Source organism: Astatotilapia calliptera, chromosome 7, assembly GCF_964374335.1.
Source record: "Astatotilapia calliptera chromosome 7, fAstCal68.1, whole genome shotgun sequence".
Taxonomy (NCBI): Eukaryota; Metazoa; Chordata; class Actinopteri; order Cichliformes; family Cichlidae; genus Astatotilapia; species Astatotilapia calliptera.
Window position 1 is genome coordinate 26,610,040 of NC_137428.1, and position 144,179 is coordinate 26,754,218.

At 39.9% G+C, this 144,179-nt stretch overlaps 3 protein-coding genes across 5 annotated transcripts; 1 reads left to right on the forward strand and 2 right to left on the reverse strand.

The window, feature by feature from the left end:
• Positions 1–8,250: 8,250 nt before the first annotated feature.
• On the reverse strand, positions 8,251–25,539 carry LOC113025826 (AP-4 complex accessory subunit RUSC2). Of its 2 annotated transcripts, none has more exons than XM_026174004.2 (10): positions 24,931–25,539; positions 17,064–18,462; positions 16,550–16,766; positions 15,551–16,459; positions 13,106–13,182; positions 12,824–12,998; positions 12,637–12,742; positions 12,500–12,546; positions 11,187–11,850; positions 8,251–11,054 (listed from the first exon to the last, which is right to left on the reverse strand). In XM_026174004.2, the coding sequence occupies exons 2-10, from the start codon at positions 18,405–18,407 to the stop codon at positions 10,943–10,945; spliced, it is 3,651 nt and encodes a 1,216-aa protein (XP_026029789.2). In that variant the 5' UTR covers positions 18,408–18,462; positions 24,931–25,539; the 3' UTR covers positions 8,251–10,942. The 2 variants fall into 2 exon arrangements, with proteins under 2 accessions (XP_026029789.2, XP_026029787.2); XM_026174002.2 differs by having other exon boundaries at positions 15,452–16,459.
• An 8,097-nt stretch (positions 25,540–33,636) lies between these two features.
• On the reverse strand, positions 33,637–52,126 carry scarb2c (scavenger receptor class B, member 2c). The gene is made up of 12 exons (XM_026174006.2): positions 51,896–52,126; positions 49,650–49,807; positions 46,916–47,060; positions 45,563–45,760; positions 45,361–45,452; positions 44,473–44,592; positions 43,244–43,422; positions 42,318–42,436; positions 40,213–40,286; positions 37,349–37,400; positions 36,377–36,529; positions 33,637–34,125 (listed from the first exon to the last, which is right to left on the reverse strand). The coding sequence occupies exons 1-12, from the start codon at positions 52,016–52,018 to the stop codon at positions 34,087–34,089; spliced, it is 1,452 nt and encodes a 483-aa protein (XP_026029791.2). The 5' UTR covers positions 52,019–52,126; the 3' UTR covers positions 33,637–34,086.
• Positions 52,127–54,495: 2,369 nt separating this feature from the next.
• Positions 54,496–109,736, forward strand: rai14 (retinoic acid induced 14). Of its 2 annotated transcripts, XM_026174008.2 has the most exons (21): positions 54,496–54,859; positions 56,091–56,172; positions 80,826–80,956; positions 83,359–83,447; positions 83,643–83,707; positions 85,020–85,077; positions 85,316–85,386; positions 97,382–97,488; positions 97,643–97,827; positions 98,315–98,340; positions 98,704–98,790; positions 100,419–100,508; positions 100,688–100,813; positions 101,329–101,430; positions 104,486–105,193; positions 105,405–105,883; positions 106,518–106,686; positions 106,797–106,964; positions 107,040–107,198; positions 107,595–107,660; positions 107,898–109,736. In XM_026174008.2, exons 2-21 carry the CDS (start codon positions 56,137–56,139, stop codon positions 107,982–107,984), a joined length of 3,009 nt encoding a protein of 1,002 aa, XP_026029793.1. In that variant the 5' UTR covers positions 54,496–54,859; positions 56,091–56,136; the 3' UTR covers positions 107,985–109,736. The 2 variants fall into 2 exon arrangements, with proteins under 2 accessions (XP_026029793.1, XP_026029794.1); XM_026174009.2 differs by lacking the exon at positions 98,704–98,790.
• The last annotated feature ends 34,443 nt before the right edge of the window (positions 109,737–144,179 follow it).

The window sequence follows — 144,179 nt, forward strand, 5'->3', positions numbered from 1 at the left end:
GGGTTGACCGCCTTCCGTGGGTTTTACTGGGGTTGCGCTGTGCGGTTAAAGAAGACCTCGGAGTTTCCCCGGCTGAACTTGTCCTCGGCCAGCCCTTCCGGGTCCCCGGGGAATTCTTGCCCGAGAGCCTGCCCCGTGCTTCGATCCCTCTGTGCTGTTTCTCTGTCCCCCAAGAGACTCGTTTTCTGTTCCTGGCCCAGTGCACCATTGTGTGCCCGTCACTTTTGTTCCGAGGTTGTTGCAGTTTGTTTTCGTCAGGCATGACGCTCATAGGCCTCCGCTGCGTCCACTGTATGAAGGCCCGTTTAGGGTTATTCAACCGGGCTGGAAGCATTTCCTTTTGGACTTTGGGGGTCAGCAGGAGGTTGTTTCCAATGACAAACTTAAACCGGCACATGTTCTTCTGGATGATCAGGTGGTGCCGGCCCAGGCCCCCCGCCGTGGCCACCCGCCTTCCATTGGACTGGACAACTCTGCTTCTTCCCCCACCTGGCGGGGCCCGAGCTATCTTCAGCTTTTCCTGACTGCCCATGCCAGAACTGGACTGAAAATCAGTGTCAACAGGTTTTACGAAGTGATTAACCCTCTGGGGTCCAGGGTATAATTGGCCGTTTTTGACCACTTTTGATTTTACCTCTATATTTCACCTTTAAAATATGTTTTTCTTGCCTTGTTTGGTATCATTATTTTCAGCACAACCTCAAATATCTGAAATTTGAGTTCTTTTTTCATTTGGGTATACTATATTAGCACAGTTGATCTAAATTCAAACAAAAAATTCAAAATCCGAGTAGAAAAAAGTTATATTTTTTACTGTAAAACCCACAAACATGTTTAACGAATCATTTTCATAACTTGAAATGCAAATAGAAATTGTATATTTCTAAAAATTATGCACAAGTTTTGCAAACAACAAAGTTATAAGGTACTATTTATTTACCTAAAAATGCAGCCAAGGCCTCAGGCGTTTTTTTATATAACCATTTAAATCTATTTACAGAACAATCAGGTGTGCTGCATCAAATAAGAAGGCACACAAATTATTTGTGCCAGTCAAAAAAAATAGTTTGTGTTCAGTATAAGACAGAGGAGAACACCACAGGCCCAAACCCTGCAGGTCTGACAGCAGGAGGTGCATCAGTCCAGTTTTCCATATGGGAACTTTGACGGCTTTTTAGAGCAAATATGAAATTCAGCAGTCTAACTGACACACAATACAAGACAATAACTACACAACAAACTAACTATAGCCTCCAAACACGCTAAACGTCACTAATGTCTCACATATGAAAACTTGCGCGCTCTCTCTCTCTGTCTTTCGCTCGCCCGCTTTCCGTTGCAGGTGTCACCCCTAAAAACTTCCCCTTCTCCCTAAACAACCAAATCTCACATGTTTGCCATATCATTTTTTTGATTGGCTGACATGGTAAACTCTAACACCAATAGGGAAGGGGTGTTTTTTCTTTTTCTTTTTTCACTCGCAAGCGGAGAGTGTTTGCTAGCGCTGTCTGTAGAAAATGCAGTTTTACCGTTCTTCCCGCTGTAAACACCACTGTTTTGTTCAGAAAAAAAACATCGCGTGTATTTTTTATCATAACTCTGGTTTTACGTATGGAACGCCAGGACTGCCATAATGAATTAATTAAATACACCATTAAATAATTAATTAAATGTGGCAATAATTAATTAAAATTGGAATTAATTAATTAAATAAATAGTTATGACACATGTAATTAATTAATTATTGACACATTTAATTAATTATTTATGTATTTCACATTTTAATTAATTATTGACACATGTAATGAATTAATTATTGACACATTTAATTAATTATTTATGTATTTCACATTTTAATTAATTATTGACACATTTAATTAATTATTGACACATTTAATTAATTATTTAATGATATATTTATTTATTTCATTTTGGCAGTCCTGGCGCCTGGCTCTCATCATGAAATAATTTTATCTGTCAGCCTCACCCATCAAACTCAGGGGGCGGGGTTAACGCTGCCCATGCAGCTTCTCTAACATTTGATTGGTTGCCGTGCAAAGTAAGTCAAAACAGGTCGATCCTAGATAATCGATTGCTTGTGTAGACTTGGGGCAGCCAGGTATCCCAGAATGCAGATCAAATCACAGGCAGCAATGGTGGTGGTGTAGTTTTAAAATACCCCGTTTTTCTGTCACCAGCTACACTTTTAACAGTGTTTTAGCCGTGAATGTCGCGCCGTATGTCTGGTCAGGTTGTCAACATAGAACATGTTTGCAAAAGTGCTCAGATGTTTTCAGAGATTTCACTAGCTCTGCTAACAGTTAGCATGCAGAGCGCACCGAGGGGGTTACGTTAACCGGTTTGTTTACATATTCCACTCTCCGTGTTCCACATGTTGCATTCGCAGATTCTCATTTTCACCGAACGATCGTCTCTTTCCGCCTGGTCTTGTGTCTCTGTGCTTCTGTAACATAAAGAACGAGCTGACATTTTTCTCACGAAACCAGCGATCAGCTCAACAGACCCTCAGTTTACCTGCATGCATCCTCCTCCTCATCTGTCAGCTGTTTAACACCTGCTGCTAATTCAAGAAACACGCCTAGTTACCTGGTGATAGTCACAGTTTAACTGGGCAGCCGGTGCTCGATATAACGCAATGTCAGCGCATTTTTCTGCACAAGATAAGTAAATATAGTGTTTTCCCCGAGCGCAGAGCTGCTGGAGCTTGTTTCCTTACAGAGCACTTTATAGGCGAACAGCTTCATCAGCGGCTGATGTCCAATCACCGGCACACAGCTTTGAAACCTCAGCTGAGTTTTAGCTCTCAGTGGTTAAACGCTGGACTTCATTCACTCAGGTTCTGTCTGTCGGGTCACGTTTACTTCGCTGTTTTATTTACAACTGAGCAAATCGGTTTGGCTGAGGTTAAAGTTACGTTTCATAACTGCATAGTTTCACAGACGTTTAATGGTTCACTGGCACATGTGTTAGACTGAACTATCATCTAAATATCATCTGTTTTTTAATAGTTATTCAACTGTATTCTAAGCACCAGCTGTCTGTTAGAATGTGATTTTTTTTCTCTCTCTGTTGGCAGAGGTATAAAAATGCGCAGGAAAATCTGACGTGCATGGCGAACTTCACCGACGATATTTAGGGAGGAATAAACACACATCAAACATAAATGAACCATTTGTCTGTCTCCATAATTGAGAGCATTTTCTCTTCTTATGTCAACACTCTCTCTCTCTCTCTCTCTCTCTCTCTTTTTTTTTTTTTTTGCTTTTTCGGTCATGTTATGTTTACCTGTCAAAGGCTTGTTACAAACTATGAAACACATGGTGCAGACTTCTGGATGTTAGAAGAAAACGAATACTGCTCATGAATGAGACTAAAGGCAGGAAGGTGTCCTTTAAAACATGTTAATAGGACCTCCCTATTTATATCATAGTTTATGATATAGCATGTGTATTTCAGTAATAGCCTGCTGAGGCCACTATACGTGCTGGCCTCATATCAAATGTGAAGGCAGACTGAGTCTATGTTTGACGTTTTTTATATCTAATCTTCCTTTTCAAACATTTCAACAGCAGCGAGTCTGCAGCTGAGGGAATACAAACTCAAATTGTCGGAACAGGTTTGCTCGTTTCTTGGATTCATTTATCAAATCTATAACTGTTATTCTAATCTGCTGCTGAGTCTCTTGCACTTTTCTTTATGCTGTATATTTTCACGTCTCTGGAATAGTTGGAAGTTAGATAGTCAGCTGGGAAACTTTGTGTTAACTCATGGAGCTGAGGATATCGTGGATATGCTGATCTCGCTCCGTGGTGTACAGGGCCGTTTACCCTCATGATTAATATTCACAATAAAAATATTAGCCGAACATCATGAAGTCTGTATGTGTTTCATAGTGTCGAACAACCTTTGTACAGTTAAAGCCAGCAGTTACTACATGACGTAAACACCAACGTTATCTCTTTTATGTGTTTATACACAGGTCACGCTGATTGCTGAACAAAAACCCAAAGATCAGATGTTAAACAGATTTATTTGCTCTCTCTCCTCCTTAAACATGTTTTTAATGTTAGTTATAATTCAGAATTGGCGACTGAAACACGTAGGACACATAAGAACATCAGGAAATAAAACACCGATAAATATAACCTCAGTAAAAGAAGTCAGCGGGGGTTACTACAGCTGTGTACCGGGGCCTGCGCTTTGTCGGTGGGATTGCTTGCGAGGCGAGCGGGTCTATCCCACGCTTTGCCGTGAGACTGGGACGACATCTCCGAAATCATCGAAGCACTTTTGCAAAGAGGCTGTATCTTGACAAACCGACCAGACACATGAAGATTAAACCACTACATTCTCGGCTAAAAAAATATTAAAACGGTATTTGGTAACACACAAACAGGGTTTTTCAAAGCTTTAATTAATTATTTAATGGTGTATTTAATTAATTCATTATGGCAGTCCTGGCGTTCCATAGTCCGGCGACCCCAGAGGGTTAATCTAAAACTTTAAATTTTCAGTTCAAAGAAGTACAGGAGTGAGTATGTATAGCTATCTGTAAAACATGGTGGAGGCTCTGTCATGGTTTGGGTTGCACAAAAATGTATCAGATTTTGATCCTCTATGTATCACCTGAAAGTGTCAGATTAGCAGCAGTTTCATTTTTTGGGCCCATGATGCTGAACACACTGCCAATCCAGTAAAAGTGTGTGTGTCTTCAGGTTGTGTCATGTGAAGGCTGTGTGCAGGCAGGAGTGGTGATATAGAGGACCCAAAGTGCAGACACTCGGGGGCAAAACGTGAACTCAAAACTGCTTTAATGCTGAACTCAAAAGTAACAAAACTAAGAATCCAAAATAAACTTATACAGACAGACAGAACACAGCAAGATGAAGGTAGATTGCGACACAGGAGACAGGAGGGAAACACAGCTGGGGCAAATCAGGGCTGACGAGACAAAGGAAGCAAAACCAGAGGCATTAACATGAGACACGGACTTTCAAAGTAAAAGAGGAACCACAGACTGAACTTACAGTCACAGACTCACAAGCAGGCACTGCAACAGAGGGAACAGAGATGTGGGACCAGGCAGCCCATTCTCACTCCCGAGGTGTAACATGTCGACGTTTTGTCACGTCCCGCGGCGTTCCTGAGGAACGCGAAAGGAGACCTTCGGCGTTCTTATGGTACGCGGCGGGTTATGGCTGGAATCCAGTGCAATGACGCTCCCGCGTAATAGACATTCCAGCCCTGTATTCCAGCCCTAAACCTAACCTTATCCGTAGCCCTGACCATAACCTTATTCCTGACCTTAACCAGGACTTTAATGATGTTAAATAGCGTGTTTCTAAGCGATTTGAAGAAAAAGAGCAAACGTGTAGATTCAGTCCAGACGGTTCTCATATTTCCTCTTTTTTCCGAGGTCGTCATTTAGGAACGTGGTGGGTAGCCGAAAGTGTAATATGTTGACGATTTGTCACCTAGCGTAAAATGTTACGCTTTGGGAGTGAGAACGTGTTGAGACACAGACAGTGACACAGATAGAATAGAGGGAGTATGGAAACTAAAACTTAAGAACTACATAATCACACAACAAGAAGAACTGGGGAAAATAGAAATGCAAAACAGAAACCAAAACCTTCACAATAATAACTAAGATGAGAACACAAATAAAGGTACAAAACTGAAACCACTGGCTCAACGACCCAGGTACCCTAACAGGTTGTGTTGAAGAATAAAGTTTGCCATATACACATGTTGACTTTTAGGCTTATTTTAATTGTACAAACTCTCATTTTACCTTGCATATTGTATTTCCATGTATTTGTGCATGTTTCAATAAATCACTGCAACTATTTCCCATTTTCCAAAGATTAAGTATCTTCTGGTAAGACACTGAATGTAACACTTTATAATACAGCCTGTGACTAAGCATGTAATTCTGCTGTAATAGGGTTGAATTTTGTTTTATTTGAAATTCAAAAGTAAATAATATTTACCTACAATTATTTAAAGGTAGGTAGACTAGATTAAAGTAAATTAAGTACAGCGTAAGTCATTCTAAGTAATACTTATATTTACTTTTTCTTATAATCGAACCCAAAACTTAACTTATCAGAATTAACAATAAACTGTTCCAAATTCCTGCTAAATGCCTAATATAAAGTGGGGGAAACTCAATAATAGAACATCCATCGTGCACATTAACATAATGATTATTAAATACAGATGTAAAAAAAGGCAAGATTAATGCACTCCATAACATGAACCGCACCCTGAGAAGTACACATTAACAATTTAAGACATGAGGAAAGAATGTTTGTTTTTTTGCAAAAGAACCATAAAATTATGCAGTACTTACAGTTACTTACACAATACTATGTGCTTCCTTTCCTGTAAAGTTGTGCAATACTTATAATATTTAGAATTACTCGTGCACTAAGTAAAATTACTTAGACATTATTTAAAATGTACTTACAGTATAATTCTTTTTTCCCATAGACTTGTTGCTCCCTTATTCTAGCTTGTTTTTAAGCATTTGTAGGCAAATATAATTAAATTCTAATCTGAAATAAAATACTTTGACATTCTATTTAATTACAGGGGGATTTACAGCCTTGGTCATATTATAAAGTGTTAATCTATAATTTATGATCCCTTTTCAGTAAGTCTTTTGAAAAATTCCTCTAAAGAGTTTTAGTTAATGGTATTTCGTTTCTTCCCAGAATAAGATATCCACAGTTCATCTTCTTTCCATTGAAAACAATTTGTGAAACGTTCTCACACCCATCTTCGTCATATCACGTGTCCTTCCTGCTGACAGTCGCTAGGGGTCGCCCTTGAGCGTTTTCCCAGAATTTTATTTTATTATTGTTTTTGGTGTGTGTATTTGTATAAAATATTACTTATATGAAGAAAACTATCACTTGAAATTCTCTCTGAGATGAAATGCTGCTTACTCGACTACAAATATTTTTTGGTGGGGGAATAAATGGAGCCGATAATCTGTTAACGGGACTGAACAGAAACGTCTCAGCTCTGTTAGCGAGCACAATAAAATCACCAGACCACAGACTGTGCACTTCTTAGCAGACATTTTAAAGTCTTCTATCGGGAGAGGTTTCGGTGCTCTTGTTGGTTCCATTAGGACTTTGAGCTCCATCAGTTTGTTTCAATTTAATTCTCTGTAGCAACTGGTAAACACCACAGTGCAACCAGGAGGCCGAGCGCTGCTTCCTGTGTGTGCTTCCACATGGAGAAATACCCCCCCGCCAAAAATAAAAGAAGTGGACAGATCTTTTTTTTTTCTTTTCCAGAATTCTGAGAAAACAGTCAGAATTCTGACTGTTTTCCCATAACTCTGAGGTGGGCACCTGCAAGCAACTAGCTTCAGTGACAGCGATGTGTTTATTATGAGTGTCTTCATAGTTTTATTTTTGCAATACACCAATTTAAACTTCCAACAGTGCAATTTGAGTTCTGGGCATCCCAGGCACTATACAGAAAGGCATAAAGTCAAACATGACGAGTAAAGACAAAAGGACCAAACCATAAACACAGAATGAAGACAATAAAAGGAGACGCAAACTGAATCACTGTCTACTGTTAAAAACAGACGAGGCAGTAAGCAGAACACAATATATATATATATATATATATATATATATATATATATATATATATATATATATATATATATATATATATATATATATATATATATATATATATATATATATATATATATATGTATAAGTAGCTGCTGCCATTGTTGGAAACTGGAATTGACTGGGCCGCGCTATGAATTCTGTTATATTGTGGGCCACGAAGGATACACCTGACCCATCCTTCAAATCTAGGGAAAAGGAGGGTGCATTTGTTGGCTGAGTCTATGAATTTGGACCGCCCTGTGACATAATCGGCCTACAAATGTGACCTCAGGAGGATGCAGCCTATGAATTTGGACACCCCCCCTTCTGTCTCCAAAAGTGCAACATGGCAGCTCCCACAAGTGGGATATGTCTATTCCTACACCATCCTACAGGGTACCTTTTCCTGTGTGGACATACCTTTGGTAAACCTTCCCAGACTGCACTGGAAAAGAGCAGCAAGTCAAAAAAATACCACACATCCCAATAAAATGATCGTAACCAGCATGATGAAGTTGTAAAATTTGTCAAATCCTTTCAAATCACAAGCAGTTAAATGTAAAGACACAAAAAAGAAAAAGGTGAATACATGTGAAGATGTCAAGTCTTTATTAACAGGTTGATTGTCACTGGGCATTAGAGGAAGCATTCAAGGGAAAAGAGAAACTATAGGAAGAAGGAAAAACTTAACAGACCTCATACTATTCAATGAAAGTCACATTTACCTCCATTTTCTTCCATCTTATATCAATACCAGTCAATCAAAGTATACCTGACACACAGTTAAATACCTGAAACGGCCACAAGGTGGCTTATGTGGTTAACATCACTGGAAGACCTGAAGGCATGCTACAGTATTAACCAAACAGCTCTACACATTTAAAAGTTCCATGCCAGAAAATGTCCAGAACAAAATCTGCACCTGTAAAAATGTCAAAGGGGAGAAAAGCAGCGAAAGGAAGTTGAGAGATCCAATGAAGACAGGACGACCTTCTGTACTTTTGCTGACTCGACATGCATTTACAATAAATCCATGCTGTGAATATGGAGAAGAAAGGCAAGTTACTGGGAATAAAACCATCACTGACAATCTACTACAGGAGGCTGGTGTGTGTGAGTGTGTGTGTGGCGTATCTGGCACTGATAAGCACCTATTTCTTTCTTTTTTCTTTTTTTCATCAATAAAATGACAATGACGGAAAGTAATGTGAGAAACGGGAAGTTTTGAACATCTGTCTACAACAGATTCACATTGTATGAATGACATCGCCTTGCAGGAGAACCCTGTGTGTGGCACCCTGTGTCATATGTTGTATTTACACAGAAACCTCCCAGTCTCTACTACAGCCATGATGCTGGAACATGTGCATATCAGGTGCTGACGTCCTGATATCAGTTTAATCTTCCGAGAAAATGATGGTCGAGATGTTCTTGAAAGCGAATGCTGCCCCTCAAGGGCCCAAAGATCACCAGTACCATCTTTACTTCGGACAGACAGCGCCTCTATGATGCTCTTTTTTATCATTTAATCACGTTAGACTGCAAAGATGGTTCACAAAGTGCTTATTTTTGTTTTGTTTTGTCCCCTATTTTCTGAAAAGTGTTACTGGCATCAAATTAAAAAATTTGCTTAAAACCAATTACTTACCATTTTCAATATTTGATGCTGTCTTTTTCTACTTTTTGGTAAATGATGGGCTAAATTGTTTGCAGGTAATTTTATTCCTGTTTTTTGTTTGTTTGTTTGTTATTGGGTTTTTTTTAAAGATTTTATATGGCTTCCCATCTTTTTTTAAATAGATTTGTATTTTTGTTAGCCTGATCATATTTATCAAGTCATATCTGACAACTTATGGCACAAATTACAAAACTCCACAGAAAAAAAAGAACCAATTGCTGTACTCCCTTTTTGAAACCTCAGACTAAGCAACCTACTGAGCAACCATCTGCAGGTTATAAACACACTAACTGGCTCTTAGAAGGTTTGTCACTGCACATGCACACACCTTGCTACACTGGGTTGAACCTGGACTTCAGAACAGCCTTTATTCTTTATGGCATAGATTCAACAAGTTGCTGTAAACATTGCTTGGAAATTTTAGTTCATATCAACATGACTACGGATACAGATTTTTCAGCTGCACATCCATGATTTGAATCATAACGAGGTCATAAAGGGATGGGCGTCATCAGCAACAACACTCAGGTGGGCTGTGGTGTTTAAATGATGCTCGGTTACTCCTGAGCCCAAAGTGTGCTAAGAAAATATCCCCCACACCATCACAACAACAACAACCTGAACTGTTGATTCAAGGCAGCATGAATCCATGCTTCATGTTATTTACGCCAAGTTCTGACCCTACGGAAATCGACACTCATTAGACAAGGCAGTGTTTTTCAGATCTCGTTTTCCAATTTTGCGGACAGGAGTGTCAAGGTCCCAGGTTTGATGTGCTGTGCGTTCATGCTCTTCTGCAAACCTTGATTGTGACGAATGCTTATTTGAGTCACTGTTACTTTCCTATCAGCTCAAAGTAGTATGGCCATGCTCACCTGGCCTTTTTTTGACCATTCTCTGTATTTTAGAAACTGTAAACTGGTTCCTAAATTACCCAGCCTAGCCCATTAAGCAACTATTTTCATGCTCAGTTTGAACTTCAGCAGGTCATCTTGACCTTGTATACTTGCCTAAATGCATTGGATTGCTACCATGTGACTAACTGATTAGATGTGCATCAACAAGCAGTTGAACAGGTCTAGCTTATGAAGTGAGTGCATATCTAATCCAATTTGAGTGACTAGTTAGAGAGCTATTATATCAGTATCACTAGGTCTTTTCCTGACATTTATAATTTCATGAATACTATATGTAACACATGTTTCTGCATACATAGACAATTAATTTATACATTGACACATTATTAGTCTGATGTGAAAATCTGCCACTTAAACTAGTCTTTTTTTGCTGTTATGCTACACTTTGTGATGCTACACCCTCCCCTGTCCATAGCGCTAATTTGTTTTAAAAGCACAACATGGTGATAAGCTGATATTTAACAGGTACTCAGCAAGAACACAAAAACATTGCTTTGATTCACAACATTTGGTGTAATGCAAAGCTTGCTGAGTAAGAGCCAAAGCTGTTAATCTTGCGTTTTTGTGCTTTCTTCTCAGTTCTGCAGCAGCATGGCTAAGCGCTGCACTTTCATCCAGTTAAGACTTTTGTTCTTACAGTAAATAATCTGCAGTCTGGCTCTCCCCCATGGAGGGTTTAGTTTTCAGCAGTCCTTGTCTGTTTGAGCTCCTCCTAGCTTCATGGACCTGATGGATCGAGCCAAGAGTCCAAGCTGTGATCGGTCCAAACGTAGCCACTGTGATGGTCGCCTGTGGCTTCAAAACAAATGATAAAGAGATAATGCTCATGAGTAGAGTAACACACTGTCTGGATAGCATCCTCACAAAGACAACAACTACAACAACTACTACTCAGGATTACTCGCTCATTCACTCACTGGTTCTTACTTTGTGGTGTGTGCTCCTGTGTGACTCTGAGAAATTGCTCCCAGTGTGGATGAAGTACCAGTTGCTCCAAACAGTTTAGCCCAGCGAAGCCCACCCCAACAAGGACTTTGTGCCTGTTCGGTAGTAGGTGGATTTGAGATGCCACAGTCTTTTTCCACCTTTGTTTCTTCTTTCTTGTTGTCCATACTTATTTGAAACCAAGTATCTGTATGATTTTGGCTACAGTCCTCCATTCCATCCACAACGTCAGGCTCCTTAGGACACCACTCTGGAATAGGAGCTAACACTGGACTCCTGCTGGTCTGCATACAACCACACTGTTGCTTGTTGCAGCTTGAACTGTGAGAGCTGAGAGACTCTTGGTGGTGCAAATCAATCTGGTGTGAAATCTGACTGTAGTAGCTGATGCCTTCCTTTTTGTCGCCTTGCAGTCTTGGCCAGCTGGTTGCTAAAAGCGCTGAGCACGGTTGAGGTGGGGAGAGAGCCTGCTCCTCTGACCACAGCTGTCTGTGGCGTAACAGTCGGGGCTCCAGAAGCAAGTTGAGGTCAAAGGGCAACACAGAGAGTGGTTGCAGGAGAAGAAGCAGCTCCTGAAACAAAGGATGACAGCGACCCAGGGACATAGACAGGAACCCCCAAGAATGGTAGTAGGTTTTCACAACATCTAGGAAGAAAGTAAAGGAAGTGATCACACACAGATCCACACATAAGCAATAATATTTTGATAGCTTCGGTTCAGTTTTTATCATGGGTACTTTGGACTAGAGCATTTAAAAAGCTGTATTATGTCTTATCTTATTTAAAGTTGGATGCTCATATTTTTCATGGATAAATGTTCAATTAATAAGATAAATCTAGTCCTGGTATGCTTCAGAAAGACTCCAAACACAAATTCTCCAACATTTTTTCTACTGACCCGACATTCCTGGCGAGGGACAACCAGTCAGAAAAATTGAACTTCTAGGGAGACAGCCTTAAAGCGACAGGAGCTAAGATTTCCCGCTCCTGTACTATAGATAACTACTGACAAGTTTTTGATAAGCTTACAGCTGTTTAGCTGGTTAACCTGACTTTAGGTTGTTAGACTGATAGCATTCCCTAATTGGTGCTAAATCCAAAGAAGACAGCCAACAGACTGAAAGTATTGAGGAGTAAAAAAAAGCAGGATACAGGTGGGAGATTATGTTATTTCAAGAGTCGTTGCAATCCATTTAGTTGTTAAGCTCACTGAGTGTCAGCGAAAGTGGTGCACAAGCTGAGTTATGGCTCCCTGGAGGCAGAAATAAAGAACTATAAATTGCCTGTCGCCTCACCTTTTTGACTCTGAAGATGACTGAGCCAGAACTCCAAAGCTCTCAAGCTGTAAGAAAAGAAACAACCAAGAGAACATCAAAGGTTATGTTCTTCGCACATCTTTATTTGCCTCATTAGTAACATCAAAGGTATTTACTTAAGCAGGCCCATGATGAAGGCTCTCAGTTTCATGCAGTGGCTGGTGAGCTGGGGACAGCGTCTGATTTTGGAAACAAGACTGTGAAGAACTCTGGTGGATGGACCTGTGTTAAACAGAGATTATAAAACTATATCAAAGACCACAGAATCCTGCTTGGGCAAACTGATGAGACCCTTTAGCCTACCAATCCTAGTAGAGGTTTCGACCACACTCCAGGCATGATTGCGGCGTTGTCCGATTATAAAATCCAGTTTGTGATCCCTAAGACCGTCCTCTAGAATATCCTGGATCGTTGGACACAAGTGTTCCAGGACCAGACCAGCGATTGTAGGACTGTAAGAACTGTTCCCCAGGCGCATCTGAGCCAGAGGAAATGTTATACATTATATTTTTTGCTTACACAATATACCTGCTGGCACATTTATATTGTGATATGTCAATAACAATGCTAAGGTCAGCAAAATACCTTTTCTTCAGGATCTCTGCTGCTGCCAAAATGAGCCATAATCAGATCCACCGCCCTGCTCACAGACCTCAGCAACCCTGGAGACACCAAACAAGCAAGTTGGACAGGATGAATTTTATTCAGATACAATATCTGACAACTTTATACTTTATACTTGTTCAAGAGCATGAACTGGTGTGGTGTTAAGGTGTCTCTGTTGATTTCATTGCTAGTTAAAGCTTATGTGTGGTGTGATGCATGACCAACCAATGAGTAACACCCAGAAACTGTCAGTTTTAGGCTGATATACACTCACTGGACACTTTGGTGCAACTTTTTGACTGCCATCCAATCAGCCAGTTCCATGGCAGCAACAATGCATTCAGACATGTGGAAATGGATAATGTCAGTAACTTAAATAGCAACTTTAATAGCCGTTTCTAACAGGAAAGGGAGCCTACAATTCACACAAACTCACCAAAATTGGACAACAGAAAATTGGAAAAATGTTGCCTGATCTGCTGCGAAATTCAGAAGGTATTTGGCCAAAACTTTGGCCTGCCTTGTATCAACAATTCAGGCTGATGCTGGTTGTGCAATGTATGGGAGGTATTTTCTTGGCACACGCTGTTGCTGACCATGACGCCATCATGTCACAAAGCCTAAATCATCTCAAACTGGTTTCTTTAACATGACAGTAAGTTCACTGTACTCAAATGGCCTCCACAGTCACCTGACCTCAGTCCAATAGATGTTTGGCATGTGGTAGAACTGGAGATTCACATCATGGATGTGCAGCCAACAATTCTGCAGTAAATGCATGTGCTATCATAGCAATGTTGATCAAAATCTCAGAGGAATTTTTCCAGCACCTTGTCGAATCTATGAGACGAAGAATTAAAGGCAGTCTGATGGCAAAAGCGATCAAACCTTGTACTGACAAGCTGTAACTAATAAGGTGGCCAGTGAGCGTATTTGTGTAAGTTAAGGATTCTGACAGTGTTCAAAATGTATTAAATGAAATTCAAAAACTAATTCAGGAAGCTTAAGCTTTCTAACTGCTAGACACAGCTCCACTTTAGCCCTGTAAGACTGGGACTGGCCCGGAGAGACTGGCAACCTGTCCAGGGTGACCTCTGCCTCTTAGCTGGAACAGGCTCCAACCCCTCCACAATCCTGAATTGGATAAGGAAAAGAAAAATGGATGGCTGGAGTTTATTTTTATTTCAGTCCTCAATTTCAGATTTTATACTGGCCAACTGTTTCCCCCTAGTGCGACTGATTTGCTGCATTGCTGTCTCTCTATGTAGATTATTTTCCAAAAAGCCATATCTTCTTTTAATGATGAATTAAAACTCTGGAGATGGATAGTTCTAGGTAGGTTTTGGTATAAGTCAGCTTGTTTTGGGACTTTCCTTGTACTATCAGTTTAAAATCATGACACTAGACCAGTGGTTCTTAACCTGGGTTCAATCGAACCCTAGGGGTTCGGCAGAGTCTCCACCGTGACATGCACGGCTCATTTTGTGCACCAATAAAAAACATATCTATGTCTTGAATTTGAAAAATAAAATCATATTTTATTTTTCACTAAAGAGGGGTTCAGTGAATGCGCATATGAAACTGGTGGGGTTCAGTACCTCCAACAAGGTTAAGAACCACTGCACTAGACTATCAGCGTGTGTTTCAAGAAAGTGTTCACTAACTGGGTCAATACACAGTCATAGGAGAGCAGGGTTTCGGGGTTCATTATCATATTTCAGGAATGCAAATGTCGAAGGGAACCAAAGATGAAAGAGTCGTTTTTTCCATTTCAGCAGCGGTCTTCAATGACTCGCTTCACCCTGTCTCTCTTCTTCATCTCTCATACTGGCTAGCCTCTGCAAATGTCACAGTAAATTCTTTATGCATGTTGATGCTGCCTGCAGTGCTGCACCACATAGACTTTTTGCAGTTGTGCAAATGCCTCCTCTATTACTAATCTTTACCTTATTGGAAATGGTTTACATTTATATAACTATATTTACACCAAGCGACTTATATGGTAGCACTAAAACAAAGTGATTGCGATATAAATCATTAACACTGTTTCTACTGCATCCTTCTCTCTTTTGTCCCGCAGTCGCGCACACATAGGCTACAGAGAGGACGGCTCAGCCAATCCTGTGCTGGGAGAGTTAAAAATAGGTCATGTTTGAGAGGAAGCCCCTTCAGGGTATTCAAAGCACTGCTGCAGCACTGTGAGTTTTTATTGCTGCTCTTAACAACTCATCACCGGCTAGACAATCCAGTCACTTTTTACTACATTTCAATTATAATATATTGACAGTATTTCACATCATTTATCAGCAGTCAACTGAGGCTCACTTCTCCTCTGAAGATGGCTGATAGACATGGACTCATAAGACGTATCGGGTGAGAGGTTGAACTCTGTGGGCGGCCTGTCGCTCAGGATCAGAGACTCACTGTGATGACTCTGATTTGGCTTCAAACTGTGTCCAGCAGAGTCCTGGATTTGCAGCCCTGAAGCGGCCAAGGAGAGGAGAGAACTCAGAGAGGAGAGAGGAGCCACTGAGGAGAGGGCAGCTGTGAAACTAGAGTGAAAAAAGCCTGAGTCAGCTGCAGGTGCCGCTCCACACTGTGGGAGCTTTTCCTGTGGCAGTGAGGTTTTGGGAGGAGAAACAGACACCTGCGAGTTTGGGTGGTGGGTGTCAGTGGTGATGGTTAAAGTGGGTGGGTTTTGAGACAATATTGAATGATAGGTGGTGCAGTTAAGGGAATGATTAGCACTTTTAGGCTCGGCGCGCACTTGGCTTTGCTCAAAGGTGAGACTGATCAAGTCCTGGTAGGTGGGAATCCTAACGAGACTGGATCGACTCGGAGCCGAGACAAGACTAAGCAAAGTGTTAGTCTGAGTTTGGCCTGAATGTGGGCCTGCTTTGTCTTGCTCTTGGGCCTCTGTGGGACAACTAGTATGATGTGAATCCAGGCTGCTGTTTGACGTGCATGGACCGGTGCAGTCTTGGCTTTCACCCAACTGATTCCATGAACGCGTGCGGATGAAGCACTCTGGGCTTGGTGTGCAGGTGGAGCAGGTATCAGAGCTAGAAGGAGCCTCTAGGAAGATGGAGCAGTGGTTGTCTGTCGGTGATGGGTGAAAATCTGAAAAACTTTGGCTGCTTTTGCCTTTGAAACTGAAGGCCGGCTGCATGTTAGCAGTCTTACTGCTCTTTTTATTTAGATACTGCTCTAGCAGGCAGCCAAGGGGCTGGGACGGCGGCTGCGGCTTTCCTGCAGGAACCAGAACAAAGGGCTGGATGGGCAGCGAGGTTGGCCTCTGGGCTTTACTGTAGCGCACCACATCTGGACTTGGTCCTGAGAAGGACATGTAAGATAAAGATTTTTCACTCAAAATCACAGACACAAAGCAAAAGAACTGGATTTTTCTATTAGCCACTGCTTTACCCTTCTCAGTATCACAAGGATAGTTGTGCTCCTGGTCCTGCATCACAGATGGCTGTGTGGTTGCCACTCTTGCGTCTTGGCATTTACTGCTATGTGGGCCACACTGGCTGGGGCACAGCGAGCAAGGCGTGTGGGAGAGGTTCTGGATGCTATCTGCCTGTTTCTTTCTGCAGAGGGCTTTGTCAGTGGAGGTGGTTGCAACCTGGTAATCTTGGATCTGAAAATGAGAACAGCAAAACTGAACACCCGTCTCCTTTTGCTGGTCCTCTATCAAGTTTATAAATGCTGTTCCCAAAAGGTGGTCAAATTGTCAAAAGGGAACAATGTGTGCAGCAGCAAAGTTCATTACTCTTATCAAAGCTGTGTAACTGATATATAAAACATTAGTACATAATTTAATTGAGTCATTTGCCATTTCTTCTATTTGCAAATCACATTAAAATTATAGATCTAAAAACAGTACTTCTAAATCTTTTTTTTAATCATCCAAACACTATAAAGTTTTTTTTTTTACCTTCTCAATTTCATTCTGCTGTCCTTCTTTCTTCTGATCAAAACTGAGAAGGAAGGGGCTGCCTCTGCTCTGACCTTCGGGGCAGCCGGTGACACTGGACCAGGCCGGGCTGGGTGACTGGGAAGAGAGGTCACAAGTCACAAGCTTGTAGTACTTCTGGTTGGTCCCCATGGCCAGTGTGGCCTGGCTTTGAAGACAGGCAGTCAGGTCTGATACCTCTAGAGAGGAGAGACCCGCGGGTAGCTCCTCTAGTGAGTACAGATTGCAGTTAGAGTCAAGGCCCCGAGGGGACAGGCGGGAAGCAGAAAGCAGCATGTCAACCTCCTCTTTCGGAGGAGAGTAAACCGTCATGCTATCAAGTTTGACTTCTTCATTCTGACTTTGGGGGACAGGTTGGAGGTTGAGGAATACACATCCCTCTGATGACCCAGAGGGGTGAGCTGCAGGACTGCTGAGATCATGAGGTGTGGCAGGATTGTTGCTCCTGTTGTACATAGTGCAGAAGTTAACCAAGACGCCGTCAGAACTGTTACAGGAAGAGTCACTGACATACTCCGTGTGGTTGTTGGAAAGAAGCTCTGGGGAACATTTGTGTTGGCCGTGGAGGCAGCAGGACATGTTATCCTCCAGTCTGTCTGAGTCCTTCTCCAAACAAGCCAACATCGTGATGCTAGATCTGCTCATGTGACAGCACTGGCATTCAGGTGGCAGTGAGTCCATCTGGTTGGACTGGTTAGAGAGCCACTCCTGATCGCTCTCACTAACCAGCATAGTTCCCTCATTGCCCCATTCACTGTCCAGGTTCCCGTGGGGCTTTGGGTATATTGGGTAGTTTGTGGCGACATTACTTAGCGGCCAATTGGAATTTCCATGCAGCACGAACGAAGAGTCCTCGTGATATCTGTGCAGATTATCTCCGTCGCTGTCTTCATCCTCTTCGTCCTCATTTAGCTCTGTACAGGGAAGGAAGGAGTTGCGTGACCGGACATTGCTTCTAGGCACGGAGCTTTCCTTCTTCTGGTGGGAACTCGTCTCTTCGGGCGACGAGGTGGATTCGTACTTCCAGCTTCCGTCGCTGCCTCCCTCCTCTTCTGTCCGGTCCTCGTTGAGGCTGCTGTAGCTGCTGGAAAAATGTCTCCGGTCACCGGTGAAGGCATGCTCACAGTTTATCGACTCTTGCTCTGGGAGGGACACGGCCCGAGTCAGGCCTGCTGAGCACAGCCGGCCGGGCCTCTTGGCAGAGCTGCACAGGGCCTGGACAGGAAGCTGCCAAGTGGAAAGCTGCACCACGGGGAAGTGGCAGGCTATCAAGGTGTCCCCAGAGAGACTGGATGCTCCAATCATACTTCTGGATAGGGCTGGACAACGAAAGCTGTCTCCATGTTCCTATAATTTAATCCTGGAAGAGTAACACAGAATAGATTAAATTTTGGGGATTCTGCAGAAATTCATTCAGAATTATACAACAGGAAGCTTGTACAAGCGAAGATAAAATCAGTATTAAGCAGTGTTGGGACTAACGCGTTATTAAGTAACGCTTTACAGTAACTACGTTATTATTGTGGTAACGAGCACGGTAACTAGTTATTATGCCAAAATCAGGAACGCGTTACTCGTTACTGGGATTTAGATAGGGTCGTTACTCGTTACTTCGTGTGGTGGCATCGCGGAGCTTCCACAGATTCAGTAACATTAGCAAGTGGTGGAGGCCAGCAGGTGGATGAAGGAAAGGGGACGCAGAAGGAAAAGAGACCCGAGGCAGCCGCCGGTCCAAGTGTGAACTGAACTTCAGGTAAGAAGTTATGACCTGCAGTCTCTCTGGGTCAGATATGAACCAAGTTTAGGTGGAGTTTATTTTCGTTATTCTGACTTTTTCCGTACTGCGTGCTAGCTAGCATGACGGGAGTTTCTATACAGCTGGGTGGTGCTATGAAGCTAATGATGTTGAACTTTATTTTGTTCATAAGTTATTAGAGTTGCCAACCGTCCCGTCTGGTATTCAGAGAAAATATTAAACGCTTCTTATTGAGGTGAAAAGGAACAGTTTGTCCCGTAATTCAGCTACAATGAAAAAGGCACAAAGCTGGAGTTATTCTGTGTCTTTGCTGCACAGCTGCCTCTTCTTCTTTCATTCTCCCCCCTCCCTCTCCCGTTTCTACTTCAATCATGAAACTGATCAGTGATCAGCTGATCGGCTCTCTTGTTTATTTATCGCTCACTTTGCGCCGAAAGAGGAAACCAGCGGATGTTGCGCTAAACAACAGCAACACGTTTAAGCTTGATCAGCTGTTGTTAGAATTTATTTAATATTAATTTCTAGTATCAGCTGATGTTTGCTGGAGCCACAGCTGTAAACCTGCTGGTCATGATATGGTTTGGTTATCTGGTGAGAGGGAAACATGAAGATGAAACCAGGAGATGTCCTTACTGAATCATCAGAGCTGAACAGGTGATGGAGAAACAGGTTTACCTTTTAGGTGACATGAATGAGTTGAAGGGAAGTTATGAACTGTTTCTGAGAGACAAATAACACCAGGATCCTTTTTTAGGTAGCTGACAGCTGGTAACTGTGCAGGTGCGGATCTAGCAAAGTGTTGCCAGGGGGTTGTAGGGCATTAACAGGGAAAGGGGGGCACAAAGAAATACTTTTCTTTCTTATTCTCATTTAAAATGTCTAGCTTTTAAAAATAATTATCTGAATCTTACAACAAACGATTGATAGATTGATGCATATATACCATCAAAACAGTGTACATCACTGTCACAACAGTGTTTATTTTCATTCAAAGGCTTTATGATTTTTCCTATAATGGTGGGCAGGTCTCTAGTCAAAATGCCCGGGCTGATTTTCTGTCCCAGTCCAGCCCTGTATGCAGCTCATCTGCAGTCTGGTGTTACCTACATCTTCCTATTCAGAAGGCAGAATTTCCGAGTTCTGAGTACAATCGAAAGCACCACGACTACAGTTTTTGTGTTGGATGTAAAAGACGCACATGACGCTGTGACGTAGGCTAGAATCATGGCAGCAGTCAATGACGGTCCAGGCGTGGGATTTCTCTCGTGGAAATATGCACGTTATCATATCCTTTCTATTGGTAGGTGGCACAGTGCACTTGTGGCAAGTAAGCAAGCTAGAAGACTGGCAACGTTATGGGAGAAACACATTAACAAGAGAATTCTGAGTAAAACCAAAGTTACTTTCCCTAGTAACTAGTTACTTTGAAAGTAACGAGTAACTTGAAGTAACTGAGTTACTTTTGAGAGAAGTAACTAGTAATGTAACTAAGTTACTATTTTAAAGTAACTTACCCAACACTGGTATTAAGTACACTACATTGATGGAATGCTCAGTCTCTATGTACAGCCATCAGCTAACACTGACAAGCATTAATCATAACTGAAAACGTTTAGAGTTTTGTGCAAAGCACAATTACATCTTTTTAAAAAATATATTTGCTGTTGCCATTTGCATGAGGATTTGTCTATTACTGCATACGTGCTTCTCATTTTTCTGTTTTCTTACCTCAGTGATTACTGCAGCTCAATGTTTTATGACGTGAACAGATTAAAGAGAAAAGCGAGAGTGTACAGTTTATCAAGTGGATTTTCCAACTGTATATGCAGCTCAGGGGCCTACTTAAACATTTTAGTGTTAGATTTAAAAAAATGCATTTTCAAATCTGGAGTAAAAAAAGAAGAAAAAAAGAAGAAGATAAAAACCTAAAACACATCTGCAAGCTACTGCTGTCACAGTCTTCTCCCTCAATTTACCCCGCCGGTCCTGCCATCCAAGTCTGCTTCTAGCAGCCTACACTCCATAATTCAGTCAACCATAACAAACTCCTCCTCTCTCAGCCTGGGCCAACCACAGTCACTCACAGTCATCTGGCTGCTCTGTAACTAGGGCAGCTGCACTGCAGAGTTGCTCCGCTGGCACTCCTAAGAGTAAATACACTTTCACATCACTTTAGTTAATTGAAAGTGTTCCATCATGTTCACGTGTAGTGCTGCTGACTTTGCACACACTCGTTTAAAATAAAAACATCTCCCCTTCATGCAATAAAATAATGAGGACAAGAAAAAAAGATAAATACAAAGCAAGTGCAAACTACATATAAAATATTCATCCAGTGGTGAGCGCTAATGATGTTCAGTCACAGAAGAAAAGTGTGTTGTTGTAGTGTTGTTTTATGACTTTAAACCAGACTGAAATTGGAAAAATAAAGAACAAAGTAGAATAGAGGTTTAGGAACAAGTGAAGTAGCTTCCTGAAAACAAAACAAGTGTCTGATTTTCCTCACCCACATTAGCTCAGTCAGTAATGGAGATTATGTTGATGGATGAGTGGCTATGATTACCGTCTTGCAGTTATAGGCCTTCACTGACCCATAAAGCCTGCAGTTTATATTCCTACCCTGACTCGTATAACACGCGCAGTGAAAACTTTCAAGAGTCAAGAAATTACAGATATGATTGTTTCAAATTTAAATGTGTAATGTGTTACTGATTAACTATTAAGGTTTTTTTTAGATCTCTTATTTTCTTTATTTGAAATTTGATTGCACAGGTTCACAGAAAAATATATTTAAAATACCATTTTTATGATTCTGGCTCAGATACAGGCTTTATATATCAGAGGTGTCAAACTCAATTTACCACAGTCAAAATTTTGAAATAGCTGACACCATAAGAACGATAAGAACGGTGAAAGACGTCCCTCAGCGAAATCTTCTTAATATATTTGTGTCATTTAGTGTGTGATCTATTAACAAAACCTGATTAACAACCAGAGATAGGTGAACACACACACACACGAACACACAGTGGAATCCCAGTAAGAAGGGATAAATCCTCCACATGTGGATATTTAGTAACTGCACATTAATGTTTTATAGTCAAGCATCTTGTCTACATCCAGAAATACTTTCAATTTTCCAACCATTTTCACTCCTGTATAATCCACAAGAGGAACAGGAGTTCATATTACTGAAAAATGTAAGCGATTAATGAGTTCGTTACAATTTTTACATTTTCCAAAACCATCCATTGGGACAGATTACGCAGATTTGGATTTCGCAGACGCTTTTTTAAAAACACTGTAATGTAACTGTAATGTAATTCAACACATACATACTAAAATAACAATTGTACGCTTTTTTGTTTCTTGTAGGAGTTTTGCTAATTTTTTGACAGCTAATTTTTTATATTATGGCAAAAATTCACTTAGGGGACTGAAATAACAGTTGCAGGACAGCAGTGCTCATAAAACAACATTACACAGTTTACAATTATCATAATTCAGGTAATATAAAATATATATTATTAAAATATGCATGTCACGCCTGGCCATAAAGTAAAAGGCATACAGTTATCACCATCATATAGACGAGTTATCTTTGATTAAAGCACATTCTGTGTATTTCTGTGGGTTATTGCACATAACATATAATCACATCATATGACACAAAATCCTGTTTCTGGTAAATATTTTTGAATGATTATATAACATTGTTTAGTGCATGTCACACTTCAACTCTTTGTAATAAACCTGGTTTTCAAGATTGACCGTTTCAATTGACTGACAGTTTAATGGCCAGGTGAGGCCTGCTCCCTTGTTATATCATGACAAATAAAGTTGATTGAAATTCTGTACTCATATTTTATATATTTCACCTCATGTTGACAAAAAGAGGTGTCAGGGGCAGTAAGGGGGGGGGGGGGTATAAAAATCATGCAATTGAAGCTTTGAGAGACAGCAACAACTTAAGGAATTGGTCCAAGTGTGCAATCAAGAAATGCCTGCATGAATGTAAATACAGAGTTCACAACAAGGCACAAACCACTGGCTACACTCAAGAACTAGCAGGCCAGATTAGACGGCCAGAAAACATCTGAAAGTGCCAGGTTTGGAAAAAGCATTTTAGACAGACCAAGATGAATTTTTCAGCAGAATGATAATAGTAAGAGAAAAGTCTGGAGAAGAAGTGAAACAGCTCATTATCTGAAACGTACCACATCACCTGTCTAATTTTTGTGGAGTCAATGTTATTGCATGGACATATATGGCTCCCAGTGGAACTGGGTCACTGGTGTTTATTGATGATGTGACTGCTGATAGAAGCAGGAGCATGAATTGTGAAGTGCGTAGGGCTACACTCTCTGCTCAGATTCAACTAAATGCTGCAAAACTGATAAGACAGAGCTTGATTGTGCACATGGACAAAAACCCAATACATGCTCCAAAAGCAACCCAAGAATTTGTCAAGGCAAAGAAACGAGATATTCTTCAATGGCCAAGTCTTTAACCTGATCTCAGCTTTTCAGTTATTAAATACAAAAGTGAGGGCAGAGAGATCCACAGACAAGCAGCAGCTGAAGGTGGCTGCTGTAAAAGCCTGGCAGAGCATCTCGTGGGAGGAAACTGTTTTTGTGGGGACTTCAGGCAGTCGCTGACTGCAGAGGATTTTCAAACTTTTAAAAATAATGCTTATTTTTTTAAAATGATGTTAGTTTGTCCAATTAATTTTGAGCCTCTGGAGATGAGGACTGTGTATTAAAAAAGTAAACCCCTTGAATTAAAGCTTAAAGTCTGCGCTTCAGTCACACATTGACTGTCTGATTTGAAACCAACTGTGGTGGTGTACAGAGGCAAATTTCAACAATGTTTGTCCAACAAGTTATGAACCTGAATATGTTTTTCTGTGTTTGTCTTTATTTCTTCATTTCATTTGTTGCAGATCATTTTTGGCTCCTTAAATACGAGGACATGATTAATTTAGAAATGAAAGCTTTTCCACTTCCCAACTGCATAACAGCCTTGTTCATGGGCATCATTCCCTGATGGTCTTGGAACATGTAAGATATTATAGCTACATTTGACATTAGTATCAACAGCTATACTGAAAATAAAGGCATTTATGAATTTCAGTCCAGGTATGTATGGTGGAAGGTCTCAGAATCCCACTGAACCCCTGAATTATCACGAGTCACATCTATACATCAAGTGTCAGTATCCCAAACCTCAGCACATGCTGCTTCTGACTTCTAACCCTTGTCTACCTTATATTATGAAGGAATTTGCTCATAAAATGTAACTATAGTTATGTTTATTATTTAAAGTATTATCCATACTCGTAATAAACAAATCAGTTTAAGTTATTTGGTCAACATTTAGGAACCTTACACGAATATCAGTCCTTTAGTTTAGTTTCCCTTGAGTCACCCTATTTTCAGTATTATAATATAACAGGAATGTAGGCCAGAACCTCAGACTACTTGTCTGCAACAACATCACTGCGAAGTGGATACAACTCCTCATCTTTGCCGGTAGTCCTCCTACCTTGCATCTCAAATATCTAAGCCAATCAAACCGGCCCTCTGCGTACTGGAGCGCATGGACATGGTTCTGATTAACTGAGCTGCTTCTCTAGAAATATCTGTCAGGTCTAGTTAGCATCAACCTGAAGGATGGATGTTGTGGTTACATGAAAGCAAAGAGGCCCAGACAGTGCTTGTTAAGAGCGACGATGCCCTGTAACTAGACAACATCAGTGACTGCTCATCGTGGTCTCCAGTTAATGTGAAGGGAAAGTTTCACGAGGATCTCGAGAATCAGAGATGATGTCTGACCTGCATCTTACCTTGCGGCCAGGTGTTTGTGTGCATCTACACAATGGCAAAGAAATATTCAAAGTGGCTTAAGTGGGACACGTTAGACAACAAGAGGCAGGGCACACAGCTTCTAGAAATAGCAAACCCACACACAAGAAAATGTGAAGTGACCAAATACGAGAACAAGATATGAGCTGAAGCACTTAATGAAAGGCAACATAGCAGGAGCGCAAAACGCATTCAAAGCAGCACCTACTTGAAAACAGCCGTCAGTTAAAGGTGATCTCCATCCGAGCAGGTGCTTCATGTGGATGTGGTTTGGTCCAAAAACATGCACTTTTTTTTATTATTACGGACGAGACTATTCGACGCACTAGAGCCGTCAAAGGCGTATTATGAAAGCTAATGTTTTCATCTATGTTGTCAGATATCTCCGGTTAAAACCTCTTATTCATAACTATTAATAAACACTAGGGTAATATGAAACCGCTCCGGCATTGAAGTCCCCCACAGACACAGCGGTCCCCACGCCGCCGCTTCTCCACGGCTCAGGATGGATGGGTTGTTGCGTCACGACCAGGTTAGCCAATGAGGAGGGAGAAGTTCCTGTTACTCAAGTATCCAAGACACCCGGTAGGAAGCAAGTAAAACCTAATATACTTCGATTTTTCTTATTTTGTTGTTGTTGTTTTTTATTTTGTCTTGTTTTGTTTTTGGCGGGGGTGGAAACGATAAAAATAAACATGCTGTTCAGTGCCTCGTCTGATTGCTGACATCTATTTTTCTTACTCAAGAATAAATATTATTATTATTATTGTTATCCACACTCATAATAAACAATATAAGTGGTGGGTGTAGTAAACAGTGAAGGCATGATCCATTGGTTCTCAAAACTATACGCCCTTGCTGCTCTAATAATAGAGTATTATTTGGCGGATAGCAGGCCTGTACGTCTCAAACGTGCTTTTGCCATAGCATATTCACTTCTTAAACAGCCCCAGCTCGCCCTCTAGCGGTGAAACTGAGGATTTAGGGTTCAGTTGTTGATGTGTTTCACTTCCCATTCTCACGTGATTGACAGCTCTAAAACCCCTTTTAGGTGAGGGTATCAATAACAGCTTCAGTCCAAGTAAGAGACGTGATATGTTCAAGACCTTCTGTAATACTGGCTGACGCTCTGCTGGCTGACCCCATGTAAACCCAACTGGTGGGAAATATGGCCACCTCTGCTTTCATATGTAAGCCAGATTTTGAAGGAGAGAATTGGGCATCTATCAAAGCATAATAAGAGTGAGGACGCAGCTCTGAATCTACAGTTTTAAGGCCACCTCAGAGGGCAAATCAGTTCTCCTCATTAATGCGAGATATAAACCATTTAGGGCAGGTATCTTCAAATCTCATTGGTGTGAGGTCATGGGCTCAGGCAGTATTTGTGGCATTTTTAAAAAGCTGCCAAACATCTCAGAATAACTACAGAGGCATAAGTACTAAGTACTACTGCAGGTATGAGTAATGACAGTAGATTTTGGCACAAAGTTCCAGCCCAAATTCTTTTTTAGAAAAGGTTCGACGACCTCAGTGTCAGCAACTCCTTGTTTTATGACTGTTTATCCTTCCTGCAAAGCTTAGATTAGGTAGATGCAAAATGAGTTTCTCTCATCTACTGAGCCCTAAGATCAGCCATTTTCACCCCTGCTGTTGTTATCGACTACATTCAGGGTTTGTAATTCAGTACTACTACTTCTCTTAGGATAAAAGTGGCCTTTGTCTGGGTTACTGTAAGCTTTTTGCTGGCACTTTTAACACAGGAAGTGGTTATGAATATGCGTTTATAATCTTTCTTATTCTTCCTTAAAATAAGGTTTATGAATGCAGGAAAAGTTAAAACAACATCCCCAGCGCTGTGGTTTGGATGAGTAATGCAGCTTACGCATTAGCTGGGTGGAAAGCTGTTTTTCAAGCTCCTCAACTGAAAGAGTAGCAGGAAGTGTGAGAAATATATAAATGTGTTTTGAATTTATTTTACTACTAAAAAAGAAAATGAAGATGTGGGCAGTACAACCTCTTCAAAAAAAATGTATAGTATATTTGAATTTTTACATTATTTACAATATTTACAAATAAATACATTAAAAAAATCTCTTTAAAAAAAAAACAAAAAAACAACAGCAACAACCTTGAACCAATAAACCCAGAGCGGCTCAAACTTTGCATGGATATTTATATTTTCTTATAAAACACATTCAGATTACACAGCTTGTGTGATGTTGCAGCAGCGTTTTAGACAAATCACTTAAGGTGGTGCCATTTGATTGGTTATGCATGCCTGGATTTTACAGCTTTGTTTTTGATACAGCGCGGTGGAAAAAGATCTGATTGCTCAGAATGAATGTTGGAGCCAGAATAAAGGAGCGGGCAGGTTTTTGAAAACAAAACAAAACAGGCAGTTGTAGTCCATAAAGCAGATGTCTGTTGTAGATTCTGATGGTGTTTGTGCATCTCTTTTTCAGGTGGTGATCCAGAAAGAACAGATATTTTTCCTGTAAAGATAAGAATGATTGCACCATTATTACCCTTTGACTTTATCCAGACCATGCATGCAAAATACACGTGTACACACCTTCACACTGCCTATGTACAGCATAGTAATGAACACACTGTGAAAACTGTTTTTTTTTTTAAAAGAATATGATGCTGAGTTTGACATTTAAGAGCTACACAGAGTTAATGTAAAATAGTCAAAAAATGATCAGGAGTATCAGGAAGACAGGTAAACCGATGGACTGTCATGAAATATTTAAGCTTCAGCTGTACCTGCAGTATTTTGTGCCACACTCTAGGTGATCCCTGCAGCTGGCACCGACTGGCTTCAGACTGTTCCAGCGCCACAACAGTGAACGTTTGGTTCGCTGAATTAAGCCATGCCACTCGTCAGGCACAGGCATTGAATGAACCTGTAAAGGCAAATACTTGATCCTTTAGCTTTGTCATATAAAACACTGATTAGAAAAAAAATATTTCCATGAAAGTTCAACAAACAATAAATAACTTACCTGAACGACACATAACAAAGACAGAAAAACAGAAAGGATGATAATTTTTTCCTGGAGAGTCCTCATGCTGCTTACAGATGACGTTCAAGACAGGGGCTGTTTTGCTGCAGGCTTGGTTTGTGAGCTACGCCTGTATTAAAGGCTTTAATTGGGTTGGGGAGGAGTTACCTTCTGAATAATTCATTAATTTGTTACTTTATTGACTAAGGCGTAAGGTTTGGCAGACTGAGCAAGTCAAGTCAAAGTCACTGATGGGAATCTGTTGCACAGTGGTAGTTATCACACAGCTGAAGACAAAGTTTATCTATGTGACTCCAAAGTACACTTTGGACCTCAACCTACTAAATGAGGCCAACTCCACGTCGGAGGTTTCTAAGTGAAACCCTAACGTGACTTTAGACCACTATGCATTTAGCCATTTGCTCCACCCATGGAGTCTTGCCGGAAGGAACTTAAAAAATTAAATGAAGTTGCTTCATCAGATGTCCAAGATCTGATGAAGTGACTTCCCGAAGATTCCCTGAATTCCCCCCTTTCCCTACAATCAGTTTAGTTTCTGCCCAAACAAAACTTCGAACAGAGAGACCGCTTCCAGACTTTAAGCTAAGCTAACTAATAACATAACTTAAAAATCATTCAGATATGAATATGCAATTCCCACAAATTATCAAAATATTCAAGAATTTAGGATTTTGTGCACTGAAGTTTACATGAAGCTGGCAAAAAGAAACTAACAGTTAATGCAGATATAAACAACCATTTCTAATGGAAAAAAAATTAATTACACCATATGCACCCGTAAATATCAGGGGTTAAACTGCAGTTCACTGACAGACCACTTGGGGCAATATATAAAAATGATTTCATAAATATCTTCTTGCTATGATATAGCAAGCGTATTTAAAGCGTATGCATGTCTTTATGCATCATAAATATTACAAGTTATTATTATTATTACTACTACATCCTCCTTAATCGTTGGGCCATTCTGAACAAAAGTCTTCATGACCATCACCACACATTGATTATTAACATCTATGTGTTTAAAAAAAAAAAGATTTATTGTTTCACGTGTTGCCCATATGTAACAATGGTCACTAATATTTGTATTCATGACGAATTTTGTTTGAAGAATTAGAAATAAAGTCTTTAAATATCACAGATACATAACAGACAAAAATTCTAATTCTGTCGATACTGAATATGTTTACGACGACCATCAGGACTTGCGTGAATGCTACGGCAAGTACTGCTAAGTTTTATGTAAACCTTTAATTGTTGTTATTCATTCCTGTATTACACATGTCTGTTCTGCATGTAGCATATACCGATTTAAAATATAGATGAAAGACAGTGAAGGCAGCATTTTAAACTAAATGATCAGCCTGTGGGCAAACTTTGATCAGCAGCCATGATGTGAATCCAGAAGGCTACAATACAATTGGGTTGTTTTTGTGTGTGTGTGTGTGTGTGTGTGTGTGTGTGTGTGTGTGTGTGTGTGTGTGTGTGTGTGTGTGTGTGTGTGTTTTTAATGATTACTACCGGTCACACCAACATTATGGTATTACGGTTTTCCACGTAAACATTAAAACCCAAGGTTTACAGGTTAAGTTTTTTTCTCCTTAAAAACTAATCAGCTTTTCTCAAAAGCTTGCAAAGACAATGACTGAATATATCTTTATATTGTTGTTACAACCAAAAAAGATGTTTTGGTTATCAACCTACATACAGCGCTATATTAAAGAAGGGAAAAAGCAGTGCACCGTAGTTAGTCAGACCTTAGTTTGTCATAAAGCCCGTCTTGCTTTATTGGTCATCTGCAGAGCAATGATTCAATACTTTTGCAATGTCAGGCAGGAACTACAAACACACCTTCAGGGAATAGCATAGAAAGTTTATTGTTGAGTCATAGCAAACGACAACGTGCAAACTGTCATACATGTGACCCTAATGAGAGATTTGCGTATAAATCGTGATTATAGTTAAGTACTGATTTTGCCAGGGAGTAGTAGTAGTGTAAACAATGTTCTCTTTTAGGCACAAAACAAACACACACACTCAAAAAAAGAAATTGAACACAAAAGATTTTGTCAGCAAAAAATAGTGACTGAAATAGCAAAAACATCTATATTATAGTGAAACTGTGTGCAACGTTGGATAGAAAAATAACATTTAGTCATATGTGCTCTAAAAAATCATAGGCCAATAGGAAAACAATGTGGGGTTGTTGTTTTTTATTATTAAAAATGCTTCAATAAAGTTATAAAATGCCACAGAAGTTAAACTGGGGAAAAAACAAAATCAGTCTAAGTGCTTCAAAAGTTTTTGTGTGTTTGTCAGTGTCACTACCACAAAGCTTCATATTCCGGTTTCAGCAATGTAAATCAGTATAATTTATATTAACATATTTATGACAGTACTGGAATTAAATGAAATAATATTGTATTAGACATTCACAACAGGAAGAAAGCCATCCTGTCATTGTTGGGTTAATACTGATTGGATCACAAGGAGGACACACATGTATATATACACTAGGGCTGCCACAAACGATTATTTTGATAGTCGACTAGTCACCGATTATTTTTGCGATCAGTCGACTAATCAGATCATCATCCATTGGACGTAAAACGTACAGCTTATTGCACCAGCATGAGTCTGCTCTTATATAACTATCATTAGCTTACAGCTTTAAGTGTTTAAGGTCTGTGCTAACTAAAAATAAAGACAAGATGATAGTTTATTAAATTTTAATGAAATTTGCAGATCGTTTCAGTGCAGTTTAATAAACTCAGCCGTCTGCTCCTTGCTATCTAAAATATAACAGGACACCGGAGTATATTCTCGAGCATCTCACACTTCTGATAATCAGCTGTCTGCTTGACGTTTATTCAGATGTGTAAAAACTATAACTTTAATCTCAGACAAACTGATTTACTCAGGAACAAATAAAATACTAAAAAAAAAAAAAAGCCAAACAATAACATTTTTAATTTATCTAAGTGACTTATATATGTTTAACCTGAGTGGCGAAAGACGGCGGTGGGTTTGAAAACGATTTGCGGGGAGTCCGGTGTTCTCACCGGCTCTAGTGAGCCTTGAACCCCGGCTAACACTGGAGCTGGTGGGTAACAGACGTCTCCGAAAACGTCGGAGCGCTTTTGAAAATATGAGATGTCTTGATAAACTGAGCAGATATTTGAGGTTTACACAGCTACATTCTTGCCTGAAAATATGTTAAACGTTTATTTTGTGGCCCAAAAAGAATAATAAGAGTACTATTAAATAGAGATGGCACGATACCACTTTTTTATGTCCGATACCGATACCGATATCATAAATTTGGATATCTGCCGATACCGATATGAATCCGATATAGTGTGTTTTAATCAATAAAACTGTTTTTTTAAAAATATCTTGCTGCATTTTGTATAAGTTCATACTCAAGTTTAAAACAACAACTACACTAAAGCTATTCTGTTATACCTGTATGCAAAAAAAAATATTTATAGTTCAGCAATACTGATCAATCTAATAAACTTAAACCTACACCATCCTCCCTATTCTGGTATTTTAAAGAGTACTTAGCGTAAATATTAAGCAACCTAACTAATAGGGTTCCAACTCCCAGCAACAACAAAAATAAAAAAATAAAAAAATAGGGAACCACCCCTCACGCTCCACCTCATGATGCTTAATCGACGTAATCAACCTTAATTTGATGCAGTGTGAAAAAAAAATGCACAGAAATCAATTATTTTTCAAGAAATATTAAATAGATTCAACATCTTTCTTCAACAAAATTGACTGCACAGATGGTACCTTCACAAAGGAAAAAGTACTATAGCTTACTAGGGTATATATATTAGACTTAATAGTCACTATATACAGTAATTGACTTCTATTCATTTTACATCAAATTAAAACTTTCGGTGTAAGATTCGGATAATTATTTATTAAAAGCTCGACATTTTAAATGAGAATAAGAAAGAAAAGTATGTCTTTGTGCCCCCTTTTCCCTGTTAATGCCCTATCGGCCCCCCTGGCTAAACTTTGCTAGATCCGCCCCTGCACAGTTACCAGCGTCAGCTACGTAGAAAAAGATCCTGGAGTAGAAAGTAATAATAAATAAATTCTAACAACAGCTGATCAAGCTTAAACGTGCTGCTGTTGTTTAGCCGCTGGTTTCCTCTTTCTGGTGCAAAGTGGGCCAAAAACAAACCAGAGAGATGGACTCGCGACAGAAAAGCCGATCAGCTGATCATTAAGCAGTTTCATGATTGAAGTAGCAGCAAGAAGAGGCAGTCGCTCCATATATCGCTTGTTAAGCTTAACGCAGGAATGCTTTACAAACATTCAGAGATGGACTTACACACTTGCTGTACTTCTCTCGGGGATAACTTTGTCGGAGATGAAATGCCGGGTTGCTAGCGAAGCTCCAAATGCTATCCAGACCACCGACAGGTCCCGCATGCCACAGCCGCTCTATCACGTGATGCATACTGCTCCGACGTGCTAACTTTCTGAGGTGAGTTACGGCGTGTTGCAAGTTTTGTGAGGTGCTTTCGTGATATTTAATGGATCGGATTACATTTTTTATTTTTCTCCGATATCCGATCCAGTAATTTAGGTCAGTATCGGACCGATACCGATACGTAATATCGGATCGGTCCATCTCTACTATTAAAACTAACTAGCTGCCGCCATTGTTGGAAACTGAGCTGGGCCGCGCTATGAATTCTGGGACAGAGCTACTTCTTCTTCTTCAGGGTTTTGAAACGATATTTTGAAAAACAAGTTATGGGTACATATTTGCATAACTTTTTAGGTATATGTACAAGTAGCGGTAATTACAAGTACAAAACATGTACTGTGCTTCATAAATGAGTAACAAATGTAGTACATAATAACCTACAGCACACCATCTTTCTCTTCTTCTTGTGCACTAAAACCACCAAAGTCCTCTCCTCCAGTGTCGGATACGAACAGGCTCATGATGGCTTCGTCATCCACTCTCCGCTTCTCTCCTTTGTTGTCACTTTCAAAACCAAACAAATCCTCGTTGTCAGTGTCAGAGTCGAACACCCTCAGAAGGGCCGTGGCGGTGTCCTCCTCTCCATCATGCAGCAGTCCAGCCCTTCGAAATCCGTTGGTGATCGTGGATGTTTTCACACTTTTCCACGCTGTCAGAATCTACTGGTGGAGTTGAGCATAACTTGCTTTTTGCAAGTTTACCGCCGCTCATCATCCACGCCTCCAACTGAACACATAGCGCTACTTTGAAGTTTGTTTTTCCCGCTACTTCGTACGGCACTACGTTGCCTGGCAGACGGACATGTGACCAACATACCACTCTTGAACCCCGATCCTTCCGCCAGGCAACGTAGTGCCGTACAACAGCGGAACAAACAAAACAAATCCGCTTACGATATGACAAAAATCATGGACAATCCATAGAAAAGCCGCACCTGACTAAAAGCCGCAGGGTTCAAAGCTTGTGCAAAAAGTAGCGGCTTATAGCCCGACAATTACGGTACTCATTCCTGCGTCTTTTGGGATCTTACAAAGCTTCAAACGACGCATCGACTATTAAATTAGTCGTGACTAGTCGACTAATCGTGGCAGCCCTAATATACACTGTAGATTACTGAGCTTGGCTACAACACAGAACATCATTTTAAAATGAACAAGACCACATCGCCATAGCATCTGAAGCCAAAAGGCTGAAAGACAAGCCCAAAGTAATCTGCACTTCGAACAGGCTGCACTACTAGCCTGACTTTTTACATCCACTTCATTATAACATACAACCAACCTGGCTTCTTAATACTGTTTTTTCTTGCTTTTTAAAACTAACTCTGACTCCCAAACTAGTCTGGGAATCTAGTAACTGTTCAAGCTCTAGCCAGTTGCCTTGTAGATAGACACAACGTCTTTTATATTCAGAAACGCAGCAACAGCTCACACATATATGGCCACTTTGCAGTACAGTGTTTTTCCCACTTCCAGGATGTTTGATTAATTCAAAGCTGGGTTGTTTAAGGGGGTTAACTAACCCCGTGTTAATCCAATTCAAAAATCCCATAGTTAGGAGTTAAAATAAAAACAAGCTCAATTTAAGATTGACTGGAAAATCTGGATTCCAGCATCATTACAACTTGAAATGAAGACATTATCCTCCAAACCCAGCAACAAACACAACAAAAAGACAGTTTTTACCACTTTCTTACAACCATGAATGAGAAAGTAGATTAAAATATGAAAACCACTGTATTAGTGTTACTTGAGAATTAATGGGTGAACCCCTTGAATTGTATTGCAACCAAGGCAATCTTCCTCTTTCCACGTTCTGTTTGCTGTTACGATGAGAGCAGGGGCTGTCGTTCGGCAGCAGTGCTCTGAAAAAGAAAAATATAAAAAAATATATATATAAAATGCAAATATATTACAATTTAAAGTACTGAGAGAGGAACTGTGATGCTGCATGAGTAAGTCAGGAAAGGCAGTGAAGTATGTGAGGGTTGTTCAGGACATGCATGTAAGGAGTAGATGGAAGAGATCCTAGAGTGGTGGAAATATGCAACGGAGAGAAGAGGGATTTAAATTCACAGAGGACAAAATGCTTGTGTATGAATGAGACAGATGCATATAGATCGATAAAGATGCAAGAAGTAGAGCTAATTAGGGGGAATGGGTTTAAGGTAAGTTAGAGAGGCGAGGCTGAGATGATTTGGACATTTAAAGGGGAAGGGTAGTGGAGATATTGGACAAAGGATTCTGAAGATGGAGCTGCCAGGCAGGAGGAAAAGAGGGAAACCTCACACAAGGATATAATGGAGGAGGGACATGCAGAGGATTGGTGTGACAGGAGAGAATGCTAAGGATAAGGTCAGATGGAGGCAGATGATCCAAATACCTAAATATCTGATCAGACAATGGCCTGTATTTGTATAGCGCTTTACTTGTCCCTAAGGACCCCAAAGCGCTTTACACATTCACACAATCACACGGCAGCAATTGATTAGCTGCTGATGCTGCTCATGTTCAAACTGAACATCAAAAGGGGGGCAAAAGTTGATTCGAGTGACTTTGAACATTGCATGATTGTTGGTGCCAGTGGGGCTGGGCTGGGCATTTCAGAAAAATATCCAGTAAGCAGCAGTTCTCTGGGTGCACGTGGCTTGTTGATGCCAGAGGATTGCCAAAAAAATGGCCAGACTGCTGCTAGCTCATAGGAAGGCAACAGTATCTGCTCTGAATAGTCTTAAAATCTACTACAATATTTGAATTAGGGCTGCCCCAAACGATTATTTTGATAGTCGACTAGTCACCGATTATTTTTGCTATTAGTCGACAATCAGATCATGCATCCATTGGACGTAAAGCTTATTGCACCAGCATGCATGTTTAAGGTATGTGCTAACTAACAAGAAAGACAAGATGATAGTTTATTAAATTTTAATGAAATTTGCAGATTGTTTTGGTGAAATTTTAATAAACTCAGCCGTCTGCTCCTTGCTATCTAAAATATAACAGGACACCGGAGTAAACTCTCTACCATTTCACACTTCTGATAATCAGCTGTCTGCTTGATGTTTATTCAGCTGTCTAAAAACTATAACTTTAATCTCAGCCAAACCGATTTACTCAGGAACAAATAAAATACTAAAAAAAAGCCAAACAATAACATTTTAAGTTATCTAAGTGACTTATATATATGTTTAACCTGAGTAGCGAAAGACGGTGGTGGATTTGAAAACGATTTGCCGGGAGTCCGCTGTTCCCACGGGCTCTAGTGAGCCTTGCCCCCGCCTAGCTAACACTGGAGCTGGTGGGTAACAGACATCTTTGAAAATGTCGGAGCGCTTTTGAAAATATGTGGTGTCCTGATAAACTGAGCAGATATTTGTGGTTTAAACAGCTACATTCTCGCCTGAAAATATGTTAAACGTTTATTTTGTGACCCAGAAAGAATAATAAGACTAATATTAAAACCAACTAGCTGCCGCCATTGTTGACAACTGAGCAGGGCCGCGCTACGAATTCTGGGACAGAGCTACTTCTTCTTCGGGGTTTAACGGCAGCTGGCATCCTTGTACATGCAGTGCTGCTATCTTCTGTTTCAGTCTGTTATTACACTCTTAAATCCTGCTACTTATTCCTGCGTCTTTTGGGATCTTACAAAGCTTCAAACGACGCGTCGACTATTAAATTAGTCGTCGACGATTTTGATAGTCGATGTAATCGTGACTAGTTGACTAATCGTGGCAGCCCTAATTTGAATAGACTCACCCATTAACTTATTTCAGTTAATTCGTTTTTTTTAGTTGTAGTTTGTAGTTCTTTAGAGTGGAGCGCAGCATGGCATTAATTAAACAGGTTCGATTTGTATTTTCTAAGTTATTTTTCTTGAGCATTTATAGGGCTTTTGGGGCATGCTGTGGACTAATCTAAGGTGCTTCATAATGAAAAATAAATCAATTTATTTGAACTATTTTTTAGATTATTTTAAATTGACCACATACACCATCATAAATCTGAATGAAAAAAATTGAGCCATCCTGTATGTGCAAGCACTTGGCAGAACCAGGCTCAGGCCATCTGTCCCAACATAATGACATCACACAGTTGCTTATTGCACAAGCTCACCTCGGGGACTTTCTGTTGACACACCAAGAACATGAAGATTCCTCCCACAATGATGGCTAGGCCAATCAGCATGAAGGGAATGTTCTCCACAACGTTCTGCTGAACACCAATCGCCTTTAGCTTCTTGGCTGCTGTGTCATCAATGGTGGCGCTCTGTTAAGACGGTAAGAGAAAATATTGTGTTACAGCACATAAGAACACAAACACAGCCCCTACAAAAGTAAATGGTACATTTACGGCCCTTTCATTTACCGTCTGTTCATCTTGGTGTTCAAGTTTATGAAGAAACTGAGACCATAAGAATTCTATAAACAAGTAATATTAAATTTACTAATTAGTGATTTATATTAGATTAGTCTTCTGTAGCTTTGATTCTGTGGAATCATAGTATCTACCTCTGTATTTTTCTTTTTTTGCCTCCACACAAGTTAGATTTACTAATTTATAGTCTGTCTGAGCAGGATTACACAATGCTTTAATACATAAAAGAGAAAAACACGAGGTACATACTGAAAACAAAAATGCCTCCTTTAACTACAGGGTACTCAAGGGAGTCTTTTCCCTTTGAATCATTTGTATTTAACTGAGAGTTATAACAGAAAATGTATATAAACCAGAGCTGTGGTGTGTGTGTGTGTGCGGGTATTAACATCATTGTGGGGACCAAAAATTGGAAGTTTACTTTACTTGTGGGGACCGACAGCCCTTGTGGGGACCAAAATCCCGGTCCCCACGAGTTTGAAGGCATTTTTGAGACTCAAAATGTGGGTTTAGTGTCAGGGTTACAATTAGGTTATGGTTAGGTTTAGGCTAAGGGTCAGAGTTAGGCATTCATTTTTGATGGTTAGGATTAGGGTAAGTTGCTAGGGAAACCACACGTACGTACGTGTGTGTGTGTGTGTGTGTGTGTGTGTGTGTGTGTGTGTGTGTGTGTGGGAGAGTGAGTGAGAGAGAGAAAGAGAGAGTTTGTACCTCATTCAGATAAGCCACAGGGAAGACTACTGTCCTTACATTTCCCGTTTGACTGAAAGAGAATGACATGATAATCTTTAACTATGATGTAATGAAAAATAGCAACTTGGAAAACACAATATAATATACTTGTGTAATATAAATATATTTATACAATGTCTTCCCGGGCATGTTCTGTAAATTCATACTATCTGTATAATAATAATAATAATAATGGATTTATATAGCGCTTTTCAAGGCACCCAAAGCGCTTTACAATGCCACTATTCATTCACTCTCACATTCACACACTGGTGGAGGCAGCTACAGTTGTAGCCACAGCTGCCCTGGGGTAGATTGACAGAAGTGAGGCTGCCATATCGTGCCATCGGCCCCTCTGGCCAACACCAGTAGGCGGTAGGGTAAAGTGTCTTGCCCAAGGACACAACGACCAGGACAGAGAGCCCGGGGATCGAACCGGCGACCTTCTGGTTACAGATACGCTTCCCAACCCCCTGAGCCCCATAAATAAAGCTTGATTACGTATTAATCTCACACCATAAATTATGTGGAGAGTTACATAATTTATTTTTGGACTTCAAGCTCTGTCTCTAGCACCTTTAATTTGAAACGGAATAACAGATATAACATAAAAGTGCCATATCTGGGCTTGTTGGCATCAAAAGAACTGCACAAACTTTCCTTTCAAAGTTCAATATTGCACAAAAGAGCCGACGCTTGGCTAGGGATTCAATTTGATAAGATTTTACTGATATCAGCCCCAACATCAGTTCTGTTTATAAGTTGGATTCTATATTTACTCCCTTAGGCCCCAGAGACAGGGGGCAGCCTCTCTCTGACCAAAGTATTCACCATTGTGAGTGCTTTTGCTGCTAGCAGATAGCAGCAGTTGCCTGTAGTTTGCACTCGTGTGCAAAACACTCACCAAATACTTGCTAAGTGGTAGTGAAATTAGAAACAGTGTGAGTTAGCGCGGTTAGCTCATCTACGCGTTAGTACCGTATAGCCCCGCGCACGGGGCGATCCGCGCTAACTCGCAAACTGAGATTTGCCACGTTATTGCAGTTATGGTGTTAACGTCATTTTAACAAGATTAACGCTGGCAGCACTACTTTAAAGTAAAAGCTTCACCTTTTGAAACATGCTGGTGTGTTGCAGTAAGGCACAACCTTTACTTGTCTAAAGATTTTGCAATCTAGTTCACAGCAACCACGAGCAACCTCCAGGAACTGCTCGTCATCCAAGCAGGAAAAACACATTTTTCCCTAATGACCAGAGACTGGTTTCTAAGCCTCAGTTACTGGGGGGTTATGAGCATTTGTTCCATGGGAAAAAAGTAGATTTGAACAGTTTTTTACCAACAGCATAAATACTTTTATTATCTGAGTTTAACTACAGTGAAGAAAGAGAGTATAAAGAGGTTTTCTTCACTGACTGGCATCATTTTCTTTGTAATGCACAACACTGTGGTTGTTGCATTCACAAAAGTAAGTGTGGACTGTGTAGCACCCATTCGAGACTACAGTACCTACAGTTAGCTTACTTGAAGTTAAGAGTTTTCTGTCATTCCGAGTCATAAATAAAGTGACTGTGCAAATGAAAATGAGAATAAAAATCTATTAGAATGATGCGGCTGCAGTGATGCGGACGCTGTACCGATCCATCGTGGTGAAGAGAGAGCTGAGCATAAAAGGGAAACTCCTCCTTCCTGGTCCATCTACGTCCCCACCTTCTCCTATGGTCACAAGTTTTAGGTAGTGACTGAAAGAACGAGGCCGTAAATACAAGCAGCAGAAATTTGCTTTCTCCAAAGGGTGGCTGCCCTCTCCCTTAGACATAGTGTGAGGAGTTCGGCCATCCAAGAGGGGCTCAGAGTAGAGCTGCTACTCCCCCACACTGGAAGGAGGCAGTTGAGGTGTTTCGGGTATCTGACAAAGACCCCCCCCTGGGTGAGGTGTTCATGGCATGTCCGGACCCAGTACACGCTGGAGAGATTAGATCTCTCAGTTGGCCTGGAAACGCCTTGGTTTTACCCCAAATAAGCTGGAGGAGGTAGCCAGGGAGAGGGAGGTCTAGCCTTCTCTGCTTAGGCTCCTGCCCCCATGACCTGGCGCCAGATAAGCGGAACAAAATGGATGGATTCGCAAAAGTTAGTTTGCCAAAAATAAAGAGGTATATTCTAAAAGCAGAAGGCATGCACAGGACAGATCCAAAATAGCCTGGTGGACAGAAGAGCACAAATCTTGTAGATGAAAGCAAAATGATTTGCATGGGAAAGAAAGGCCCCTTCATGACTCTATGGCAAATTACAAATATTCTCCAGGATGTAGGCCAATGTGTTTCCTTGTACATAAAAAAAAAGCCAAACCTCATAACCAGAGCCAATTATCTACTGATGTCAGTACGTTTAAGAGACATTGTTAACATTATTCAGTATAATAAATTCTGGTCACTAATGTTGTCTTGAGGGCTCCAACCTTATACATTTCAAAATATTGATGTAAACCTACTCACATTAAAGCTGACTTGCCACTTTAATATAGCTTTTGTTATTTTATCTTATTTCAAATAAAAATAACAGTAATATGTAACTATCTAAACACATACAGTCTCATTATCTTGCTGCTAGTTCCTTCTGAATTCAGATAAACACGTAACAAGTGAGCCAGGTCTGTGCAAAAGTCCACCCATAATGATGATGGTGGCATTATTGCTTTACAATTAGCTTACTGGCAGCCCTTCACAGACATGGGTACTCATGCAGCTATTGCGGCTTCACTCTTCATACTAATATAGTGAAAGTGAAATTCATGAAAAATCAGGTTATTCAGCTGCTTGAACTGATGGAAAGAGCTGCTGATTACCTGAAGGTGGGAATTTGCTCTACATAGACGTTAATCTGGAGTCGCTTGGCTGTTTGGAGAACCACTCCTGTCAGCTGTAAAACACAAATTCATTTTGTTAGGGACACAGAGAATGTGGGAAAAACTCCTGTCACTCCTGATGTATGAACACGTATACCTAAACACCTAAATAATTGTTTTCTGCCCACACTGTATTATGGCCATAATCTTTATAGTAACATGTTGACATTATTTGTAAACCAACAAACCACTGGATAGAAAAACACAGAACTATGCAAAGGTTTTTAGTTAGGTACAGCAGATTTTCCATCCATTACATAATACCATCAGGGAGGCATGTGCTCTGGCCCAGATTCCTCATGCAGCTTGAGAATGACCTCAAACATACAGCTGGAGTGATAAAAAGGTAACTTCAGTGAAAAGAAAAGAAATAAACTGAGTTAATCTGAGATTATGTGAAAAAACGGAAGACGGTGAGACATGGCAGCTGTCAAATAAACCTAATTGGGAGTTTAGTCGTTTCTTTCTTCAGTTTTCTGCATTTTGAAAAACTTAAAAGAGAGAAAAAAATCTCAGGATGTATCATGTATTTATCTAAAGTTACCCCAAACTGTTTGCATAGTACTGCCTGTAGTTTTAATATCTTTACTGTAGGCAAAAATAACTTCACAGCTCTGGGCAAGCAGGGAAGACGGCTGAGGGCATCACAACTCAGCAGTTATGATAAAATTCACAGGACTTTGATCAATCTTAATGATATCATGCCGTGGCAGAGTGATCAAGGAGGATAAACACAAAAAAATGGTAGCTTGTTTATTGGATTCAATACTTTTGTAACTGTAAAACCACCACTTTATATGTGGATGTGTGAAATAATTAAGTGTACTTTTGTACGAAAGCGTGAGAGCGACTGTAAGAAGGAGTTCTGTGTTAGACTGGTCAGACTGGTGTACAAAGAGCATCTTAAGAGTGGCGTAGCAGTAAAGACAAGCAGAGGTACACCAATCTGCAAAATATCGCATCTGCAAATTGTGAACAAAAATCCGAAAAATACTGCACAATGTAAAAATGCTAAGACTTCAAGTATCTCAGCATCTAATAACATGATCAAAAGACTCAGAAAATCTGGAGAAATCTCTTTGGTGTAACAAAAAAAGAAGAAAAAAAAAAGTATTTTCTCTTAAATTTTGAAAACATGGTCGCTGCATCCTCCAGATTCAAGTGGAGAGGGATCATCTGGCTTGTAAATTAGTGTTCAGTTCAGAAGCCTGCATCTCTGATGGTATGGGAGTGCATCAGTGCCCATGGAAGCCATATATAAAGCTATACACAGGCTTTACATTAACATATGCTCTAATCTTGTCTGGGAAGAACTGCCATATTTCTTCAAGACAATACTAAACTCCATACTGCATCTATCACAACAGCTGTAAACCCACTGAAAACATCTGGAGCATCATGAAGAAGAAGAATGCTTTCTGTCTTTTACTGTGAATGTAATACAGTTTATTTATTTTTGGGAATTGCACTTTTTTTTAAACTTTTAACTATTACAGAATCATTCATCGTTTTTTTCTGTTTTCTCTGAAAGTGTATCATGTAAAATTTGTAAAAATAAATAAATAAATAAAATCAGAAAATTAGATCATATAGCAATTGTTAATTTTTGGCTGCTGTGGCATAAATCTTTCATTGGATGGTGGTCTAATACATTTGTTAAGCACTACACAGTATGTTCAGCTACACGTTGTGCTGCTGGAGGTGTTTTTTTCAGTCTGTCTCTCGCTATCAAGACTTTACTACAAGTTCAACCAGGTAATTAGAGTATTATTATCATGATAAGAGCAGTTAGAGCTTATCTTTCGTGACAGCCCTGTACCACGTACCTCTGATTTAATTTTTAACCACTATTTTAAACAGAAGCTCAACTATTGGCTAGTCATGACAAAAAAAAAAAGCTGAGACACTACTCCATCTAGTGTTGAAGATTTAATACTATATAAATCATAATTGTATTAGACAAAATATGTATTATAAATTGAAGAGAGATTCACAGCAACACGAGAACGAATTAAACATTTAAGCTTTAAAGTTGTGATTCCTACCGGATTGATATCAATGGCAGTCTGGTGCTCTTCCTTGTTTGGCGTCATTCCGAATACATCCTGAGCAAATTTCTCATCTGCCTGGTAGAAGTGTGGTGAAGACATTATGATAGGAGCCCCTAAACAGCAGAAAAAACATTACAGAAGATATTAACAAAGCAGGGACAACATCTTACTCGACCTGAGGAAAATATGCCATGTGTAAAATATACCTGTAAATGTAAAACATCAATATTCTAATAATGCTATGGCTTGTAATAAACACAGCGTACAATTGTCAGGGACACTGCTAAAGTAGGCCCCAGAAATGACAGTCAGTGAATTAATTTCAGGGAGTCTTTTGCTAAGTGTTGACTCCATATTCTTTACAGTGCAATGAGGAATTGATACAAGTTATTACTCAGCACTAACAACCATAGTTTGTTTGCTTTAAATCAGATGCACCAGAGCACATCACAACAAACCACAAGAGAACTTTCACTTCACTTATTCTACCGTGTCTGAGGAGCCAGAAAGTAAATATGGGAACAAGTTCTCGTGCTTTCGACTAGTGGATGCGTTTGTAATGGAGACGGTCTCTGGCTAGCAAGCATTACTCCTTTTGTGTGTGTGTGTGTGTGTGTGTGGGGGTGGGGGGGGGGGGGGGGGGGGGACGACACACGCCTGACAAAAGGCGCGGTTAGCTGAAACTTGGTACAAACTGATACAACTCGGTCAGATCATGTTTTTGCCGCAAATAAACATTTCCAGAGTTCATTGGTTGAGTTATTTTGTTTTAAACACAATTGAAACACAATTTCTTTGTTCTCACCTGTCCACACAAATCACACCATGGGGGAAAGAAATGAGTCTGAACTAATGTAACTTAAAAAGCAGCATATCAAAGATCATTTGGCTATGTTTAACACAGTAAAACATTGTCTTACCTTCTTTACATACAGACACATTCAGCAGGCCAGACCCCAGGCAATTACCAGCAGGCACACAAAAGCCTGCGTTGTCTGGGTTCACAGTCAGATTGGCGAACACTGAGCTGGGAGGAACAAATCGATACCCAGTGATCCCCTTCACTGTCACATCCTCCTCATACACTGTGTACAGAGACCTTAGAAAGAGAGTTACATGCTTGTTAATCTCTGGATGCACTGCGTTACTGGACAATGACACATGGTTTGAATTCATGAGCTCAGCGATAAACTGATTTACAGAAAACCTGCATTGAACAAACTGGTTATACCAGTTTTTCAACGGTTGTGTTGACACCTCTTATTAACCAAGCTGTTAGATGACCTGTAAATGTGACTTCTGTTTCTAATATATTAACAATCACAGAGGACTGACATTTGTTGTTTTAAGCAGCATTAAATAGGCTGTGGCCTCATTTAGGAGGCTAACACTGACCAGCCTTGAAACCAGCCAAACTAAATTAGGATCCTTAATCCAATATTCAGACCAGGGAAAGGCTCAGGAAGGCTGTGGGGGGAGCCATTTCACTAGCTCAAGCCAAGAGGGAAAATACAGCAAATGCTGCATGAGTCAGCAGAATATGGCTTGAAACTGAACTGAAATAACCTTCATATGAAACTACAAAAGTCCAGATGCTCAGCTGAAAAACACATTCAGCTACAATGACTAAAATAGAAACAAACATTTACAATGAATGTTTTATACATTTCTAAATTCAAATAGTTTAAATTTACATTTAAGTTTTTTGGGTTTTTTTTTAAATACACAACCTTTTAAATTCAAGTGACGTATTAAATGTGTCTTTCTTCAATAAAGATTACATTTTGAGTCGCACGGCTTCAATCCAAATTTGAAGGTTTTGGAGGTTGGCCTCAACATTACTGAAGCAGTGTGGGATCGTCTTGACAGAGAATGGTACAAAAGGCAACCGGCATCCAAAGAAGAGCTTTGCATGTCTTTCAAAAAGCTTGGAGAACTTTTCCTGAAGACTACTTCAAGAAATTACAAGGCTGTGTTCAAGAATAAAGGTGGTCATACCACCATGTGTTTCATTAAATTACTGCAATTATTTTCCAATTTACTAGCACACCAGTAAGAGATGAGGGGTGGCTCAACACTTTTGCACAGTACTGTATATGCAATCAAAAGATTGCATCTTTCACTGGTACAGCTTTTCTGCTCTACTCACCTGCACAGGTCAGACGAGAAAATGTAGAGCATATCATTCTTGGTGATTACAGGATGGAAGCCTGTTCCAATGGTTCCATTAATCATGTTGCACTCATCAGACGTCCACCAATTCAAGGAGCTGCACAGATATTCAAAATGTTACAAAGTTCGAAGGTTTAAAAATGTTTCAGACATTTAGCACGCCCAGCTAAAAGCCATGGAAAGCCATTTGCTGGGCAAAGAGGACTGGATATATTTGTAGGTTAGGAAGCACACTATAAAATAAGGGTGTTTCCCAAAACTGCTGCTCAAGGTACAACAGCCTAGTCTTAAAACAATTAGGTTTGTAAGACAGGCAGAGATAAAAGGCAGTGCAAGAAAGATGATCATATTTTGGGGGTTTAGTGAGTACAGATGCAGAGCCGATGGTTGGCTGTTCTTCTCTGTGACAAAGATAAGAGAGTTTGGTGCTTTACCTAAGTAGTTATTTCATTATTGATTACATTTTTTAAAATGATGTTAAAGGGAGAAACATCAGCGTTTGATCCCTGCAGTGAGTGATTCTGTTTTGCTGTTGGGGGGATTTGGCTAACATGATTTGACTTTCCTCATTTAATGGCTATGAAATGAAATGATAATTATAAAAGGTATATAAGCCAAACTAGCAGCCAGTGGTTATTTTGGTCACATGTCTGTAAACAGACTCAGTTTCAGTGTCCTATCGGCGGTGATATAAGAAAGAGAACGAAAACTCAACAGGAACACAGTTAAACCCACCTTGATCATATGACACAAATCACTTGGTGTGCATCCATTAACTTCATGTCACCAACAAAACTCACTGATGAACAATTTTACAATTAAACTGTAAATCCAACATGTGCTACAGGTGAGAGGAGACAATTACCTTTCACCTTTCCACGTGTCCACTCTGGAAAAGTCCCTATAGTTCTGCTGACCAGTGAAAAACACATATTCTCCATCATTGGAAGCATTGTTCTGTAAGATGGGGGGAAAAAGTTTTTTTTTTTTTTTAAATATTAAAAAAATATATATATATATGGTTTACACAAAGAACACAATTACACATTTATGTGCATTAAAGAGACCTTATAGAAAAGTCCAAAAACATCATCCAGATCCGGATCATGTGTAATGGTTTTCAAGGCTTTAAGAAGTCCATCTTCATATCCCCACAGCAGCTCTCCCACTGAACGAGTGGTAAAAAGGCCTTGCCCGGTGCCCTTCATGTAGGCAGAGATCAAGTTGGCTTCAATGAATTTATCCTTGAGTCTTTCCATCACTGTCTACCAGGACAAAAAGAAACAAAAAAGGGAGAAGAACGCCGTTACAGGATTATTAGTTTGAATAAACATAAAGCAGGCCATGTAAGTAAGTAAGTAAGTAAGTAAGTAAGTACATACGTGTATGTATGTATGTATGTATGTATACACACACACACACACACACACACACACACATACATACATATATATATATATATATATATATATATATATGTATGTATATATATATATATATATATATATATATATATATATAAAAACATATTAAGAGAACAACTTCCTTATTTAATCTTGCTGATTGACTGAGGTTTTGCAGACATGTGAACACAAACCACATGCCCATGTGCCCATTAACCATGTTACGTGAACTTCTCCACAATTTTGGACAAGTGACAATCATGGTGACAATGTAGGATCAAGTGACTAAGCCCCCAGTCACACAGACCTAGATATTGACCCTCTGGCAACCACCACTTGCTAGGGAAAAACATCTCATCTCCAAGCAAAAACCTCCATTTGACTGCTATCCATCAATCCTCTTCTGCCTACCCAATTAAGGGTCAACAGGTGGATGGAGCCTATCCCGCTGCCATAGGGCGAGAGGTGGGGTACACCCTGGACAGGTCGCCAATATGTTGCAGGGCTAACACAGAAAGACAGAACCATTCGCACTCATATTCACACCCGTGGGCCATTTGGAATCACCATTTAACCTCCATTTAGAGTCTGAATGGAAGTGATAGACTTGTCAACAAATACTACCCAACTACTCTCCAAACTGTAGTGAAACCGTAGAAAGTGCAGCACAAACCAGAAATCTACCCCCTTTGAAACATGTTGACTGTAGCGCTGAGGCAAAACATTACTTTGAAGACAAACCTTCTCCATATAGGAAATGCTCCACAGGAAATGCTATAGGCACTGGGCAACCTACTAGCAACCAGAGCAAGACCCCTAAGAGGTCTTTTCTGCAGCACTTTCTTTGCAACCAACATGCAACCGACAACCAGCAACTCCTGTGAACCACTCAACAACCAGTTGAGGAATATACATGAGCAATGCCCACATGTGAGAAACCTTAATATTCGTCCTAATGTGAGAAAACTATAATACTGTGAGTGGCAGATCAGATCGGTGCTGTAGACTATTGCTCACCATGGCAGGGATATTAACTGTCCTGATGAGGTCACTCTCTGGACCTCGGGACATGTTACGCTGAAAAATGTAGGTTTTAGTGTTGACAGCTGTTACTTTAGTGCCATTATCCTGAAAGTCAATTTGCTCCATAGGCCGGTACTCTCTGTGGAGGAAAAGCAAAACATTTTTAGACAAGAGAAAAGATTCTTTGTTACAGAGCTGCAGCCAAATATAACAACTAGCTTTGTTTGTGATTTAAAAAAAAAAGCTATAGCGTAACTCCCTACTTTGCATCTGCACTCTTTAACACGCCATGTTATATAAAGCACAATACATGAAAAAAGTGTGGGGATATTAAGACATGCAGTTCTTCACATGACTGATAATGTCACATTTACTCTACATGAAAAGTGGGTTGAAGATTGTTCGTCTATTGTGGCTCAATTTCCCTTGACACACATCTGTGCAGTTTGTGACTGTGTTTGTGACATGTGACTGTGATGCAATTATTGGAAAAAAAAGAAGAAGCTTTTTTTTTTAAACCATAAAACGTGTCAATGGTGAGTTGTTTCTTAATAACTCAATAACAATTTCCTAAAACTGCTTTATTTTAACTGATTTGGTGACCCAGATAACGTATGTAAGTATTTACGTTAGCTTTCAGTGCTACTGAAAACAAGTCAGTGCCAAAAGAGATAAGATGGTTATCAGCTGTGTGCAGCGATATATTATACTATCACTGGGTATATGGATAATATGAATCAAATAAACTTTCTTTTCACCTTACACGTATATCTAGTTCAAAGTGCTTTACAGGTAAAAAAAAAAAAAAAAAGGCAAATTAAAATTGGCATATATTAAAAGAAAATATACACCAAGTGAACAAAATAAGGCCAATAAAAATTCATTTTAAAAACGTAATGCTACATAAAACAGGAAAACCAAACTGTCAAATGATTAAACCAATAAATTAACCTATCAGCGAATAAAAATAAAAAGATCTGAAAAGGGAAAACAATGAAATAACATCAAGTCAAACAGTAAGTTAAAAATGTAAAACAAAGTAAGTAATATATGTAAAGCACGTTTAATCAAAAGCCAGTTTTATGAATGTCGAGATCCTGTGGGTGTGGACTGGGTAGAAAATAAACTGCACATTGACCTTTCATGGCACAATAACACTGAATGTACACAATAAAAAAAACAATAAAATGTGCTTTCGGAAAAATAAACATCTCCGTGTCACAGTTCGTAAGTCTCAGCACCAAAACTAGTACAAAAATGCTGTCTCTCAGGTGCTTACAGGTATCCAAGCACAGGATTGCTCTGCATCTCTTTAAATTTATCTCTAACAACATTCACATGTTTTTTTCTTAAACACACTATAGACCAGGGGTGGGGAACTCCAGGCCTCAAGGGCCAGGGTCCTGCAGGTTTTAGATATCACCCTGGATCAGCACACCTGAATCAAATAATTAGTTCCTTACCAGGCCTCTGGAGACATGTGTCCAGAGACTTCAAGACATGTTGGGAGGTAATTTAGCCATTTAAATCAGCTGTGTTGGATCAAGGACACTGTGCGACGACAGTGTCCTGTGAGAGCTAAGCACACCCTGGGATTCAAAAGCTTGAGCAGAAATGACTTGATGTAACAATTTTCTGTATTGACTTTATCACTTCGTCATATTGTTGTCGAGGAATTTTGGCCTGCTCTTTTCACAGCATTGTTTCCATTCATTGAGATTTACAGGCTCAGCTCTCTTAAGGCCCTGAAACAGCATTTCAGTCAGGTCGATGTCTGGACTTTGACTGGGTCATTGCAACACTTTGATCATTTTCTTGTTTTCAACCATTCTGTTGTAGATTTGCTGCTGTGGTTGAGATCATTGTCCTGCTGCACGACCCAGTTTCAGCTGAAGCTAACTGTCAGACAGATGGCCTCACATTTGGCTCTAAAATACTTTGGTATACAGAGCAGTTCATGATCTAATCAATGACTGCAAAACAAGAACAAATCATCACTCCTCCAAAACTGGCTGAAAATTTGTATGAGGCGTTTGTGCTGATACACTGTGTTGGGCTTTCTCCTAAAACTGTGCATTGTGGCCAATCATCTCTTTGGTCCATCTGAAAAAAAGCACAGTGTTCAAGAAATCTTGTGGTTTGCTCAGATGCAACTTTGCAAACATAAGCTGTGCTGTCTTGTTCTTTTTTTTTAGAGTGAAGAGACTTCTGCCAGGGAATCCTGCTGAACAAGCCACGCTTGTTCAGTCTTTTTCCAACTGTCATGAAGTGTAATATTTAGATGCTAACTAATGCCATCTGATTAACCGGACCTGGCTGCTATTTACCTGCTTAATTACTATTGCAGTGTCTTTTTCTGATCTTTTTAACTGCTCCACAGTTTGCGTGCAGCAGCGTTGGCTTTGTTACTTTTATCAGGTTGTTGATTTTCCAAATCAGATGTATTGTGCTTTTATAAACCTTTTTCATCTAACTCAACACCTTCACTAGTCAAATTTATTACTAGTCAATAAATTTGTATCACATTTATTCTTAATATACATCGTAAGACTGGCACCACTGAATCTTAAAAGCTCCCATTATGGGTGCTGATACATCATTGCTTTGCCTCCACCTCTTAAAATGTTCCAGTAACTTGACACTTAGTTTTTTTTGTTGTTTTGTTTTCTTTAAATCAAGAGATGAATGGAGAAACAAATGTTAAGCGTTTCTCCTTTCCCTCCCTCACCTGTATGTATACGGTCCAATCTCCACCACAGCTGGCCTCTCCCCATCCAACACCTCTTGGGGATTTGTGAGATTGAAGAAGTAAAACTGCATGTAGATATGTGCCGGTGGATCCTTCCAGGCCTCAAACGCATCTGTATCGTTTTTCAGAATGACTTGCTAATGGGGGACAAAGGGCGGTGGGGTTAAAAATGTTATTTTAGATGACTACTGTGCTGATGATATGCAGTTTCACTTCACGTTACACGGTATGAACCTGCTGAAACAGATGAAATCATCATTTGGTGTCATGACACACACACACACACACACACACACTCACAGGCCACTGCTTTTCGGCACAAATACATAATCAACTCATTGAATTTAGCAACGTAGCCATTCTCAAGAGGACCTGCTGAAGTTCAAACTGAGTATCGTAATGGGAAAGAGACGTGATTTAAGTGACTCTGAACATGACTGCTGGTGCCAGATGGGCTGGTTTGAGTATTTCAGGAAATGCTGTTTTACTGGGATTTTCCCCAAACAACTAGATTTTACAGAAAACTGTGTGAAAATAGAAAGAATATGTAGTGAAAGGCAGTTCTCTTGGTGATTGTGAAGGTTAGAGGAGAATAACTAGACCACTTCAAGCTGATAGAAAGGCAACAGTAACAGTAATTACGTGTTACAACCAAGGTATGATAAAGAGCATCTCTAAACCCATAACACATCAACACAACCTATAAAATTGGAAACTTAGGCTACAATTCACACAGACTCACCATAATTGGACAATAGAAGCTTGAAAAACTATTGCCCAGTCTGAGGAGTCTTGATTTCTGCTACAACATACAGGTGGCAGGGGCAGGATTAGGCTGGAGCTGATGGTGTAATGGTGTTTAGATATGTTCTTTGACCTCTTAGTACCATTGACTGTAGAAAACAGTTTTCTACAGTCAATGCTTAGTACCAGTTGAGCATCATGTAAATACTACAGCCTATCTGATTATTGTTGGTGACCATGGCTATTGCTTCAGCAAGATAACGCAGTATGTCACAAATCATCTCAAACTGGTTCCTTGAACATAACAATGTACTCAAAGGGCCTCCACAGTCACCAGACCTCAATCTAGTAGAGCACCTTTGAGATGTGGTTAAACATGAAATTCACATTATAAATGTGCAGCCGATAAATCTGCAGCAGCTGTGTGATGCTATCATGTAAATATGGACCAAAATTTCAGAGGAATGTTTCCAGCACCTTTTTTGACCATGTGAATTAAGGCAATTCTGAAAGCAAAAGGATATCCAATCTGATACTAGTAATGTGTACCTAATAAAGTGTCCAGTGAGTGTTTATGCCACATATGATACACAATATTTGGTGACAATCACAAAGCACAAATAAAAGGCAAAATGATCAAATGCGAAATACTGAGATGGCATCTATGTCACATGTTAAACTATATTTAGCAATGAATGTTATAAAAGCATACAATACTCTCTGTGCCAATTGTCGAATAAGCAGTGGAGAACTTTTTTTTCAACTGATCCACACAAAATTTAATTTAATTCAACGGTCTACAATACAACAGATCTGTCTAGCGGATAATCACCTGTTCTCTCATGTAAATATTTTTAGACCCTCTACAATCAAAACAGTTAAGACAAACTCAAAGCTCTTACTGCACAGCACTGTCTGTGCCCATTTAAAATCATCTGATTTACTATCCTGGTTTTTTATTACATTTAGTAAGACGTGTTACATTCTGTAATACTTTGATGAATTTGCGCCATTTCGCTTTTTTTTTTTTTTTTACAATTACTTAATAGGTCTGAACCATACTGAGATTTGGGTTTTGTCAAATTATGTTTGCTTTTACTGAGCGTTTATTGATATATTATTCTATTTATTTAAACTATTTCAAGCCGTGTTAATTTTAGCTGTGCTACCAAAAGATTTCCGCATGTTTAGGATACAAAATGTACACATTGTGTGATCTCATCTTTTCAACCCTAGAAATAAACACTGCTACTTAAGTAAATGGGTGACAGAACAGATCTGAAATTGTATCCTAAGGCGAGCCATTTGTAAAACATTCAAACCTGAAACGCTTAAAACTGTTAAAAACACTTCCATAAATAATTCCACGCTGTATTTCTTAGACGCTAAATGAGCTACCTTTAGCTACTATGACAATGTCTCATATTAGCTTATCTGAGGTTAACGCCTACTGCAAAGGCTAGCCTAAATTAGATGCTTACCTTTTTAACCATCGACTGTACTAAATGTGGAAACACGCTGGTCAAAACCAACGAAATGCCGAGAATCAGCATCAGTACAGAAACAACTCCGACGCTGTAAACGCAACATGACTTTAGCACCATGACGAGGCAGTAGAAGGCTAAACACGTCTCTCAGCTTTCACTGACAGCAGCTACCCACTGTTTGCTGTTTTTGTTTTGAGAAGCCAGGAACTTGCTCGGTAGAGCAAAGACTCACTTCCGGAATAAGACACTTCGCTCCTACCACATCCGGTTTCATAGACAGTCGATAGGGTCAGTGAGCATTCAGCCGTAAAAAAGAAGCTGCAGTGATTTTAAATAATCTGTTTAACCTTTGTTATGGGGCTCAATGGTGAAATATGATGTATGAAAAACATAACAAATTAAACTCCCTCCACAAGAGCTGGTCGTTATTATAGCTGAACCGCAGAACGAGTAGGCTATCTATCTTGAAGGCAAACATTCTTTGTTTTTTTTTTATCTAAAGCAGTAGCAGTTTAAACCTTTTGTTACGGACTTAAAAAAAAAACAAAAAAAAAACATATTTGTTAAATATGAGTATAAAATTGTGTCATTCATTTCAGTGCGACTCGGACTAAGCTTTTTTTAAAAACAACAAACTGCAATAAAGAGACAAGAGAAAAAGACAAAAGAACCAAGACAAGCCAACTGTCACGAGGGGCAGGACGGACAGGTTCAGTCTGCGAATCACAAATTACAGTTCTTTATTCACACAACACCAGGCGCTACGTTTTAGGAAGTGGCATAGCAGTAAACAGCTTCTCCACTAGATGTCCCTGTCTTACCATTTACTAAGATTTTTGGTTCTCTTTGCTGCCCCTAACCTGAAATTATAGCGGACCGTATACCGGGGTTGTCATTCGTCTAACCAGACTAAACTATGAGTAACAACGTGTGTCAGTCTTTGTCTCACTTTGTTTTCTGTTTTTTTTTTCTTCTCTGATCAGAAATTCCCAAATTAGACCGCTTCATTAAAAAAAAATGCTGCTCATTTTCATCTGAGAAGCAGATCAGAACACACTTTATATTAGTTTATTATATAAAAAAAATACCAACAATTTAGTAAAAATGTATAGTTTACAAGCACAAAAACCCTAAAATAAGGGAAAAAAAACTTTGAAAGAATGGCTACTATATGACACAGTGAGCTACAGTATCCTAGCATACATTATCACATCTTAACAAATGACATAAACGTCAAACCCTTACAGCTCAGACAGGTTCACACCTGTATTATTACGTTTCACCGCAGTCCTGTTGCAACATAGACCCATAACATCAACATGACTTGTTCAGCTAGGAGCATTTCTCAACTTCAGAGATGATGCACACTGAATTTACAGCCTGGAGACCAGGTGACACCCTGTGCACAACTTAAACAAACACCCATTCACAATCTTTGGGGCACTGAAGTGCAGAGTCCAGATTTGTGGAGGTTGAATAATATTAGGGCAGAAATGTTATGATATATTAAGTCCTGCTGTGCTGATCTTCACCATCCAACATAAAATACAATCAAAGTTTTATTTCTGTTGCTTTTCTGTCTGGTAATCATCTTTGGGTTTTACTCAGGATTTATCCATACATCAATGTTTTTCTTTCAGTACAAAGTACAACATTTGCATCTAAAATATAGTGAAACATTACATAGAATTACTTAAATAAAGCACATCCCCTTAAAGCATTTGAGTAAATTTCCTGAGTTATGTTCCAAAAAAAAAAAAGAGAAACAAAAGAAAAAGAAAAGAGACACTGGACTTACCATAAACAATGCTTTTCGAGTTTCAGGAAAGCTTTATAGGGTTTCATCACTGTGATGTGTCCTTTCTAAATAATAGACTTTTCTTAGAATGTAACATCAGTGGCACATCTCCAGGGGACCATTATTTTACAACATTTAGCTTACATACATACATAAAACATTTGTCGCTGTGGCTCAGGAGATTGAGGTGGTAACCTGTAGTTAGAAGGTTGGAGGTTCAGTCCCTGGGTGCTCCAATCTGCATGCCAAAGTGTCCTTGGGCAAGATACCTAACCTTGACTTGCCTCTGATGCATTCATTGGAATGTGAAAGCACATAGATGTAGAAGAGAGTGAATGTGTGTGTGAATGGAAGAAATGAGACATGTTGTATAAATGCTTAAGCAAAAACATGCTATGTCATGTTTATAATATATTTGATAGTTTTATATAATTACACCATTTTAAATGTCAAAAAACCAAAACATATTTTTGACCTGATAAAAGCACAGCTCTTACGCATGATACCTGCCTGTGGCACTGATGGCAAAGGAAGCTGTAATTGTTCAAAATACATTTTATTTTATTTTGTTTTAACAAATAAATAAATTGTAACCCTAAAGTGTTTTTCAAGTGTAATATCACTATAAAAGCTCGAGACATATTTTTTTTGCATTAATATTATTATTATGTAGTTGAATTAATAGCTGAAGCAGAAGTTTAATGCATGAAAACGCGTGTTCAGTGGGCGAGGGTCCAAATGTTCTCAAATGTGCACCCCTCCGGTGGGGTTTTGTGGGAAATGCCCCTTTAACCACAACATGAATGGGGGGTACAATAGAGAACAGAACAGGGCTCGCTCGCCGCGGTCACGAGAGCTCCAGGGGAGTGACGTCACTTTCCTAAACCGGGCAGCGGCCGTTGAGTTGAGTCCCAAACCAGAGACGAGCAGGAGTCCACCAACAGCTCAACTTTTAATGAATGCGGGCCGAGGAGAGCCGCCGTGAAGGGTCGCGCCGGTTTCGCCTTCCGTATGCTCCCTCCTGGTCGACATAGCTCCACAAAGACTCGCTGTGTTCACACTTGTTCAGCGGCTAATCTGGTTTTAGCTATTTTTAAAAAGCGCTCGTCTCTTCTTTTATGTGTCTCGCGCTCCCCGCGACTCTCGGCACAAGGACTAGGGTAAGTGTGTCCGGTAATTTCACATCATGTAAGCAGTTTAGGTCGAAATGATGCTTAAGAGTTGAACTCTGTGTGAGTCCCGTTGGTGAATTTAAACGGAGCACCGCTCTCGTGTAAGTCCAATCTGATATCCAAGCTTTAACCGTGTCTCTCCGCGTATCCATAATATCCGTGTACAAAAAAAAGAAGAAGAAGAAAAAAGAAATGTGGTTGTTTGATGTGCAGTGAGGCAAATATGCAAAGGTTAGTTGCTTGAGACGCTCGGGTCAGAGATGCTTGTTGACAGCAGTCAGTAGTGAAGTTTGCTTTTCAGCGGGACATCCTGGACAATAATTTTTTTATTCTACTCCCGTGTTTTCTGCTGAGAAATTATAACAGCACATGCCAGTTTCATTGTACGCAAAGCAGGATTAAGGTTGCCTTATGAATGCGGTTGGCAAATAGCTTGAATGTTGGCTAGATATTGCAGGGGTTATTTTGCACCCTCCCACTTCTCTAATAAGACTTAGAAAGAGTTAATCAGATTTTAACTTATGCTTCTGTGCTTTCTACACATTTAAAATATGTTTATTCCTGCACCCCAGACTGCCAGTAATGTTTGCAAAGAATCTCAAATTGCTTACACTGTGCTCTGAGTTGTAATACAAGCAGACCTTGGAAATAATGAAGTAAGTTAGATGCCCAATTTCGGCAGGAATGTGCCAAAGGATATTTGGGGGTTAAATCACTGACAAGGTCATTTCAGACTTGAGGAACTGAAAATTACTTGAGGCAGTCAGGCTGCAAAAATACAGTCGCCAGACATCCCCAAGGGTTCTGCTGTGATTTATAACATCCTTGTAGGAAACGATAGAAAGCGAGGCATCGTAATCAGCAACAGGTTTAAAAGAGAATTGCATGTGGTACTATAAAAGAGGAGAAATTAAATGAAAAAGTGCTTCTGACATATAACAAATGTAGGACTCTTTTTGTCCCTTAGCGCTACACTACAACTCATTGATGAGGCTTTAGCAAACACTGCTCTTTAGTTTTTACAGACTACTTTTTGTCTCTGCTTCTGTGCTCTGTGTTTACAGCTCACCAAGGCTAACCTATGCGAATATAATGTTACAAAAAGCCCAAAAATCAAGTCTTCAGAAACACTGAGTCACATTTAAAATGGGAACTAACATCACAGAGGCTAAGTTTAAACATCTGTGTGGCTTTTTTTCCCCTCCCTTCTTCTTCGCAGTCTCGACTGAGCGATTGAGTGAGCGACTGCATGGGTCGGACTGAACATGAAGAGCCTCAAAGCCAAGTTTAGAAAAACTGATGTAAGTAATGTAACATGTGCTTCTGGCTATGTATGTTTTGTACATGCAACCGTGTGTGCACATGTGCATGTCTGCATGGATGAGTCACTGTCTGTGCATGTATGTCTTGAACAGTCGGCAATGATTTTTGGCAGAATTCCTCAGTTTTTGGACTCTGCAGCAGAAGCCTGTGGCTTGTTGATATTTTGATATTTTCTGTAGAAAAAAATAAATGGGTTTAGAGAACTAAAACAAATCATGATGCCCGTGTAATCCATTTTGGAGCTCTTTATAAACATACTTGATTTCGCTTGGCATGTCATGGGATTTTAAGGGCCCAAAAAAGGATGCAGAACTATTTATTGTGGTAGCTTTTTGCTTTTTTTTACCCTGCTTGACAACGTAGAAGCTATATGCGTTTCTCTTTGAGTCACTTTGGAAACTTTTTAAATGAATCCTACAAAAACCACAGATACGTCTGACTCTGCATTGCTCCGAATGAGAATTTGATCCTGCTGACTATGAATCATTCTTTTGGGAGGAATTGCTCCAAGGTAGTTCAGTCATTTGTTCGGTCACAGTCTGAGATGCTCCACACTCACAGGAAGTTAGGCGTCTCCACAGCGTCTGACTCATCTTTTGTCACAGTGACCCTAATGACACAGAGCCAAACGGCAAGACAGGAAAGGTCTGCAGAGTTTACTGGATTTAAGGAGGGTGTGTCAGAAGTGGAGACGTTGGCAGCTGTAGTGAGGAATGGTATCTAAATGAGACGCTTGGTCTATGTAAACAGTTTCCATGTGATCAAGTGTGTGGTTGGGCAGGATGGTGAGCTCTGATTTAATGGCATGCTCTGCTGAGGGAGAGGGAGAGAGACTGATCTGCAGAGGAGGAATTAGGTGAAGTACATGCACCCTTTTATTCAATTATACCCACAACATGAGCTGCAAGGCATAACACGACTCGGGATTATTGTGTAGTGGGCTAGATGTGTGCTAGTATGGAGAAAATGAAACCCCCCTCGAGATCCACACGTAAAACATCAAGGAAAACAATCAAATGTGCACTTAAAATTATTCTGGGAACAACAAAACTATCAGCAATTTATTCCTAATGTTTGATTCCATTTTTTTTAAAGCTGCATCATTGCATATAAAATCAGAATCAGAATACTTTATTGATCCCTGGGGGAAATTATTTTTTGTTACAGTGCTCCATTATAAACCAACATTAAGACAAGACAGACAATACGCTAACTAAGAATAGTACCATATATATATATATATATATATATATATATATATATATATACGCATACATACATACATACATACATACATACATACATAAGTCACTCATAAATAAATAGCTGGAAAAGAAACGTGTAGTCAAAATCAATCAAATCTTAGATAAGGTCCCCCCCTTGGAATACATTTTCTGTTTTTGTACAATAACATCAGAATATTTAACAAAACCATTAAAAATAAATGGTTGTTATTATGAATATTTTGTCAGTTAATGGTTCCCAAAGTCTGGTGCTTTTTAATTTGAGTTATTTTTTTCAAGCATTTTGAGCCTTCATAACTTTTTAGGTACACCGCTGAAAGGTTTGTCAGAATGGAAATCAATTTTACACCTACTCTCGAAACCCTAAATCACAATTATTCAGCTAAATTTTTTTTTCCTGCAAGCGACATTGAGCATACATTATAGTTTCAGTAGCAAGCCTGCACCGAATTAGCATCTGTGATAGAAAGTAACAGAAAGAAGCATTGGTACCCTGGATTTTTGCTTTGTTTTCTGATAATTAACTGACGAAAACATCAAAATACCTAAGTGATTTTGGGTAAACCTTTAAAGTGTCACACCACCATGTGGGCTGGTCTTAGCACGTGCTGATTTCTCACAAAAATGACCCAGTTTTCTCTGTTTTGTCTCTACTGCCGAATATCAGTAAATTATTGCAAATTTATTCATTTATGTGGGAGGAGTACAATAGTGTCAATTGTTCTTGAAAATGTGGAGTCCAGCACTGGGCTCCAAGGTCAAACAGCTCCTTCCCAGTGCGTGTAATGGATGGTGTCTGCGTCACCTTTGCCAGGTGTTTTCCTGTCTAAGCCCCTGTTATATCAGTAGCAGTTGCAAATTGTTCGAGATGCTTTTACAGTGAAATGCCCATCCTCACTAAAATAGCCAGTCGTAGGTGGAATGAGAGAGGAAAGAGAGAGCTGTGGATGTGAGCGTTGCTTAGAAACAGAACCGATGCCGTTTGCTGTCATGCATGCCTTTGCAGACCTGCCACCCACATACAGTACACTATTGCACTTTTGATTGCTTGGACAATTCATTGGTTTGTCTCCTACTTTATGTAATTGGTCCCCATTTTTGTATTTGTAACTTGATGTTTGGACCTGCACTTCTGTGCCATGCATAAGTCATAGACAGTCTTTTGATAATAGCTGTCTCTCTTGTAAAATTCCATGTCAAATTGACTATATTCAGGCAATGTTTTGCTGTAAAGTAGGCCATATTTTTAAATAATTTAATAACCTCATTGATCTCCCTGCAAAAGTGTCTGTTTCTTTATGGTACACGTTCCTCACCATCAGTCAGTATAACACCCTCAGTGTGTCTTGTATTGATTTTACTATATTCAGAAAAACAGTTTCTGTCTTACTGGCTGCTTGAAAAGTACAGTAGCCAACATTTTTTTTTCTAAAATGTTAGATTTTTTTTCACCATTTAATTAAGAACAGATGCTTAAAAGAAGCTTACTTAATTTTTTATTTTAAAAGCAAGAAACTTTCAGTAAAGCACACACTTGTTTTTATGCTGTAGAAAACTGGTTGAAACAGTACCAGGACTTCAGTCCACACAGAGTGATAAAACCTACTGGTCGTGATTAGGATATGCGGCACCAAAGTTTCACAGGCTGCTGTGTTTACCTTAGCCTATAGTCATTCCATTGCTTTTTACAGAAACCCTTAACAGCCATTAGTACTATTTCAGTCTGGCAGTGACAGATGCTCAGGAATGTCTCCCTGAAAAACAGAGGCTCCTTTAAAAGAGAAAATCAAAAAACAATAGTAACAGAAAGTTTATAAATAGCTTTTTTATGACATTAAGGTATTTCCAGACAATGTGCAATGGAAACTGTGGTTCAGTGTCAAATCTTAAATAAATGCTTCACTTTAACGATCCTTCTCCAGCTCAGCCAAACAAGCCTACAACACGAGGCTTAACAGGAAAAGACCAGCCTGTGTTAATGTCACAGTGTGATTTATGAGCTATAGAAGGTCAATGATAACACATTGAATACATGTTTTTTTCCAGTTTGAGAAGGGTTCATGATGAAAATTTATTCAAGCCGTAGCGTAGCTGTATATGACCTGTAAACTTTGTAATGACACATTTTATTCACATAAGGAAAAGCACGTGAAACAGATTACTTTACCAAAATTAAACTTCTATTTAAAACCAGGAAAACACCCTTTTCGTGTCTTTAATGCCACGTCTCCCACTCAGTTTTGTTCTAACCATTGCATTGTTAGAAACTGGGGTCATTTATTTTGAATATTTACTGGATTGCACTCTGCTTTTTTCTGACGTCCTGTCCTCCTTACCGTCATAATAATAATAATAATAATAATAATGAAACTTGCTGAAACGTCCTGTCCTCCTTACCGTCATAATAATAATAATAATAATAATAATGAAACTTGCTATTACTATTAAAGTTACTATTAACTATATATAACTGCTCAAACAAGTGAAGAAGTGGAAAAAAAGAATGCATTCAAATGCTATGCTCTCAAGCTGTTTCATGTGTTGTTTCACATGATATCTGGATTGGGGCAATAAACTTATTTGTTTCTTTCTCACCAACTGTATCTACAGAGAGGAGAGAATTTGAATGTTCAAAATAGGCTTTCACTTGAGAGAAAGCTGTGCTTTTTCCTATTATTTCTGGCTATTTTATATACAAAATTGTATTTTATAAACAAATTAAACCCCATTTAAAAAAAGCTAAGTAATTTGTATCAATAAGTGAAACCCTTTTATGCTACTCTTCCTTCTTCTCATGCTTACTTGCAGAAATTGTGCAAATGTGACATGCAGAATTTTCCATTTAGTGCAGCATAACAACTAGAAGTGTAATCTTAAAGTTTAATATTTAAACCTAGTATACAGTAACACTAATATGTTTATATGACATAACACCTGATCACCCTTTACACTCCCTTTTTGCCAGTTGCCCCTGCACAACTTAATCTGCGATAAAGACACGGACACAAACACTTTGCATGAATAGTGAATATTAAATGTGTTTATCATGGGAGTTACGTTCTAAAAATAACCTGCGATAGGTGAAATCCGCGAAGTACCCAGCTTTATTTTTTACAATTATTATAGATGTTTTAAGGCTTTAAAACCCCTCACTACACACTTTATACACTTTTCTCAGACAGGCACGAACATTTTCACACTTTTCTCTCTTGTTTAAACATTCTCAAAGTTCAAACCTTTGTAGAAAAATAAGTCCAGTATTATAGAATGAAACCAAAGATCAAACCTTGTTTTCAGGTCCAAAACATGGGAATACAGCAGCTGTGAGAGAATTCAACATTAATGAATCAATGGTACGGAAGTAGAGGAAGCAAGTTGAGTAACGTTTGACTTATCTGACGGATAAGTCAAACGGACGGATTTGATTCGCGCCTTATAATCCAGTGCTCCTTATGGTGCGAAAAATACGGTAACTTTACCTTCCTTTAGCACGTCCAGAAGTCCAACTTTTTGTGCGATGGTTAGCATCTTCATCTGCCTTTTGGGTGCTACTGCAGGCGCCTTTGACGGTGCAAAACGTTTTGTGGACATTTTTGTGTTTGTTGGGGAGAAAACTTACAAACATACGCTACAGCACTTCAGAGTCACACTGCTAGCGATCGAAGATTTATGTAAATTTGACAAGCTGAATGCATTCTGTGCTGTACAGGAGACACGGCACAGGATTGATTGACAATGGTCTACAGACAATCAGGACGCAGAACACAACATGCTGTTTTTACAAAAAAAGCATGCAAAATTGCACACACAAAAAAAAATTCTGCGAAACAGCAAGGCTGCGAAAGGTGAACTGCGTTATAGCGAGGGACCAGTGTATAGTGTGATCTTTCTTTGACCTTGTGTTTACTTGAATAAAAAGTTAACAGTTTTGATGACGTCAAACTTGGCACGAATAGTTAAAACACCTCTGTCTTTGTGGTGTGTTGCTTTAATGTTTAGGCTGCTGTGGCAGGGTGTGTCACCTTCAGGCTTAAGTGTGATTATTTGTGAAAGAGAAGATGGGAAGAAGCCATTGGGGTTAATTGATCAGTTTTTAACCACACAGGAAAAAACCATTCCCCCTGTGTAATAGGATTTTTTTTTTTTTGCCATCCTTGTGCTATATAGACTCACTGAAACAGTGGGTATAGAGCCCAGACATTGTAATTGGTTACTAATGCAGCTAAAATCTGATATTGTGGCATATAAAACTGTTTGAGTGAAATGTCACCTCTATCATAAGTCAACATTTGCCATTTTCCACTATGGCTTTACTAAACTGGCGTCATCATCTCTATTATCCATGACAGAAACCAGGGCTTTCTTTCCCCATTATGTTTAGCAAATCCAGTATCATTTACTTGAATTATTTTACAGCATGTAACAACAGGTTTGATGAAATAATAGACATGAATGTAGAAACCAGCTCAAAACTGTACAGCCAGGCACACTCAGCAGAATATGCAGGCAGGTTAAGTAGATCAGCTTCCTCAAATGCTGCGCTGTGAATGCACTGTGAGGCTGAGTAGTGTGAAAATGCCTCCTACGCTTGAGGTGATCATGCATTTCCAAGTTTAATATTAAACAGCGTTAATGCTGTACAAAGAATTGACTGCGAACACAGCTAAATGTGTGATTTTTGTCACAGATTATACAGCAGCGATAATAACATGGGTTTTTCTGCACTGGGGTCATCATGGCTGAGCTGTGCTCTGTCTTTTGACACAAATTCAGTGCATACCAATGCTTGATATAGAGGGAGTGGTGCCATTTTTGCTTTATCAGAATCTGCGAGCAGGTGTGCAGTTATGCAAGGTCAGTGAATCAGAAGAATTTCTCTTTACTGTTAAATGGAGAAATATCACAATAACTATGTTTGTAGCTGTAAGCTTGTCTGCTAGACTTTGTGTCTGCCTTGTAGTCCTTGTGCCTGAGCATCTCTTTGGACTATGCTACTGACATTTTGGAATTTATGGATCATTTCAGCTAAGCCTATTTACCCAAACAACCAGTATAATGAGGGTGTGTGTGTGTGTGTGTGTGTGTGTGTGTGTGTGTGTGTGTGTGTGTGTGTGTGTGTGTGTGTGTGTGTGTGTGTGTGTGTGTGTGTGTGTGTGTGTGTGTGTGTGTGTGTGTGTGTGTGTGTGTGTGTTGGAGAGAGACTTGTGTTTAAGAAAAGCAGACGGTGTAATCTGGTTTCTGGGAATGAGTTTGGCAAATAGCCACAGTGAGATTTAAAGCATTCTGCTTCAGCCATGTCTGAACAGTCAGCTTTCAAAAACTGTGCATTGGCAGTGTTATTAAAAAATATTTTAACTGTCTTGTTAAAATGAATTAAAACATAATTTAATTTAATTTAAGTTCAGTTAGGTCAATGTTACTTTATTTAAACATGTAAAAAAACCCAAAAAACTGAAGCCCAAAACCTTCTTTAAAGTAAGGTACCCTAAGGATGTAAACGCCTTTCAGTTTATTAATAACCAGCTTTGCAATGTAATATTAATGTACTTTTAATTAATTTAAATCTAAGCTGAACTGTCGAAGATTAATTAAGTGTAGAATATAGGCCAATGCTCAGAACCATATGTGGTAACACTTCTATCATATGTTACATATAATCTGTATATTTAATACATGTGTTATATATTGTGTTGAAATAATGTGTTGGCAAGTATTATCTTAGTTCTGTATTAGTGTAGATGAATATGGAAGTACTCAATATGGGAGTATTGCAAAATCACATTTGAATTTCTCCACCCATACCAATAGTAAGCTTTCCTTACTGTGTGTTTAATATGATTGTTTCGTGCAAGTCTGTTTTCTCTTTAACTAAGCTTAAACTATGTACTGTTTTTTGGATTTAAATATTTTGTGTAGAAAGCAGCCTTTTGGCTTTTAATTTGGAAGAGAACAAGTATTTAATTCCAGCACTGAGTAGCTTCTTTCAGTTCTTGGTCGTGCAAACACTTTTTGGTTGATAACAGAAATAATTGAGATTTCAGAACACCTCCCAAATGCTACTACAGTATAATACATAGTTACAGTGATATGATATGAACACTATTCTAAAAACATGTACACTCTAACTAATGTCACAGTTAAAAACTGTCAGTACACACGGTTACATTTACAAGGTTTTAACTGTTATTTTACAGCGTACCTATTCAAATCTATGGCAACAGATTCTTACTATAAAAAAGTAGTACTTTGCTCTAGAATATAGACTTTACAGTCTAATACTCTCAGCTTTGTTGCTGTTGTAAAAATAAAATTACAGTATTCCTGCTGTAAACTCTGAAGCTACTGCAAACACAGTAGGAATTGGCAGTGCTTGATCAAAACTGTTACTGTTAAATTAGCATTAGAAAAGTACATTTTTGTAGTCACTTTCCTGAGTGTTACAATGTCACTTATTATCTATTGTATCTACCATAACCACATATCAAAAAAACAACTTGCATAAAAATACTCGATGTACATGGCATATGCACAACAGAAATATAATTGAACGCAGCATTGGGTTGTTGTATAAAAAGTGCCTATCACGTCTATTGTGCACCAGGTAATCTACACAATTTCCCTGTTAAACTGTAAATTACAGGCAGCTAGATTTGATAGCTTTTCACTTTCATTTTACACTCTGTCTATTGTAATCTGTAATCTAAAACAACCGTTTTAGCACAGTTAGCTTGTTTACTGGTGTACTGTCCAAGAAATCGTCTTTGTTCTAGTTGGCCTATTTCCTGCACTGCAGAGTTATGATAATGCTGCTGTTTTAACAAACATCCTGAAGACAGCTGCTGGCCAGTCTGGTTGCCTATTACTAGCTAAACCTTAACACTCTTTTTAGAAACCGTTTTGATGGTTTCTAAGAACAGTGTTTCCATCAGTTTTAAAGCTTGGAAAAGAAAGAAACTATTGTATTATATGGCATTAAAAGTTACAGTAGCATACTGTCAGTATTGTTTCTTCCTCAAAGGCATTCTTTTAATTATTTAACCTTTCACCAAAACAGCGTAATTTTCTTTTTACAGTGTCATGTAACATTTTTGTAGCATACTTTTTCTTGATTGTGTCAATAGTTTGAGAAATCTTCACTGACTCTCGTGTGCTTCGACCTTTTGAGGCCGCATTAACAGCTTGGTCCCTGCGGTTTGAGCAAAGCTTCTATAAATGAGTTACCTTGCTTTAGCTGTTATCTGACTCTCAGCGTCTTGCTACCCTCCCCCAAGCACATTTTCACAAGCTGGACAGTTGTGGACTGAGATGCAGACACATACTTACACACACACTGATTGACTGCATGTTATTGTCTGTGTATTCAATTATTGTTGACAGTGGTCCTGGTGTTATATCCTCTTCCAGCCCTTCAAACTGCCAGACTGCTTAAACCTGCTCCCCCAGCTGCTGGACTAAGCAGGATTACTCAAGGCTTACACACTCACACACATTCAAACACATGCATATATTCACATTCATGCGCAAAGACCACTATCAGACACACACATACCCATGCCTTATCATCCAGCCTCTCTGTGTCTAATTCATGTGTGGATTATGCGGTCTCCTCTCACTTGGCACAGCTGTTCCATAGCATAAATTTAACGGAGCTGCTAGAATCTAAACTGTACACGTAGCTTTTGCTGTATTTTTGCCATATTCAGAATATGTAGCGTCTGTATGTGGTTGTGCAAAAACGGGAGGAATGGATGTCCATTTCATCAGTCCTTATCAGGAGTGATGAAATGTGTCCACTGTGTTAACTGGTGCAACAATGCAATCATAATCACATGCTGATCATCTGAAAACATTTATAAAAGAATGCCTTTTGCATTGGGTGGTTAAACATTGAACCAAAAGAATTTACTGGGTTATAAATGCAGAACATCAAGGAAAATCTTAGAAAAACATTACATTCTATTTTTCCCCCCTGTAAAGTGTAAGAATCACTGTAATATATTTGTTCTTCAATTAAAGAAGTTTTCCTTGTAAGTAAGCCATAGACTGCACTTGGCATTGTTTGATTAGGCCCAGTCTAAGTTGGTTTGGCATTTAATGGTTTGTTCTGGCTGGGTGTAGTGAAAAGGGTATTAGTACTGAGAGTGACAGTAAACCCTTAGGGACAGGCGGGCATTAATCTGGGAGACTAGGAGGAAGGGTTTGCATCTGTCTGTGTGTGTGTCAATTGTCAGCAGGAGATTAGGGAGTACACAACTCTAACAGATAATTATGACACTTGCTGCATACAATCTGAAAATATTGTATCTTAGAATCAGTTGAGAGAATATTCCAAAATGTCAAAACGCACATGTAATGGTGATTATAGGTTCAAAACACTTGCCATATAGTCACAGGAGCTTTAGAAACCTGGTACGGCTCACCAGCATGAACAATGAAATGGAGCTAAAAGCTTTCATCACTTAACCATTTAATTGATTGAAAATTGGTCATCTAGCTGGATAGTGAGCCTTTGAGATGCATGTTTAGTATACCAGTATTGGTTCTTTATAGGCTGGAGTTAGTCAACTGCTGACAGCACTTGCAATGCTCTCATCATTCCAGATTTACTCCACAAGAATATTAAAGAATACAGCCTTGAACTAGTTTCAATTAATCCAAGGAAAGGCAGAAGAAAATAGCTTAGGGTCTGCTTAAACATGGATCCAATTAAAACAGGACTTTCCCATGGGATCCCTTTATTTCTTATCGCCTGTGCACATGAACTGCAGACACACTGCTAGAAAACCTGCTCGTCAGCAAATACATGAAACGCAGAGCGTGTAAAGAAGAGCCGGGTATGACGAACCTGGTGCCTGCATGTGTTTGCATGCTCATTTATGTGTGGGTGTATGTTTGTGCATGGGCTAGTTTGTTGTCTCATGTGGGTGTGAAGACATCAGTGGTGATGTAAGGTTAGCCTGTTGGCTGCCTTGTGTGAGTATTGATGTAATCATGTCTGAGAGAAAGGACATTTATCAGACTGGGTTTAGGAAAAAGCATGTGTTACATCCAGCATAGCATGACTGCACTACATGTAGATGAAGTAATGAAGTAAGTAAGACCCAACAAATCACTGATAAAAATGGCGGAACCTTTAAAACAGACAGAAACCGATAAAGTGAGTGAAAGGAGTTCAGTTAATGGGGAGTAGGGAATGAATACTGCGATGAAGTCATCCTGAGCAAAATGTGACAAAAAGATGATATTACAAGAGCAAAGAAATAGTGATTGTAAATGATGAGGAAAGGATGAAAGTGTGTAAGAAAAAGCCTATTTCTCTGAGAAGGGTACTTAGGCTCCCTGCCCCCAGTTCAGTTCAGACGGGTTGTTTAGTTTGGCCTTCTCTGAACAACTGGAACAATGTTCATGCTAGGAGATGGATGGAGGGAGGGTTAGACACAGTTCATCTGAAAAAACTGAGACTTTCCTTTTAAGAGACTTTTGGCATTGTACTTCTGAGAACAGTTTGCGAGACGTGTTTCTTGTTCTGTGTAGTGGTTTAAAATTAAGTGAAGCAACAGACAGGTTTATGTATAAGATTGGCGCAAAGAGTTCTAGCTTTTAGCTCAACACAATGTCTTTTTTTAAAAAAACAAACAAAAAAAACCCCAAAACTTGATACACATGCGAGTCTACAGTTGAGTGTGTTTAAACTGGCTCCTATCTTGACTGAAGTGGAACTGTGTATTTTTTTTATACTCCCTCAACTTTATGAGCAGCCCTCTAGTGTAATGAGGCTGGTTGCTTTCCAAGTCTAGCAGTGTTTATTTATAGGGCAGGAAAAGCTATTTGTGTCAGGAGGAAGTGTTGTACGAGAACTATTTTTTAACTGGAGGTCCCCTTGCACACACAAAGCCCCCATGCTGGACATCCTATGCAGTCCTTTGGCTTTAAAATTGATTCGAAGTAGTGTATTTTATTGAAAAAAAAATTGTTAATGGGTTTCAAGTGATCTACTGCCTGTTTATAGTCTAAGGAGGTTGCAGTCTGTAATACAGTTGGTTCATTAAAGCTTTAGCTTGTACACAATTAGCTGATCCTTGTATTCACAGCAGATGTGAATGAGCACATAGTTACAGTGGGCTTTGCTCAACAGTTGGTCTTATTGTTCCTGTAACTGCACAAGTTGTTTATGACAGGAGCACAATTAAAGCTATAAAAGCAGAGGCAATTAGGAAGGTTAACTAATTTGTGTTGTTAATTTGTGTGTGTGTGTTTTAATAAGACAGCGCTTAGTGATGAAGTGAAAAGAATGGAGGGATTTTATGGATGTGCTCACAGTTTTGTTTTTTGTTTAGTTTTTTTTCCTGTCTTTATGTGTACTGCAGTGTTGGCTAGTAGAGCAGGGCGATATGGCCAAAAATATTTATCACGATATATATTTGAAAATTTGCGATAACGATATAACCGACGATATAATTGATGCGAGACAAAATACAACTCCACAACATTACTAGCGCAAAAAGACAACCTTCCATTTATTTTCACTTAAACAAGAAGCTGGTTTTTATGTACATTAAAGCTTTATAAAAATGTAACAGTGCAAATGCAAATTCCTTGCTGAAAGTTTAACCAAAAGGCATTTCCAGTAGAAATGGGCTGACATATCCTGAGCATAACCATGTATAATATCCACTGAAGTTAAAAAGAGGTGCTTTGCAACATTAAACTGCAGTGTGCAGTACGCATTTTTCGGACCATAAGGTGCACGGGATTATAAGGCACATTAAGCGAAACAAAGCAGTCAGATAAATCAAACTTTATTAAACTCATTCTTCTTGCTTCCTCCACTTCTGTACCATTGATTCATTAATGTTGAATTCTCTGGCAGCTGCTCTATTCCCATGTTGTTGCAGTATATTAATGACTAACCTCGTATTGTGGATGGATTATCTCAGTTGTTCTCCTGACTGAAGTTTGGTCCGTTTACAGCATCCTGCCATGCGATTGCATTTGTTTCTAACCATGAAGAACCTTCACGTTAACTTTTATAAGTGGAAAAGTGTTAGTGTTCGTCCTCCAGCTTCACTGTTTATGTTATGCTAACATAGCTGTGTCGCTAGCGATCACGTAGCACATCATTATATACCAGCTAGCCCAACTTCAGTAACCCTACAAACGTCACTGCTGTTTAGTTTCCTGTCTTCATTTATGTTGGAAGTGATAGCAGAGCTGTACGTTTGATTTTTTTCAGAAATCTCTCAGTCAGAACATGCAATATCATGCTTAGGTAACTAGCGAAACTAGCGAGCTAACTTCCGCTAGCTTCCTGCTAACTTCTAACTCCGTTAAATGTAATAACTTTTGTTTTCATGGATGCCTGGAAGTTAAACTTTATAGTTACACCTGGTAAAGCAGCAATGCTGATCGTTTTATTAAAGATGAAAGAATTTAGACAGTTTTTAACTCTAAGTGATGCTGCAGTGTTGTTTGACCTGAAGTATACGGAGTTTAGGACCCAGATTACTCCCAGATTTAAGAGCATCTTAGTCCGACAAATACGACAATAACAACGGCCGCTTGCATGTTCTGCAAAAAAATGTGCTTTGTTGTGTATCTGACGGACAAACACCAAACCAGTTTCACATCACGGAAGTTGCACCATTTTTACAAACCAATTCTGGTTCATCTGTTTCACTCAACAATCGGCCATGTGCGTATGAAAACAAAGGCACTGCGCATGCGCGTTTTACTCCCATTCTATCGCGATATTTCATTTTCCTATCGTTGCCTAACATTATACCGGTATTACCGTGAACGGTATAATATGGCCCAGCCCTATTGGCTAGTGATTTTAAAAAAACTGGGAAAGATGGAAAGAAAAGCAAACATGTCAACCATTGTCATGTCTTGTTTTAACACAAGTCAGCTACTTTAGCTACTTCCCTCTGATTAACAAAAAGTTATGCAGTAAAACACAATGCAAAGAACAGAGCATTCACTACTTACTGTGGAAATTTAATGACTTCTATGACTGAAATGGAAATGTACTAAAATGCTGGAAATATAACAGTGAGGCAGGCCAACATAGTCATGCAGATGTAATGCATTTGAAATGTATGTTTGGTCACTGAATCAAAGACAGATATTCTGCATGGCAGTGTTGGTTTTTGGGTACGTTGGCACAAATTAATAAATAAATCATCTTCATTGGCCGACATCAGGTGTTAATGAGAGCACCATTTAACTAAGTTCACTATTTTTATACAATGGAGTCTATTTACAGGTCATGGTGAATATTGTATACGTTTGGGGGAAGGAAGTTGTGTAATCTTTTTGTTGCGTCAGAGGGAGCTGATGAGTCTGATAAATTGATGTAAGTAATCCATTAAATAAGCATGGGTAGGTTCAACATATTAAAGAAAATCTCTAGGTCATTGTTTTTGTTGGCTTCTGACCACTTTAGTCACCACCACTAGTGTAATACACCCAAATCTGTGATGCAACTATTAGCGGTTGAGTTGTAGTGTGAGGTCCAGGTTTGAACAAGAAAGAAGACCTCGTGTTTTCTGTTCGTTTCTTTAGTTTGTATTCTAATTCTCCAAAAACTGTCCACCAGGAATTGGACAGTATTATAGATATACTATAGTGAATCTTGTAGTCTTTGTAACTACACAGCTAACTAATGTTAGTTAACGGTCAGTAGTAAAGTATGTCAGGCAGTTTTTCACAGTCACCTGTGAAGCAAGCTGGCTGAGTGCTCACTTACAAGTATTTATTTATTTATTTATTTATTTATTTATTTTTCAACAAAAATGTGTCTGCTAGGGCTGGGCCATATCATACCGTTCACAGTAATACCGGTATAATGTTGGGCAACGATAAGAAAATAAAATCTCACAATAGAATATGGGTAAAATGCGCATGTGCAGTGCCTTTTATTTTCATACGCACATGGCGGAAAAAGCATGGCGGAGAATGAGAAGGGCGAAAGCCGATCGTTGAATGAAATGGATGAACCAGAATTGGTTTGTAAAAATGCTGCAACTTCAGTGGTGTGGAACTGGTTTAGCTTTCGTCCGTCAGATACACAACAAAGTACTATTTTTGGTAGAGCATGCTAGCCGGCCGTCATTATTACCATGTTTTTTGGAAAATACGGCACACCTAAAATCAATCCTTTGATTTTTCTGAAAATCGACAGTGCCCCTTATAATCCTGTGTGCCTTATGTATGAATTCTAGTTGTGTTTACTGACCTCGAAATGATTTTATGTCGTACACGGCGCTCAAAAATCTGTCAAATGTTTTAGTATGACTTTGCTAAGCTACGAACCCGCACCGCTTGATGGATTGTCGGAGCATTACGGCTATCGTAGGCAGGAGCCTCGCTGAGTGATACATACTGTGCTTCAACATAATATTACGGTATTGTATGTGTATAACTCAAGTTTTGTGGATATTATACATGGTTATGCTGAGGATATGTCGGCCAATTTCCACTGGAAATGCCTTTTGGTTTAACTGTCAGCAAGGAATTTGCATTTGCACTGTAAACTTTTTATATAACTTTAATGCACATAAAAAAACAGCTGCTTGTTTAAGTGAAAATACATTGATGGGGTTTTTTGCACTAATAAAGTTGTGGAGTTGTAAAGTATTTTGTCTAGTGTGTCTTTTATATTTATGTGTGTGTGTGTGTGTGTGTGTGTGTGTGTGTGTATATATGTATCATTATCGCAAATTTTCAAGTGTATATCGTGATAAATATTTTTGGTCATATCACCCTGCTCTAGTGTCTACCAGTTTGTGTTTTGTCCTCATCTCTATATACTCCCCCACCACCCCGAGCTGGACCAGGCAGGCAGCTGCCCCACCCTAAGCGTGGTTCTGCTAGAGGTTTCTTCCTGTTAAAAGGAAGTTTTCTCCTTCCCACCATCGCCAAGTGCTTGCTCACAGGGGATCGTCTGATTGTTTGGGTTTTCTCTCTAATATTATATGTTCTCTACTTGGTAATATAAAGCACCTCAAGGCAACTGTTGGTGTAAATTGGCACTATATTAATAAAAATGGAATATAATTGAATAAAAGTTTTTCATCGAACCATTTAAATGGGAATGAAAGACATCTTTTCACTTGCTCCTGCCCACTGCTGATTTGGTGATCCCTGCAGCAGAGCTGAGTCTATATAACATTTTAAAGCTTAGGTTACTAATTAATTTGCATATTAGGATTGGTAATAGAAAATATAAGTCTAATAAATTATGCTTCTATGGATTAAGATAGAAGCATAAAAAGTAATTACATGAGCTTTTTTGTGCTGATCTCTCTCCTGATGGTCCAGTGCACAAAACATGTTATGTTGGGCACTACAGCATGCTCTAGTTTTAGAGCGGAATATCTTTTGTAAAGAAAGGGTGGTGCTAAATGTTGCTGGAGATTTATAAACAAGAGCGTTAAACTAGAAAATACTCTCATGATGTAAATTTGTCTGATTATCTAAACGTGCGGCCCACATTCGGCAGTGTTGTGAAATATGTGGCAGCATCTTTCCTTACAAAAGCAACCATCTGGTCTTTGTTTGACAGTTCTATGCTAACCCTTTCTATTCTTGCTTTCAGAGTCTATTAAACCATTGTGATGTGTATGTGTGGACTTGTGCTTGTGTGTTTTTGTACTACAGAGGGCAGTAAGCAGTTTCAGCTGTGGCCTTAGAGAAAGGATGTATTGTCTGAGGACATTTGAGGATCTGTTTTGTTACAGATAAGGGGTTTGAAGTTAACGTCCACAGCTTGATCAAAGGGCAGAGATATTGTTGATGCACCAATCTCTGTATTTTCTTCTGCTTCTTTTCCTTTTATTTTGTACACTGTTCTTTCTTACATCCTCTTGACCACTTCCTGTATGTCCTGCCTTCTTCTGAATCTCAACTGTTCTCAAGCTGAAAATACCCTTTCTTGTATAGATGTGTTTTTCCCCACTGCAGTTAAACCTTGTTGTATCTGTGTCTGACCTACTTTTAATGTGAGTAAAGCTAAAAAGATTCTATCTCCAGTAAACATAATGAAGATAAATGTAGGTGAGTTAACTGGTGCAAGTTTCAAATCGAGTAGTGTAGTGTGTGTGTGACTAAATAAATTTACCTGTCTGGCACAGTGTTTCTTTTTTTTAAATTCTAATGTCTAGTTTTTTATCTTGTCTGTTACCTACTTATACAGACACAGATGTTGCTTTTTATGAGTTTTCCTTGTATGACTCCCTAATCCTTGACAGGACATCTGGCAAAGCAATTGTTGTATTTCAATGAAATTTACCATGGATATACATTAGAATTCCTGGGAAAAGTTTTGCATAGATCTGTTGAACAATAGAGTCTCAGATGCCTTCTGGTGTTTCTGATTCTTGGGTCAATCTTAACCAGCTGGCTCAGAGAAGTTGATGTCCTGTTCTCTTTTTTTTTTTTTTTTTTTTTTTTTTTTTTTTGGTTGAGTGATTTAGAGCATATTGAAAGTAAACAGAACTACATGAAAAGTGAAAGTAGAACAAACACCTTTTCATTCCTAGATCAACATGAATGTCATTTGAGGGTAATACTATTGGGTTTCCGAAAGTAAATGTTTATGTGTTAAACTACATCTGCTCTTAGCAGTGCAACTCTACAAACATACAGAATCTGATGTAGGAATTACTACTTCCTGATATTAGTTTATTTTTCCTTCTGAGAACTAAGAAGGGAAAACACAAATTGTTTATGCACAGATCTTTAGGTTAACAAACAGGCACACAAACACACACACAACCGATAGGCATCTGTTTGCTATTTACTTTAGAAGGGCAGAGGAGTTTCAGAGCTTGACAGAGAAATGTATACCTGTGAAACACATGTAGAAAAAGAGTGAGTCTTTGAAAAGAGTACAAGTTAACAGAAGTCAGAGTTATGCCACTTTAGTATTTCTGTCCCTCAGTATCTTTTCTAACACAGTACCGGTAGTTCCTTTTTCTTGGGTCTTTACTACTGTTAAATGCTGGCTTCTTGCTCTCTTGTTCTTGCCCTTTCTGCCTGCTTCAGGCTTGGACAAACAGGAATCGCTTAGTGTTATCAGCACAGTCTTTGTGTGTCTTAATGAGCGTCAGGGCAAAGACAGAGAGGGAACACACACTCTGAGTGCAGTGTAAACACTTGATGCAGACTTAGAAATAGAAAGAAGGGGGATCTTAAAACTAACACCGGCAAACAGCCAAAGGCAGGGGAAACTGACTGAAACCAAGAGAGAGAGGAAGTAACAACCCATAGTAGAAGCAGTATGGCGGGGTCTTACTAGTTAATAATCTCAGAATAAGTGACCTGTGACATGTTGCTTAGGCAAAGCACGTGTATATTATTCAGAGTTATTCAGGGTTCATGTGTTGTGCACTCACTTATGTCAGTGTTTTTCAAATCTGTTTTGCTTTTTGCTTCATTGTGTCCAGCTTACACATAACAAGGAACAAAACTTCTGCTAATCTATTGTTTTTCAGTGATAATTAATCTGCCAAGTTTTACTTTGATCAGATTAATAATTGTTTATGTTAAAACACTGTAAAATCATATTTGTTGACTAATCTGTTAACTAATTGTTTCAGCTCTAATGAGCACTTCAAGGTTAATGAGAAAAACTTGGACTGGTCTGCCTTTTGGTGTAGATAAAAACATTCATATAGTGTAGGGTCAAGGTCCTACAATATTAGAGAAAGAGCCCCTGTGATCCAGCAATCCCCTGTGAGCAAACACTTGGATGTGGTGGTGAGGAAGAACTCCATTTTAACAGGAAGACCTCAGGCATTATAGGCCTAAGCCAGGCTGTGAGACGGGTTGGCCATCTGCCATGACTGGTTGGGGCAGGGTGAGCATAGAGGAAAAAGATTAGCATAGAGACAACAAACAACCCACATGAAAGACGTTTGGCTGGCTGGTGGGAACAGAAAGGGAGAGATCAGACTCACAGTTAATGTAATAGCGATTATATAAGGCCATACATAAGGAGAGTAGAGGCAAGGTGCCTCGGCAGCAGCAGGGAGGCCCCACATTCCAGACCCCAATCGGACAGCCAACTCCTCCTCACAGACCCCCCGCTCCAACAGGCAATAGAGAACAGGGGTGTGTGAAGACTCCAAACCTCCCTCCGCCCGCTCATATGTAGTGTTGATGCATGTGTGTTCTAAGGTGCATTAAAAACCCAGGAGGGCATGGAGCTACCTGCCAGAGAGCAGCTGGTAAGCGCACAGCCCCTCCTGATAGCCCTCAATGTCTACGTGTATTTAAAATTGAGAGGAGGGCGACAACGCCAGGGGTGAGGTTGTACACCCTGATGGTCTTTTGGATTCGGTGTAGCGTGCCCACCCCCAAGATCGTATATGTATGTGTTATGAGAGTGTGAATAATGTGAATGTCTTTAAGTTGTGGGATAAAATTGAGGCACAGGCAGCCAGAAGGGGACAGAGGGGGGGATGCCTCCCCTGCACCCTGGTGACACACCTTTACCCCAAGGCCCTGCATGTGTGGGTGATTGTGGTGGAGCAGGACGAGGGAGGCAGCTACAGGGAGTGCAGAATTATTAGGCAAATGAGTATTTTGTCCACATCAACCTCTTCATGCATGTTTTCTTACTCCAACCTGTATAGGCTCGAAAGCCTACTACCAATTAAGCATATTAGGTGATGTGCATCTCTGTAATGAGAAGGGGTGTGGTCTAATGACATCAACACCCTATATCAGGTGTGCATAATTATTAGGCAACGCCCTTTCCTTTGGCAAAATGGGTCAAAAGAAGGACTTGACAGGCTCAGAAAAGTCAAAAATAGTGAGATATCTTGCAGAGGGATGCAGCAGTCTCAAAACTGCAAAGCTTCTGAAGCGTGATCATCGAACAATCAAGCGTTTCATTCAAAATGGTCAACAGGGTCGCAAGAAGCGTGTGGAAAAACCAATGTGCAAAATAACTGCCCATGAACTGAGAAAAGTCAAGCGTGCAGCTGCCAAGATGCCACTTGCCACCAGTTTGGCCATATTTCAGAGCTGCAACATCACTGGAGTGCCCAAAAGCACAAGGTGTGCAATACTCAGAGACATGGCCAAGGTAAGAAAGGCTGAAAGACGACCACCACTGAACAAGACACACAAGCTGAAACGTCAAGACTGGGCCAAGAAATATCTCAAGACTGGTTTTTCTAAGGTTTTATGGACTGATGAAATGAGAGTGAGTCTTGATGGGCCAGATGGATGGGCCCGTGGCTGGATTGATAAAGGGCAGAGAGCTCCAGTCCGACTCAGACGCCAGCAAGGTGGAGGTGGAGTACTGGTTTGGGCTGGTATCATCAAAGATGAGCTTGTGGGGCCTTTTCGGGTTGAGGATGGAGTCAAGCTCAACTCCCAGTCCTACTGCCAGTTTCTGGAAGACACCTTCTTCAAGCAGTGGTACAGGAAGAAGTCTGCATCCTTCAAGAAAAACATGATTTTCATGCAGGACAATGCTCCATCACACGCGTCCAAGTACTCCACAGCGTGGCTGGCAAGAAAGGGTATAAAAGAAGAAAAACTAATGACATGGCCTCCTTGTTCACCTGATCTGAACCCCATTGAGAACCTGTGGTCCATCATCAAATGTGAGATTTACAAGGAGGGAAAACAGTACACCTCTCTGAACAGTGTCTGGGAGGCTGTGGTTGCTGCTGCACGCAATGTTGATGGTGAACAGATCAAGACACTGACAGAATCCATGGATGGCAGGCTTTTGAGTGTCCTTGCAAAGAAAGGTGGCTATATTGGTCGCTGATTTGTTTTTGTTTTGTTTTTGAATGTCAGAAATGTATATTTGTGAATGTGGAGATGTTATATTGGTGTCACTGGTAAAAATAAATAATTGAAATGGGTATATATTTGTTTTTTGTTAAGTTGCCTAATAATTATGCACATTAATAGTCACCTGCACACACAGATATCCCCCTAAAATAGCTAAAACTAAAAACTACTTCCAAAAACATTCAGCTTTGATATTAATGAGTTTTTTGGGTTCATTGAGAACATGGTTGTTGTTCAATAATAAAATTATTCCTCAAAAATACAACTTGCCTAATAATTCTGCACTCCCTGTAGAGATGAGGAGGGAAGGAAGGGAGGGGCAAGTGACCCCTCCCTGGGGCCAGCTCCCCCACTGACCCCAGTAGGCATCCCCATACTTCGCAACCCGCCAGGGAAAGGGGGCCCAGGCCCATTCGGACCGGGGCCCAGTTCAGCAGCGCCGCCCGGCCCCACCACAGAGAAAACTGCACCCACCCCGTCATCCACTCAGCTTCCAGACTACACAAGACAATAGACGCCCAGGCTGAGATCTTCCTCCACCTCTCCTATATCTCCCCCTCCTGCAGAGTGAGTTCCTGAAGAGAGGAGACCTCCTGCATGATGTAACAGCCTCCCCCACCAGTTGAAGAGCCCCCCAGGTGGCTCGATGCACTGGCGGAACCCTGCTCCAGGGCCAGGCCCCCATACACCCACCCGCCCACAATCCCGGCGACACACCAACCAGGACCCAAGCCCCCAAGGCCCAGCCAGGGCCCCAGCCCAGAGACGGAGCACCCACAGAACCCCATGCCCGTCCCGGACCCACCCAGGGGCAGCCAGGCTACCAGGTCAGTAACCGTCAGCACAGACCCTCCCCTGGCCCCGCTGCACGCAGCCACGAGAAAACCGTCACCTAAGAGCCAACAGAGCCCTTAATAGGCCATGACCGCAACCCCAGGTTGAGCCCTCCGAGAAAGATGCTCTTGGGGAATCCCCCGATGCCCCAAGCCTGTCTTACATTTGTATACATTTTTTTTTTTTGTTGTAGAAAAACTTGAAAATACACTTCTTGTTCAACCTTTTTGTTGGAGCTTACATCTTTGCTGATATTACATCACCTCTGCCACTACATGATTATTTCATCAGCCTCCCGTTGATGACACCGGTTGTGTATGTGGCTGAAAGTGGAGCAGTGCATTCCGCTCCACTTAAATCTGTCCAATACAATGTAGTCTAACGCTATTGCTGTCATGCTGCTCTGATCCGACTGCCCTTCATTCTTTCTTCGGCTTTGCAAAGCCACATACTGTAGGCCATTAGGAGCGATCATGTTATACTAGACATCAGTGCTAGTGGCAATTTTTATCCCAACATGCAGTTCTTGTTAATGGGACCACAGCATTCACTATCCCACTGTATCCCAACTATATCATCACCTGTTGTGTAGGTGTTTAAGAACCAGCATAGTACTTTATTGCACAGGAAGGAAGACTTGCTTGAAAATAGTGCGAAGTGGTAAAAATGATTTAAAGTGTCGCCCTACACTGTAGACATTGTAGGCTTTTAGATGAAGTGTACTAAAAGTGAAAGATGTTGTGAAGTAGGCAGTAATTAAAAGATGGGGATAGTGGGCCATTCTACTCTGTTCTTTTGACCTAAATATTCTGAAGTTCTTTGAAACAAAGTAACTGACAACCAACAAAAGCATGAAAAAATGTCCACTGAAGCAAATATGCAGGGTGCTGCTACGCTTGTACTAGTGGCGTTTATTATAGCGGAGTAAAACTCCTGACTGAAAAAAATACATCACTTCAGCTCACCGATCCTTAGGCTTGTATGACCGACCATCTTTAAGGGGAGCTTTGGCAGTTAATGTGTGAAAATAGCCTTGTTTTGCTTTTTCCTCCCAAAATTTTGGGTTTAGTTGTAAATCTTAGTCCTCTGGTGGAAATAAAACCCGAAAGCTGTAAAAACCTGTTAATTTAAAGGTTCCTGTGTATTCTTGTAAACAAACAGAAGTTATATTTGCATGTATTTTTTTCTATTAACATATAATGTGCACTTTTGTTTTTGTGCATGTTTTGAGTTTATATGGCTCCCACCTTAAACAGTTCTCCCTTTTAAAAGAAGTTGGCTCTCAGTGGGGCTTCTTGGTTAAATGAAAGAACTAATAATTGTATGTGGTGTGGTGAGATTAATAAAACATTTAAAAGCCCTTTATTAAATGTTTTGTCACATGTACAGCATGTGTGCAGGTGTTTTCCAGTCTTGTTTGTTACGTTGCTATATTTTAACACCATGTGTGTTAAGGGAGTGTTTCTCTGTAATTTATTTAAAATCAAATCTGTAATGGTTCTTGGATGTATTACATGTGCCTGATAGAGCCCATCTTCAACTTGCACACCTCAAATCTTACCCCCCCCCCCCCCCCATTTTTTTTTCCTGTGTCTTCTCAATGTCCAGCTGAATGTTTTTCTAACCAATCTGTTATTTCCAGTCTGTCAGAGAACCTTCTCGTGCTACCACATGGATATCATGTGTGCGTGGGGGTGGTATTAAGTTACAGCTGGATAAGAATTGCTTTTCCAGAGTTAGCTTTTAAAAAATAGCAGGAATACTCCTCTGTTCTCAGCCATCTTACACATTACATTTGAAAACACAAACACATTTTAATATTTTTTCATACTCAATAATCTGTTAATTACCTTGTGGCTTATTAGGCTGCAGAGCTCAGTGGTCATCTTTGCTCTTTCGGTGACAGGAGTGACAGGATTTTTATAGCCCAGCATTTTTCCACCAGTTGTGCAAAATGTATTGCAGTGGTTGCATTTGGGTGTTTGCCACAGAGGTTACTTACACTCGGTGTTGCTTTGCCTGCTTATTGCGCTCCTAAAATAGCATCCAGTCTACCACCACAGGTATTTCTAGAGTCAGAGAGTTCACCTCCTTGTCACGTGTAGGTCAGTGGGCTATCAGGTCAAGATCTAATACTGTACTGCATCCTAATATGCACAGGTGTTTGTAGGAATAGCTGACGCATGAACTTGTTTGCTGTTATGTTTGGGGTCATGGATTCAGTTCTCTCCCTGATTCTGCTATTAGATTTAAGGAACCTCTTCCAATATTCCCCAGTAAAGGTTTCCTTAAATACATTTCCTGTTAATAAAGTAGGTCATTATAGAAGTGTTTCAGCTATGCCAAATCTTGCTCATTTCATAGCTGTATCCTGCAATTAAAGCTTGCTGTGCTGTATCTTGTACTATCAAACTGCTCTGTAGCAAGATGGTGTTTGAATGAGATCAGGCTAGAAGCTTTCCAATAGCTGACTTCTTTCTGTGTGAGCAGCCTATCAGTGGTATAAAGGACGATTTGGTTTGTGTATGCGTTCTTTGGTGAGTGTGTCTAGACTGGATACTGTGAGTGTGTGCTCTTGTACACATATGATAACAAATGTTTTGTGTGGGCCACAGCAGAGCCGAGAAACATTCCTCCCTGTGAGAAACATTACTCACATTTTGGGCATCACGGTGACTTTGACTGCAAAGTAAACATGCTGATATGAGTGTTAACAAATGGAGCATACCATTTGTTCACATTATTATTGATATTATTTGATAAGTTAGTAGATAGGAGATAAGTCTTAAAGTCAGTAAAAGTCTTTGATAATATAAAAAATATGGGACAGTGTATGCAATACAATAAAAATAGTACACACTGATTTGCAAATATCATAAAACCCATAGTTTATTCACAACAAAATAAGAAAATATTTAAACTGGGATAGTGTAGCATTTAAAAAAAAAAAAAAAAAAAAAAAAAAAAAAAAGGTGGTGGCAGTAACACATCTCAAAAGTTTACATGGGGCAACAAAAAGCTGGAAAGTAAGCGGTACTAAGACGAAAAAGCTGGCAGAATAGTTTCTGTCTAATTAGGTTAATTGTCAACAGGTTAGTAACATGATTGGGTATGACAAGAACATCTTAGAGGCAGAGATTTAAAGAATTAAAGATGGGCAGAGGTTCACCAGTCTGAAAAGCTGCATTTACAAATGGTGGAAAAATGTGCAAAATTTGAATATCTCATCATCTACAGTACATAATTTCAATAAATCCTATGAATTTGGAAAAATCTATGTGTGCAAGTGACAATGCCAAAAATCAGTATCTGATGTCTATATTATTTAGGCTCTCAGGTGGCCCTGCATTAAAAACAGGCATGATTCTTTCATGGAAGTCACTGTTTGGGTTCACTTCCAGAAACATAGTTTTATCGTCAGAAATTTAAAATTCTTTTTGGAAAACCTGGACAGAATGTCCTCTGGGCTAAAGAGGAGAGGGACCATCCATCTCTGATGGTACAGGAGTGCATCATTGCCTGTGGAAAGGCAACGTCAACGCTACATCTCCACAGTGGTAAACATGGCCCTGTCCCTACTTTTTTGAGATGTGTTGCTGACATGAAATTCTTGCCATTTAACAGCGTCTCACCTAACTGTAACCTTATGGGGTTATATATTTGTATATTTATATTTTGTGTAGTCTTCGTATATTCTTCACCACCTTTTATTCTCCTTCTTTGTCCTCTGTCTTTAGACAAATGAGTGGAACAAAAACGATGAACGCTTGCTTGCTGCAGTGGAGCATGGCGAGGTTGAGAAAGTCTCATCCCTTCTTGCCAAGAAAGGTGCCAATCCTGTAAAGCTGGACAGTGAAGGCAAATCAGCGTAAGTGGTCTTGGACTTATCCACTTACTTTTTTCTGATGGTATTTAAATGTTTATGTTTCCAGTGCAAGAATTCCATTTGATTTTCCTGAGGTGACGATAAAGTCAAAGCATAACTTTTGCTTAAAATAAAAACTAATTTGTTGATATAGACACACAGAGATCACAGTCTGCAGTGCTTTTTGTAGAATGAGGATGACATGGGGGAAGCAAACTGACTTGAGGCTGCAAACCAGAGAAATGCATTAAGTGTTGACACCAACATGGTTTTGTCTGGCAAGCTTGCACATGTTTTAAAATAAATATCCAGCAAAGCACAGTGAATTTTCTCATTTCCTTTCAATTCAAAGATTAAACATATGTCTATACTATATGCTCAGATTCTCAAGTAATGGCCTTATATAACTGCTTTCATGCTCCACAGCACAGTTTTAAAAATGAATGGCCAATCTAAAAATATGTCTCTTACTTTTTCTTGAAACGGTGACATTCATTCAGCCTCTCTGAGATTCTATGTTTTGAAAGCAAGTTCACTTCCGCAGAGCCAGTGGAGGTTACTGTTGCGTCACCGCTTAGTATTAGTGATAACACAGAGGCTTGTGTTAATATTTGACCCTTTTCTTTTTTTCTGAAACTCAACACCTCTGACCTTGATTTGTAGAGCAGCTCTCACAAAGCCAGGAAAATCAAATCTCAGGAATAAATGCAGTGAAAAACAAATATGTAGGTTTTCATTTATTTTCCCATTCACCTGTAGTTCACATCCTTGGCCTTTTCCTCTGTGTGCTGCTAGAACACAGAAACACACATCCAAATGCATGCAAAGCCTTTGTAAGTCATGGCAAATGTGTGGGCTTGGAATCGCAATGCTCCGATCTTTTCAGCACGCACGAAGGGGGAGTCTACAGTATCTCTATGGTGATAAAACCTGACTGAAAGGCATGTAGACATACTTGTGTGTTTGTGTGTGTGTGAATGTGTATCCTACGCACACACTGATGGAAGGCTGAGCTTGCCCTCCCCCCGTTCATCTTACTGAGGTGGAAAGAGGTCGTATTGATCATTTGCTGCATGCATATGCACAAACCTGCGCACACAGTGCATACACAGGGCAATTTTTTTTTGCATACGCAGTCATATCGACTTACAGCATTCCTGCTCACAAGTCAGCGCTTTACCAGATTTTCTAGAAATGGTCAGTAAATGGGTATTTATTGCAAGAACTGAAGCTGTGCCCAATAACTTCTTTTACTTATTTAGTTTTGCTATAGCTAAAGCTTCCCTAAAATACTATCACTTCCAAGCTTATCCATTGCTTTTATCAGTGCTGACATGTTTTTCTGGCAGTTGCATATTGCAAAACAGTGGCAGTGGAGCTTTTGCATACCTGGGTCACGTGAATACCTTCTTCTACTGTAAGACTGGCTGAAACACTGACAGTCAAAAAGCTCTGAAGACCTACTTTTTTCTTCTCCATGGTGAATATTAATTAAGAAATCGATATTTTACTTTCAATAAAGGATCTGATCTGTAAGCATAATTAATACTGGCTTTTGTATCAACAAGATCAAATCTCATACTCGTTACACGGTTTTAAAAAAAATAGTTTGACCCTTTGGGAAGTGCACGTATTTTGTTTCATGTTGAGTTGGAGCAGAAGAGGTGCTCCCATGCCTTTCTGCTAAATATAAAGTTGGTTGAGCATAAAGACCAGAGGCAGAAGGAAACAGCTAGACTGGGTCTGTCCAAAGTTTATGAATTCTAAATACAACAGCCTCTAATTAACACACATGCTTAAAAAAAAAAAGAAAAAAGAAACGAAAATCAAGAGGAGGCTCTAGGAAGACGCTGAGTCGGCTAAGTTGCTGAGAGGGATTAAAGAAACTAAGCATAAGCGTATTACATTATAAGGACCAGAGCGTCGCATTTAACAGATATGGGAGTAGTTTAATCTTCTCATCTAAACTTAGGCGAGTGAGCAAATAACTTTATTTCCTAAAATGTGAAAACTTTTAATTGGAGACTAAGAAATCACTCTTCAGTGTAATTTAGAGTCGTAGATGGAGGACTAGTGTGGCCGAGCAATCAGAAAAGTAGATGAACGTTTTATTTATTTATTTTTTTAATCTTTTATTTGCACTCACTGCTGCAGCATAAGGTTCTCACCAGAGCTGCACCATGTTTTATAATATTTGTAAAACTGTTAAAAGCATCTGTGTTGCTGTAAAACTACTGGCAACAAAGTACTGTGTGTGTAATTTGTTCTTTTAATTGTGTGTGTGTGTGTGTGTGTGTGTGTGTGTGTGTGTGTGTGTGTGTGTGTGTGTGTGTGTGTGTGTGTGTGTGTGTGTGTGTGTGTGTGTGTGTGTGTGTGTGTGTGTGTGTGTGTGTGTGTGTGTGTAGTCTTCATGTAGCTGCTGCTCGTGGTCAGATAGACTGCCTCTCTTTCATCTTGGCTCATGGAGCTGACCTGTCAGTCACTGATGCTGCTGGTATGTATAGTTATATTCACTATAACTTAAAAAATAGTTTCTGCATAAATTTGAGAGTTTCCCTCTATAAATACTGTAACATGAACAGGTGTAATGTACTGTCTGGACTGATACATAAGATTTCACATACGTTATCTCAACTTGCCTGTCTTCTTGCTGCGTGCATGTTTTTCTCTTTTTTTCCCCTTTGTGTAGGTTTTAGTCCTTTACACCTGGCTGCCAAAAACAACCACACCGAATGCTGCAGAAAACTCATTCAGGTAAAGCTCATGAAGTGAAGTTGGGTTTTATTAAGTTAAAACGATTTAATTTCCCTCCCCAAATGCCTTTGAATTAAAAAGAAATTGATTCAGTCTGTCAAGCCAGATATTTAAAATACATATACCCTGGTCTCTCAGTGTTAAGATGAGACATAGTGGTCCCCAACCCTGGGCCGCGAGAGTTGAGGCTTGGGTGTGAAATTTATGGTTTTCAGGGTTTTTATCGTTTTTTGTTTGTTTTTTAAGCATTTTTAACGTTAACTCAATTTCCCTGGGTCTTTTCCTGTGTGTTATGAATAAATCTTCCCTTTTTTGTACTGGTACTGGTGTTATTTTGTTGTATTTATCCACGACACCTTAAAGGCCAGCCTGTGAAAATATTGTCGGACATAAACTGGTCCATGGCGCAAAAAAGGTTGGGGACCGCTGACATAGTTCTTAATATAAGGGCTATAAATTATGTTGGGTATAAATGATTAGGCAACATGACTTCAAGATGTGTTATACAACAAAGAACTGATATAAATATTAACTTAAGATTGTTTTGATTGTGACTGTCAGTGTCACCCAGCAGGACCACTTGTTCTTGTTTATGAATAACAGTGTGTGAAACCCACATCTTGAATCATCTTACTGTTCAGTGAAGATGCCTGAAACCAAAAAATGTTATTGCTTCATTTCTTCAATCTGCTGATTCTTGTGTGTGCGTGTTTGGGTTTTGGTCAGCAGATCTTAGCAGAGACACACACACACACACATCCAGCTCTGATCTGCTGACCTCACTTCCTCGTGATAGTCGGCAGCATCTCTGCAACATGCACCTGGCTGATCAAATAGTCATTCAAGTCTTTTTGTATATAGCAAAACACAGTACTGTGAAAAAGAGAAGAACCAAAAACATTCAGTCATATATTGTTGTGACGTTGGACCCCAACACCAGCCCGGGAGCTCATCATGCCAGCCCTCCTCTGCAGCGGGCCAGAGACCACACCCGCGCCACAATTGTTTACTGCAGATGTATGAATTTATGGTATAACCTAATATTACATGAAATTGCATTTGCCTGAAGCACCACTGGCAAACAGATTGTGGCATCAGTTCCTCAGATAATAAACTCCAGTGTGTATACACAGTTTATAAAAAAAATTAAAATTAAGCAAGCAACACACAGATACTTCAAACCAAATTTAAAACGTATATTTTGAGTTGTTTGGGGCCTTTCATGATTTCACTTGATTAACAATAGTCATTGCATATGCTGTATGCGTATACTGTATGCTATTGTTACTAATAACTTTCCCACTTTATCCAGAGTAAATGTCCTATCGATGCTGTAGATGGATCAGGAAAGACTGCTCTGCATCACGCTGGTAAGTATATCAAGATCTTGAGAGTCACTGATATAAAAAAAAAAAAAGGCTGCTATGCTTTGGGGATGTGGAATAATATCTACTAGTTTTAAGCTCTAATTTTATTTGAATAAAATCATCATATTTGGTCGTAAGTGACTAAAATGCATTTTAGCCCAGTTAGTTTCTGTTAAACACAATCCTATTTTTCCTCACTCTCTTGTTTTAATTTCTCTTGTTTTGTTTCACCCCCTTCCAGCTGCTAGCGGGAACATCCAGATTGTCCAACTGCTGTGTGAACTCAAAAGCCCCATCAACCTTAAAGACACAGTATGTACTTCCATTCTTTCGTCCATTCCCCAGACTTATTTTTCCTGGCTCAATAGATTGGGGGGCTCTGAAACAGAAGAAAGACCACAAAAATGCTTCAATGAGTCCATTTCCAGGGAGGAATGTATTGAATTTGTTTGAGGAATCATTGTCCGTTTATTGACTCTGATTGTTTTATGTCAAATAGTTGTTAATCCACATTATAAAGGCTCCTCATTAACTGACTGCTTGAGGATTAATATTTGTGTGTGTGTGTGTGTGTGTGTGTGTGTGTGTGTGTGTGTGTGTGTGTGTGTGTGTGTGTGTGTGTGTGTGTGTGTGTGTGTGTGTGTGTGTGTGTGTGTGTGTGTGTGTGTGTGTGTGTGTGTGTGTGTGTGTGTGTGTGTGGGGTAAAAAAATCAGCGTACTGTGGGAATGCAAGCCGCAGACATGTGGTCTCCATTGCAGTGACGCACCATGCCTGTGGTTTCTGTCTGGCTGGGGTTGTGTGAGCATGAAATTTTGTGTGTGTGCATTTGTGTACAACAGAAACTGATGGTCTGTCAGCCTATATGAAAAGATGTTCTGTTGTTTCCGATTAAAATTAATTTTAGCAATTTTTCATGTTTAAATCAATGGCAGTTTGTATGTTCAAGCTTCTTAAACTGGTTCTTGTGACCACTTTGTACCGTGTGCTTTTTGGAGTTGTAGCTTAAGTGTAGTTTCAAATCCTGGCCCTGCCAGTTTCTTGTGACTTTTACTTGTATTCTTCATAAAATAGTAAGACAATAATAGACAATAAATAATAGACAAAACATTTTTCTTGATGCATATTGGACTGGTGAGAATCTAACTGTAAATAGTGGTGCAATTTGAATTTTGGTATTCATATTTTCTTGTTGAATGAAAGTGGTCCAGCCAGCGAAATCTGAAAATCTGTATGTGAGGTTTGCAAAGCTCTTTCTTTGTTTTGTGGACATGTAGACTGTGAATGCATGAATGCAGGCCGGCTTGTTAGCCTCGGGCATACGCTGTAATGTATATCTGTGCCTGGTTATATAAGTTACTTTCAGCTGTTCTCTTATTCACAAGAGGTCACCACAGCAGGTAGCTCCATGCACGTGTGTGCGTGTATTTATTTACTTTTTTAAATGCCGGATGCCTTATGGGATGTTTCCTCCTGGGATTTAACCAGGGATGTTTTGCTTTGCAATACACTATGGAGTAACTCTGTACCTGATTATATATTTGTGACTTAAACAAACACTCAGGCAAGGCAAGGCAAGTTTATTTGTATAGCACAATTCAACAACAAGGTGATTCAAAGTGCTTTACAGAGACATTAGAAACAAAAACAAATAAAAAGCATGATTTAAAATTGATTAAAACAAGCAAACAAACTAATTAACAAACAAACAAAACAGTATATAAAATCAACAATAGATAAAATCAGTAGTTAAATGTAAGTTTTGAAATTTAAGCTTAAAGTGTGGATTTGGTGCTTTATTCAAATGCAGCTGAGAACAGGTGAGTCTTCAACCTGGATTTAAATAAACTGAGTGTTTCAGCTGATCTGAGGCTTTCTGGGAGTTTGTTCCAGATATAAGGAGCATAAAAGCTGAATGCAGCTTCTCCGTGTCTGGTTCTGACTCTGGGAACTGATAAAAGACCGGATCCAGATGACCTCAGGAATATCTTGAAAGAAACAGAGGGACAGCTGCTAGGCCTGACATGTGTCAAAGAATGTGTATAGAGGAGAAGAGGTAAATGTAAACTGTAATATGAAACCTTACTGCTGTTGGACGAAAGGGGAGGAGAAACCTTTGCTTGATTTCTGTCATTTATTTTTAAAGTTTCAGATAAAGAGGCCAGGATATGTACAAGTAATCTCTGTGAGCCAAAGTTTTTTCCTACTCTTGATTCTTCTATGATGTCATTGACAGTGGATGTCCTTGTATGGTCGTCTCAGGCACACAGTTCCGGCTGTGAGTGCAGCAGTCCCATCTACCTGCTGTTTAAAAAAAAAAAAAAAAAAAAAAAAAGTGTTTCAGAGCAGCAGCCAATCAGAAGAAAGCTAACTTAAAGGGCAGGCTAACTTAGAATAGCTGAAACGACTTATTTCAGAAGATGAACTGAAGGACTGCACTAAAGTGTGTGCAATACAAATTCATGCTTTTCTGTTTTGGAGCCATGTGTGCCATAGCTTGAAATCTTAACAAAACTGGTAAAGTAAATACACAGATTGTGGAAATGGGTATAAAATTAAATAGATAAACTAAATTAAAATAAATATACATAAATAACAGCAAAAACAAAAGTAATGGTAAGAGAGGGAAAGAAGAAAGAAACGAAAATCCTGCTGTTGTGTGTATGCATGAGAAGATGGACTAAACAATACTTGTATTGTTTTGAATTCAGATCTAATCACCAAGTCATGATCACCATGGTCAGACACCTCCATTTGATAGACATCTTTTTGAAGTCTAAGGGAGCATGTTGTTGGTTCCACCTGATATCTATTTCTTGATCTAATTGGTATACTATGAAGGGCTCAGGTTTAAGCTCTCTAACTGTGCTACACTTGATTAGTGCCTACATTTAGCTCTTTCATCAGTATTCCTCTAATATTTGACCCATCTGAAGAAGTGGCATCTTCAGATCATTTGGTGGAATACCTCTTTAAGTGCCTTTAATATCTCTTCCCAAAATATTCATAGATTAAGACATGACTAAAATATAATAAGGATTATTTTTGAACTCTGCAAAGCTGTAGAAGAGTCCAAGAATAAAACTGTGGAGCTGAAAATTAGCATAATATTTAAAGCTCAGCTTTGGCGCAATTCATTGTTATGCCCTCATAATTCTTCAGCATCCGTGTATTTGGATTTGAGTGGGTTGAGATTTTTTACTCTACTATTTACTCTCCGTTTCTTGGCATTTCTAGATACTTTTTTATTGCCTGTTATAATTTGACATTGATATGATGTGCTCATATATTCATATGATGTAGTATTACACATTCAGCTGTTATCTATTAAACAGTTAGGTTGAGCAAGTAGTGCAGTAAATTGTTTACACACTGATGTATAATTATCACACAGTGAGAGAGCAACTGTGGATAGAGTATGCTCACTGTGGTCACTTAAAATCTTAACTAAGTTACTTTTACCTGAGTAATGAAGTATGTTTACATTTTACTTGTAAAGTAATATTTCTGCACTACTTTTACATAACTGAAGGAGCCCCTTTAAACGGAGCAACTGGGAATAAACTTGATCATACACAAGCAACTACTGCAATACAGTGTTGTAGTAAGATATGTTTGAAATAGTCTAAGACTGCAGAAATGCTGCAAACACAATTAAGCTTCATCTGAGGTTGTAGTATACCATAAACGTACAAGTTCCCCTGAGCTGTAGTGTTGTTTATTCATCTAGATTGCTTAGGATTCAGTTGCTAAATGTTGGAGCTACCTGCTGAAGACAGAGGTGTGGTGCTCAAAGCAAAAGAAAAGAAAATGCATTGAAAAAGTCAGAAAAAGCGGTGTCTCTTTACAGAAATCATGAACTGGTTGCTAGTTGTTAGCCGCTTCATGTAGGAACTGTTGCCCTTTGAGCTGTGATATACTTGCCAACTTTATCACTGCAGGAAGGCTTTAAAAAATGTGAAGGAGGGCATAATCGTAGAGTCTTGCTTGTGAAATAATCATAAATTTTTAAAGATGGCGCCGGTGAGGTCGGCTGCCGTCACGACTGCTCCGACCACTTTTTCTTTGTCTTTGTTTTTTAAGTTAGTTTTCAGCGTTTCTAAATCGGCAAAATCACCACCATTGGGTACATTAGGTATGACAGTGACACTCTTGTTTCTATTGGTTTACAATGTACTCACAATTCGAAGTTTTTAACTCCGGATCCGAGCTGGCCGAGTGAGATCTTGAGGGAGAACAAAGGGAAGCGGCGGCAGCCTAGAGGGAAGCGAGCCGGCGTCAGGAACAGGCTGAGAGCTCGTGCACACCGCACACCTCTGCCTAGCATCCTGCTCGCCAACGTCCAGTCACTGGAGAACAAGCTTGACGACCTCAGGGGCAGGGTAAAGTTCCAGAGAGACATTCGGGACTGCAATCTCCTCTGCTTCACCAAGACATGGCTGAACCCAGCGGTGCCGGACCACGCCATCCAGCCGGCCAAGTTCTTCTCGGTTCACCGCATGGACAGGACACGGGACTCGGGGAAGTCAAGGGGAGGCGGCGTGTGTTTAATGGTGAACAACAACTGATGCAACAGTGCGAACGTTGTTCCTCTCACACGCTCCTGCACACCAAATCTGGAACTGCTGTCCATCATGTGTTGTCCTTTTTATCTACCTCAGGAATTTACATCGGTCATTATAAGTGCCGTTTATATTCCACCACAAGCGGACACGGTCACCGCCTTATGCGAGCTGCATGAGGCACTCACACAGCACCAGACACAACACCGGGACGCTGCGCTTATTGTGACGGGGGACTTTAATAGCGCCAACCTCAAACGCGCAGCGCTGAACTTTTATCAACACATCTCCTGCCCCACCAGAGGTGAAAGGACACTGGACCACTGCTACACTACAGTCAAGGACGGCTACAAGGCACAATCCCGCCCTCCTTTTGGCAAATCTGATCACGCCGCCATCTTCCTCATCCCAAAATACAAACAAAGGCTGAAACAGGAAGTTCTGGTTCAGAGGAAGGTCGCGCGCTGGACGGATCAATCGGTGGCCGCGTTACAGGACGCACTCGATGACGCAGACTGGGCATGTTCAGAAACAGCTCCGATGATGATGTCAACGTGTTTACGGAAGCGGTTGTGGGATTCATCGGGAAACTAGCGGATGATACCGTGGAGACAAAGACTATCACAACGTTTCCCAACCAGAAGCCGTGGGTGGATAAAACCATCCGCGACGCTCTGAGATCCCGCACCGCTGCCTACAACACGGGACTCATGACGGGGGACATGGACCCGTACAAAGCCGCGTCATATAACGTGCGGAGGGCGGTGAAAGAGGCGAAGCAGCGCTACGGGAGGAAACTAGAGTCACAACTCCAACAGAGTGACTCTAGGAGCCTGTGGCGGGGACTAAGGACAATAACGGACTATAAAGCACCAACAACCGGTATGACGAACGCGGCCGTGACTCTGGCAGACAAGCTGAACACTTTCTATGCTCGCTTCGAGGCTGCAGCTAAGGACTCCAACAATGCTAGTGTTAGCGGCGCTAACGGCTGCAGACAGGAAGATACTGCCAGCACCGGAAACATGCTCGTCATCTCCAAGCATGAAGTAAGGAGAGCCTTCAAGAGAGTGAACACCAGGAAAGCAGCAGGACCAGACGGCATCCCAGGTCGTACCCTAAGAGACTGCGCATACCAGCTAGCTCCTGTGTTCACTGAGATATTCAACATCTCTCTATCTCAGTCGGTGATCCCCACATGCTTCAAAGAGTCCATCATTGTTCCTGTCCCGAAGAAACCCCTGCTTCTCTCAATGACTATCGCCCTGTAGCCCTCACCTCAGTAGTGATGAAGTGCTTTGAACGCCTGGTCAGAGACTTCATCATTTCTTCACTACCAGACACACTGGACCCACTACAGTTTGCTTACCGTCCAAATCGTTCCACAGACGATGCCATCTCTCATCTCCTCCACACATCACTCACTCACTTGGACACTAGAAGGGGGAATTATGTTAAAATGCTCTTCATAGACTACAGCTCTGCATTTAACACCATAATTCCCTCCACACTCACCACCAAGCTGGAGCATCTGGGACTCAGCTCATCTATGTGTCTGTGGATCTCCAACTTCCTAACTGGCAGACCACAGGCAGTAAGGATGGGCGGACATGTCTCAGCCTCCACCACTCTCAGCACTGGAGCCCCCCAGGGGTGTGTTCTGAGCCCCCTGCTGTACTCTTTGTACACATATGACTGTGTGGCCACTACCAGCTCCACCACCATCATCAAGTTTGCTGACGACACCGTCGTGGTGGGCCTGATCTCTGATAACAACGAGACGGCCTACCTGAAGGAGATTAGGAATCTGGAGAACTGGTGCCAGAGGAACAACCTCCTTCTAAACGTCAGTAAGACAAAGGAGCTGATAGTGGACTTCAGCACTAAGCAGGAGAGGAACTACCAGACCCCCGTCATCAAAGAGTGCCCAGTGGAGAGAGTGGACAGCTTCAAATACCTCGGAGTTCACATCACGCAGGACCTGTCATGGTCCTGTCACATCAACACCGTGGTGAAAAAGGCCCGTCAGCGTCTCTACCACCTCAGACGCTTGAGAGACTTCCAACTGCCCTCCAAGGTGCTCAGGAACTTTTACTCCTGCACCATAGAGAGCATCCTGACGGGAAACATCTTAACCTGGTTCGGGAACAGCACCATGCAGGACAGACGAGCTCTACAGAGGGTTGTGCGGTCAGCTGAGCGCACCATCCGCTCCGAGCTCCCTGACCTGCACTCAATCTACAGCAGGCGGTGCTGGACCAAGGCCAGGAAGATCGTGAAGGACCTCAGCCATCCCAACAACAGACTGTTCTCTCTGTTGAGGTCAGGAAAGCGATTCCGCTCCCTGAAGACCAACACAGAGAGACTGAGGAGGAGCTTCTTCCCGCAGGCGATACGGTCTCTCAATCACACCACCACACAGTACTGACCCACACATACAGTTCTTACACACACACTGGACATTCTGGACATTGTTTCACTTCATTACTTAAATCACGCTGCTGTTATTGTGTATATGCTGCTGTTATTGTGTATATATTTATTTATATTTCTTCATACATTCTTATATAGTTCTATATTGTGTATTTTGTTGTACAGTTATTTTATTTTCAACTTTAATTTATATATTTTATCTTATTCTCCCAGTTAAATTTACCCTTCATTCTAATTTGTGTTGTACAGTTATTTCATTTTTAACCTTAATTTATATTTTATTCCTTCCTAGTTAAATTTACCCTTTTTAATTTTTCATATTTATTTCCTATCTTATTCATAGCCTTTTCCTTTTTTGTTTTCTTTAGGTCACGAGCAGTTGTCCAAGCATTTCACTACATATCGTACTGTGTATGACTGTGTACGTGACAAATAAAATTTGAATTTGAATTTGAATTGTAGAAATTGACTATAACTGTGTCCTTCATTTGGTTGGTGGGCGCAGTTAGGATCCATTTCAATTATACCAAACTGAGGAAAAAAATTTTATATTTTATTTTGAAGTGAACTGTCCTTTTGAAAGCTCACATCACAAGGTGCTCAGCTGTCCTGTCTTTATAATGACTGGCTCTGTGTAACTGCTCATTTTCCTTATGTTAAACACAGTTTGTGATCTGCGTTGGGGTAATACGTGTACCCTGCTTTCGAGTCATAGCTCAAACATTTCTACATGGCAAAATTACAGCATTTGTGTGCATTCCTGGCAGCATGGCTAAAATTAAAGCATGAGTCAAATTTTGGCTCGTATAGTGGAGAACATCCATATACAGTATACAAGGAAGTAGCTGGGTGAGTGCAAGATTGGAAACAAAGATAAATATTTCTACAACATAAAATGATTGTTGTCTTTAATGGCGCTCAACTACCTGAGAACTGAGACTCTTCCCACTGATTCATTTTCCTGCCATTTTTCATGAGTAAGAGGTGTTGTTCTTACATTTAATAGTCACATGCAGAGGCCTGCATGTATGTGCAGTATCAGTGTGTACATGAAACAAGAAAATGAAAGTATGCAGCTACTTGTAAATGATCTGGTTTTGTTAGGCTCCAAGATGTCTGGTCCATTATCTTCTATGTTTAATGACCAAAATCAACAACTTCATTAGGTATAGCTGGTCAGCTGCTTGTTGTGAAACTCAGTGCCTTTAAGATATAGATTACCTGATTATTATTATTATTATTATTATTATTATTATTATTATTATTATTATTATTATTTTAATTATAGAGGTTAATTTATAGAGGTAGCCCCACTGAGTCTCAATGTCTCATTTACTAGCAAGACCTGTTTCAGACAAACATATTAAAATTACAATGAAGTTCAAACAGCATGGGGAAGAAAGGTGATTTAAGTGACTGAATTTAGCATGTTTGTTGATGTTAGATGGGCTGGTCTCAGTATATTAAAAACTGCTGATTTACTGGGATTTTCCTGCACAACCACCACTATAGAACAGTTAAACTGTCAAATTTTATATTCTGGGTCACATATAGCACATTTTGAGTTTAAGTGGGCCGGACCAGTGAAAGTGCCCCTTCAGTCAGTGTAAAGAAATTTAATTAAACCTTTATTATAGTTCAGAAATAGCTCAGAAAAAGAAGCGCAGTTTCAACTGTGTGTCTCAGTTTTATTACATTATAAATATAAAAAGCATGAGAAGACCACACTGGAAGCGAGTCCTGTCAGTAAAGAACAGAAAACTGAGATTGCAGTTTAAAATTGGACAAATTGGAAAAATGTTTGCCTCATCTGACAAGTCTTAATTTCTGCTGCAATATTTAGACGGTTGGATGAGAATTTAGTGGAAACAACATGAAAACATTGATCTATCCTGCCTAGTATCAACAGTTCAGGCTTGTGGTGGCAGTGTAATATTTGGGGGGCATATTTTTTTGGCACACTTTGGTCCCTTAGTACCAACTGAGCATTGTTAAAAAAAACACCACAACCTACCTGAGCATTGTTACTGACCATGTGTATCCCTTTGTGACAACTTCTGTTAACTGCTTCCAGCAGGATAAAGCCCCATTTCACCAAACTCATATTTCAAACTGGTTTCTTGAGCATGACAATATGTTCACTGTACTCGAATTGCCACCAGATCTCAGTCCAACAGAGCACCTTTGTGGTGTGGTGAAACAGGAGATTGTCATCATGGATGTGTCATCTGACAAGTCTTCAGGAACTATGTGATGCTGTCATGTCAATATGGACCAAATGTTTTAAAGAAATATTTTCAGCACCTTGTTGAATCTGTGCCATGAAGTATTATGGTCTAACCCAGTGCTAGCAATGTGTAACTAATTAAGTAGCCATTGACTGTACATGCAACCAGCAGACTGACGGTTTTAGGATCCTGTTCATACAAACAAAGACACTATTTGGATTTAAACCAGTTTTCAGGTGGCAAATGAACATATAATGGTAATGCTGAGAATACTGTTGCATGGTGAGTGTATTCAGGTTTAAGCAGAGCTGTGTTTTTATTTTAGTTGTCTTGATTGACAGGCCTCTCTGACTGTAACACCTTGTCCTAACAGTTAACTTGTCATGCATCACCTCTGCCCAGCGTTTACACTGTTGCCCATATTTGGGTAATATGGCTTTAAATGTCAGACACGATGACAGCAAGTTAGAAACACAGCGAGTAACACATGCCAGCAAACTAGCAGTAATACACCTGTGCGCCCACATGCCTTTATACACACGCATTGAACCTATTACCCAGAGAAGAACAAAATTACTTCTGTCTTTTAGATTCCAGAGAAATATAAAACACAGACAGGGCAAACACAGACACATGCCTGTTAAAGTGTTTAGCAGAGCTCAGAGGAACCCAGAGCATAGTTCTGTTCTCTGTGGTGTGTGAAAGCAGCAGCCTTGTAATATAAAACACACACAAAACTATGCTGACAGACGTTAGTGCTTCTTGAAGTTCGTTTTCCTACTTTTTTTTTTTTCTTTTTTCAGGAAAGACTTGGATCCCCCTCCCCCAAACATGTTTCACAGTGGAAATGTCTGTTAAACAACTCAGTGCTGAAGAGTATTATCTATTGCTCCTCATAGTTTTTAGAAACTACAGTGGCTTGCAAAAGTATTCGGCCCCCTTGAACTTTTTCACATTTTGTCACATTACAGCCACAAACATGAATCAATTTTATTGGAATTCCACGTGAAAGACCAACACAAAGTGGTGTACACATGAGAAGTGGAACGAAAATCATACATGATTCCAAACATTTGTTACAAATAAATAACTGCAAAGCGGGGTGTGCGTAATTATTCAGCTCCCTGAGTCAATACTTTGTAGAACCACCTTTTGCTGCAATTACAGCTGCCAGTCTTTTAGGGCATGTCTCTACCAGCTTTGCACATCTAGAGACTGAAATCCTTGCCCATTCTTCTTTGCAAAACAGCTCCAGCTCAGTCAGGTTAGATGGACAGCGTTTGTGAACAGTAGTTTTCAGATCTTGCCACAGATTCTCGATTGGATTTAGATCTGGACTTTGACTGGGTCATTCTAACACATGGATATGTTTTGTTTTAAACCATTCCATTGTTGCCCTGGCTTCATGTTTAGGGTCGTTGTCCTGCTGGAAGGCGAACCTCCGCCCCAGTCTCAAGTCTTTTGCAGATTCCAAGATGTTTTCTTCCAAGATTGCCCTGTATTTGGCTCCATCCATCTTCCCATCAACTCTGACCAGCTTCCCTGTCCCTGCTGAAGAGAAGCACCCCCAGAGCATGATGCTGCCACCACCATATTTGACAGTGGGGATGGTGTGTTCAGAGTGATGTGTAGTGTTATTTTTCCGCCACAAATAGCGCTTTGCATTTTGGCCACCAGAAAGTTCCATTTTGGTCTCATCTGACCAGAGCACCTTCTTCCACATGTTTGCTGTGTCCCCCACATGGCTTGTTGCAAACTGCAAACGGGACTTCTTATGGTTTTCTGTTAACAATGACTTTCTTCTTGCCACTCTTCCATAAAGGCCAACTTTGTGCAGTGCACGACTAATAGTTGTCCTATGGACAGATTCCCCCACCTGAGCTGTAGATCTCTGCAGCTTGTCCAGAGTCACCATGGGCCTCTTGGCTGCATTTCTGATCAGCGCTCTCCTTGTTCGGTCTGTGAGTTTAGGTGGACGGCCTTGTCTTGGTAGGTTTACAGTTGTGCCATACTCCTTCCATTTCTGAATGATCGCTTGAACAGTGCTCTGTGGGATGTTCAAGGCTTGGGAAATCTTTTTGTAGCCTAAGCCTGCTTTAAATTTCTCAATAACTATCCCTGACCTGTCTGGTGTCTAAATCCAATCGAGAATCTGTGGCAAGATCTGAAAACTGCTGTTCACAAACGCTGTCCATCTAACCTGACTGAGCTGGAGCTGTTTTGCAAAGAAGAATGGGCAAGGATTTCAGTCTCTAGATGTGCAAAGCTGGTAGAGACATACCCTAAAAGACTGGCAGCTGTAATTGCAGCAAAAGGTGATTCTACAAAGTATTGACTCAGGGGGTTGAATAATTACGCACACCCCACTTTTCAGTTATTTATTTGTAAAAAATGTTTGGAATCATGTATGATTTTCGTTCCACTTCTCATGTGTGCACCACTTTGTGTTGGTCTTTCACGTGGAATTCCAATAAAATTGATTCATGTTTGTGGCTGTAATGTGACAAAATGTGGAAAAGTTCAAGGGCGCCGAATACTTTTGCAAGCCACTGTATACCCTTATGCCTGTGATGAAGTAGCTCTCTCTAGACTGGGAATTTCCCTTATCCATCTTAGGCAGTCAAATATTTATGCTTGAGCATTACAAGACTGAGGTTAAGTGAAGGGTTACACTTGGGGTCAGACCCTGACAGTCCTGGAGAAAATGGGATAGCCTGTCTTATGAAATACTGCAGTCATCCACCAACTCTCTGCAACCTGCTGAGCTCAATCAGTAATATGATTTGGGGGATTTTCCCATGCTCTTATTTCTTTCATCTTAAACATACCATCTGAATTTTTTCTGTTTATCTGCTGGGGAATTCATTTAGAGCAGCAGACATTCACTCATTTTTCACACAGGCCTGAGATTTTTCTCACCTTACACACAGTTACCATAGTCTGTCAAGGCCCACGCTGTGACTAGTTATATTGCTGTGGGTGTGCGTCCATTTAAATCTGTGTCATGTTGTCTTGTCTTTTATTTTTCTCTATAGGATGATTTTAGTCATTTTGTTTTCTCGTTTTTATGTTTGTTTCTCCTATAGGATGGCCTCACTTCCTTGCTGTTGGCAGCCAAACACAGTCATGCAGAAGTATGCAGCACTTTGCTCGACTTTGGTTCTGAAATCAACACTTCTGACAACAGTGGCAGGTATACAAAACAAAAAAACAACAAAAAAAAGACCCCAACAAAGTCGACACACAATAAGACACAGGGAAAAAATTACAAATAAATTGTTGCTCATTGTAGGATATTTGATTGATGTTGAAGTGGTGATCAGTATGCTGTGTTGTCTGTGTTGTAGGACGGCCTTGATGCTCGCAACCGAGTCCAATGCAGTATCTGTTGTTGAAGTGTTGGTTCAGAGAGGAGCAGACTTGTCAGCTGTAGATGCAGAAGGCCATGAGGTTTTACATTACGCTAAGGTCTCAGGCAGCTCTGAAACCAAAACTGCCCTTTCAGCTGCACTAAACAAGCATCAGGTCTCAGGTAAGAGTTGTGCATAAACACAAACCTACAGTTCAGAGAAAGATAGGAAGTGAGTGCAGGTGGCTTTATGCAAGTGTTGAGGAAGTATTCAGTAAAGGTTTGTATGTAAATTTTGCGGACAATGTCACTCAGGCTGCGGTAGGCAGGCATATTTGTTTTTAGTTTTTTCCCCCTCCCCCCTTAAGGGCATTGCAGTGAACCAGTACATTTCCAGGGAAACTTACTCTGTACCTAATCTCAGTCTTAACCCTAACCAAAAACAATGTGAGATCCAGTCTTAATGCTTTCAGGGTTTTTTTGCCCTCCCAAAACCTGATCAGTGCCAATAAAAACACACATACTGCCCCTGTGAGACAGAGATCCATACTGCTCTGGGTTCAACACAAAGTTAACACTGCCACCTGCAGTTGGTTTCCTGTTACTGTTGAATTTTTCTTAGATGTTTAGTGTGTTGTACCTAACAATACCTTTCCATCTTTTTTGGCAGATACGAAGTCTCCTAAAAGTCCCCAGGTAAAATATCGACCATCAAAAGTACTAAAACATGTGAAATTCCACAGCGGATGACAGTGAATAAACATTTTAGCACTGCCAACTGATTTATAGAATTAGGAAGTAAAATAAGGAATAAAACCAACTTCAGACTAATTTCAGTTTCATAGCTACAAATAATATAGTTCAGTTTCTCTCATATGTTAGTGTCATAATTCCGAGCTTTGAAAAAAAAAAACTTTAATTGCTGTTTTTGAAAAAGAAACCTTAATTCTTACTGTAGCACCCACCGATTGACTCCTCTTACTAACCAGCACTGAATCCCACTTTTCTTTCTCTTTTTTTGGTCACCTTCCCTCTCTGCCTCTTTTGCTGGCTCTTCAGCATGATCAAGTAGCTAAGATAAGTGATGAACGGATCATAACTCCCAAAAAACGAAAAGCACCTCCACCTCCCATTAGCCCACCTCAGGTAAATGCATGTGTCTATGTCTGGCAGCTTGTACCAGTGTGCCACTCTCCATATTAATATTAATGCATGTTTGTAGTGTATTCATACAAAGTAATATAAGAACAAAATCAGCGATTGCTTATTTACATACTATCTGTAAAGGTCTCTTCGACAAACTATTAACTGATTTCTGGTGAGAAAATATCAGCCAAATTTTTCTGTTGATGTGCATGTATAATCACTGGCCACTTTATTAGGTACAGCTTTCTAGTACTGGGTTGGAGCCTCTTTTGACTTCAGAACTGCCACAAGTCTCCATGGCAGATTTAATTAGGGGCTGGAAACATTCCTCAGAGATTTTGGTCCATATTGGCATGTTAGCATCAGATGTCCATAATGCAAGTCTCCCATTTCACCACATCCTGAAGAGCTGGTGACATTGGAGGTCATTTGAGTACCCTGTATTCCTTGTCATGTTCAAGAAACCAGTTTGAGATTGTTTCAGCTTTGTGGTGTGGCATGTTATGCTAGAGGACATGGTTAGCAACAATACTTAGGTATTAAGTGATGCTAAGTTGTTAGTAATAGGTGCAAAGTAAAAAAAAGAATATATGCCAAGCATCAGATTCTCCATTCTCATGTTCAGTTTGAACTTATTACACATGCGGACTGTCTGGACACAAGGCAGGATGGATCCATGCTTTCATCATGCTTACTCACAATTTTGACCCTGCTATCTGAATCTTGCAGCAGAAATCAATACTCATTAGACAAGGCCACATTTTTTCCAGTCTTCTATTGTCTAATTTTGATGAGTCTGTGCCAATCAAAAGCCTCGCGTTCCTGTTCTTGGAGGATTTGGAGATGTTCTTCTGCAAGCCTCGATCGTATCAAGTGGTTATTTGAGTTACTGCTGTCTTCCTATTGGCTTAACGCAGTCCAGCAATGCTTCTCAGTTATCTAGCATCAGCAAGTAATTTTCACCCAGAGAACTACTGCTCACTGGATATTTTATCCCTTTCTGACCATTTTCTGTAAACCCTAGAGATGTTTTTTGTAGGAAAACCCATTAGATCAGCAGTTTCTTTAATAATCAGAAATTCTGTTACTCAGTTTGAACTTCAGCAGGTTGTCTTGACCAAGTATACATGCTTATATGTATTGAGTTGATGTCATGTGATTCGCTGATTAGGTATTTAGTATTAGGTATACTGAGCAGTTTAACAGGTAACCTATTAACGTGGCCAGTGTGTATATTTTATGCACTGACATAATTTATGTTATTTTAGTTGTTTAGTAAAACATTTCAAGTAAGTTATGTTATACATATGGGTTCAAAGTGCACACCATCAGCTTTAATTGTAAGGTTTTTGTATCCAAATTCAATTAAAAGTTTAGCGATTACAACTCTTTTAGCATTTAATATCTCTCTCTCTCTTTTTTTTATTTTTATTTTTTATTAAGAGGCCAAAGGAAAAAATTGTGGAAAGTGTGGCGTTTGCATTTGCAAGCTGTTTCTATAAACAGTCAGTGCAGTACAGGACATCCTTAGGGATTGTAAAATGTCTGAGAGATGGTAGCGACATTAAAAGTGGACAAATCAATGATAGTAATTTATCAGGAAAATTAATGCAACAATCCTCCTTTAGAGCTCTGGACCCTCTTCCCCTTCAATTGTTACATCTACTGGCACTCCAGCATCCAACAAAAGTGACACTCCTAAAAGATTCAACTACAAGGTAACAGAAAAACACAAGGTATTAAAAAAGAAATATGAAAGTAAAAGCTGCATTAGCCTTTAGGCTTCCATTTTAAGTACTTGGGTAAATTCTTTCCATCAGCCTTCATATGATGTTTTTTTTTCCTCCCAGTTTTTTCTGCCACTCGTCACTCCTTTCTCCTCCCCTTTTTTTCACAGGAAGATGAGATCAGAGGAACAGCATTGAAAGAGGAGGTTGACAAGGAGAGAAACATGCTGCTGGAAACAATCGAAGACCTGAAGCAAACGGTGGAGACGGTGACGGGTCCTGAGCTGGATACAAAGGTGACTAATATATAGTTGACAACACTTTGGTGCTTTATTTAAATTCCATATATGCAGGTTTTTAAACCGGGTGTATTGACTAGACCAAATTATCTGGAGAAAAATAATTAAATTAATAATAAGTATTAGCATGCCTTGTTCATGTGAGTACCCCACATAGAGTCAATATACTGCATTTATATGTATTTTATATGAAAGTTAATCTCTTTTCATGCATTTAGGAAAAACTTGAATCAGAGATGTTTGTGTTGTGCATATTTTTAACTGAATATTTTAACTTTAGATTAATCTTAAACAGTTTTCTACGTATAATATGTTTACAAAGAAGCCAGCCTGCTTTTGTAGTTTAGTGCTAAACAAACACAACAGCTTTTCAGCATTCTTGAAGGAGGTCTATACTAAGCTTAAGACGTGCCACGACTCGTGTTGTTTTTCAGTAGGCAGGTAGTGGTCCTTAGCGTTGTCTTTATGCCTCAGTCTGGTATGTGAATGTATGTGTGCGTATGTCCTGGCAGGCCGAGCAAAGTTTCACAGCGTCTGCTGCTCTGGTTTCTGTTCTGCAAGCCAAGATTATGGCTCTCACTTTGGAAAACCAGCAACTTGCAAGCAAACTTAAGGTATGTAACCCATTCATTCATGCTCAGGAGTTTAGCTATGAAATAAACAACCAAAAACAATCAACGAAACAACAGTAAACTGCTTGTTTAAGCCAGGTTACTACTGCAGATTGTTTAAAGTGATAGATTTTTAAAAAAATGTTTTCTGTTTTTTAACAAACCACAAATAATGTAGTAGAAGTAGAGAAAAACAGAAGCACAGAAGAAGTCGGCTTACAGTATTTTGGTGTTTGATCCTTTTATGCCCGGCGGGAAATCATGAAGATGATGAATGCCTCTTTACTGAGCGTGCTCGTTACACTTAGGAAATAGGAATGTGTCAGTTTAACTACAGATTACGTGACATTTGTTTGTGATTTAAGCCGGAGCCTGAAAAGCTTACGAAGACGATTGCGGTGGTTTTTGAAAGCGTTTAAGACTTCGAACAACAGGATTCAGTTTACAAGTATACTATTGTTTTGTTCCGTTTTTCACATTAATAAACACACAGAATAATTACACTTTTGTTTGTGTTTCCATTCTAAGTTTTGTCCTAGAGCTTATTTAAAGCATATTAAAAAGGTAATAACTTGTGTACTCTTTATGGTTAGCTGAATGCCTGGGAGCACTAGGAAAACTGCAGAAAAACTCAGCCTAACAACAACAACAGGATTACCAGCAAACTGCACATTCTTAAAAGAAGGCAACCGATAGTGTGCATATGCATCAGTGCAATGACCTTACTGGCTTATGTGTCACGTGCAACGGTGTGTGTTTATTTCTGGTAACCAAAACGTAGTCCAACTTTTACATGTTTTAATTTAATGTTACTTTTAAACGTAATATTACTCAACACTGGTTTCTGTTTAACCTTCTAACCTTCTCTTTGATATTTGGGCTGATTGGGACCCAATGAGTGTAAAAACAAAGAATCACCAGATTTTTTATTTTTTTTTACCTGATTTTTTGTTCCTAAGAAAAACGAGAGCCACATATGAGGATATTCGTTTAAAATTTTGATAAAACAGTAGCAGTATAATGTCCTCATAAGTGGATATCAGGCCCTAGTAGAGCAAAATTAAATATTTTGGTCTAAATAACTCAAAATGTGATGTTCACATATGTGGACGCCAGGTCCTAGGAGGTTAAATAAATAAAGCTGACACTCTAATTATCCCTCCTGTCCTCCCTTAATGCTGCTAAGTGTTGCTCAGTACACTTGAGTAAATGAGCAATAATCCATTTGTGTAATATCTTATATTTAATTGTTAATTTAGTGGGTGTGTGCATTATTAATTAATCTGCCAATCCTGATCAAATTAAACAGTTGACCCAGCTTTGTGGTATTTTCATAAAGTGACTGTGCCCTAAAATTGTGTAAATGTGGCTGAGATTGAATCCACCAGATTGTGTGATAAAAAGAAAACATGGCCACTGGCTGTGGGTTGTAGTAAGAAGTGCCCTAAGTGTTCAGTAAGAATAGAAAAGTGAAAGTTTATAGTGTATTTTCATATTCATATAATTTTTTTTATAAATATAAATTGGAAAAAATATTTTATATGAAAAATTTGACTCCTATTCTTAAGACACCCACAGCTATATAAATACTAGAGATGGACCAATCCGATATTATGTATCGTATGTGTCACGTGATAGAGCGGCTGTCTCTTCGAGACCTGTCGGCGGTCTGGTGGAGCATTTGGAGCCTCACTACATGCTTCCAAACCGCGGCATTTAATTTCGAAGAAAACTATCCCAGAGAAGTAAAGCAAATGTGTATAAGTTCATCTCTGAATGTTTGAATAGTATTTCCGCGTTAAGCTAAACAACTGATATTTGGAGCCACAGCTGGACTGGCCATCGGAGTTTCATATTGAGGAGAAAAGGAATCGATTTGTCTCGTACTTCAGCTAGAATGGAAAAAAGACACAAAGCTGGAGTTATTCTGTTTTTGCTGCACAGCTGCTTCTTCTTCTCTCATTCTCTCCCCCTTCCTCCCCTGTTGCTACTTCAACCATGAAACTGATCAATGATCAGCTGGTCGGCTTTTCTGTCGCAAGTCCCGTTTTTCTTGTTTGTTTATCGCCCACTTTGCGCCAGAAAGAGGAGACCAGCGGATAAACAACAGTAGCACGTTTAAGCGTGGTCAGCTGTTGTTAGAATTGATTTAATATTACTTTCTAGTATTCGCTGGTGTTTGCTGGAGCCACGGCTGTAAAAGCTACTGCTCATTATATCGGTTTGGATATGTGGTGAGAGGGAAACATGAAGATGAAACCAGGAGATGTCCTGATGTTACTGAATCATCAAAGCTGAACAGTGATGGAGAAACAGGTTTACCTTTTAGGTGACAAGAATGAGTTGAAGGGAAGTTATGAACTGTTTCTGAGAGACAAATAACACCAGGATCCTTTTTTATGTAGCTGACAGCTGGTAACTGTGGAGGGGCGGGTCTAGCAAAGTTTTGCCAGGGGGGCTAGGCAGGGCATTAACAGGGAGAGGGGGGCACAAAAAATACTTTTCTTTGTTATTTCATTTAAAATGACTAACTTTTAATAAACAATTATCTGAATCTTACAACCAAAGTGGTCATCTGATTAAATGTCTAGAAATCCATAATTGTATACAAGTCTAATAATAATAATAATGGGATTTATATAGCGCTTTTCGGGGCCCTCAAAGCGCTTTACAATGCCACTATTCATTCACTCTCACATTCACACACTGGTGGAGGCAGCTACAGTTGTAGCCACAGCTGCCCTGGGGCAGACTGACAGAAGCGAGGCTGCCATATCGCGCCATCGGCCCCTCTGGCCAACACCAGTAGGCGGTAGGGTCTTGTCCAAGGACACAACGACCAGGACAGAGAGCCCAGGGATCGAACCGGTGACCTTCCGGTTACAGATGCGAAAGTGGTATCGTGTCATGTCTAATAAATACCTCTGTTTTTTTCTTTGTAATTAATCAATCCAAGCGAATGTGAGAGAAAAACATAGCTGCAGTTTCATTACTGAGCTTTTTGTATTTCCAGCCTCACTCACTTTCATTCACTTTTGCCTGTTCCCTCATCCCACAGAAACATCCATCCCTCCAAGGAAATGAAAACCTGAAGGAGAGGAGTCGTCCAAACAGCATTGCCTCCAACTCATCTTTCCACTCTACCCAGGATGAGTTTGAGTCATTGCCTCAAGTCCCCTCCACCACTCAAGTAGAAGGGGAAGATCCAGGAGCTGACTCTGTGATACTGGAGGAAGACGAGAGGGAGAAACTACGAGGAGGAGGCGAAGAGGAGATCAGATTGTTAAGGCAGACATTAGAGAAAGTTCAGATAAAACTGCTTGAAACCAGGAAGGAAAACCAGTCGCTTCAGGCTCAGCTGAAGCCAGAGCGAAGCAGGGAAAGAGAGGACAATGAAAGCGAGAGAGGAAGAGAGAGAGAGCTGATGGAGAGTCTAGCAGAGCTGCAAGCCAAGCTGACTGACACTCAGGAGAGATACCACCAAGCTGTGGAGGAAGTGGAGAATCTGAGAGTACAGGTGGGAACGAGAGAACGAGAGAGCCAGAGGCTTACATCATCCACACTTGAACATGAAGTAACGCAGCTAAAGGCCCAGCTCGCCCAATCAGAGTCAGAGGTAGATAAAGCAACACAACATATCAAACGTCTGGAAGAGGCACTGAAGAAGACGGAGGATGATAGAGAGCGCGCTAAAGAGAAAGAACAGAGGGCAGCACAACTTGAGGAGCTGTACAAGGAGGCACAGGAGGAAGTCAGGGTGCTCCAGGTAAATGCAGGGTTCTTCTATATGAACAAAATTGATTTGTCCAACCTTTGTAGTCTGTTTCATCTCTGCTTGAGGCTGACAATTCAAGATTTAGTTGATATCAGAGGAGCAGAGTTTTTTTTTTTTTTTCTTTAGACTGCTTTTTAAAATGCAGTTCGCCACATATCATTCATCTTTATGGCCTGCAATTTATCCCCTTTCTGTTGCTTAGGAGGCTCTAAAGGGCACAGTGCCTGTTGAATCTGCAGCCAAAGACTTTGAAGAGATGAAGGCTGCCCGAGATGAGGAAATCACTGGACTGCAGCTCCGCTGCAGGGAACTTTCACGCTCCTACAGTGAAACCAAAAATCAGCTCAATGCCACTCAGAAACAGCTGGCTGAAGCTCAAGCTGAGAAGAGTACCTCCCCCTCTCCAACTTTGGAACAACAGGTGCAGGTGTTAAACAGTAAGGTGGAGGAGCTGCAGAGGCTGCTAGCTGAGGCTGAGAAGAAATATTCATCTGCTCAAGAGGAGATTTCACTACTGAGGAAGGCGGCAGAGGTTCAGGCACAGAGCTCCGTGGCTCTTGCTGATCAAATGCAGGTGATGTCGTCTCTGGGTAATGCGATCAAAGAGCTGGAAAATGAGGTGGAAGCCTTGAAAGAGGAGCTACATCAAAAGACCACGCAGGTGGAGGCTCTTCAACACAGGTGAGTGAAAAATAGCAACACAAACACAAAACTAAATATGTCAAATTTTGATGATGAACATGTTTCCTATTTTTTACTGAGCTCCACCTTGGTTGGCTACAACAAAAATCTTACTTATACATTGACGCACCTGTATAAATAACCTTTTGGATAATGTGAAATGATAACAAGTAAAAGAACCTAATATTGTACTAATGATTATCAGTAAATGAGTATAAAATTAAGGCACAGACTATATATAAAAGAAGGATGCACATAGTGTACCACAAAATCACCGATAGGTCTTGTGGTGTAGCAGCCTCAAGTTTAGCATAATGATGCCAAAAGTGATCATAATGAGGTAATAGAGTGCTAGTATTAGTGTTATCAGCTAATACTAATTGGCTTGTTTAGGAATGTATATCTGTAGAATGGCAAGTTAATGAAAGAAAAAAACAAGCTGACTAATCTTGATTGTTAGAGAAATACATTTATCTCATTTTTTTTAAAATATGAAAATGAAAAAAATAAAAGATATTAAAATATATTCACATCAATTACAGGGTTACTGGGTTTATCCATTTCCATTAAATGTTCCTCCCTGCTAGAATAAAATGTACTTCTATTTACTACCATGTGTCCCCTTCACAAACAGGCTGACAGCTGAGAAGGATGTCACCCCAGATGACTCAGTCTCCCGCGTGGAGCATGACACAGTGCGGGAGCAGCTGGAAGGTGAAGTGAACCATCTGACACACCTCCTCCAGGAGGCCCTCAGGAAGCAGGATGAGATGGCCCTGGAGGCTGCTGATGCCTGGCAGAAGGTGGGAGGATAGGCAAAAACAACATATCCACTTTCCAAAGGCTCTTTTCTCTCTAACATTTAGTACTATCTATTCTTAACACTTATCTTAACCGCTCATCCATCCATCAGGCACGGGATAATGGTGCAGAGCGAGAAGCCCTGCAGGAGCTAGTTATGTCAAAGGAGAAGGAGAACCAGACGCTGACCTCCAAACTGGCCGAGTCCCAGGATGCTGTGTGTCAGCTCAAACAGCTGGTGGAGAATCACACTGCATCAGAGAGAGAAAAGAACAAGAGGGTCAGTAAGGAAATGGCAGCTAAAAGTATTTTCATTTCACGGTGAACTTGTTCAACTTGTTCTATCTTGTTGTAGATAGATGACCTGTCTCGAGAGGTGGTGAAACTGAAGGATGCCTTAAACAGCCTATCACAGCTCTCCTACAGCTCCTGCTCCCCCTCCAAACGACAGCAGCAAAATCAGCAACTCGAGACGATGCAGCAGCAAATCAAACAACTGCAGTACCAGCTTGCTGTAAGATTTCTCATTAATAATTAGCGAATCGGTTTAAAAGCTCCACAAAGGTCACAGAAATGTTCCCTTAAACTGCTTTTGTAATAAGTTACTGCACAATCTGTCACCACACACACACACACACACACACACACACACACACACACACACACACACACACACACACACACACACACACACACACACGTATAACAGCCAAAGCACAGCCATGGAAACAGCCACATTCCCAGGTTTGCCACCCCCAGGCTTCAGTTATAATCAGAGAGATCTGATGAGCTTATTCCTTACTGGAGTCACAACAGTGCAACCTTCTGGGGGCTCTGTAAATTACTTACACTAGCTTTGATATAAATAAAGTACAGTTGTTAAGTTTGGGTTTGCCTCATGTCTTTTTAGGAGTCAAAGAAGCAACACAGTGAAGTAGTGTCAGTTTACAGAATGCACCTCCTCTATGCTGTTCAGGTAAGTCCATCCATTTGTTTATGTCTTCTTGGACTACAGCTTAATGATGTTCACTTTTAAGGGATCAGGTCACCCTAACTAACTTTAAGTCAGGCATTCAGATACTTTTGTTTGTGATTCGTTGGAAGGTTTTTCAAATGAATGTCACTTAATATTATCCACCTAGTAATCACTTTAGCAGTTGTTTTCTTTATTTTTAGTCAGTTGACTAACTGACCGTCTGTCTTGGACCTTTAGGGTCAGATGGACGAGGACGTCCAGAAAGCCTTGAAGCAGATCCTGATGATGTGCAAGATGCCAAGCCAAGCCAACGAAGCCTCCTGAGACAAGCAGGGAGTGCTTTACCAAAAGCATGTTGTCAGACACACGGTGCCTCTGGATGAAGCTTGAGGATTTGTTTATAAGGAACTGGTTTACAATCAGGTGTTCATTGCCTTTACCTAATGTCATTTTGACCCAGTTACCTAACCTACACCTGGTATCAACATGTCTAGGTAGCTTACTGTAATGTGAACGCACATGTAGTTGAAGTCGGCCGTGTCCTCCCAGCTCATCTTCTTGTTAATCACATCGCATGCACAATCAAGACAATGAGAGGCTGTTTTAATACCAGGATGAATGCAAACATTCATGGACCGGCTGTCAGGATCTAGATATAGTGTGCATGTTCATACCAGGTGGAATTGGGGCGTTAATGTTAGCATGTTTGTCAGGTCAGGGTTGTGCTCATCAGCTCACTGATAATTCAGATAAACAGAGGAACCAGGTGTTTATCGTGTGTGTACCAGCCAAATTTAAAGTGTGTACATGTTAACACTACACTGAAGATGTGCAGTAACCCTAAATCACATGCAGTTCCACACATGCACCCATCAGCCCAGTGAAAACAGTGAGTCCGTTTCTGTTCAAGTGTCTATTTTATAATACAGCAGTGTTAGTATTATCTGAGTTTGCTGTAAAATGTTAACTGTCCACAATTTCCCGATAGAATTAAAATCATTTGTGCTGTGTTAACAATTGCATGAGTCTTTGCTCTACAGCAGCTCAAAAATTGCTGGACTTGTATGTAGAAAAAGCAAAATGCTGTTTGATTTTTTCCTATCAGTTAAAAAAAAAAAATGTAAAAAAAATAATAATTATTGAGCCGTTTTACCCTGTCGTTTTTTTTTTGTTTTTTTTTAAAATAACTGTACTTAAATGATAAGGGTTGATATCTTAGATGTCCTTGTTTTGTGTCAATGTTTTTCCTCGAATATAACAACGCACTATTGTTCCAGTGGCACCTGAATTAGAACATTTTCCTCTTAATATTATTATTATTATTATTTTTACATATGAGGGGTTAACTGTTTACTGTAGTAAAAAAGTAACAAATCTGAATTGTAACAAAAGTCCAGCAGTGGGCTGAATATTTTTGTCTTTCTGACACAGAGGGGGATAAGAGTTTTACTTTTTATATTCCCTCTACTCTTCTAAGAGTTGCAATCTCTTACATGAAAAGCATGTAAAATGTATTGCTTGATATCAGATGGTTGAGTTGTGTAAAAACAAAACACAAGTTCTCCTATCATGTGCCTGTAATCACACAGTATTTTTTTTTTGGTTCTACAGCAGCTTCAACAGGATTCTTTGTACCATCTTTTAATTTATTTATCTTTACCAGAAATTGCATTTTTCTCCCCTTTCCCTCAGTTTGTAATACTGTTCTTTCTCTCAGTGCTCCTTTGTGTGTGTGCAGGAAAACACTGTACAGTGTACTCTATTGGACACTTTTAAAATGCACAACCCGTTCACTGTTTAACTGGAGTCATACTGAATTAAATTGTATCTAAGTGACTGACCTTTGTTTCTCACTGACCAGGTCTTTATCGCCCGTCTGAGAATTGTTTGATCGTATGCCTGTCTTCAGTTCTTCTCGTTTTCTCTAAGCCTTGACTGAAACGTTTTTACCAAGAAAGGGAAACAAAGAAGCAGCTTGTCCTGTTGGTTGTTTCTTTTCTAACACTTTTGTAGTAAAAAGAGAAACTTGTTTGACAACTGTATTTTATCCACATAATAAATTTTGAAGATACTGCACATTTATCTGTTTTCTGTTATGATTAAGAAAGAGTAGCATTTAACCAGAATATGAGTGATGACTGAGTGCTTATAGCTAATAGGAAGGTAACAGTAAATCATATGATTGGGGATCATACATGAACACTACATAACACAATACATAATTGGTTTATTTATTAGGTACACACGTTCAACTGCTCAACAGGCATGTAGAAATGTCCGAGACGACCCCCTGAAGTTCAGAGAGTCCGAATGAGGAAGAAAGGTGATTTAAGTGATTTTGAATGTAGTATGGTGACTGATGCTGATCTACTGGGATTTCCCACACAACCATCTCTAGGGTTTATAGAGAAAAGTAACCTTTATTGAAATGGACTCCTACAATTTGCACAGACTTGCCAACACTGGACAACAGAAGATTAAAAAAATCATTGCCTGGTCTGAGGAGTCTTAATTTCTGCTATAAAATTTGCAAAGCAATGTCGTAATTTGGCGTAAACAACATGGAAAGATGGATCGATCCTGGCTTGTATCAACAATTCAGGGTGCTGGTTGTGGTTTAATGGTATGGGGGGATCACTTATTTACCTAACCCCACTACGTACCCAGAGAACCCATGCAGACACGGGAGAACACGCAAGCCCCACAGAAAGGTCTCAAACTCATGACCTTCTTACTGTGAGACAACAATGCTAACCATCATGCCACAGTGCTGCTACTGTGTGATTCTGTCATGTGAATATTCTATTAGCAAGGTGTACCTAATGAAGTGGTTGTTGAGTTGCACCTTCTTCAATAGTTGGTTTGCGTAGAAGAAGTAGTGAACTTGTACACCAGAACACTTTAAGGATCTGGCACTTTAGTCAGCAAGCACCTCTGGTAGAATCCCCCCCCCCCCCCCCCCCCCCAAAAAAAAAAAAAAAACCAAACAAAAAACCTCTGTATATGTGACTCGACTAACAGGATGCACTGGCCTCATAAGTATTTACCAGTATTGACCAACTTCAATATTCGCAGGCCACAATACTCCTCTGCAAACACCAAGTCATTCTAGCAAAATTAGATTTAACACACGTTTTGGATCCAACTTTGAGAGAATCAGCCACAAGGTTTCTTCATTCATCTCAGAGTCATTAAAACATGAACTCACACATATGCTTGGCAAAGATCACCAGCCAACAATTACTGGACAGGTAATGTATGACCACTAGATGGCGGCCATCACTAACACTAGATCTTTCATATCCTAATAGGTGGTTTTTACAAAGATATCTTTATCTAACAGGGGACAACCAAGTGAGATAAAATTTACAATGATACCCTGCAAAGCAGGCTGAGATCTCAACCAAACTGACCACTTTGTATGGAAAAGACTTTCAAACAACACCATCAAGAAACAAAAGGGAATGTCTTTTGGTGTTATATAACTTCAGTAGAGTTTTAAAGAGCATCTAGTGTATGTATGTGATATAGTGAGGCCATTTTGAATCACCATTAGATTGTTTTTTCCTAAAAACAAATATCCACAAATCTCCACTTCAGAGTTTAATATATCAAGGGAATTAAAAAAAATAATCTAGGATGTATTGTTTGTTTTTCTGTTGGTTTAGGCCCACCAGCCTCCATGTCAACACTCTGTCCTCCTTCAATGTCCTCTCAGCTTTGGCTCTCAGAAGTCCTGCCAGTCTGACTCTTGAGTAATGTGTCTGCCATTCTGTTTCCTCTAACCGGTGGCACAACTACTTCGTTTCCTGCCCTGGCCCTGTGTTCTGCCCGCAGGCAAAGACACACTTCCACATAAGGATGCAAAAACACACACACCTCTGCCTTTACACGACAACTTCCTCTCAATCTTGCTTTCACACACGTTCTGTCCTCAGGCCTTGGGTGTTAGTGGGCCCTAATCCAGTTAGGACTCATGTTTGTCAAGCATCACAGCTGCAGAAAACTCTCCAAGTCTGGAGTCTGTGAGTGGCAGGATGAACTTGGCTAAAAGTTCGAGGCTATGGTTTATGATGAGTAGAGCCCAACTTTTACGAGTTTGTGTTTGGTTACTTGACTACAGTTCAACAGATTTTTCAGTTTTCCTGAAGCTTTAACTTTGAATAAAGACACCACAAAGGTAGATTTTTCTTTATCTGCTTATTCCAAAGACTCAAGTGTAGGTAAAGCAGGAAATAAAACATGAAATAATTAGATATATTTCAGGTATTTTACTGCCAAATGTGAAATCCTGCCAATGTTATTGCTGCTAATGGTTGCAGCTGTTTAAGTATGAAAATTTGCCATTTATTATTACTTATCTCATATGCTAAAACTGAAAAAAACTTTGAGTTTCATCCTTTTTAATAGTTGGTTTATTTAGGAAATAATCTGTTAATCTGCAATACTATCTTTATTTAAATACTCAAAACCAGAAGCTGTATTTTTGTGAAAAAAAAAAAAAGATATCAAAGTGTGATCATGGACGTTAATTTTGTCAGTTATGTTTCCATGCCTAAAACTCACTCTTTGACAATAAAAACACACCACTGTCATACTAAAATTTAAGAGGTTGAAAGATTCAGCCATGACACAGTAAATCTCTGGGGACCCAGGGGTGAACCGTGGGGAACTCCAAACCAAGCCTGGATATATTTTGAGCATGTGTTTACAACATAGTGTTCCTAACTATCTAGATTTCCTAAAACAAACAAATAAATAACAACTCTGTTTTGTGAAAAAGAGTTCAGAAGTGAGGAGACAGAGTAAAGCAAAAGGGAAGAAATCATACCAGAAGGTCAAAGCCCAGGAGAGGAAGGCCGTTGCTGAAGGAGCCCATTCAGGGAGGAAATGAGGCGAGTTTGTGGCCAAAAAAATACCAAAAAACCCAAGGAGAAGCAAGAGCAGCAGATCAAGAGGGACAAGTGTATATGTTGAATCACCAGGAGGATGACTAATCCACCACTGAGACTCTCTTCTGAAGTAGCGTACAAACTCGACTCAGCTGCCAAAGGCATGAGAGGAGCAGGCTAAGGAGAGGAAGCTGCTGATGAAGAGGTCAGCCCTCTTGTTAGTTTTCTTGACAACCATAACTTACTAGTGATTAAAAATGGCAGCAATAAAGTCGTGTATTTTGATCTTCCACCTTGTCACATTTTTTAAAATGTCCTCTGTTTTTTTGTTGATTTTTTTGCTGTTTGTTTAAACTCTGTATTTCCGGCTAATCAGGATTTGTGTTCTTAGTAAATATTGTTGAATGGCTTTTTGCTAACGTGCGTCATAACTCGCATGCTTGCTCTAAGAGAGCTGGCCTGTAATGTCAGCGTAAGTGTCGTGTATTTGTTTCTGTTGTTCTCCTACTTAATTATTTCCGAATATTTTCGGCTGGTAATAATGACATCTGGACCGGGACTCTTTTTGCCTGTCTTTGAACTGCTGTGAGTTTACAGAAAGATTTATTTACAGGCATTGTTGTGTCTGCTCGCCAGGTGCAAAACAGTCTGCCCTAATCAAATCTGATGCCGTGAGTGCTTAGAGGTTCTTCTGTCTGCTATCAACCTCTCTGCTTTGTGAAAATGCAGTGTTAAAGAGACAGGATGCACACAGTTTGTCGTCTGTACATGTAAAAGTGTGTGCAGAGCAACATTGCTGTATATATCTGTAATTTTACAGGGCTCAAAATATTTTGGTCAGTAATGTGTGTGTAAGCAGCACTGTTGCCTCACAGCAAGAAGGTCTGGGTTTGAATCCATCATCTGGCTGAGGCCTTTCTGTGTCTTCTTGCTCTCCTCATGTTTACATGGGTTCTCTGTTGGTACTCCGACTTCCTCCCACAGTTCAAAGACATGCAGTTAGTGGGGTTAGGTTAACTGGTGATTCTAAATTGCCTGTAGGTGTGAATGTGAGTGTGAATGGTTCGCTGTTGCTCTGTGTTAGCCCTATGACACACTGGAGAACTGTTCAGGGTGTATCCTGCCTCTTGCCCTATGGCAGCTGGGATAGGCTCCAGCCTTCCTGTGACCCTGAAAGCAACAATTAAGGGTGATTAAATGGGATTAAGCAGGCTCTTATGTTTAGCTTGGTACATATTTATCAGCATGTACTGTATATTAGCAGAGAAATAGTAATAATTTTAAAAAAAACGAACGAGTAAATAATAATCCAGGAAAAGGTCACCAACATGTAGCCACACATCTGAAAGCATATTGATTTGCTCCCCTGATATTTAAAGGCAAAGGTTAAAGGTATCTGATCAACAGTATGGGGATACTTTTATGTCTGGATTGGTCCTCAACTGTTCTAAACTCTACTGAGTGAAAAGAAAAACTGAACTTTAGCTTGACAAGCAAATTCTGACTCCTAACTTCACTATTTGCTTGTGTGCCTCCTGCTACATGGTTTGGCTCACTAACAGGCCCCAATAGCCCTTACAATTTCTCATTGACTGCAGTCTCCATGGACAGATTATTTTACTCCTAACAAAGAATATATTTTTATATATGCAACCAGAACAATGAAAATGAATAAGCGGTGCCAGGCATAGAGAACACCGATCATATCTTGTGTCTCTCTCAATCTCCTAGGAGTAATTTTAGTGATTGTCACCAACTGGCATTCAGCTTTAAAAAAAAGCTTGCAAAAACATAACACGAACATGGGATTTTAATTTGCTGCTAAAGCTGGCTGATGTAAAGTTTCAGATGGGGTCAAAAACTAACGAGGGTGGGGCTACGGTGATGGCTACATTCATTATTTGTACTGTCTATACATGTGGCACTGTTGTCCACCTATTCCAGGTTCTAATTGTAGTTTATGATTTGCTACATTTACTTTTATTAGAATCTCCTGACTGAATATCTTACAGCCATCTTCTACAGGCCTAGCAGAGCTTGCTAAATATACTAGTTTCCGGGGGAAAAAATAGAGCTATCTTCTCGGTGGATGCATTGTCTCCGTAAACAACTTATGCGACTCTACACCTCCAACAGATTGTTTATCTGTTGTTCATCTGCTGAGTTCAGTGACCAGCCATTCTATTGTGACATGTAGTTGTGTTAAGTGCCTCTCAGAAATGCTAGGCACAATTGGCTTTTGGCATCCGGCCTGTTATCAACAGTTAAAGGTTTCGGTATGTCAGTAATTTCGGCCATGATAACTACTTGCATGTTTTCAAGTCATCAGCGGCCTCGGTGAAAACCCCCCAGAGTAATTCTCACTGATCCGTAGCTCTCTCTCTCTCGCTCTCTCTCTTTTTGGAAGAACATGGAGACCACAGGGGTGTTTACATGTGTATTTTAATGGGAGGTCTGATGGTAGTGAAATAAAACACGTCTGACATTTTTATGCATTTCAATCTGCTTTTTCGGTTCCAGTCCCAATTTTTCTGTCTTCACTTTACATCCTTCACCTAATTTTTTATCTCATTTATCTCCAACCTCCTCATTTTTCACATTTGCACCCCTGAGCCCTGCTGTACATCTCCACGGTTTGTCACTGCTGTGCGCCAACTTGCATTCCATCTAATACAACCGCATTTTATTGTCATATAATTAAGTGATGTGTGGAACATGTTTGCTGTGTTCAGCCACCAAGCCATCAAATGTTCTCAGTTTGTCTAACACAGGCTGGCCTTGAAATAAGACCCCGCAGCAGACGAATGGAGGGGCGTAAGAGACGCATGCAGCTTAATTGCTGCAAGATGTAACCTCGCCTGCAGCCCGCGGCCTACAAACACACTCGCACACATTTATGCATGTGAAAGCCAGCACAAACACACAAGCATGTGTGCAAGTAGAAAACACACTGAAGGAAACACAAACTGGTCTAAGTGTGTTACCAAGTGACAGCATGGCAACGGAGGAGGGGGTTCACATGCTTTCTTTTTTTTGTGGAAAAGCAAGGTTTTAATTCAACAAGAGGCCATCCTTTGATGGGGAACACTCAAAAGCACTTCTCTCTGAAACCAAACCAAACCCATCCAAAATCTACGTCGTGCATTTCCTTACGGCCATGTTTAATGGATAAAAGATGATATTAATGCAAAGATTCTTTGGAGTAGTCTCCTTTTGGCTCTTCATAAAAGCCCACAAAGCATTACTGAGTAGAAACGCTGACCAGTATGGGAGGGGATTGAGGCAGGAAAGAGGCCTGATTTGATCTTTAGCAGTTTTAAAAACCACAGGGATCCCCTCTAAATTAAGCCATTACAATATAACATTTCCAGGACAGCTGATACGGTGCAGCATGTGAACATTTAGTGCTGTCCCACGCCGATGAAAAACGATAAAGAATGTGTGACCATCATGTAGTTCCATAAAGAATCAATTGGGAAAGTTGGAAAAGCTGTTCACTGGAACATTTCCTATGGGGAGGAGAAAAACAAACAAACAAAAAACGTACATTTGAAGACTTGAAAAACATCGTCTCGATTGTTGCTCCAGGCCGCACGCTAGAATGACATCACAAATTACGTCCTTGACTCTTTGGTTTCTTGCTCTCGGAGAAAAGCAAGTTGGGTCCCTTAAAAGGGGATTTTACAATGCTACACCATCTCTGGGCACGTCGATGATGTTCCCTGACATCATAGCGCTCACTGCGGTGGCAACCCAGGTCACTGAGGTACAATTACACTCACCACTATGGGAGACCGCAACACAGCAGACACAGAGAAGTTCAGCAGGAGGGTCCACCACGGAAACACTGCAAGCAGTGCATTGCGAGTGGTTATAGAAGCCATGGTTAAGTTACTGCAAACACAAGAAGAGCTACTGATAAGGTGCCTGTTCTGATTTAGCACTGAAGTTACATGAGAAGGAAGAAGATACCATTTACTGCGCTGTGTTTCAGGAAAACATAAGTCAGCTACCAGTTTGTGTATGCACAGTAAATATTCAAATATTGATAGTATTTAAGCCATAATCGTTGTGCTGCATCACAGATTAAACATGTTGTTTTCCTCTGAAATAGATGTGGGATAGTTGGATGAGTTCCCTGATCTGAGCAAGTTTTGGCTACAGATGCAACCCCTCGAGATATTTATTTCTGCATCTGATTTAGCACAGAATGATTGCAGCAATACAGTCTGGAGGTGGGGTAATAGCAGCGGGCAGAACAAGGCCTTTGATCAGACCATTTTCATGTTTATGTTTTACATTAAAGCATCTTACAAATATGTTAATAGTGAGTGTGTCCCAGGGCACCTACACTTTAAAACCAAACAAATCCTACAAGAGTATCACATGATCGTGTGTATGTCATGAAAAATGTGTGCAAATAAACTTTGGTAAGGAGCCACAACAACAGCAAAAAAAAAGGGAAAAAAAAGTGCAGCATGCTGTTTCAAATTGTAAAAGAGGACACAATTACAACATTTCTGTAACAACTATTAATTGAAAGCAGGAGAATCACCTTTTGAAGCCCATCGGCTGCTTTTCTCCAACGGGACTGTCAGCTTGTACGTGTCCCTTTAGTGTTCATCTATGCACTGACATTCTGGATGCCTGGTGATTTAATTGTCATGCTCTGCCCCGCCATTCTCACTCTAGACCAGGCTTCCCAGTTTCAGGTCCTCTCGCTCACTCCAGCCTCCACACATCAGGTTCTGATGAGTCTAACTGGAAACACGTGCTCCACGCTGGCTCCCCCGACAGATGGGACAATAATCATATTATTAATGACACAGAGAAAGAGAGAGAGAGAGAGAGAGGAAGAGAGGTAGGGTGGGGTGGGGTGGTGTTCAGGGTGGGGGGAGTGGAGGAGGAAAATCCACCCTCCTCAAAGGCTTTCTGGTCTTAAATAGCTCAACGCTGAGCTGCTGACGCTTCTGAGGAAGTTATTATAGGAAAAGAGCACCTCTGTGTTTGCATATGGAATATCCTCTCAATTTAACTCAGTGCTCACCAGGCTTAGCCCCGTGTCACTCATTATAAAGCAGCTGAACTCTGGATGGACCCTGGTTCATGCACTGACTTGGGAAAATGTGTGTGTTTCAAATATATGTAGCCTTCTTTGAACTTTTGTTGTAGAGCTCATCTATTTTTCAGTGAAATTACGTGTGTGCCTGAGAGAAATGACACTTGAATACAAATCGTTCTGTATCCACTTTGTAAATTCAAAGGGTCACTTTATTTGATCTCTTTCAAGTGGGTGGGGAAAGCAACAGAAAGTGAGCACACACGGCCAGCAGAGCGCACGGATGCTGTCAGATGGCTTAGCTGAGGAGGCAGCTAATGCACATGCTCTATTGGCCCGTAACATGGACATCTTTTAGCTGATGCTTCAGAGAGTGACTTTGGAAGGATTCAATAAAAGGACTGTCAGTGACAACTTTCTGTGCTGCAAATTAAAGACAAAAAAACATTTAAAACCTGCAGTTCCTCGATTGGCCACTTGAATTTGGCTCCAAAAGGGGCTATTTTTCAGACTCCAGTGTTACAATATCCAAATTTTAAGAAGAAACAACAAAAAAGCAAAAACAAAAACAAAAAATTTGTTATTTTATGCATAATTAGAGGCTTGGCCATTTTCACTCAAAACCTTTGTCTTGTTCGCCTTCTGGTTGCACTCACAGGCAATCATTCTGCAGTCGCACTAGAGGACTTGGTAAATGGAGACAGCAGTATAATGACTTTCCAGTCTTGTTGCCTCTGATATGGTTGCTTCAAAGACAGGAATCAGGTTGGCAACCGCTTGCAGCCGTCTTCGAATGTGCAATGTGCTAGGACAGCAATACAACAACAATAAGATGGAGTCATGCTGCTATCAGTTTGAGTTTAAATGCGTAGGCAATTATATGCAGTCTGCTAGTGATTAACTGTGACAAACTGGTGAAAATCTCTAATCTCTCGCTTTTTACATATATACAGAAATTCACATTAACAGTCAGAGTTTGATAGATTTGCAGCAGAAATTCAAAAAAATTCCTCAATAAATAGTGATGTAGTTGCTGCAGGATGGCAATTTAACTGCAAACCTTGCTCAGCAACCCTGCTTTTATAAAATAATTAGTTGAGTCCCTCATTGCAAGGAGACTTATAAATTAGATGACAGTTATTTGCAAAAATTCACCAAACTGTCTGAGAGTGATTGCAATTAGTTCAAGATAGACAGCAATTGTTTGCCTCCCACCAGGTAAATTGTGGAAATCACCTTGCAGTCACCTGGTGAATGGTCAAACAGAGGTTGACGGTGTTGCTGGCTTGACTTCTGGATCACCACTTTGTTGCTACAACTAAGTGCAAAGCAAAATAAATCAGTGCAATCACTGAGCAACCGCACATTTTTCAGTCACAAAGAAGTTTCCGTCAATTGTGACTGAGCCATTAAAGGAGTCAGGTGTTTAGTTTATTGAGGTGAACGCATTTAGCCACCATAGCCTTACAAAAAAAGAAAGAAAGAAAATGCATTTAAAGAACAATAATAATATTAATATTGTGTGGCTAAAAGGTAGTTTCACAGAGATTAGCTTGGATCTCTGTGAAACTGCCTCCGGACTGTATGCCCGAGGAACAAAGGTGCTGGAACAAAAGTGTTGTTTCCCAGTGCTGGTGGTTTTTGATGCATCCCTATCTTTGTCCATTCAGTTTCCTGAACAAACTGGAGACACAACAATGAAAGCCAGAAAACAAAAAGAGGATAAAGAATAGGTCATTTTGATATTGTTTGACTATGTCTCAAACTATCAGGTGATGCATATTACTGTGGGAAAAATGGAGGCACCACAAGTAAACAGAGGAAGCTTTCAAACATAAGGCAAAGTACTGTAAATTGAAAGAAAATAAAAAACCTACTGATCACACTTTTCACTGTTAGTTCTGCACAATCGAGAAGAAGTGGCTAAAACGCAGTGCATCACTTCAGTGCCCTGATTTTGGATTACAAAGGAAACAAGCTGAGCTCTGTTAGAAGCTGAGTCACACAGTCCAGATTCACCTGCACCAAATTACTCAAGCAGCCCAAGGCTGTGTGTCTCACCAGAGCAGGAAACACTGAGCAAGTACAGATTGTGGTGGTGGTGTGGGGGGCAAATTGCGAGAGTGGGGGTAGCTTGATTTCGATTTGGAATAATGTTTGGGTATCCACATACTTTTGTGTATGTTTGTGCAATAAACAGACAAATGATCTGTCTTGAACAGAACTCCACACAAATTATGCACAAAAATAAAGGGCACATGCTGAGAGGCAATTAGGTGGTCCACTGCCTTAATGACTTATTTCACCCCCGGTCACTTCTGATTCACTTTGTATCAAAGCACCGGAAACTACATTAACGCTGAGTCAAACCTCCAGGAACCACCTCTGTCTCTCTTTCATTTGCCTACTCTCTCACAAACACACTCACATGCTTACAGTACCTCTGCATGCACACAGGAAGGGGTCTCTTAGTTTGTGGCCAAGTGACCAAAAATTTACAGGCGCGTTGTATGAACCTGTGGCCGTAAATGTGCACGTGTGTGTGTGACAGCGTCTGAGACAGCGAGCAAGAATAAAAAGGTCCAACACTTGTCTATGAGTGCCTTATTAAGAAGGTGAGAAGTGAGTTCGGTGTCTGGAGGAGGGGGTTAATTGTGCTCTTAAAAGAGGACTTCAAAGCGAGGCTGGTGTCAGAGCTGAGGGGCAGAGGAGTGAGAGGATGAAGATGAAGAGGAGGAAGGAAAAAAAAAAAGAAAAAGTAACTGATGTTGGAGGTTTAGGGGAATTCGTAGGACAGAGGTTATACCAATCATTTTGAAATTCCCTGAGGACAAAAAACCCCTTAAAGTCACAGTTAATTAAAAAAATCAATAAAAAAAAAAATCAATCTCTGCTCAGTGTTACCTCTCTTAGATGTTTTTAGACACGATTTTCAGATATGTTTGGAGGCTCTTTGGAAAATCAGAGGAAAGAATGTAAAGAGGAGATGTTTCCATCAAGAAACAGGAGCAATGAGAAGAAAAATTAGCATTCAACGCTTTGAAGTAACCTGTTGTTTGGTTGAAGACAGGCGCAGCGGGGCTTCCTCAGCATTTTGATATTATAGAAGCTCACTCAGCTGATCAGTTTCTCTAGTAAGTATGTTTCATTTAAGGCTGTTTTTTTTCCTAGCCAAAATTAGCACAGATTAACACCCAGACCTACATTTAGCTGATAACTCATTAGCTGCCCACCCATTCAAATATGTTCTGATTAATTAACCGAAAAATCAAGATGGAAAAGCCAAAGTGCCATACTTGAGGATTCTAGTTGACCAGAAATGTTACATCATGGCTGCTACTTCTGTCATTTATATGCAGTCAATAAAAGGTCTCCCAGGTCAATGTTGACAGTAGTTTTGAGATATCATTCTTAAGCTTACTGTCAAAGCTGCCGGGGCGAGCCGTGTGGTGTTGGAGGAAAAGGAGGACCCAAAATGCAGGCAGTGACTGATGATTCGAGTGACGTTTATTTACAAGTGGTGGAGTGGCAAAATCAGGCAGTGAGGGAAGAGAATTTACAGAACAAACCTAAACTGGGAAAGCTAAATAACAAACCGGAGATCATATGAACGGGGTGAGAAGCAGCGAGACGAGGCCGAGGACACCATGAAACACAGGATACCTAGAAACACAGACGAGCCAACAACAAACACAGACCGACACCCACTAAATATACACACACAAGGTAATCGGGTAATCACACACAGGAGGGAAGAACAGCTGATCCTAATACACATGATGACTGGAGGACACAAGCTGAACACAATGACAACAGACAGAGACCTTCAGAATAAAACAGGAAATCTAGAACCCGAACAGAGGAAAATAATCATAAAACACAAAACGCTGGGTCAACGACCCAGCACCATGACACTTACTGGTTCTTAAACTCGGGGAAAGAGCCACTGCAGGTGAGTGTGAATGTTTAGGTAAAAACATAGAGTTGAATATTTAAGCTAGCTTTTTTAAGTTCAAAATCCTGATTTTCTTTTGAATCTATATCATCAATTTGCATGTTAGAAAAATTTAGAGACCCACTGCTCAGATGGAGGGCTTGCTGTGCTTTCATCACTTGTTGAAGACTAGGGCTCTGTCTTCTTGTTCACTCACTCACCAAATAGTTTCTGCAAGTCCAAAACAAGTACGAACCACTGGTACATCTACTGGGATGTGCCACTCCTGCACAATTATTTCTGGCTGCTCGAAACTGTCTGCCACTAAAACTGATGGCTGTGGCACATTTATGGCCACATTTGCCATTTTTGTAAAACTATATGTCGGAACTGATTTTTAATTCTGACTGCAGCTGTCATAGCTGTCACTATGGATTACACAAAGTTTTGCTCACATTGGCCCACCCATTAAGGAGGAGGTAGGGTACCTACCTCCTCCTTAATGGGTGGGCCAATGTGAGCAAAACTTTGCACAAAACATCATCACACATTAGTGATTAAATGTTGTTGTTTTTTTTAAACATGTCAGATTATTGGCTAAAGCACGTTTGACACATTTGCACATTTGTTATCAGGTGTAATGTTCAACTTTTGTTTCCCATATGCAACTTAAAAGTGCATATGGGACAGAACAACTAATTATTTGTATTTTTTTCCTTTTCAAAAGACGAGCCAGTGTCCGACTGAGACTGAGACTCACCAGTAACAAAATCCCATTAGCTCCATATCTAGCTGCCATTCTGCAGAAGACAGAAAGACGGGCTGTAATGCATGATGGGCTTTGTTGATGGATGCAGTTTACAGCTTCTGTACACTGCTTGTTGGTGTGTGACAATTCAAGCACAATTCATCCATCTATCCATGTTGTTCAGCTTCTGTCACAGGCTGGCTGTGTGGAGTGAGGAGGTGAACCCAAGTGCGGACACATAAAATAGACCAAAACCTGAGTGCAACAAAAGGAGCCGTTTATTCAAGGCTGGTGAAACAGAAAAGGCAAAGGCAAAACTAAACCATAACCAAAACTGGGTGATCTAAACATAACAAAACCCTAGAACAAGAACATAGACATAGAAACCTGACATGAATTCATAACCCTGGAGACATGGCATGAAGCGGAAACAAGGTAGGATAACAATCGGACAAGGAATGAATGAAAACACACCGACTAAATAAACACAGGAGGCGATCAGGGGAAGTAGAAACAGATGGGGAAACAGCTGATATGAATGAACATAATGACGTCGCAGGGGAACTGAAACTAAAAACAGTGAACATGGTACGCCAGACCTCTTCAAAATAAAACAGGAAACAGGAGACGCAGACATGACAACACGAGCTTGACAATGCAGGTACACGCAGACATGAAACACATGAAGGGCGAGGGAGACTTAAACACAGGGGAGTGAGGACACAAGGGGAATCTAATAAACCTAAGAACTATGATGGCAACCTCGGCGTAATAGAAATGAACTTAGATAACCTAAAGAACTTAAATATAAACCATAAACATCAAAATATATTAAAACTCAAAACACTGGGTCAGATGACCAAGGATCATGACAGTCTAAGGAGCTTGGAAAGAAAAGCATCTGGATTTCTTTAAGTTGCTTGAAGACGTTTCAGCTTTCATCTGAGAAGCTTATACAGGAGAGTCTTCTCCAGGCATGACATCCCAGTGTACTTCGGACACAGCCACACACTCAGACAAAAACTGGCTCATCCAAAAGACAGAACTCCTAAACACATACTTAGCAACGTTGTGTATGCTGTACAGTGTAGCTAGGAATGCTCAGACCTCTACATTGGAGAGACCAAACAGCCACTTCATAAACGTATGGCACAACATAGAAAAGCCACCTCGACGGGTCAAGATTCAGCTGTCTATCTGCATCTTAAGGATAAAGGTCACTCTTTCGAGGATGCCATTGTTCACATTTTGGACAGAGAGGACAGATGGTTTGAAAGAGGAGTGAAAGAAGCCATCTATGTCCACTGTGAGCGACCATCTTTGAACAGAGGCGGGGGTTTACGACACCAACTCTCTGCCATCTATAATCCAGTTTTGAGATCCCTTCCCAGACGCCTTAACGCCCACTCACATCCTGGGCCTACTGACCTCAGGAAATCACATGATAGGGTGGGGCCAGGTTTCACAGTGGGTTCATCCGAAACCCTGGCTGATTGGGACCCACACCCGTTTTCACTCCTTGTCTCGTGTGATTAGGTAGAATTCAATTCAATTTTATTTTATTTTTAATAGCGCCAAATCACAACAGTCGCCTCAAGGCGCTTTATATTTTACAGTAGATCGTACAATAGGATCCCTCTTGGGGATATACTCCCATAGGGCTTAAATCTGGGACTCTCCACCATGTGACCCTGGAACTGAAGAAGCTTCTCGGATGAGAGGTGAAACGTCTTCAAGCAACTTAAAGAAGTCCAGACGCTTTTCTTTCCAAGCTCCTTAGACTACGATGACCTGGATGACTGAGAACCTTCAAAGACATGATTGTCACAGCTTCTCCAGTTCAGAGTCAGAGGTGGTGAAGAAAATGGATGGATGGGTAATTCAAACAGAGCCCTGGACCAGCATGGCTTTTGTCAAAAGTAGACCCGGTGCTTTTTTGAGTGATGCGGACAAATAGCAGCTCATTTGGTGGAACTGCATTGTAGTACAGCATTGTTGTAGGCAGCTGCTATCAGCTCCAACGGCTGCGTAAAAGCGGTAACGCATTGTAGCTGATCCGGGTGTATTTTTTGGGTAATGGGATTGCTAAAAGTAAATATTTGATGGATGAACATTAGATAAGAGAACTGTCCCAACAACTAATAGGTGGATTGGCATGAAATGTGACATTCATAATCCCAGTGATTTTTGGAGTCTTTCTATTTTTTTTAATGCAACCAGCAGGTCAGTGTTTTGATCTTTTATCCAATTTCCCACAAAAACGTGCACCCAATATTTCTCTGTATAATGGATTTGGTGATCCTTTAGCCCAACACTACATTGTCTGTCCTTGTATCTAATCTACTAGATGGCCTAGAATATCAGGAGTTAATCAAAGAGCCAGACAATTAATAATCTAATAATTTTAGAATGAGTAGTTTTGACCTTACCTTACTTTACGGACACTTAAAGAGCATTAGACATGTCACCTATGTACTTCTCACATTAGCAAAAGTAAAAATAATACTTAGTCGCCAATAAAATGACAAAAACAAAAGAAAAAGTTTTCAGAAGTTTATATCAGTATCCAAAACTGTTCATTTAAAACATGACAGTAATTGATTCTCTGGTGAGTTTTAAACTGACCTTCTGATTGGTTGTGTTAGATGTTAATTTAATATAACATAGACAATTGGACATTATCATGGTTGCAATTAGGTCTTCTGACAGGCAGCTGTAAAGCAGATGGCAGATTGCAGCTCTCAGACTAAACACTCCAGACCCAGAGGAGACAGATTCATATTTTCTGATACTGCTGCTGTCGGGTAAAAAAACCTTTTTGGTCTCCAGTGTTAGTTACAGATCAAGCTTCTGGCAGTAATAAAGCACTGGAGGTTTGCACCACCTAAACTCAACTATAACAGTGTAAATGTGTAGTTTATATCCATAAATGTGCTGTATGTAAATGGAAAACCTTGTGACGGCAAACGCATGACCTCAGGTAACTCCCGGTGTTTAAGCCACATGCAGAAAGCTGCACACAGCGACAGGTGGACAATAGCTGGAGTCAGATCACACAGAAAAGCGATGTTAGAACCCTGGAAAAAAATAAAACACTTGTCCAAGAAGAAAGTCCAAAACATTGCTTATACTTCCCGAACAGATTTTTAATCAGCTTTAGAATTTCCACTGATTCATAGTCCATCCATGTTATTTCACCTGACACTGATTACACTCCTGTTGGACAGATGGCTTTGCAGCAGTTGCACTGAGGATTTTACCCAACCGCAGCACCAAAAAATGAAAATGTAATTTGTAGCTGAATCAACTTGGCCCACGGCCCTTTGGTCTTTTCTTTTCCCCCCACAGTTAAAAAACATATTTCATTGCTCTTTAAACTATTTGTTTTGTGTAATGACATGCTAGCAGGGTATGTGAAGACAATGCAGAGCACGGAGTTCAAAGTATTCAGCTGAAAATGCTTTTCCAAATGACTTGCGAAACATTTTAAAATGTAAATAAATACAGTATGTAGGATATTTAAACACTATTTTTAACTGAAAGTGCCACAATCACAAGAAATGTGAGGATAGACATAAACCTTTACAATCATGTCGCATCCCCCCCTCCCCCGTTCCTTGTTTCCTGTTACATAATGCTCAAAATATTTCTAATAGCTAGTAGAACTGGACTATAGGTAGGCCAGTTCACCACCATGAAGCCATGCTGTTGGGATGTGAGCAGAATGTGCTTTGGTATTGTCTTGCTGAAATGAAAGCTAATGGAGCTTGGTCTAGAACCTGCATATGTATATCACTGATTATTAATAAGGTATTCAGAGACTTGTAATTTAATATTTAATTTCATTTTTTATTTGCATGATAGATAGTTAGATAGTTTGATGTGCTTTATGCAGTGTGACCTGAGGCACTGAAGATCACTGCCATTTAATCATGGCTTTTAGCTTAGGCCATTGCCATTGTTTATTTTATTACTGACTGTAATCATTGATTATGTTTTCATGTAGATAATTAAAACCTCCAACTGTTTACAGTTTTGCCCACACAGTCCTTAATCGCTCAGTCACATCAGAGTAAAAATAGGACAGCAATCTCCGTGTTACTAGGAAAAACTGGTGGTTTCGGGGTGATTGGACAGAATTTATTTTTGGTCCAATAGCAAGTAGTTCCACTGACCAGACCATCAACTGGTTACCCAGAGATTAAGTGCACAACAAGCTTTCACAACTTTTCAACCTGCGACTTGTCTGACTCTGTCAGACTGGTAAAGGTTTGCAGGTAACTGCCATCTAAATTATCAACACAGACAGACTGGGAATGAGTCTGAGTCAGTGTGTGCTGGTGAGTGAAATCTGTGAGGTGTCTCTTTGTGGTAGAAGACTCGACTCGGCTGGTTGTATTCTGTTATCCTTCGATATAAAAGCAAGGCCGTAACTACATCACTGTTCACGGAGGAATTCAGATTTATGAAGTTGTGGCTGGACTCTGAATTTAAGTAGTTAATGTGAATTTCTGTGTATCTAGAGGAAAAGAGATTTTTGTTTTTTGCCAGTTTATCCGTTAATTACTGTATTACTGTAAACAGATTGCATTCCAATTGCCAGTCTGACCCCATTCAACTGCAAGCAGAGAGCAGATGACTTCATCTTCAATCAATCAATTTTCCTGTAGACTCCTGGTGGAGCATAAGTCCGCAACAACACCACGCCAACGGACTCTGTTCTGGGCCGTTCTCTTCAGCTGGGTCCACATCATTCCAGCGGCCTTCACTTTGCTCTCGACAGATCTTCTCCACATGTTTGGGTCTCCCCAATGACTTCATCTTATTGCTGTTTTATTACCATCATGGCATACCAAAGTTGCTTTGAAGATTGCTGTGAGTGGTAGCAAACCTGGTCTCCATGTCTAAAGCAACCATTGCAAAGGCAACAAGATTACAAGTTCATTGTACACTTTTGGTCAACACCATGGTCTCCACTACTGTTTTCCTCAGTGTACTGACCTGATCCTGATCTTTCCTTCAGAATGACTCAGCTTGTCTCAGATTTTCTTTTCATGGCAAATTATTTTTATTAACCTAAATATTGAGTTTTTTGCACTATGTCTTTATTTTATACAAGTATTTCAAAACTTGATTGTATTTGCTTGGTACCTGCGCTTCTCCACACACATTCACACTCCACTACTGGAGTGAGCTTTGATACTAAAGCAGTGCCAATGGCTTTATGACAGTACAGTCTTGGCCTCTGAGGTGCTTCCTTCCAGCCCCCGTCTGACAATAATTACAATGATTCATTTAGTTTTATTATTTAACAGACATCTCCCTTTGTGTGTGTCTTGGCCTATAAGTCGCTAAGTGACAGGTCTTTAATTACAAGCACAAACAAACGACACCACGTACATATGTTCTGGTTTACTGTAATGTGGGAAACACCAGCATGAAAATAATGTCATCAGACAAAGGATTACTGAGGCAGAGATATCAAATTCTGCTGTTTATTAGCTCCTACCTTTTCCCCTTTGTCTTGCTGTAAAAAACAATCATCATTAATGTAAATCAGGTAATCCAATCTGCAGATACGGCGCTGCTTTGATCCGCTCATGTCAATGAGGGAATGAATTTAGATGTATATACAGTAATGAATTGGATCTAGAGTATCTGGCCCTTAGTTTCACTTCTCATCAGAGGCTTACAGCAGCTTAAGCATGTGTTTCTGATCAGTTAAATTAATCACCGTTTATCTGGCTGAAGTTTATTTCTCACCGGGGGAAAAAAACAAAAGCCCACCTCAAATCAGCGTCTTGTCCACGTTGCGCTCTCTGTCTCTGTCACCTGCTGGAGATTTGCTTAGGTTTGAATTACAAACCAAACTTGGTGTGCGAGCTGCAGTCAGGTAACAGGCCAAAAGAGCCTGAGAGCGGCGCGCACACACCTACAAGCTCGAAAGTGGTGTTATTGTTGCTCTGTGTGCTCCTTCATGGATGTCATGCATGTATGTGTGCGTGTATGTGTGTGTTACCAGAAACACCAGGCGGTGTGAGTAATGCCTTAGCCTTTGGATGTCTCTCTTATGAGGCGACGTCAGAGTCTGTTAGTAAATGATTAATCAGCAGTGTTATTTCGGCTTATGCTGTCTGATAGCATTTTTCCTGGAAGCTTTGGAATTTGTCTTCACAGCTGGACTTTTACAAGAACTCTCTGCTCTGCAAACGAAGAAATGCAGGAGCGCGCTGTAGTGTTGCAACAGTTTGAAAAGCACTTGGGCAGCGGCATTATCTGCAGAGCACTGATGACATGTCTCCATATACAACACTGGAGGACAAAAGTTATTAATAGCGATGACGTTATTAACAAACACATGGATTATAAGCAGAAAAATTAACCCAGAAAACCAAAACCATCTTTGTATCGGGTTTTCTAAAACATGGATTTTTCCTCTCGGCCCATAAAGTATTGACTTGAGGTTTTCTTACAATGTATCTCAGTGGTGATGTATTTGTCATTTAACCTCTCTCTCTCTCTTCCCCCATCTTTCTTTGGTAACAGCTTCACCACTTGTCTTTATCTCCCAGACAAATTGCTGCCATGACATCATTCGCTGTTTCATATATCACAGCCCACCCACTCATCTCGATACTCCCCCTCTTAGCACAAATAGCCCCGAGAGCTGACATCCCCAAAGGTTCAGCTCATTGCCCAGTATCACTTCTCATCCTTGTTAGTTCGTGTTTGTGAAAATATGTGCGCAGTCACAACTAAAAAGCACTCATCAAATAGCTACCTGAGCACAAACGTATCTTGTTGAGTGACTAAAGTAAAAGATGAAAGAAAGAAAAATAGCAGCAGGGTGACTTCATCTTCCTAGCAGGTAAAGAAGGGACCATACACCTGTGTTTATGGTCAGTATGTGATGAAATGTGACATCACCGTCTACATCAAATGCCACATATTGCCAAAACAATATTCAGCCTCTACCTTTCAAATAAGAAAAGAGACTACTACAGTATTATTACACAAATAAGTTGTTTTCAAATGACATTCTCTGTGTGTGGTGTCAAATACAATGATCTGGCACAGAAAAGGGCAAGCCAGATGTGCACATGTGTTATGTGCAGAAATACAGTTCTTATAGTTTTGACCCTGTACTTCTGAGTACTCTTACTTCCTCCAAAGACATGCAGTTAGTGGGGTTAGATTAATTTGAGATTGTAAATTACCCATAAATGTGACTGTGACTGGTCATTTCTCCTCAGTAACTCAAAAGCATGCTCTGTTGAGTTGTGACTGACTTAACTTGAGGAACTCTTGGGTTGCTTTTGGCTCGCTACTCATTTTCACTGTGAGGTCAGTTTTGCAGCATTTGACTAAATCTGACCAGAGAGTACAACCCTCAGTAGTGTCTTCACATCTTGCTATAAACTGCACTGTGTGATCACACTTGCAGATCTTTTTGGTGTTGTTGAGCTCGCCAGTGCCTTCCTTCTTTTTAAGAATGTACCAGATTGTTGATTTGGCCACTCTTAACATTTTTGTTATCTCTCAGATAGGTTTATTTTTTCAGCCTAATGATTGCCTCCTTCACTTGCATCAACATCTATGTGGACCTCATACTGAGATTTCCAGTGAACAGAAACCAAATGCAAGTTCAGTACTTGGAATCAGCTCCAGATCTTTTTATCTTCTTAATTTGTCATGGAATACAGTGGACGGATAAAGTATTTGATCTCCCACTGAATTTCCAAGTTTCCTCACTTACAAAGAAATGAACCAATTTATAACTTTTATGTAATCTTTTTTTTTGCTCTCTTGCCATTAAAATGAAACTACCCTATAACAACAGACTTAGTCTAGTTTATTTTTTTGCAAGTCAGCAAACTTACAAATTCAGCATGGGATCAAATAATTATTTCCCCACAGTCATTGGGGAACTAGCCTCACTAGGCTGCATTTGGTTTGTCAGGCAATTGTGAATTCCAACCTCTGAAACTGGGGAACTCATAGATGCATCTGTAAACACTGTATAAAAGTTGCAGTGTCAATCAAGTGATTAAATGAGAAATAATAGTAATGATTATAATAATAATGCCATGTTTCAGCATGAATAACCCATTGTATTCACTTACACCTGAGATCAAACAGTTGCTTCCTACTTTTGGATCTGAGTTCACTAACGGTAACTTTGTAGATTAAAATAAAAATTCACAAGATTGCGAATTCTCTATCATCTGCATCATTTTCCCACTTCCCCAAATCAAGCAGACTCCTCTTGATTTCACGCTAGTGGCTGGATATGCTAGAAGTTTCGGACAGACGTATATGATGCCAGACGCACTGACAGATTTACCACCACACTGGCCACCGCATCTGCTGGGGTTACAGTGGAACAGGTGTGTACGCCAGTATCTTTGAATTCACTAAGGCTGGCAGTTTGACACCACTTCCAAACAATGCTGTTGTAACCTTTTAGGGACATGAAAAATATGTATATAGAAAAGAAACAAAAGCAACATACTAGGCTGGAGAGGGCCTGAAATCCAGGCAATGTAAAAAGAATTTGGGTCATTCTTTCTTACCGAGTTAACTGGCATGACCTGCTGGTCCTCACATGCTGAAGTGACAGCAGCTCTTAGAAGCCTTTAATAGGCTGCACACAGCCAAACAAAGCTGTTAAACTATTATTAATCCAGATAACTTTGAAGCTCATTTCAAATATGCACTTGCTGTTTTACATTTTAGTATCAAAATAAATGGGGTGCAGCTGTATAACAATGCATCTGAGCGATAAGTCTGATTTCAGTCAAAAAGCGTTATCTAACTTATTTTGCATTTTTCCAAATGAGCATTTCCAGCCCTGTGCCACAGATGTCCACAAAACACAGGGTCCGGGCTCCTTCTGTCTGCAGGTTGCAGAGACGTGACAAAATCACTGAAGACCCACAACAATCCTGATTGGTAAACACGTGCACATAGACAGAAATTTACCTCAACCACTCACCAGAGGGGAACATAATTCATGACTTGCCCCTGACAAGCATTTTCAATTCTGTCTGCTAGAGTAATACAGAAAAATGGATAAAATTCACTGCCAGCAAGGAAAACAAAAAGTTCTTAAGAGTGGAAAAACAGACCCTTTTAGGGAGGATGGAAAACTGGAGAGTGACAGTAAGATGAAAAAAAGCTCAGTCTCAGTCTCACAATACAAGTTTGGTAATGTGAAATTGTGTGTATGCATTCGATCTGAGCAAAGAAACACCTGCACTGTTTGTTAGTTAACCAAAGAATTCCATTATTTGTATAGAGGACCCATATGACTTCATGTTCAAGACAAGCAAGACAAAATGATTTGTCCATGACTTTGATTGTGTTGCATATCTTTCTTGCAAAATACAGTATTTTCTCAGTCTTTCCTTTTTTTCACTGATTACTAATTATTCAGTAGAGAGATGATGTATGACATGTGATGCAGGCATTAGTAGGCTGAGTCCTTTGGGTGGAAACAAAAAATTCACAACTGATGCTGCCATTGAGAGCTCAGGTGACTTTTCAGGATTAGCAATCAAACTTTCAGTAACAATCCTTGCTTTAAGAGCATTGCACAGTTTAGACTCAGGAGAAAACATATGATGGCCATATTCTTTAAAACACCAAGAGATGCCCATCAAGGCTTTTAGATGCATTTTGTTACTTTTTTGTGTTTATGTGAAAGTTTTTTCTGCAGAGGAAAAGCTCTGAACATTTTCTCCTCCTCCACTGACTCTACTGTTCTGCTTTAACCTCCTTCCATGAATGCCTGATTTACCAATGTCACACTTGGGTTCACTGCAAACCTCCTTGGCATTTGACTTTCTAAACAGACATGGGCATTGTTTTTATAATAAATTTAATTTCTTTTTTCTTTTTTTAAACTATGCCATTAAAATTTTTTACATGTCCTTGTTAGGTAAAAGTGTTACTTTAATAAATCAGAAGAACAGCTGCCTATCATCTGGTGGAAAGAGGTGAAAAAATGTCTGAATGTGAGACTAATATTCATGCCCCTCCTGTTGAGACAGCGGAAGTCTTGTCTCGGTGCAGTGGACCAGTCAATGTCAGGTCTGAGATTAAATCCATAACCAGACACAATATAATGAGGTTTCAAACCAGCAGCCCACTGGGACAGCGCACTGTAGTCTCCACCACTGAAAGGTTGAGTAGTCATGAAATCACGTGTGTTTGTTTTAGGCTCAGTGGGAGAGCGACTAAGGACTCCAATAATGTACTTTCTATGATTACCCTGTTGCCCTTTAAACAAGTAAATCTCACATGTATACATCAAATATGTAAAAAAGAATCCAAAGATATATATATATATATATATATATATATATATATATATATATATATATATATATATATATATATATATATATGTATATATATATATATATATATATATATATATCTGATATTTCTGTGTAAACGGTCACATTGGTTGTTTGTTCCAATATATATGAAATATTGGAACAAACTCAACAGAGCTATAAAGTCCACAATTGGAGAATGGCTGAGTGGTTGTCAGGCTGTCAGTTCAAGGTGCTATGTGCAAAAACACGATTGTTTCAGATGACCATTATCCTGAAGTAGTGTTGGCTCATGGGAATTGTCTGCAATGCCCGTGACTTGAAAGCTAATGCCTTTAGGTTACTTGAGGCATAAATTCATCAGGACGTGTTCAATTGCACAGTAACGCCTTGGTCAGAGGTCAGAGGAGAATGGCCAGACAGCTACAAGCTAACAGGGAACACCTGATTATTGTTAGTGACCATTTATGACCACAGTGTACCCATCTTCTACTGGTTGCTTTGAGTAGGAGAATGCAGAATGTCACAAAGCTGCAACAACAGCTGCAATATTATCTCAATATGAAGCAAAATCTCAGAGGAATGTTTCCAGCACTTTATTGAATCTGTGCCATGAACAATTAAATCAGCCATGAAGGCAAAAAACTGTCCAACTGGGCATATGAAGGTGCAACTAATGAAGTGTCTGCTAACTGTATATTCATGCTATGTCATCTAATCCAAATTAAGTCTTCAATGTTACTTAATTCAATGTAAATTGCTGACTTGACATTGGATGAGTCGATTAACTCTCCCAGAAATGCTGCCGACAATTAAATTCATTGCTTTAAGTACACAAGCTCACACTGTCTTAACACTAGTGCAGTCATTTTTAGAAATTTGAGTGTACAGTTATGACAAATTACATAACATCTTCCCAGCTGACATCAGTGTTTGAACTTCTGTATGTAACTATCATTTAAAAATGAACAATGGCAATTACATCTCCCCCTTCTTCTTTTGGACCACATTACCCTATCCCTTGGTTACTCTGTCTCACCAACCCTCTACATCCCTTCTTTCACTGCATCTGTAAATAATCTCTGTGGTCTTGCCTCGCAGGTCCATATTTAACATACAAGGGAAAACTAGTCATTTTTTCATTTTTATACTGTCAATAAACTGTTAAAAATGCACACAGCATTCTACCCTCAATGAGCATTTTCCACCAGTCTACAGCTTGCCTGTACATTTGCAGGATACACTTGTTTCCCTCGAGGCCTGCTGTAAGTGTGAAAATGTCTCCAGGCAGCAGTAATGCACGTGTTCCCGGTGAGTCAACTGAGCTGAGGGAAAATTACACAACACTTACAGCATGAAATGAAGGATACAACCTCTGCAGAGATTGTTTCTGAAGAAAAGCCCTGTCCATAAGAGCAGCAGGTGGTTAATGACAAGAGAGGTTTAACTTAGTAGCTTACTCAGCTGTCTCAGTCATTCAGCCCACATGGCTAAAAAACACACAATGCTAACGCTGGCTTATTGGTCTGCTGATGATATGCCTTACTTACTACAGATGCTTGACAGATCACATCAAAGACAGTGCTGACAGCATCCAGTCTTTTTGTTGTTTTATTATCATCATGCCACGTTTTTAGAGAATGTGTTGAGCTGATGTAGGAAACTATCTGTGTTTGTGAGGTCTGGAAAGTACTTTGTGTTTTGCTGCTCACACACAAAGCTAAAGAGAGAATATCAAGCTATAAACAAATGGACAAAATCTGCAAACATCAATGGACTTGGTGTAAAATTAAGTCATATTTACTCATTGTTAGGTGTAAAAACTGCAACTAGAAAATAATATGGGTGGAGTTTAAATATTTTATTTGCAATGGCACCACTGTAGTGCACTTTGAGTACAAAGAACCAAAAAACTGGTAAGGAAACAACCTGAACCTGATTATTTATTATATAACCTCTCTGGTTTTTACCAAACAAGGATTTCTGTATGTATTTTAGACTAGAGGTAGTGCATTACTTAGCTAATTCTGAAGTAACACACAACCACAGACAATCACTACAACATTTCTCCCTGTACATGCTCCTGTTACCTCATCACTCATCAGCAGCTCAGAGGAGACCGACAAACAAACCACTATGCAAACAAATGTCACACGACATGTTTGTTTGTTGTGCAGAAAGTTCACGACAAGTACTGCAGTCATTTGTGTTAATCCTTCTTTGGTTCTATCAGACATTAATCATCTCTTTGGGAAACATGTGGCCTCAGTTGGGTCTGCATCTAAGACATCAAAGATCTCGTCTCTTCTCTGTCGTTGCCTCCATATGAGGGATTTGGCTTCATTGGACACTTTTTTTACAAGCTGCAAAAGGATATTGCCGACTCACTCAGTGTGTATGAGAGACGGACAGAAACTGGCAGTCCACCTCATGCCGTCGTTTCTATTTTGTTGCCTCCATATGAGTGACTTGGACAAACTTGACACATACTGATGTTTAGGACTGAGAAGTCAACTTGCCAGTTGCACTGGCCGCCATATGAAGAGCCCCTTTGATATTTACACAGATATGTCAGAGCTCCAAATACTGTATGTCACTGTCATATTTGTAAAAGAGCATCCAGACATGAAACAGCTTATGGCATACTGATAGTATTATTCAAGAAATATTTTTTATACCATTATCTTGTATAGCGCAGAATAGATTACAGCTGCTGTACAGTGTGAAGCAGAAAACTATAAACTATAGTCAGCTCCATTTAAAGCCTACATAAAGTAAAGTCAACAGAAAGACTACACACCAAATCAGCACAATCCCAATTTGATCCTCCTGTGAAAGAGTTTAAACCTTTTAAAGCCGTGTATCCTTTAGAGTGGGGGTGGCCAATTAATTTTCCCAAGGGTGTCACATAAGAACCTGGGACTGTTGTGAAGGGCCACACCAATAAGCTTATAAAGTGATACAATTAATATATGCAGGTCCTCCACAACAGAACTAGTTTTTAATGTAGCCCCTTGGGAAAATTAATTACCCAAATCTGCTTTAGGGAGAACAAAAGTTCCCCTTATAGTACTAATAGATTACTGCAGTGTGATCTGCTATAATAATAGTTTCTCACAGACCCAAAATAACATTATTTGCAGTAAACGACACAATATGGTTGTCTTGCAGATGCAATTCCTTCCGTTCTGTAGATATGAAAAAGCTGTGGGCCACACTTTGACAACTGTCACTCTAGTAAGACTTAAAGCAGCAGCACTGTGCATTTATGTGGACTGGAACCAAAGTGACACAGAACCATGAACTTTTTACTCAAGAAGTGCATGTTTTTAATATTTAAAGTTACAGTGTAACATTTTCACTGTTAGATGTAGATTGCAGATTGCAGTCAGCTGAGATCTGCTTTCTTAGACCTCCAAATTTTTAGTCATGTTTAGTCACGTTTAGTCGTGTTTTAGTCAGCCATGGGAGATAAATGGATGTGTCCCAGAGTTTTTCGCTATCTGTTGAAGGCTGCCAGTTCACTGTTTACCTCAGCTGTCAATGCACGATGAGAAGCATCCATTATTCTGGAAGAGGCTGTAAAACGTTTTGAAAAGAGCCTGATACTGACCAGTGACAGTGATAGTCCCCCCCCCCTCATTAGCTGTTGTTAGCTGATGTTCCAGGTTAACTGTCTTTTACATTCACTGGTTAGATTTCTTTATATACTCCAGGTATGACCAGGTTAAAGACCTTGCGGAAGAAGGAGGTTGCCTTTTGCAGTTTATGCAAACACATAGGTGTCGATATTGTCTACAGATAACAATGCAACTTATACTGATAATGTCAAGAAACCATGGCTGACTAAGAGAATGCAACATGAATGTAAGAAAAACAATTCTGCTGTGTAAAGAATTAAAAAAACCTGATCAAACCAATAAAAATTAAAATGTAAATTGAAAAACTGTGAGAAATTTTAAAATAGATTACTATCAATTTATTTTACTACTACTAAAGGATAACAAAATAATACGAACACATGGGAAGTATTAATTGACACTTTTAACAACAGAACCAAAAAAACAAAACTAGAATGCGAAAATAATTTCCTAATAAAAGACACAGCTACCAATGACACATGAAATTATAAATCGTTTTAATGGCTCCATTGTCAGTGTTGGTCCCGGTTTGGCCAGAGAAGTTGCAAAACTGAGGGAAGATCACTGAAGCAAAAAAAGGAAAAAAAAAAAAGGAATAACACTAACAAGTAATTGGGTTGTTTTTATGAGGGATACCGATGAAAAGAAAATCATTGATAGAGTAAACTTATTTAAGGCCAAGAAATAATTGGACTTGGTTTGAATCTACTTACATCTGTAACACGTTTTTAGATAGTGGTGTTTTTGCTAAAAAAAATGAAAACAGCTACACAGATTGTACCAATTTATAAGGCTAGAGATCTATTTCATTACTCTCTCAGAAAATTAAAAAATATTCTGCAGGAGACTGTATAATGTATTTGTCACAAATAATGTGCTACACTAACAGCAATATGAGTTTAGACAGAACTGCAGCATATGCACTAATAGTTTGTTGATTAAAAACAACAGTAATATAGGCTAAGCAACGGGGCTATTGTCTTAAAAAAGGCCTTTGACACTGTTGATCATGAATGATTATAAAACAAAAAACAAAACATATGTCTGGAGGTAGGTGTTGCCTACTATCATTTTCATGGGTGAAAAGTTATCTTGGAAATCTGAACCAGTGTGTTTAAAGCTGATATCTATGTTTGTTTGCACATTTCTATAAACCACTTTGCAAAGTACTGTACAGACCAGTGATTAAAATGATAAAAACCCAAAAGCCTTGATCCAGTCAGTGAGGGGACTTGGTGTCTCTGTCACTGAATCTACTATTGATAATTTGGTAATGCTAAATTCTCTCAGAAAAAACAATATTTTTCAAGTTATATTCAGTTAGATTTTATTTATATAGCAGTATACAAGAACAACTGTTGCCTCAAGGTGCTTTACACTGTAGGACCCTACAATAACACAAAGAAACCCCAGCAATCATATGACCCCCTATGGCCAAGCACTTTGGTGACAGTGGGAAGGAAAAACTCCCTAATAACAGGAAGAAACCTCCAGCAGAACCAGGCTCAGGGAGGTGAGGCCATCAGCCAAAAATGGATATTGGTAAGGGGAGGAAGACAGAACAAAGACATGCTGTGGAAGAGAGCCAGAGATTAATAATAACTAATAGTTAAATGCAGAGAGGTGTATAAACACACATCGAGTGAAAAAGGTGACTGAACAAGAAACACTTAAGAGAATTTTCCCAGCAGTCTAGACCTGCATCCACAGGGTTGAGTGCTAGGACCAATTCTGTTTACATTATACATGCTTCCCTTAGGCAGCATCATCAGAAGACATAGCATACATTTCCACACCTATGCAGATGACACCCAACTCTATATCCATGAAGCCAGATAACACACACCAATTAGTTAAACTGCAGGAATGTCTTAAAGACATAAAGACCTGGATGGCCGCTAACTTTCTGCTTCTTAGTTCAGATAAAACTGAGGTTATTGTACTCAGCCCTGAAAATCTTGGAAATATGGTATCTAACCAGATTCTTACTCTGGATGGCATTACCTTGGCCTCCAGTAACGCTGTGAGGAACCTTGGAGTTGTTTTGACCAGGATATGCTCTTCAATGTACATATTAAACAACAGCTTTCTTCCATTTGCGCAACATCTCTAAAACTAGACATATCCTGTCTCAGAGTGATGCTGAAAAACTAGTTCATGCATTTATTACTTCCAGGCTGGACTACTATAATTCATTATTATCAGGATATCCTAAAAACTCCCTGAAAAGCCTTCAGCTAATCCAAAATGCTGCAGCAAAAGTGCTGACAGGGACTACAAAGAGAGCATATTTCTCCTGTTTTGGCTTCCCTTCATTGGCTTCCTGTTAAATCCAGAATTGAATTCAAAATCCTGCTCCTCACATACAAGGTCTTAAATAATCAGACCCCATCTTATCTTAATGACCTTGTAGTACCATATCACCCTATTAGAGCACTTCGCTCTCGCTCTGCAGGCCTACTTGTTGTTCCTAGAGTATTTAAAAGTAGAATGGGAGGGAGCGCCTTCAGTTTTCAGGCCTCTCTTCTGTGGAACCAGCTTCCAGTTTGGATTCGGGAGACAGACACTCCCTCTACTTTTAAGATTAGCCTTTTTGCTAAAGCATATAGTTAGGGCTGGATCAGGTGACCCTGAATCCTCCCTTAGTTATGCTGCAATAGCTGTAGACTGCTGAGGGATTCCCATGATGCACTGAGTATTTCCTTTCCAGTCACCTTTATAACTATAACTCAGTATGTGTTAATAGACCTCTCTGCATTGAATCATATCTGTTATTAACCTCTGTCTCTCTTCCACAGCATGTACTTCATCCTGTCTTCCTTCTCTCACCCCAACCGGTCGCAGCAGATGGCCCCGCCCCTCCCTGAGCCTGGTTCCACTGGAGGTTTCTCCCTGTTAAAAGGGAGTGTTTCCTTCCCACTGTCGCCAAAGTGTTTGCTCATAGGGGATCTTATGATTGTTGGTTTTTTTTCTCTGAATGTATTACTGTAGGGTCTAGCTTACAATATAAAGTGCCTTGAGGCAACTATTGTTGTGACTTGGCGCTATATAAATAAAATTGAATTGATTTGAATTGAATTACTTATTTATGTCTCTTTGCGCCTCCAGTTTCCTTTCTCCAAGACTCAGATTGGACATACCTGCAGTACAATCCCCTAGATGCTGGTCACTCGTGCTAAAGTCTGTGTGTATGCCTGTAAGCTCCTTCATTAGAAACTCAACTACTCACCACTCTCACCTGCTTGACTCCTCCTCTGGAACTCTGGAAATACAAGGTGAGAACCTCACTCACCTCACCATTCAGCTGGACGCTCACTTAGTCACCGTCCACAGAGCTTTTCATCTTCCACCTGCAAGTAAGCCTTCATCCTTCAAACCAACCTGGAATTAACCACCCTCTCCCTCTGTTTCAGTTGCCTTCACACCAAAGACTCTCGCTACATTCCCACGCCTACAATTAATGTCACTGTGTTCAATCGGCTTTCTTAAATTTGCAATCTAACTGTCCATTGGGCCTGCTTTTGGCTCCACTCCTACGTACAGGCCTCTTGGCCCCTGACAAGAGGGAATAGTACTGTTATGTTACTCTTTGAGTATTGTTAAGTCTAAAAGGGCATGCCCACTCAGTAGCAAAGTAATGTGTAAAGGAGTCCCCGCTGTGCTAAAAGGCTGAGCATATTGGTTAAACTTTATAAGATATACCTCTAAATTTCTGTCTGTGTACTGCAGATGGAGGTCTGCAGCATACAAGTGGTCATGCCCGAACCAGCAGGCATTTCCTACCTGTGGGACAGACTGGGTTAGGAGCAACTAATCCTAGCCAACCATCTATGGATTGCAAAGCATATGTTGTGTTCTGTGACTGATGAGTTTCCTTATTTTTCTTTTTCAGCACACAGACGGAAATTGAAGTGCAATTACATTGCTATGACGAGTGGGGCACTGATGTAATCCACTCTGGCAAACAACGCAGTAACATTCCACTTTCTACTTAGTAAAACATCTCTTTGGATGTTGAAATCAAGTCAAATGCTTAGACCTGTGATTTCCAAACTCCACTTTTTCCTGCCCACTCCAATCAACATAGAGTAGCTCTGGGAGATGAACTCTATCATCATCAATACAAGGCAGCACTGACGTTGTTTTATCTATCTGTCTGTATAGACTGCATGCCTATCCTTGATGGTTTACATAACATGTTTCTTCTGTTTTGCAAACTTAATTTATTATTTTCCTCTTTGCAGTGGTCCACTGAGGACTAAAGCATCTACATATGTGGATTCACCTGCAACCAGGATACGTGAGGAGCAACAGTGGAGGGAATCCATGACTCAAGTTAGCAGAGGAGGGGAAGCCCAGCCTCACTGTGTTCATTACACGCAACAGACCACTGTGATGATGAAGCGTGATGACTCCTTTTATGTGAGACCAAGTCTCATGTCTAATGGCCCTATCATTACTGAGTGTAAACAGGAGAAAACACTGCATACAGACATGGGATTAGTTCTGGAGCAAGTGTTTGTTGTGGTTTTGAAAGCCGCAGGTTCCCGTGCGTCTGGAAGTGTGTGCTATCTCTGGTAGCAGCGCTTCTTCTGATGCTGCAGATGCATTTGTTGTTGTGAGGCCCAGCATGGAATCAAAGTGGCTCACAGAACATGATCAAAGGTGCTCGTGTTAGCCTTGTAAAAGCTCGCAAGTCTGTTATTATTGTAAAGTGACAACTTACATCATCAATCAACCGTCACAAACAAATTAGGACTAGAAGGAGAATGCCGCATGATGTGTGCATATAAATGTCAAAACATCATTTCTCGACAAAAGAGAGAAAAGTGTAGAGCTTGTTGTAGACATTTTGCACACTGCCACAAGCGCAACAGCAGTTCGGTAACTAGTGTTACAAACTTCTGTAAGTTTATAACATGCTGTAAAACTTCAAAATGTGAGAACATAATACTGGAATTAATACACTCCTGCGAATCTTCAGTATCCACCACTCAACGTATGAAGCCCTGAATCGAGTTTCTCTACCTTTTGAAGCATGTTGAGCTTTTTCAGTCTGTATTTGATAGTGACAGTATAGAACATTCAGGAAAGCAGCAAAAAAAAAAAAGAAAAAAAAAAGGGGGAGGCACTATCCAAATCCACAGGATTACTAGGACACCCTAATCTCTGTATTTTCACTTTGTGATTTGATTCATGGTATGGAAAGAAATGGCTCTGCAACTTCACTGTACAATGTGTGTTTATTAGATCAACTTCCTATTAGTAGCAGCTGTGGCTATTGGCAGTGCTTCAATTATAGCTACAATTACACTGTTCAATTGATTTCTGAACAGTGTAAATGGTGATATCTTTATGATTAAAAAAGCATTTAGTTTGCAGTAAGCACAAAGAAAGGGATAAAATATTAAAGACTCCTTGGAATCATTAAAATTGTTAATTTAGTAGTTCTGTGATGGTTATTTTAGTTATTTTTGTTTATATGTTGTTGTGATCTGGTTTCCAGTGTTTGCATGTGTGAGTACTATGTTAACAATTACCTATTAGATCAACAACGGACTGCTGTCATATTCATCTAAGCCCTAGTTGCCTTGGGGCAGCAGTGCTAGTGTTTTAGGGTGTTGTCTGGTCTTAACTGCTTATTTTCTGCACCTGATGAAGTGTGGATAAAAGCATACCAGAGGTTTGCGTGCAAGGGACACTCCTTTTGTTAGTCTTGGTTTTTTGGTGTTTTTCTTTTTTTAAAATTAAAACTTGTGTCCAAAAACTCTCGAGTGAGTCGTTGTTCAAACTTACAAGCCGGGTTGTAACACAAAGGCAGCTTTAAAGGCTAAACTTGTGAGCAGGCAGCAGTCCAGAAATGTAGTACATTGCCAAACTTTGAAACATACAGAATAACAATGAAACACCATAAACTAAAAAAACAAAGACAAATAACAAAGAAACAAGATTAAAGGGAATTGGATTGGATCCAGAATAGCATTCTGGCATCTTTATTTAATGAGAATTAAATTTATTGGCAGGTTAATGCATATTACTGCTGAATGAGTTAAATTTTTGTGCTCTATTGCCTGGTGTTGGAAGCAACACCAGGCAATAGTGTTGCCTGGTGTTGAAGATTAGTTTTCAGTGATAAGAAAATAATTACACTCCGCAGACTTGTTTGCGCCCTCTAAACATCTGCTATTTCTTCTCATCTCTGTAAAGTGTTCATGTTGCGATGTAAATAAAGTAATAAAGTAAATAAAGTAAATAAAGAAGGGTTAATATCAATGGAATAACACGTTTTAAAGTGGTAGGTAATTTCAAATACAACTTTTCAAACAGTGCAACAAACAAAAACTCTTTCATCTTCATCCTATAGTTTGTATCAGTGTGTCTAGTTAGCTAAACATACAGTCACCGATTTCAGAGAGATGAGGAAAAAAATTAATGTGCAACATAGTGATGGAGAACGATTAAACAAAGACAAGACAAGAGAGGAAGATAAACTTTTCATTAGGTGACATTTAATATACTTGAAAATGAAAGCTTATATGTAATAAATTCATTTAAGTTTTAATCAGACAGACTATTGGATCTTTGATTTCTGAAGTCGTGCTTTTTATGTAATTTCTTTAAGTAACTTTAAGTATTTTATCATTTAAATTATTGCATGAAAAAACTTGGAAGGATAAATTTGTTAGCATTATGTTGGTGCAAAGCAGACTGTGGTGTTCATTGACAATGTCAAGTTATATCAAGAATAGAAGACATGAATTTAAATTCAGTGCAGTGATGCTAATTAGATTATGTTTTAAACTAGACTTATAGTGTTTAGGGTTGGAAATCAGCCCTGTGAAACATCTGCCTATATTCAGCAGAAATTTGCTGGGAAAATTTGCAGAAAATAGTGAGTATCAGAGAAGCACGGGCCAGGTGATCACTTCTAAGTAAATGCTAAGAGTGTTTTCTCAATAATAGCGAACATCTTAGGTTAACTATCGTTTACCCTATCAAAAACAGTCCAGAGAGTCCAAAAGATCCCGGATAACCCCCCATTTATGTTATGCCAAGACTTCAGGCTTTTTAAAAAATTACTGAGCAATTTTAGTTACATAGACCTAGACATTACTTGACAACCCCTTGTCAACCTCTGATCACTAGTGAAAAATGTGTATTTTCCAATTTTTCTTAGTTTGCATCACATGTTTCATAATTTTACTATAGCTCAGTGAGTAGTTGGTGAGTGTCTGCAGACAAGGTGGCATCTTCTATGCAAAATACAGACGATGATGGCCATCTGCTAGTAGCCAAAGCAAGGGTTTTTTTGCTGCAACGTCCTCTTTATGACCGATTAACAAATGCCCACAAACTCCAACAACCACTTGCAAACTGGCTGGGAAATGTGACTGTTGGTTGCCAGGGGGTTGCTGATTGGACTCTGGACCTTTTCACTCAACCCTAAGCTAAAACAACAGCAAGGGGAGCGTAATGAGGTCAAGCAAGTAGTAGTTCTCATTAAAGGCAAACCTCAGGCTTGCTTAAATGCAAACCTTTTCAGGTTCAGTCAATCAGAAACTGAGCCCAGACAACACCCCAAAACTCTTGCACTGCTGTGATAAGATATGTTGGGGTTACAAAAGGGTGTGACAAATCAAGGCGCAGGTTAGCACTGTTGCCGCACAGCAAAAAAAAGTTCAATTCAACCATCAGGCCGGGGTCTTTCTGTGTGGAGTTTGCATATTCTCCCCATGTTTGCGTGGGTTCCCTCTGGGTACTCTGGCTTCCTCCCACTGTCCAAAGACATGCAGTTTGTGGGGATAGGTTAATTGATTATTCTAAATTGCCCATAGGTGTGAATGCGGAAGTGAGTGTGAGTACGAATGATTGTATGTCTCTGTGTGTTAGCCTGACTGGTGACCT

Excerpts from the sequence above, each read along its gene's own strand:
- scarb2c (XM_026174006.2), bottom strand. The coding sequence starts at position 52,018 with ATGGTGCTAAAGTCATGTTGCGTTTACAGCGTCGGAGTTGTTTCTGTA. Across the intron at positions 47,061-49,649 it reads ATTGGACCGTATACATACAG|AGAGTACCGGCCTATGGAGC; the intron begins GTGAGGGAGGGA and ends TTTCCTCCACAG. Across the intron at positions 42,437-43,243 it reads TGTGTCTGTATGTAAAGAAG|GGGCTCCTATCATAATGTCT; the intron begins GTAAGACAATGT and ends TCTGCTGTTTAG.
- rai14 (XM_026174008.2), top strand. The coding sequence starts at position 56,137 with ATGAAGAGCCTCAAAGCCAAGTTTAGAAAAACTGAT. Across the intron at positions 56,173-80,825 it reads CCAAGTTTAGAAAAACTGAT|ACAAATGAGTGGAACAAAAA; the intron begins GTAAGTAATGTA and ends CTCTGTCTTTAG. Across the intron at positions 105,884-106,517 it reads GTGGAGGCTCTTCAACACAG|GCTGACAGCTGAGAAGGATG; the intron begins GTGAGTGAAAAA and ends CTTCACAAACAG.
- LOC113025826 (XM_026174002.2), bottom strand. The coding sequence starts at position 18,407 with ATGATTGGAGCATCCAGTCTCTCTGGGGACACCTTGATAGCCTGCCAC. Across the intron at positions 13,183-15,451 it reads CAGCCATCTTCAGAGGAGAA|GGTTGCTGAGGTCTGTGAGC; the intron begins GTGAGCCTCAGT and ends TGGTGTCTCCAG. Across the intron at positions 12,547-12,636 it reads TTCATCATGGGCCTGCTTAA|CTTGAGAGCTTTGGAGTTCT; the intron begins GTAAATACCTTT and ends CTTTTCTTACAG.